Source organism: Crinia signifera, chromosome 4 (assembly GCF_055691185.1).
Source record: "Crinia signifera chromosome 4, ASM5569118v1, whole genome shotgun sequence".
NCBI lineage: Eukaryota > Metazoa > Chordata > Amphibia > Anura > Myobatrachidae > Crinia > Crinia signifera.
Window position 1 is genome coordinate 257,559,921 of NC_139220.1, and position 144,179 is coordinate 257,704,099.

The following is a 144,179-nucleotide window of genomic DNA, read 5'->3' on the forward strand; positions in this document are numbered from 1 at the left end:
ATCTCTGACACAAATCTCTCTGTATGTGGCTCATTGTCTGAAATGAGTCACAAGAGTGAAATCTCTTGTGCTGAATCTCCCGTTATGTATCTCTGGCACACATCTCTGCGTATGTAGGGCCCATAAGCAGTGCAGTGTAACGCTCAGGGACAGTTTTCCAGGCAGCTAATGATCTGTGACACATAGAAGAAGATGATTCTCATTTTTTCCTCTGGGGCATTGAAAAATACTTCCCATACAAGGAGTTTGGCACAGTCCCAACCTGTCCAGAGGAGAACAGCACTGCCCCATCTGCAGAATGAGGAGCACTGGGTACAGAGACATCTAGAAAGAGAGCAAGACAATGAGACAGGCAGAACCCACAAATCCTGGAGCAGAGGAGAACTCTTAATTCCAGGAACAGAGGAAACAGGACTTCAACAATTCAAAGAACTCCATTTGTTCCAGCATAGATCATTATAATGTGATCAGTCAGAAAGTAAAGGAAGTGCAGTCACCAGCACAGGGCATTGTTGCACACTGTATCTGCACTTACAAGCAGTGACTGGGATGTCACAGGAGTTTGGAGTATCAGACACCTCACAACATTAGCTGGAGGGAGGCTGGGGGTGCTGATACAAGGAGGGGAGAGCTGTGTTTATTCCAGCTGAAGGGAAGAGACATCTGGAGCTGCAGTAGCACAAATCTACAGGAATTTAGCCCAGAGCCCAGAATTACAGGGGATTAAGGAGCAACTCCTTGTTGCGTCTGGTAGGGACCTTTCATCTCTGCCCCAGGGACCAGGCTCCTGACATACGATGAGCCGCTCAAGTCTCTCATCCGATGGATCTATAAGACTATCATTGTGTCTGGGAACGTCACAGTGTCTCTAACCTGTCAGACACAATCCTTCTCTCCTCGCTAATACAAGGTGAGAGTGCTTGGATGTACAGTGCATGAGACCTGGTATATATGATGTGATTTATATGACTGTACAGGGCATGTTATACTGTCAGGTGATAAGCATCTTGCAGTGTGTTACTCAGACAGGGCCCTTGTTAAAATAGTATGTGTTTATATGTGATACGGTCACTAGGTCGACAAGGATTAGGTCAACTCCACTAGGTCGACATGACTGAAGGTCGACATGACTGAATGGCGACATGCAGGAAGGTCGACATGACTGAAGGTTGACATGGGTTAGGTCGACGAGGTCATTAGGTCGACACAAGTATTAGGTCGACATGGGGAAGGTCTACAGTCAAAATGATGACATGGGGTTTTTCATGTTTATTTGGGGAACCGATATGTGCCAACAGGTGGTATGATCCACTAGGGTGTGGTGGGAGAATAATATAGTGTGCCGAGCCCTGAAGCATGAGGAGCGCAGTGAGCCATGCGAGGAGACACAGTGCTACGTTGCAGTGTCCATGTCGACTTTGTCGACATTTGGGACAAAAACCATGAAACACCCCATGTCAACCTTCTGACTGTCGACCTTACCCACATCGACCTAATGCTTGTGTCGACCAAATGACCCTGTCAACCTAACCCATTTCATTGTTCAGTCATGTCGACCTTCCTGCATGTCGACCTTCATTCATATCGACCTAGTGGCGTCGACCTAATGCTTGTAGAGCTAGTTGCTGTCTATCCAATGATACCATTCCACTTATGTAGCCGGTGAATGTGATACTGGGAATAATATATGAATAAGGTGATTGGGTAAAAAAGTAAAGGCCCATACACACTAGGAGATTATCTTTCCTATCTGGCTGTTTGGAATGAAAATCTGGAAATTTTTGGGAGCAAATTATAATTGACCATTTGCTCGTGAACATGGAATACAGACAAAAATAGCCATTCAAACAAATGAATTAAATCCATGTATGCAGATGAGTGCTTTTGCCCATTTTGCCCATAATATAACAGACGCTATTATCAAATGACAGTTTATAACCAATTAGGTGGTGGTGGTGGTGGGGGGGGGGGGGGGGGGGGTTCTGTTGTGTCTAGTATGGCTGGGTTCAGTATGTAGGCTCTCAGGCATGATAGAGATCACATAATGGTCATAACTAGTTAGATTATCCTAGAGAATTTATAGTCCCAATGGGGCAGATGTATTAAGCATGGTAAAGTGATAAAGTGGTGATAAAGCAGTGATAAAGTGGAAGGTGATAAAGCACCAGCCAATCAACTACTGTAGTAACTATAATTTTTCAAACACAGCTTCCACTTTATCACCACTTTATTACTTTATCAGGCTTGATACATCTGCCCCTAAATCTTTCATGACACCATAGTTACTGTGTGGAGTGTGTGAATGTATCGCTTAGGAATGTTGACAGCAGCCATGTGAATGTTGTTAACATATATAGGGTCTGTATGTACACAGTACGTGCTTGAATATTTATAAATATTTAAATTCTGACATTTATTTGTGTACATGTCTATTTCTATGCACTTCTGTGAAATTGTTTTATTTGCAAATTTATCATCAAATTAATATGGTGTTAATACTGGTACACCATGAATTGCCGTGTAATAATGTGTGGCATATCTGTAAAGGGAATTACTGTGTGTGTATAAGGGCATTACTGTTGTAAAGATAAAGTGTCAGATAAAGTGCAAGGGACATTACAGTGTGGCATTATGTGTATAATGGCATTATGAATGTGTGACATAATGTGTAATGGGCATTATTGTATGGCAGTATGATGGCACTACTAATATGTAGCATAATGCATAAGATACATTATTTTGTGGCATTCTGTATATACAGTAAGGGGCATTATGTGTATAACATGCATTATTGTTTGATGTAACGTATAAGATGTGCTGTGTGGTGCAGTGGCAAAACTTGCAAGGTGTGGACCCAGGTGTAAAAGTATCATTTGGGCCCCACACCAGTGGTGACAGAGGTACAAGCTGCTGGTCTAGGCAGTCCTAGTCTTCAGGGGCCCTTAGTCTTCAGTGGCCCTGGTGCAATACACCTGCTGCACCAATGGTAGTTCCGCCTCTGGTGTGGTGTAACCTGTATAGAAGGCATTATTATGTGGTACAACACATATAAAGGGCACTACTGTGTGGTGTTATTAGAATAAGGAGAAATTTCCAAAAGCAAAATTTGAATGAGAGGGACCCAGTCAAAAGACAGAAAGTTCCTTTTTGGAACACACTTTTAGATGGGTTAGTTCAGAGGTCCCCAAACTTTTTTGAATCATGGCACCCTAGAGTATCAGAATATTTTTCAGGGCACCCCTAGGCCAAAGTTTGTTACCAAGAATAAAAAAAAATAATTCAATGAAATAAGTTGTGCTTAAATGTCATCCTTAGGTCCAGTTATGTGGTGAGGAACACAATTCACTTCTGTTTCCCCAAGAAGTGCCCCAAGCACTGATTTTGCCTGTTTCATTGGCCATAAATAATTTGAATTGGTTCTGGACCACCAACCTGTCCTGAGGCACCCCTGCAAGTGCTCCGAGGCACCCCAGGGAGCCTAGGCGCACTGTTTGGGAACCACTGGGTTAGTTAATAAATTTAAGACATACAGGAACTTTTAAACCTTTATCTTTAAAATAGGTTTTCAAAAAGTTGGTTATTCTTATACATCATGAAAAATCATTTATATTTCATATTTATAAGGAGCAATACCTTGTGGTACAATGTAAATAAGGTGCAGTATGATGTGGTGTAAGGTAAACAAGGTACACTAGCATATGACGTACCATTAATAAGGGATGCTATCATGTGATATGGGAGGTTATTCTGGTCAACACGCAAAGCTGCGAATGTTGTCATTCAAATGCCTACCGCCCCCCCCCCCCCCCCCCCACATGCCGAATATAGAATGATTTTGCAAGCGCGCGCAAACCAAAGACACCTCTTTGGTCTGCGGGTGCCCTGTACGGGAAAAGGGAGGGCAGCTGACACCCGCTGACATCAGCTGCCCGCCCCTGTGTCACGTACGTCTTAGCATTGGAACGCCCAGCGTTCATGAATAGCTGGGCGTTCCCATGGGCGCGTCCCTTCGCCGCCACCCCACTCCCCCTGCCCGCACTGCTAGGTGCCAACGGGACAGCGATCAAGCAGTTTGCCACGCCTACTCGCTCCAAGCACTGCACTTGCGCATAACGGTATATGTGCATGCGCAGTCACTCAACAACGCTCCCCTGCGCAAACACGTAGGGGAGCATGGTGATTAGAATATGTGCCATAATGGGAATAAGGTTGCAACATAAATTCAATGGGGGTTGCTATAGTAGGGTTGCTATTGTAGGTTGCTATTGTTCTTCCCAGCAAGAACACAAACCTTTGGCATTATCTGTCTCTATTTCAAATATGAGGTGCAGGGCGCCAAAGCTCTTGCTGGCACAGGGCACAAAAATAAGGATTGCTGTGGGTGAGGGGTGATAGTAATTGCTTGCTGCTGCTGCTGTGATCTATGCTACTCAGTGGCGTAGCTACATTTTGGGTGCCCCCCCCGCCGTTAGGGGGGGGCGCCCCCCCGCCGACGCCCCACTAAGCACCCCTACCCCCCCCCCCGCCCCGCCGCCCATGCAAGCCCCCCCTCAATCCCCCACAGCCTTACCTATCGCGCTGGTCCTGGCGGCTCCGTTCTTCTGCTGAGGACCACCAGAAAATGGCCACCCCCATACAGCAGACAATTTCAGAGAACTGTGTGCTATATGGGGGCGGCCATTTTGTGGTGGTTCTCAGCAGAAGAACGGAGCCGCCGGGACCAGCAAGATAGGTAAGTCTGCGGGGGATTGGGTGTGGGGGGGGGGTTAACTATAGCACCGCAGCCCCCGGCGCCCCCACATGCACAGCGCCCCCCCGCGGTGGCGGGGGGCTGCGGTGCTATAGTTACGCCGCTGATGCTACTGGATAATAGGTGGTGTGCATGGAGAAGGGTGCTGGGTCAGAGGCAGAACTAGGGGTGGTGAAGGGGCACCAGCAAAAACTTGCCTAGAGCACCAAATTGGTTAGGGCCGTCTCTGCCCAGCAGAGCTGCCTCACTGAAGATAATAGGCTAATGGTATTAGACCACACATGTGAGATTCGAAAAGCTAAGCTAAGAAATTAAATGGATAAGCCATGGAAGTGCTAGCAAATCAAAAGCTAGAGATTTTTCCAATGGGATTACGGTGGTCAGGATGCCGGCATTTAATATACCAACTCCGACATCCGGACTGCCTTTAGAAAACCAGTGCCTGATCTTCAAAAGAGTCAGGATGCTGATGCCAGAATACCGACAGCTATCATCCCAATTGATGAGTATGCGAGCAGCGTGCGACCATGGATGGTAGGTTAGGTTTAGGCACTAGTGAGGGGCATTAGGGTTAGGCTGCGGAGAGTGGAAGGTTAGAGTTAGGCTTTAGGGTTGAATTTAATCACCAGGAAGGTAGGGTTAGGCTGTGGGGCAGGTGGGGTTGGTTAGGCGGTGGGGTGCGGGGCTTAGGCACTATTGGTAAGGGTCAGGCTGCTGGAAGGAAGGGTTAGAGTTGGTGAGGTAGAGGGATGGTAACTATACTTACTTTCTCCTGTCGGGATTCCCACCATCAGGATGTTGGTATTCTGACCACAGACATAATGTCTGCTGGTCATCCATATTATGTGTCCCATTTTTATCATCTTAGATTTGATGGATGTCTTTAAACATGTGGACATAACAGTTTTTGTTGTGACATCTTGTAGTCCCCAATGTAGGTCTTGTACTGGTCAAACTTGTCACCTGTTTTACATTTCTATAATAAAATCCTTTTGCAGGTTGCAATCCCTCTCTGTATCAGTAGCTCAGCTGCAGCAAGCATCCAGGTTCGGTTATCGTACATGGACCCAACATTCTCTTCAGCCGCCTTGCATTGGCTTCCTGTTCTGAAAGATGAGCTATGTCTTCCCAAGATGTAGGTTCATGCACACTAAAAGCACTAGCTGAGAATGAAGCACAGGATTTCTATGTTCAATGCTTTACTTTGTTCTCTTTTCTTAATTTTGCACTTTCATCCATGCTTCACATTAAATTGTCATTCATTTTGTCACAAAATATATTGATGGTCTGTTTTTAGTGTTGAATTTCAATTCCACACTGAAGTCCAGCGAATCCATTGCACCATGCATGTAGTTTACTTGTCTAGGATTCTGGCATTTGAAACGCTCACTGTATCCAACGCGAATTCCTTGTATCACTTGGTTTTGCACTTTTTGCGTTTTTCATGAAGAATAACCTGCTTTGCAAGTAAGTAGCTTTCATAGGTGCTTCTACGCTGTATTTTTCAGATAAACCAGAGCCTGTTAAGGGGCCTACACACGTACAGATTGGCTGAGCGTTCTGAGTGGTGCTAGATCCCCCACAATGCTCAGCAAGATCGCGCAGCACACAGTGATGCTTCAGTGCTGTGTGCTGAGCGATCTGTCAGGACCAGAGTTCTTCGGTGAGAATGCTGGATATTAATTGCTGGGTGATAGAAACATGTGGGGCTGCCCATCACTATCGCTATGGCCCTTACACACGGAGCGATGTCAATTTACATTTTTCTCCATTTTCACTTCAAAATTCAAACAGAATTTGTTGCTTGACATTTTTTATAGTAGTTTGTTAAATTCTTTTTTTTTTCCTCTTAATTTTATAAATGTCTGTGGGGACAATGCAGATTTAGGAGATTTAGGAGCATAATTATTTATTTGTGTATGTAGGAACACCTTTTATTAGCACCAGCATATCTCAGTGCACTTACAGATACTGTACAGTATGAACAAAACTGTAACAAAACATGACTCAGTAATAACAGACTAAAGCAGGGGCTCCCAAACCTTTTTGAACCACGGCACCCTAGAATATCAGAATGTATTTCACGGCACCCCAAGGTCAAAAGTTTCTTGTTGATAGCTTTTTAAAAACTATTAAATTTAAGTAAATTGTGTTTACCGGTATATGTCATCCTTAGGATCAATTATTTAGTGAGGAACCAGATAAGCTTTTGTTTGCCGATATAATTCATGATTGGCAGCCACAAATTCTGGTTTTGCCTATTGCTTTACCCATAACTATTATGAATTTGTCCTAGACCACCAATCCAAGGCACCCCTGCAAGTGTCCCAAGGCACCCCAGGGTGCCTAGGCACACAGTTTGGGAACCACTGGACTAAAGGACTCCATAAACTACTGCGACTTCTCTGAGAGGAGAAGTTGCATACAATCCCCCTTGACATTCCCAGGTGGCAGTATCGCATGCAGTATATCATATGTGGCCCTATTGCATACAATATATCGCATGCGATCCCCGCACGTACTGTAGGATCCAACAAATCCCAGGTGCAGCACCTGCAATCTCCAGCTCAGATTCCATGCGCACAAGACCGCACATCGGATCAGAATCGTGAATTTAGTTATGTGAATTTTTTTTAAATTTCTTGACCCGATGCGTCAGAACCATGTAAAAAGGGCCCAAATCACACCAGTGTATGGCCAGGTTAAGAGGTAAGAAACCTTGCTTGCGAGCTTACTATCTGTGTGCCTGCAATTGTGATTTTGTAGGCTATGGAACATTAACTGCTATGTAAGTAAGTATATGGCTATGCAGACTGGATGTGACAGTAGTGAAGCAGGCACCATGCTTCTCTGCATACATGATAGCAGCTGACAGCTGCCCAAAAATGGCCATGACTGGGGTTTTTTGCCACCATTCCCTGTTAACTGTCAGTCCTCCTCATGTAACCAGCAATGGGGTAGATGATCTATTGCTTAAAATTTTTTACTATACAAATTTGTGCATGCCTAAGTGAGTGTGGTTTTAAATTTCGCTTTCGGGTATGTTCTCTGTTGCTCTTAATGCCATGTTGTGCATGGTTTCTTCAGGTGTCCATGCTTCTTGCATGTAACATAGGAGACTAGATAGAAATAGGATGCAATTTTTAGAAATGTGATTTTTTTAGTAATTTTTATTCAGTAAATTGCACGTTTTCTGCAAATCGCACATGTAATGGTGCAATTTGCGGTAAAAAATCTCACATTTTGCCGTGACCAAAATCTCACTTCAAAAATAGCATTCAGATGTATTCCCATTAAAAATATATAGAAATCGCAAATGTAATAGGGTGTGGTTTTTCCAATTGCACTAAACATTATAAAAATTGGTTTGAAAAGAAGACCTGAGTTTGCCAGGCGAGTTTAAGCATGCACAGATCAGTGAGATCCGTGCTTGCTTCTGTCAGGGCTAGTTGGGCTCGTGGGGGGTGACCCTATGCTATTTTTTTTTCTTAACATCAAGCCTCCACCGCATGCAGGTTCTTGGAGAACCACAAGGGCCTGCTGGGACTTGGAGTACCACAGCAGGACCAATACTAAAATAAAGAGACACACATTCATACATACATACATACATACATACATACATACATACATACATACATACTTACCTAGGGTCCCCCATAGTTTAGTCCTCTTCTCCATTAGGTACCTATGGGAAAAAATAATTATACTCACCTACTCCAGTAGATTGTTCCTCTTGGGTCCATGTAGATATCCACAGGGTTACAAATATGAAAAATTAGTGTCCCGAATCCATAAAACTGAGTCGCATGTGTGTTTCTCATCATAGATAGTTAAGAGTTTAACATGGGCGCCTATGGGGCGGGGGAACCGGCAAATCAGCCTGACTGCAAAAAGAGATCCCTTCGATTAAGGAGGTTATTCTGGTTGGTGCGTAAATTTCCAAATTCTTTCGGAGTGGGCCACATGCCACGCTGTGCGGACATCGTAAGAAGAAACGCCCACAGGTCCTCCGCATTCGGACAGACTTACACTTTAAGAAGAGGGCGTGTTTACGGACTACATCCAAACCTTGCGTGTGCGTTGGACACACAAAGATTCTGCACGGTCTTACAGCTTCAGAACGGACATGAAGCTGCACGTACGCACCGATGCGGTGTATTTCCGCAAAACATACTACTATCATCGGAACTCATACATCACACACATGACACACTTATGCAATTAGGCTACCTCATTAAAAAGGGATTGTTTTTATTGGTCATCAATTGCAGTGTAAATGTGTGTAAAAAATGCAGCCGTGCTTTCACCATATATTTGTGTGTTTAGTAATGGTCCATTTAGGCTGCAATGGTTCCAATGAAAAGAGTGTAATTAATGAGTAATGAGTAGAGGAGTGGATTGTATTGTGTTCAGCTGACAGTGGTTCAGGTGCGGCCGTACTAATTGGGCGATCCGAATGCCTAGCGCATGACCGAGTGGTGACCGCAAAGTGAAACTTGCTTATGAAGACCGCATATTTCCTGCCTGTTGGTTCGTTTGCAGTCGGTGTTCTATCCGAAGGCACGCCTACCAGAATTAGTGTACGCCCATGTTTACGCCCAGTTTAGCCCACTTTGAAACTACGCCCCTGTGTAGTTCCGAATGACGTCCATATTACGCCCATATTTCACGAGTGAATGCGGTGCACATTTCTGTACGGTATTAGTGAGAACGAGTACGGAGACCGTGCGTGGCACATGCGCATAGCGTTGCCCATGCATGCGCAGACGGCTAAAAAACGCCATCCGAAAGAATTCATAAATTTACGCATCGACCAGAATAAGGCCCTAAGTTTGCAGTCAGGCTGATTTGTCACCATAGGCGCCCTTGTTAAACTCTTAACATGGGCGATAACTGCCATAGGAGCCCATTTTAACTTCATAACATGGATGTATATGAAGACACGAACAGCCAATCAGGTGCAGAGCTACGTGCCCTGATTGGCTGAGGGGAGACCCATTGACTGATGTCACTAGAATTCCCTTCATTCTCAGGGAGGAGCTGCATGTGTAAACACATATGCAGCTCCTCAGTTCATATGGCTGCATAAATAAGGGGACCCCTACTTTCTCTACCCCCTTATTTTTGTAACCAGGATGGGTCCAAGAGTCCAATGCTAGTTTTACAAGTAAGGGGGACCACTACACTTTTGTTCCCCCATGCCAAAAATTGCACATTCCCGTTACTTAAAAAAAAAAAAATGATTTCTGGGTTCTAAAAAAATCTCGCCCTATTGCTAAATGGTTTCTTTTTTTCAGGTGACTAAAAATCGCACCCTTTTACATTTCATCCAGGGTTTTGTTTCCTTTTTATGTGCCTTTATATCTGTGGCTTTAAGAGCCATTCCAGTGTGACTATAGATTTGCCATGAGTTTGCTTTAATGCTGACGTTTACTTGTTTTCAGAAACAAGGAATATTTCATTTGGTATACAGGTTGAGTATCCCGTATCCAAAATGCTCGGGACCAGGAGAATTTTGGATAGCGGATTATTCCGTATTTCGGAATATTTTAATATTTCAATTATGTATTTTGAAGTATCTTGCATGTATGCTGTATAAACACATAAAATACACACAAATATATTTTATTACCACATAAAATACACACAAATATATTTTATTTGTTCAAAAAACAAGGTTTCAAAACATGAAACAACATTTGTGTACTATCTCAGATATTGAATTTGAATGCCAAGCAATCATTTTCTTGCACATATATAGTGCCAGTTACATATCATGTCACCAGTAGTGCTGTTACAAATGTCCCCAGTGAGTTTTTAGCAAAAAAAAATTTTTTTTTCACTTTCTGGAATGTATGGTTTTCGGAATAATTTGGATAACGGATACTCGGATACGGGATACTCAACCTGTAATACATTTCTTAGTTCAGTTTGCTATTTAAAGCGGCTCTTTCTTGGAGCTTCTGTAATGCATCCCACATATATTTTGTGGAAATCTAATTCAGAAAATCATTTTGCAGTGGCTTTTGCCTACAGTTTCTTATCCTATATTGGTTCTTGGTATACAATTTGCATGTAGTAATTACCTCCCACAAACCATATATGGATAAAACCATTTCAGCATTAGATATTCACAGGTGATAAAATTATAATTTACATGTTTTCATTATTTAGTATAGTTTTTTTGTTTGCTGTTGATTTATATTTTATGTGTTATGTGTAAAGTGTCTCCCTATAAATTCATGATATTAAAGACTTATTCATTTAAGCAATACTTCATATCACCGGAAAGGTTGGGAGCCTCCTGAAATTTGGGTCACCCTTCCTGCCTCCTGGAAGGGTGGGCAACCCTCCCGCATCCCCCTGGACCCCTGCATTCTCCCCCAGCATCCTCCTACCCAGCCAGTTAAATACCATCAGTTGTGTGTGTACATGGAAGGGGCGGGGCTAACATATGCAAATTGTGTCATTCTAGCCCCGCCTCTTCCACGTACACCAATAAAAACCGACAGTTCTAAGGGTGGGAGCGGGGCTTGATGATGTCAGGCACTGGCCCCCGCCCCCAGATGCACTGCTGAAAGTCTCCTCTCTGGGCATCTCCCGGAGAGGAGAAACCAAATGTCGGCAAGTATGATTTACTGCTTAGTCATGAAAGAAGACAATGGAACTGTTGATATTACATGTATCCAGTGGTGGCAGTTAATACAGGCTCTTTGTGACGCAAAACAATGGTATGCGGTTGATGTCTAGATCGACCATCTTATGGTCGAACAAGCTTAGTTGAACCCGTCTAGTTCGATGCCTAAAGATAGTCAACCGCGTCTATGTCGACAGTAACGGAAGTTAGATGCCAGCATTCGACCAGCGGGAGCATGATCGACTGTTACAAGTCGACTTGGTTTATATTTTAGAATCCAAGGGGAGATAGAGAATATAATAGTGTGCCGTGCGAAATGAGGCACTGTCCCTGATGCAGGGAGACACTGTGTACATATACAGTGTCCATGGGGACCCCTGTGACATTCGACACCAAAAAAATGTGAAAGACTCATGTCAACTATGTGACAGTCCACGACGCCCCATCACTCTAATGGTGGCGTCTATCTTCCGGTACTGTCAATCTAGACGTTGTTGACTATGTTTAGGCGTCTAACTAGACGCGTCGAATAAGGGTGGTCCATCTAGACAGCTTTGATCTGTTATACCATAACCCAAAAAATATTTACAGTCTTCCACAAAAAATGGACCAGACATGGGAAAGTACCCTATTCACTTATCTATCTCCTTAATGATTCCTGATGCAAAACTAAAACTTGTTTCCTGAATTAATTGTAAAAGTGTATGCTCATTTTCTTGATGCAGTTTCTCATATTTAACCTGAAACCTCTGCCCCAGTTGTGTGTCTTATGTGAATATCACTGACATATCCGTATGCTGTATTTTGAATTGCAATACCATAATACTGTGCTTAGATTTAAATATACAATACATTTTTCTACTGGATTGTTTTACTGATCTGTTTACCTCTGTTTTCTTGATGCTAATGACAGATAATGTCTCTGATGTTTGGGAAACCCAGAGTTCTCCATGCATCTCACTACTCTGCCTCCAATGATCGGAGCCTGCACTCAGAATGTAACCTTGTGCTGCTGGGGTGCCGAGGAGCTGGGAAATCAGGTGAGAGAAATGTCATTGTCATCTTACTTTATTCAGGGCCAGTTAATTTTGTAATGGCATGGAAGCTCCATCCACAGCTCCATAACTCACCTCCCCTTGCGGCCCAATCCCCGGCTAGTCACCGGAAATGCACAAGTGTTGTGGTCACATAAATGCGGCACCATGTAGCAGTTCTTACTCACAAGTAACTGAATCATGTCATTAAATCAAACTACTATTGATACTTAATGCTTAGTACTTCTTATGTTTTCTATGAGAAGCACAAAGTACTGATTATCTGTACTTTTGCATGCACATACTGTATGCGATTGGGTCCTGCGACTTAGTAAGTAATTCGAAATCTGATTGACAGTTTGATGTTGTTTGGGAGGGACGCCCTCTGTTTGTGGAAACAAAAGCATACCACCTTCAGGAAGCAGGATCTCAGGGGCAGATTTATTAAGCTCAGTGAAGTGATAAAGGGGCAGATTTATTAAGCTTGGAGAAGAGATAAAGCGGAGAAAAGGTAAAAGGAGATAAAGCACCAGCCAATCAGCTGTGTTTGAAAAAGACAGTTAGGAGCTGATTGGCTGGTGTGTTATCTCCTTTTAGCTTTTCTCCGCTTTATCTCCAGTTTATCTCTTCTCCAAGCTTAATAAATCTGCCCCAAAGTGTCTTGTTTTTTTATCACCGGCCAATCATTTCCCACCTGTCATTTTTTAAACCAAGCCTGTAACTTCACAGGTAGGAGCTGATTGGCCGGTGATAAAAACCAGACACGTTATCACTTCACCGAGTGAACATTGTGCCATCGATGGAGGGAAACCATCTTGTTCTCCCTTATCGTTGGCAAAAGTATTCAAAATCGTCCATGAACCATCAATGATCATCAATAATTTTGAATTAGCCATACCTACTTGAAAACCGACCACTGCGCAGCAAAATAGGAGATACTAAAGATATGATATGCAAAGTTTAGTGTACCAAGACTTTAGTTTTAAAAATGTTATCTTATTCACACCACTTTTTTAATTATAATTTTTACAAGCGCTCCTATGACCATACTAATACTAACCAAATACATGAAGCTGCTCCAACATTAGCGCCGAGCACATACTCCAGTCATACACCTTGTAGTACATTAGAGTACCATGTCCAGGGCATGGTTCACTTTGCTCGCCTTGCTACAGACAAGTTGCTACTTATTAAGGAAAAAGAAGGTTTGGGAGGATCGCGTCTCTTAAGGCGCCCAAGGGATTATATTGGTTGCCCTTTGTTGTTACCTTTACAATGATCTCCTAGAAATAATTCACGCGGACACCTTATCTAAAAATAAGACTCAGACAACCATGGCATAAGTTTAAAATGGTCAAGTTATTTATTTAGGTGGTATGACCCTTGTTAGTCTATCAAAGGGATGGCCAAGACAGCACTTGAGACCAGCACCAGTCAGAGGTGTATGTCAATGGCAGCGACTGCCTCGCTCCAATCTAACAAACACACCCCTTACGTAAGGTACAGCCTGCACCGTGACGGCTCCCCGCCCCCTCTAAGGTAAGGCGCGGACACCTCAAGGAAGTGCCCACCGTCCCCGCTCATTTCGGGACTCGCCCACCGTCCTGGCAAGGGGGGGGTAATACCGCACGGTGACCACCTGACACCTCACCCGACTGCTGGTCGAGAGCGCCTTCTCGCCACTGCCAAGGCTCCCCAGACCTAACAAGGTCGCCCGGGACCAGGCCCGCCACCCCTCAACTAGACCTAATGCCTTCCTATTGCCGAGTCACGCCAGAAAAGATGTCCCCCAGGAAAATTTCCATGCCCGCGTCAGACAGGTGGACCCCGTCTGACCTATAAAGGTGGGCCGACTCCCTAACTATCGTGGGGTGCCGCACTGCCCTACCCCCCATGGCGCTCACCCTCCTGGAAACCGCGTGGTTCACCTTTCGCCTTGCCCTATCTATGGCAACTGCATTCCTGCAGCCCCGCCACTGAAGCCGGGGGACGATATCAGACCACACTAACCGCACTCCTGGCCAAAGGGCCGCAATGCGCTCCAGGTCAGCCGTTATGCTACACATGAGTGAGAGCCCCGTATTTTTAACCAGGTCGTTGCCCCCTAGATGTATAATCAATGTGTTGGGAGGACCTGAACTGCGGGCCTTGGAAACCAGCAGGCTATAAAGCCCACCCCACTGAAGTCCCCTAACCCCAAACCACTGCACTGAGTCAGCTCGTAGCAAGCCTAAAGCTCTGGAGGCCATGGGATGCCTGGCCGCCCAAAAAATATATGAGTGGCCCACTACCCAAACTCTCCCCTGATGTGATGAGGAAAGGGAAAAGGCTGAAAGAGAAAAAACCTAACGTTAACATCAATATATTATACACTGTAACACAACCAGAATACAGTAAACAGCCCAAGTGAAGGTGAAAAACTTAAAAAACCTCCGGTGAACTTTGGTGACAGCCGAATTGAATTAGTTCTATCTCGGAGGAAAAAGTAAAAAATTCACTCCACACCGTCGATTCCCGAACGCTAGCCGTTCCAGAACCGATTGTAAACTTACGTTTTTGGGCTGGCGCAACAGGCGCATTCTACAACTTATCTACCTTATCTAACTTATCTATTCTTATATATTTCCTATAAGCCGATGACTTCCACCTCCCTACCTTCTGTATGGCAGAGGGTGGAAGCCCCGCCGCTGCTGCGCATGTTGCGGCCCCTATGCGAAAGGAGTGTGTCCCATAATCCTGAGCCCTCAGGCCTATGCCGGTCAAGCACCGTCTAAACACAGCCCCGAACTGAAAACGGGTGAGGGGCACACCATCTGTGTGCGCCAAAAACTGTATGGCTCCAACCGGCCTAAGAGACATGTAGTCCCTGCACAATGCTACAGGACAAATGGCTTGGTTCACACTGGATCGCAGGGTGGCCCAACTACCCTTTCCCAACTGGTCTGTTTTGGATCTCTGTATCCTGCACAGGACGTGGTCCTCATGGAGAACCACGTCCTCCGACCTGAGACCAGACTGGGCCTTCTTGCTCGCAGCTACCAGTTCCCCAATCCTGAATGCCCCGAAAAAGGCGAATGTAAAGGCCACCTTCAGGAGCGCAGCCTCGAAAGGGTTATCAGCCACCTTATCCAGATTTGCCACTAGCTCCCCCAGCATGCGCTCGTCTATAGGCCGCCGAGTGTCAGGAGGCACTGGCCGCTGCTTAGCCCAGCCCCTCAAAGCCTTACTTAATACAAAAGAGGCCGTTGGATCTTGCTCCCCTCTCAGCCTGCTGTGGAAAGCTATACCCGCCAAAGCCGCCGTCATAGCCGACTTTGATCTGCCTCTTACATAATGCCCCCATACGAATGCGAGTAACCGGTCCTCGACCGACTTACCGCTAGTGTCAGGCGCAGACTGAAAATCTTCCCAATCCCTCCAGGCCGCCTCGTAAGCCCTGCGGGTTGAGGGCGCCAGTGACAGCAGTGCCAAACCCTTCATGCCGATTCTATGATCTGCCATACAAGATTTGGACACCTAAGCCCCAGGGGTGACGCTTCAGGAGCAAGCTCCCGAAACTTTGTAAACTGAAACCTAGACAGGGCGTCAGCTATAGTGTTTTCTATGCCTGGGACATGTCTAGCCCTAAAATGTATATTGTACCTCAGACAATGAAGCACCAGGTAACGCAACAACCTGAGGGCCTCAGGGGAAGCCGCCCTCTGATTGTTAATTGCGTGTACCACCCCCAAGTTGTCACACCAGAACACTATGTTCCGATTTGCCAATTCCGCTGCCCACAGCTGCACTGATACTATGATGGGGAACAGTTCCAGCAGCAAAAGATTGACCGTGAAACCCCTGTCAATCCAAGACTGTGGCCACCGTGAGACGCACCATTCCCCTTGGAAATAAGCCCCAAATCCCGTGGAGCCAGCAGCATCTGTGAAGAGCTGCAGTTCCTTGCTGGATTCGGGCTCCGTGGGCCATATAAGTTCCCTATTAAATTGCCCCAGGAATGTGGACCACACTTCCATGTCGTCTCGCATTTCCCGTGACAGCCTGACCGTGTGGTGGGGGTCCCGAACCCCCGCCGTGGCCCTCTCGAGCTTGCGGCAGAATACCCGCCCCATGGGAATGATGCGGCAAGCAAAATTAAAGGACCCCAGCAGGGACTGTAATAGTCTCAGCTGTATCCTCTTCTTCCGCAAGCACTCAATTATTAACCCTTGAAGCTTTGTCACCTTATCCTCGGGCAAGCGGCAGCAACCCGCAGCCGAGTCTATTTCTATGCCCAGGTAAGACAGGACCCTGGTGGGTCCCTCTGTCTTATCCGCAGCTATAGGGACCCCCAGCTCCTCTAGCAGGGAAACCGCCCGGGACAATATATGGGCGCACGTGCCGTCGTCTCCTGGTCCCACAAAGAGAAAGTCATCCAGGTAGTGGGCTACGCCCGCACAGCCTGTACTGCTCTGTATGCACCAGTGCAGGAACGTGCTGAATTTCTCGAAGTAAGAGCAGGAGACAGAACAGCCCATCGGTAAGCACTTGTCTATGTAACAGCCTCCATCTAGCCTAAAGCCCATGAACCTGAAGGACTTAGGGTGTAATGGGAGGAGCCTAAACGCGGATTCAATATCCAGTTTGGCCATAAGTGCTCCCTGGCCGAAACCCCGTACTATGCCCAGCACCTCGTCAAATAGCTGGTACTGCACACTACAGAACTCATCCGGTATGGCGTCGTTTATAGACGCCCCGTGGGGGTGTGACAGGTGCTGAATCAACCTGTATTTACCCGGGGTCTTCTTAGGGACCACCCCGAGAGGGGAAAAACACATGTCAGGGAGGGGGTTCCCTTGGAAGGGGCCCGCCATCCTGCCCAGGGCCACTTCAGCCTGGACCTTCTGGCGGACCACCTCTGGAAAATCCCTGGCCGACTTGAGGTTCCTAATGCAGGAAACTCTGATTCCGTCAGGGATGGGGAGGGGAAAACCAAAACTAAACCCGTCCAATAAAAACCTAGCGTCAACCCTGTTAGGGTACGCCATTAACTTACGGGCCAGGGCGTCTACCACAATTGGGGAAGGGGCCTTACTTTCCGCCAGTGCCGGCGTCCCCGTGATCCCCACCTTTGGCTGCTGACCTGCAGGATTTGGAGGGGTGCCCCGCCCCCCCGCAGTTACTGCAGTCGTGACGGAAGCGGCACTTGGCGCCCCTGTCACATTTGCCCTCATTGTACGCAAAGCACTTCCCTTTGCCGCCGGCTTTAGACCCGGGTTTGGCCGCAGGAAATGGCTTCCTACCCGATGTATCTGAGCTATGCTGCCCTTTGCCTATGACCTCGAGCCATATCTCCACGTGCTTGCAGCCCATGGGCATGACCCTTGACCCGGCGTGGGCGAGGCGGAACTTCTCGTCGTAGTTCCGCCACGCCAGCCCCTTATAATCAGTGTACGTCTCGTTCACAAGGAACAGGTAGCGTAAGACGTTCACGTGCTCCCCAGGCCTTGTGCTCAGGTAACAAGAGGAGAATATTAAAAAGCCCTTCAGCCAATTGTGGAAGCCTTTAAAGGCCGCCTCGCTACCACTCCCCGCTTTCTTGGCTGCCTCAAAGTCTTTTTTCATGTCGACTGTCAGTGTAAAGAAGTCGACAAACTTTCCCCTTTTTATTTTGTCCTTTACACCCTTACGCAGGCCCCTGGCCATGGCGGTGTTGGTGCAATGGACCATATCGCCCGCTGTGGCAGCTACTTCAGGATCCGCCTCTTTCCTAGCCCGCTTAGTGCCACCCACTTTTTTCGCAACCGCGCGTGCAACCATTTTAGCAAACTTGCGCGGGCGCTTGGGGGACCCAGACTCGTCACTACTGGCTGAGGAGTGAGAGGAAGAGGATGCACACTCTGAAGTATTGTCATTCTCACCATCTCCAGAAGCTTCGCCTTGGACCACGGGATCCGCCTGTGCTGTGGCCCCTGTCCCTGCGGAAGTGGATGCTTCCGCCCTTGACGTGGATGCGGGGGTCTCGGACAACCTGGGGGCCGGAGCCAGGACCCTGGGTATGGCCGGAGCCGTCACCGGTGTTGGCGGTCTGGATTCCGGGGCCCTCCTGGACCTTTCTGCGTCCTCTTCCTGGGACGATCCCCCGAACATGCCGCTCCTGCCTCCGACAGAGGATACCTCGGGAGATAAAGGTGCAGTGTTAGGACCATATCCTGAGCCCGTCACCCTCACAGACCCTCCTGCTGCTGTACCAGAGCTCCCCAGGCCCCCAGTCGCATAAACCTGGTTGACCTGTTGAGCCTGGGCATACATGTTTGGGTGCGTGTAAGCCGCCCCCTGAAAAGCCTGCTGCGGCACCCCGGGGCCCTGCTGTTGTGGTGCACCAGCACCCTGCCATGCTCCCCCGAAATACCCCCCGGGAAACCCTCCACCTGCCCCCGCTGTTTGGGGAAAGTACGGGAAAGGGGGCTGCTGGTACCCCGTATAGGGCCCGTATTGTGGGTTGGGCATGGGGTACCCCGGGTAACCCCCCGTATTCGGACCGGGAAAAGCCCACTGCTGTTGCTGCTGCCCGGGGGGTTGCATGTATGCGTGTTGACCCGCACCAAAACCCGCGTGGCCAAACCCCTGGTGTCCCCCCTGCCCCGCCGGGGCCCCGGCGAAGCCCTGAGAGGCCGCGGGTAAAGGCTGCTGGCCTTGATGCCATTGCTGCTGCGGGGCCTGCCAACCCTGGAAGGGGGGGGCACCGCCATCCATCCGGCCGCCGACGAAAGCGTCCCCACGGCCACCGTCCCAGCCCAGGGGGATGAGAGAGCCTCTCCCCGTGGCCAGTATGTTTGTCAGGGAAGCCAGAGGGCCCTGATCCGCACTGCGCTGCCCACTTGCATTCATCCGCAGGGGGCTCCATGTGGGGCCCCCTGTTATGACCTGCAGAGGACTCCCTGGACCCTGCACTAATGGGGTGCTAGCCCTGAGGGGCACCCCCCCATCTCCCCCGCTGAGTGACACCCTCCCAGCGCTCAGCCCGCTGCCTGAGGCGCGCGGGGTACCCATAGGGGTCTGTCTACCCCGCACTGGCGTTGAAACGCCAGCAGATGGCGCCAGAGCACTGTCCCCAGCAGCGCTACTCGCTGCTGGGTGCTCACCATGTGCTGCTGGCGCAGCGCGCTCCCCGCTCCCAGCAGAGCCCTGCTGAGCTGGGGAGACGCTTCCCTGCGGTGGGGACCCCTGTCCCCCAGAGGTAGAACGCGCAGGAGACGGCGCGCTCACCCGCGATGACGCGGTTGCGGCCGTCCTGCTGCCTCCCCTGCCTCCCCCGCGCGCTGGTACAGTCACCAGCGGGCGGGCTGCGTCTGCCAACCACCTAGGTGGTGGGGCAGATCTCTTGGGGCGGCCGGACATACTTGCAGCTGCGCGAGTGAAAACAGGCCTAAAAACAAGTTAAAAGGTACTTAGCTTCGCGTGCTGCACTGTGTGAAATCCGGATTCCAAGAGGAAGTTCCTCCCCCAAGCTGGACCCTATATACCCCCCTTAAGCTACCTCCCCTCTGGGTGCTGATTGGCCCATAAGCACCACATGCTAACCTGTCTAAGAATTACACACAGCTCTGATGCTGCATGTGTATCTGCGTTTAACCCCTAAATCCCCGGGCTCTTAACTACACTCTGGCTTAGGCAGCCTTCGTTTTGCCAACTGGCAGCTGGTACTGGGATGTCAGCCCCGGGACAAAGTATACTATGGAAAAAAGAAGGTGTACCAATAGTGAATAAATATACTCAATATAAAATATAGTAACAATTTAATTCAAATATACACATAAAAGATTTTTTGTTTTACACATGGAATTCCATTATTGTAAACATTAATAGATAAAAATCAGGTTGTAGAGCATATTACCACTGAAGGTGCTTTGAGATATATTTGGGATATGTCTCCTTTAGGTGTGCAGCGACAGATGATTGACCAGGTAGCCAACAGTTTCCAGATGGGTTGGTTGTTAGAATGGTGGTAGATGGTAATGTCCACGTTCCCAGCATGGGTTGTGTGTTTGAAGGTAAACCTGGATAAACAAGCCATTCTTGGGTCACCTCGGATCAGCCTCCGGATACACTTGCATAGGAGATGAATTTGTAATCCCAATAAAGTGGTGTTTTTCTTCCTTTTTGGATCATGATCACTGCAAGGCAAATTAAATCCCGGCGGTCGGAATCCCGGCGTTCAAAATCCCGACGCCGGAATTCCGACCGCCGAAATCCCGACACTTTCTCCCTCCATGGGTGTCCACGACACCCATAGAGGGAGAATAAATTAGTGTACCGAGTGCAGCGAGGCACCGGGCCTGTGGCGAGCGCAGTGATATGATCCACGTCCCCCCTTATTGGGATTTTGGCGGTCGGGATTCCTGCATCTGGATTTTGACCGCTGGGATTCCGACCGCCAGGATTTCATACCAATCCCATTTGCAGGCCAGGGGGAAACTTCCACATCAGTTGCTGGTCGGCGACTATGGAATAATGTGGTGAGTAACTCTCAGGTTACTTAGATATGCGTGTACATATATCGGCACTTCTTACATCTGCCCCACCTGCAGTGCACATGGTTTTGCCCATTTTGAGAAAAGATTTGTACTGCGATCAGATCTGAATAAGGGCCTGGATGTGGCCACTGGAGGTCCCAAAAATAACCACATTTGTACAATAGATATTAGTGTATCATTTATCATTCACCTAAACCACCATGAAATTCATGAAATGCTATGTACTGTATGCCCTTTTTCCATGAAATGCCGCCTCCTTCTCTAGTCAGAAATTGGGACTCTACAACAACAAACTGTACTACTGCTGTAGCTTAGATAGGATTTTGAATGCTGGACTAATCTATCAGTTGCATTAAATAATAATTAACACCATATACTGCCTTTTTTTCAGCGCTGACAGTGAAGTTTCTGACCAGACGTTTTATAAGTGAATATGATCCTTTCCTTGGTGAGTTTCAAGTTTTATGGATGTAGGGAGAGGTGGACTGGAGCCTATCTTCCAGGGATTCCGATCAGACTGTGTAAACTGCAGTGTTTTATTGTTGCTTTGTAATTTTGTATAATGTGATATCCTTAATTTTAAAAGACAACTTTTGTTACAACCTGCACTCTGCATGTTCCTATAGCCATGCTCCTTGATAATTAGTCACAGACTCCTTTCAAGACAGCAAGAATGCAGGTGCACTGCACAGTTGTTGCTTGAACCATTACATACTGGCCATTATTCTGGTTCACTCGCAAAGGCAAACTCCTTCTCAAATGGACAAAACCATGTGCATTGCAGGTAGGGCAGATGTAACTTGTTCAGATAAAATTAGAATTGGGTGGGGTTTTACTTCAAAGTGAGATCTATATTGCAGTGTAAAAATAAAGCAGTCAGTATTTTCCCTGCACATAAACAAAATACCACACCCAAATCTAAATCTCTCTGCACATTTTACATCGAAACACCCCCCCCCCCCCCCGCAGTTCACATGGTTTTGTCCATTTGAGAAGGTATTTGCGAGTGAACCAGAATAAGGGCCACTGTTCTTTGGGGCTAATTCATCTTGGATCGCTTATCCGATCTAAACTGCAGTTTCCAGATTGTTGGGAAACTGTGCATGTGCAGATGGGTAGGGATAAGTTGGTCGACAGTCATTAGGTCGGCACCACTAGGTCGACATATTGAAAGGTCGACATGGGTCTAGGTCCACATGGGACAAGGTCAACAGGCCATTAGGTCGACACGATCTAGGTCGACAGTCAAAAGGTCGACATGGTTTTTTTTACAGTTGTTTTACCCGAATGTCGACACAGTCGTCAGGGACACAAGATAAAGTGCACTGCGTCCCCTCGCATGGCTTGTTTCACTCCCACCACACCCTAGTGGATGGTAGGGCATGAAATATCACCTGCCGGCACATGTTGGCTCAAAAAACTGTGAAAAACCCCATGGCGACCTTTTGACTGTCGACCTAGCCCATGTCGACCTAAAGCTTGTGTCGACCTAATGACCTGTCGACCTAGACCCATGTCGACCTTTCCGCATGTCGACCTAGTGGTGTCGACCTACTGACTGTCGACCTTATACTTGTTGACCTAATGATTGTTTCCCATGCAGAGCAAGTCCTGCGATCATAGAAATGCGATAACCTTTGCGTGATTGACAAAATTGGCAAACGCTGGCTGTATCGAGGCAAAGGACTGTATTGCAAACACAGTTATGGGATATTCATGTTCAGGAAAGTGGTTGAATAAATCAAGTTTTACATTGTAAAATTTAGATGTTCTGCAAAATAAAAAAAATGTTTTTATATCTTTTTTACTGCTGGCAAAAATGATGAGTGCAAAATGGGGCATAGGTTAGCTCTGGCCATATGTGGTTAATCATCTCACAATTCAGTATTTGGGAACATTGGCTGGTATGATAATAATTCTATGCAAATGATCCAAAAAATGTAAGACAAAAATAGAAACTAATGTTTAAGAAGAAGAAGAAATGTATTTTTGCAACAGCCACTGTTCTTCCCTTTTTTTGTACTCTCTGGTTCCTTTGGTTTAAGCATTGGTTTAAGTTCCTCAGTGGCGCAAGTAGAAATTATTTCTTCGTGGTACTTCGTGGTACTCTAAGTAAGCGCCGTGGCAAAAGTGGGCATGGCCATGTGTCATGAGGGGGCGTGTTCATTTGAAACTAGATGAGTGGTTACATGACAATAGGGGCATGGCCACATTATGCCACACACCATAATGAATCTTCCACATTATACTACACACCATAATGCCTATTACACATTATGTCCCACACCGTAATGTCCCAGACCATGATGCCCATTACATATAATGCCACATAAGTGCCACTTACCCACATGCTCATTGCTAGGAGTTACTTTCTCAATGCCAGGGGCTTCATGCTTGATGCCAAGGGGGTTTCATGCTCATTGCCATGGGGGATTACATGCTTGTTGCTATGGGTGATTACATGCTCATTGCCAAGGGTGTTTCATGCTAATTGACAAAGGGGATTACATGCTCTGCCAAGGGTGGTTCAAGCTTATTGCCATGAGGGAGTGAGGCTCACGGTGACAGCTGCGAGCTTGGCAGAATGGAAGCAATGTGACAGACGGTCAGAGAGCTCCTATTGGCTGGTGACACGGCGCAATATTTCAAATAGCCGTGGACCTGCTCAGAAGACAGTGGGGCAGCCCACTGCTCCCTGCCCGGCTGTCACATCGCTTTGTTCTGCGGGGTGAGCCGGCATGCTAAAGCAGTGGCTGCGGGTCGGAGAGAAGTGGTACGGCGTACCTGCAATATATTTCTTACTGGTACTCCTTACCACACCGTACGCCCTTACTTGCACCTCTGCATGTTCTGCATATTTTTGCATATTTTTGTGTATCCTGGCTCTAGAACAACAGAATAATGCAGGAGATTTCATAGAGGGCTTGGCAATGTTTGCTGCAATGGGGGCCACCAATATTTGGGGGCCCATTAGCGACTGCCCTGTCCACGCCACCTATAATCTGACCATATCTCCCATACCCATATGCATGCCTGTCTGAATGGACAGTAGGTAGATATCATGAAGAATAAGGCAGGCAAAGATCTTTGTCAGAGGACAGTGTTTCCCAACCTCTGTCCTAAAGGCACACTTACAGTCCTGGTTTCAAGGATAGCCAGACTTTGCACAAATGACTTATTTAGTATCTGAGGGGCAGATGTATTAAGCCTTATGGGCAACATTCCATATTCAACAGAACTCCCATCTTAGTAAGTTTACCCCTAACATTCCAGGTTTTAAGTAATGTACACGTCTTCTAAGATGGGAGTTCTGTTGAAGAGGGAATGTTGCCCATAGCAACAAATCAGATAATGGGCCAGATGCACTAAACTTCCAAGTGATAAAATGGAGAGTGATAAACAGCCAGCCAATCAGCTCCTACCTGCTATGTTACAGGCTGTGTTTGAAAAATGTCAGGCAGGAGCTGATTGGTTGGTGGTTTCTCACTCTCCATTTTATTACTTTTGAAGCTTAGTGCATCTGGCCCTATATCTATTATCTTGTAGAAGGTGCTACAGATGGAGCCGCTCTCATTAGAGAGGCTCCCGGCGTGCCATGCGCCGTCCACCAGAATATGGCACACACATCCTCCAGCATTCGCCAGGTATATAGATATGGCGCCCTGGCAGACTGACAGAGTCTGGCCCCCTCTGTATATAAATAAGAAGTAGAAACTAATTGGTTGCTATGGGCAACATGCCATCTTCAATAGAACTCACATCTTAGTAAATTTACACCTGTGTGCCTTGAGGTCTAGAAAACACTGGTCTTTGGGATAGAAAAGCTACATTTTGTCAGACCCCGCCCCAATACATGCAGATCCTGCAGCAGGTATGGAGGCTGTTACCTGGAGACACAGGTTAAGCCACAGCTGCTGGCCTCCCTATTACTGCCGGCCACAGTAATCAGGACTGAAGTAGGGAAGGCCATCGGCCATCGATGATTAGAAATCATCGATGGTTTATGGCCGATGTTGAATAGTTTTGCCATTGATGGGTTTCCCACCATCGATGTAAAGCTAAAACGCATAGTTTCGCTTTTGCTTTTTCCCCTACGGGCCGGGACACGGCATAGCTCCGCCCATGACACCCGTGAAGCCTCACCCCCGTATTTTGATTGGCACACAGGCCAATCAGTCAAAGAAAATGGATGACCATTGATATGTAAAAACATTGATGGTCATCCATTGAATTGTAATACACTATCGGTGGCCAGTTGTACTTTTGCCTTGATGGCAACCATTGACGGCAAAGGCAACGACGGCCATCCCTAGACTGGAGAAGAAAAACGAATTCAGTGCTTTACATAGACATGACATAGCGACATACACTGGCACACTACAATCACTGCTCACAACACAACTATGCATTAAAATCAGTTATGTTTTACTTTCATCTCATCCAATCTGCTTTGTTTACAAATTCATTCCAATTGTGCAGATTTGATTTGATGGCGTGCACTTGAACATGTATGTAAAGTGCAGACGAAAACTGAGAATGTAACATCCTTGTAAACCTTCAGTTCTCTGCAGAGTTTAGATGCCTCTTAACATTGCTGTCACATTGCTCAGATTGTAAAGTTGGAAAATGAGTTATATTTGGAAGGGAAGCAATGCCAGAGATATCTGAGTGTTTGTAGACAAGTAGAGAGTTATCTGGACTCTGTCTTATGGAAATAATTGTCTTCATTAATGTGACAAGAAGCAGGACTTTGTCAGGAATCAGAGTTGATTAATGGCATAGATTAAAGTGATATGAATCTTTTTCTGATGCTCAGTAAAAGCCCTGAGTGCCCAGATGGACTGTGGACTAAATGTTTTCACTCAACGTTTATTGAGAATACTTCAAGGAAATACAGTTCGTTTTCATTCGAGAGTTTCTGAATTAATTCCAGAACATTCATTTTATTTAAAAGGGTCGGCTGTTACCCTGATCAATCTCATCGTTTGTTCTTGTCTGAAAAAATTCTGTAGCTATACACATATACTACTGGGTTAGTAGAAATGCTTCATTTATTCCTAGTATTATAGTGAAATCTATAGGTATAGCATTGTTACTAATGCGGGGTACAAACCAGGACGACTCGCTGACAATGCACATCGTGAGCGGGTCGTCAGTGTTTCTTCCGACCTGCTCACGATCACGTGGAGTGCATGACCCGCTCACGATGTGCACCGTGAGCGGGTTCCGATCCGATGGCGACCCGCACCCAGGTGTATGGTCGCTTCCAGATCCTACCTGCTGCAGGTAGGATCTGAATAACGACCGACCCTCGGGACCGCACATCCGATCGGGATCGGATCAGAACAGGACAGAAAAGGGCCCAATCAACATGCAATCTAAATCCAATCGGTTGGAATTGGATCTAGATTGATGGGATTGGACCCTTGTCGTCCTGGTGTGTACCCAGCATAACCGTCCACCTTGCGGAGTGCGAGAACAGTTTGCCGAACACAATAAAGATTCCCTATGTTTTCTTCAGGGCCGGACTGGGACCAGAAATCGGCTTTGGCATTTTGAGCTGTCACTCACATGCTCCGCAAAGGTCCATGGGAGGCCCACAACACCACTCTCTCTGTAGCAGTCTCCTGCACTAGAAATGTCCTCAGTGAAGGAGGCCGGCAGCCATGTTTTTGCAGACCAGTCGGAGACTGGTGGCCGGCGCTGCTCCCACAGAACAAATTTGGCCCACCTGGCCATCGGCCCTTCTGGCATTTGCCAGAAGGGCCAGATGGCCAATCCGGCCCTGGTTTTCTCTAACGTCAGCAGTCATCTGATTATACTGAAATTCATAATATGAGGGGAAACAGTCATTTAAAGAAAGTTCTTCAACAGGATGTTGACAGTTACCTTCAGACAATTGGACATGAGCAATAGCAATTTCAGATAGCACTCTGTCCCGATGATTTGGGACTGCGAATGGTCTATTATGTGCATGTGCAGCTCCCCTCTACAAATGGCTTTGGAGACTTGCATACGCAGAGCCATTTGCAAACATCGGGTGCGCCTATGAAAACACCCAGTGTTTTATGGGCTTCCCCATGAAAACGCTGGTCATTCCCAAGGTTAGCAGATGGGCCGATGCCTGCTGGGGGCGGGTGGCTGTGTCACAAGACATCAGCCGCCTGCGCTGTCTTCGACCAGGCACACACAAATAAAAGTCAGTTCCCACTGACTTTTATTTGCGAACGCAGGAGGAATCACTTGATGGTTGGCGACCATGAAATGATTTCTCCTGCAGCGCGGAGGCAGGCGAGGGGAGGTGTTTTCGTTACACATTCCCCCACGTGTTACCAAGGTGAATCGGCGGTGGCGTGGGGGCGGGCCTTCGGTTGAGGAGAGGGCAGTGTCTCAGGCGCTCTGTAAGCTGTGATGTTCGCAGCTTACCGAGCCAACCTGAATCGACCCCTTTGTTCCCTCTAAAAAAGTTATTTTAGGTAGACTACATAAAAAGTTATAGAAATGTAGCTTGTGGCAGCAGAAGATGCCCTGTAGCATTTAGACTATTCAGTTGACTGGTATACCCATGGGGGAGAGTTGTCAAATCTTGGAGAAGGGTAAAGTACTAGCCAATCAGCTACTGTCATTTTATAGGCTTTGGGGCAGATTTATACCCCTTTTACACCAAAAACCCTGGTCGGACCCTGGTCTTTGAATGCTGGAGTATCCAGGGTCTGACCCTGCTTTATACCCCATTTACACAGCACTTTGACCTGGGTCGGACCTGGGTCTGCACCATTTACACTGAACCTGGGTCAGCCCTGCCTTAAATAATATTTTATATATATATTTATAGAAAAAAAAATATATATATATATATATAGAAATATATATATATATATATATATATAGAAATATATAATATATAGAAATATAATATATATATATATCAGGGCTGACCCAGGTTAAGTGTTTTTTTTTTTTTTTTTTTTAAGGTGCTGGGGGTGCCGGAGGGTACCTGTCCTGCCTGCTGTGCTTGGTGTACCTGGGGGTACCGGGGTACTGGGGGATGCAAGGGGTGCTGAAGGTACCTGTCCTGTCTGCGGTCGGATCTCAGCGGAGAAGATGATGTGCGCCGTTGCTGTACCACCCCCCCCCCCCCCCCCCGGCAGACGGTCCCTGCGGCGTATGGAGTGTCAGTGGCGGGGGTCCCTCTGGCGCATGGGAACTAGTACTAGTTCCTATGCGCTGGAGGGACCGCCGATACTGACACTCCATACGCCGCAGGGACCGGCTGCCGGATGCGGGGGGGGGGGGGGGGGTGATACAGCAGCGGCGCACATCATCTTCTCCGCTGAGATCCGACCGCAGGCAGGACAGGTACCCCCAGCACCCCTAGCACCCCCGTACCCCCAGCACAGCAGGCTGACAGGTACCCCCCTCTCCTCAGCAGCCGCAGGGACCCCCCTCCTCCCGCAGCAGCTGGGAACATCTTCCCCAGCGCTGCACGCTGTGGACCCGCTGCGGGTGCCTGCACCCGCAGCGGGACCATTTACACCGACATTTACACGGGTCCTATCCGTGTTCTACCCAGGTCAGGACCTGGGTAGAGGACCCGTGTAAATGGAAACGGATACCCCCCATTTACACCGCCGCGGATCCGGGTCTGACCCGCCGCTGACCCGGATTTTTCGGCGGTGTAAAAGGGGTATTATTAAGCTTGGAGAAGAGATAAACTGGAGATAAAGTGGAGAAAAGGTAAAAGGAGATAAAATACCAGCCAATCAACTCCCAACTGTCTTTTTCAAACACAGCTGATTGGCTGGTGCTTTATCTCCTTTTACCTTTTCTCCGCTTTATTTCTTCTCCAAGCTTATTCTTATGGGATATGGTCATTGGGTCACCAGCATGATGGTAGAAAAGCATTAGGTCAACATGCATTTAGGTCGACATGACTTAAGGTTGACATGCAGGAAGGTCAACATGACTTAAGGTCGACAGGGTCATTAGGTCGACAGGGGTAAGGTCGACAGGGTCAATAGGTCGACATGTGACCTTTTACTGTTTTTTGAGCCAAAATGTGCCAACAGGCAATATTTCATGCCTTATCATCCACTAGGGCATGGTGGGAGAATAAAATAGTGTGCTGAGCGTAGCAAGGCACCGTGCCCGAAGCATGGCGAGCGTAGCATGTGCATGTGCCATGCATTTCAGTGTCCATGTTGACACGACATATGCAGACAGGCGGTATTTCATGCCCTACCATCCAATAGGACGTAGTGGAAGAATAAAATAGTGTGCCGAGCGTAGTGAGCCATGCGAGGGGACGCGGTGCTACATTTCAGTGTTTATGTTGATTGTGTTGACATTCTGGTAAAAAAGAATAAAAAATCCATGTCGACTTTTTCAATGTCGACCTTAGCCATGTCGACCTAATGACCCCGTCAACCTAAAGTCATGTCAACCTTAACTCATGTTGACCTAATGCTTGTCGGCCATAATGCTGGTGACCTAATGATCCATACCTATTCTTATAAAGACAACACAGGAAAATCTGAAATCAATTATTCATAGTACAAGTAAAGTATAGGCCTGTAAATGCTATTCCAGGTGTGGGGGCTCTACAGCAGGGTTGCCAACCTTCCCGGAATGGCCAAGAGGATCCCGAAAATCGGGTACCCCTCCCGGCCCCCCGGAAAGGTGGGCAACGCTCCCTGATTCCGGCGGTCCCCTTCCCCCCCTCATTTACCTGGGGGCAGAAGCTTGAAATTACCGCAATTCGCGGCATTTCGGCAGAAGGGGGCAGGGCTAAATATGCAAATCCGCCCCCTCATCAGAGACTTGCATATTGCGGGATTTGCATCACTGGGGGCAGGGACTGATGATGTCTCCATCAGGCCCCGCCCCCAGAAGTGATGCTGACAGCCTCCTCTCCGGGGTTCTCCCGGAGAGAAGACTGTAAAAGTCGGCAATCCTGCTCTACAGATGTAGAATATAATTACTTTATCATGCTGTATTTCTATTTTGTTTTGTGTTGCAGAGGACACATACACCTCAGAGGAAATGGTAGACCATCAGCCAGTTCTTGTAAGAGTTATGGACACAGCTGATCCGGTGAGTGAATAATCTGTTGGAATCATGTGACCTCAGAGCTGTTCCAGGGCACTAGCCTAGGCCATGGCAATTCTGGAGTTGTTATTATTATTCTATACCTCCCAACATGACCCATGTTGGAGGGACAAATTACTCTGCTCCTGGACTTTCCTCTTTATGTATGATTGCCATCACCTGTTTTTTGAACAGGGTAAGTGATGAGAAAGGTGTTTTACAACAGGGGATGGCAATCAAAAATTAAGAGAAAAGCCCAGGAGCAGAGCACTGTGGGGTAGATTTATTATAGCGGCGCTAAGAGCGCCGCTATAACACTCCCTGCTTCGCCTCAGTAGCGAGGCGAAGCAGGAGGGGACACCGACAAGATCTACTAAGATCTTGCCGCCGAAGCGGGGTAGTGCTAACTCCCCCCTCCGGCGATGTCCCCTCCAGCTGACAGTGCGTCAGTTAACATTGACGCACTGTCTCCTTCCCCCCGGCCGGCTGGACTGCGCATGTGCGGGATCTCGCTATTCACGCGAGATTCCAGCGCAGCTCAGAGCCAGCAGCAGGGACAGCGCTGTCTCTGCTGTAGACATAGGGCATCGCTGTCTGCAGCTGTCAAAGTCGATAGCTGCAGGCGGCGGAACGGTCAGCAATGCTGACCGTTCATAAATCAGGCAGGAGGCAGGGGCGCAGCACGAAATATCGTAGCTGCGCTATGCCTCCTGCCCCACAGCGCCGCCGATAACGTACCCGGCCAGCTGGTGTGATAGATCAGGGGAAGCGCTATCCCCTGCCATAAGGCACGGGGATAGCGCATATTCCCCTGATCGTTTGTTCATAAATCTACCCCTGTGTCCCTCCTGGAGAGGGTCATGTTGGGAGGTATGTTATTCCTAATCAAAAATGAGACACCCTACTGCAATGTGTCATCGTTCACACCAGTATCTATCCTACACATTCTAAATTCTCTACCACACATGCAATAGCATACCTCCGAACTGTCCTGCTTTCAAAAGGACAGTCCCATACCTCCCAACATGGCCCTCTCCAGGAGTGATACACAATACTCTGTTCCTGCACTTCCCTGGTAATGTGGGATTGCCATCACCTGTGTGGAAATACCTTTCTTATCAATTACCCTGTTCGGCACAGGTGATGGCAATCATACATTAAGAGGGAAGTCCAGAAACAGAGCAAAGTGTCCCTCCTGGAGAGGGTCATGTTGGGAGGTATGCAGTCCCGATTCTCTAGAACTGTCTTATTCAGGGGCTGCAATGTCTCCAGTGGGAGAAAGCTAGGGGAGCACAAATGCTGCAGGTCAACAGATGCCATGCATGCAGCAGCATATATTCACAGTACAGGGAGAGCCTGGAGATGCCCAGCAACTCGGAGTATTGGCCACACCCCTACAGTGATATGAAGGGAAGTTTCGCTAGGCACCACCCCCTTTTGCAGAAGCCCAACTCGGTTTCCAGAAGCACATGCCCTCGGCATGCATGGAGGTCCCAAATTACCATTCTACATAGTCATTGGTGTAGCTACGTGCCACGGTGCCCGGAGCAAGGGCATGTTTCGCGCGCCCCCCCCCCCCCTGATTTGTAGTAGGCAGGCTCTTGCGCATATAACCCCCTCCCCCTATGGGCATATAAATCCTCTTGAAAGGGGCCCCCACCCTCACCCTTTTGGCATCACAGGTTAAAAAATATACATATTGGTCCCCACATGAAAAAAAAACATACACAAAACTCTAGACTATCAGCACCACATTGTAGTGCAGTGATCCGAATAGTTATGTAGATATATATATAATGTATACACAGAGTCGGATCCAGGAAAAAAATTACAGGGGGGGGGGGGGCACCTAAAAGAAAATATAGCAGTAAGAAAGCAGTATTGTATTGGTGAAATTTAATTAATAAGTATATGAGTATAATGTTAGCAGCAACAAATAAAAAAAAACACAAAAAATAAAGAAAATATATATATATATATATATATATATTATAAAAATATAATATAAAACAAGATAAAAAAAAGAATAGAATAAAAACAGATTAAAATGAATAAGAATAGATATACTGTATAAAGCACTTTTGTAACAGGTACTTGCTACAGCTGTGAAATTCCCCCTACTCTCACCTAGATGTTGCAGTCTCCTTCCTCATTCTCCTCCTTTTGCTGCCTCCCATTGCTCCGGTCCACGCAGCCTGGATTTACTTGCAGTGCAGGGAGGGGGGTGGCAGAGGTGTCAGACGCACATTTCAAATGCTGCCTGTCAGTGGACTGGTCACCCCCGGGGAGTCCTTGGTCACGCACAGCGGGGAAGGTGGGCTGGCTGGCGTTCCATCTCCAAACACAACTGACGGAGCGCTACCTGCCTGTATCTCTGCCCGGCGGCTCTTCATCCCACTTCAGACGCGCAGGCAGCGATGGTGATATGACATCACCCGCACAGCGTCAAAACTGTGAGGCACCCAGCAGCGGCATATTGGTCAGCCGGCAGCTAGATGAGGTTGCACAAGCCCCCCAGAAGAGGCGGTCAGCGTCGGGCACAGCGGGGGTAGTGTCTGGGCGGGGGAGCCGGCGAGCAGGGCAGGGGAGCCGGTGGCAGAGTGCACGGCTCCGGCGCCAGGTGACATCTCTGCGCCTGGAGCATGTGCTCCACCGGCTCCGCCCTAGCTACGCCTCTGTACATAGTACAGATGTGTCCATTTACTGCTTGCTACAAGTCACATTACACAATGCCTGAGCGCTGTGTGATTTGATAGTGCTGAGCATCTTTGTGTGTATTTTTTTCCATTAAAATGCATCTTTTTTTGCAAATTGATTTAATTGCACAAGTAGCATCTGCTGATTAAAATGATATGTGTTATGTCTAGATTTTGTTTGCAACCGCAGCTGTATCTGCATATGAAATGCTAAATAACAGTGTTTATCTGGAAAACACTATTATACCCCTTTTACACCAAAAACGCTGGGTCGCACCTGGGTTTTTGATCCCCACTTCAAGCCGGGTGCGACCCGGCGTTTGCTCCCTTTTACACCGTTGCATCCCCCAGCCGCCGCTGGGAGATGACGTCATCTCCAAGTGCCGATCGCCGTCGCGGGGACCCGGGCCGCTGCGGGCAAGCCCAGCACTAAGGTAATCAGCCCCTCGTCCGAGAGGTGAATGAATGCAGCACACAGGCATCCATTCACCTCTTCTGCTGCCGTGGCTGCTGTCTGCAGAGCGTAGCAGACAGCAGCGCAGGCTGTGTGTGCCCGCCCCCCCCCCCCCACGCTGCGGTCCACATGTTGGACGTCCCCCATTCATGTAAATGGGAGACGGGTCGGATAACCCGCCGTACCCGTTTACAGCGCCCTCTACCTAGGTCCTAGCCGTGTTTTACCCAGATCAGGACCTGGGTAGAAGTCCCGTGTAAAGGGACACGGCGTGACCCATGTACACTGCCGCTGACCCGGGTCTGACCCGCCGATTACCCAAGTTTTTGCGGTGATGTAAAAGGGGTATTACTTATCAGTTTAAAAGCAGCTACAGCCCAGGTTGCTCACAGAATATAGACATGCCACATATCGTTTTAATGAGCAGAAGTAGATTTTAATTTAATAATATCCACAAAAAGATGTTTAGCACTACCAAGTGACACCATGGCATGGTGCAACTAGTTGAGCTGTTTAACACAGAAGGAGACTAGATGTATGTGCATAAATGGCACCAAGAGGGGGGAGTGGCTACTTTTTACCCAGGTGTGGGTTCTGATGGAGGAGCTTGGGTCCTGCTTCCCCCTCCCTTATTGCAGAGAGCCACACAGGTCTTGCTGCCAATGCAGAACAGCCTCTCTCCCCAGCCCAGCACATGCTGCTCAGTGTTGTGTGCTGAGGTGGGGAGGAAGGTAGCTGCAGCGGCAGCCTGTTCCCTCTCCCTATGAGCAATCCCACCTGCACCCTGCTACCCTTTTTAACTGTGTTTTTTTTTTACATGGGCGTGACCACACGTGACCACGCCCCTCACATTGGTCATGCCCCCTTGTTTTACCACGGCCTGGCAGACCTCCATGCAACAGGGCCAACAATGTTAGTATCTAAAAGCCATGCCAGTGTGCAGGGGCGGATCCAGGATAAAATGACAGGGGGGGCACCATGATAAAAGAGGGTTTAGGTGGGGGGGGGGGGCGGTTTTAGTGGTGCCAGTGTACATGCTAAGAGAGCGGCAGAGAGAAGGAGGGAATGGGATTTAAAGTACACAGGCCCACCATGGCGACAAAAGTGAAGGATGTAGTTGTGCGCGCGTCGAAGGCGCGCTCCGGAAAAGATGGTGTGGCCACACAACAGGGGGCGTGTCCTTGAGTGTAGTGTACAACACCATATACAACTTCTACACATTATGCAACAAAATACTAGATCCCATTATACTTGCCCCTTACACATGATGCCAAATGGAATGAGCCAAAATTCACGTAATGCCACACGGATTGAGCCAAAATTCACATAATGCCACACGGATTGTGTCAAAATTCACATAATGCCACACGGATTGTGTCAAAATTCACATAATGCCACACGGATTGAGCCAAAATTCACATAATGCCACACGGATTGAGACAAAATTCACATAATGCCACACGGATTGAGACAAAATTCACATAATGCCACACGGATTGAGCCAAAATTCACATAATGCCACACGGATTGAGACAAAATTCACATAATGCCACACGGATTGAGACATAATTCACATAATGCCACACGGATTGAGACAAAATTCACATAATGCCACATGGATTGAGACAAAATTCACATAATGCCACATGGATTGAGACAAAATTCACATAATGCCACATGGATTGAGCCAAAATTCACATAATGCCACACGGATTGAGCCAAAATTCAGAATACGCTTCATAAACAGGGACATTGGCCCTTATTCTGGTTGGTGCGGTGTTTGCCGCTTGCGCATGTGCAAGCGGTTTCGCCGTACGTTTTTTTTAGACGCCGCACAGGGGGCGGAGAGGGGCGTGAAAGGGTACTTAGCCTCATTACCCTATGCATACGCCCCGCGTTTCATGGGCGTTCCCATGCAAACGCTGGGCGTATGCATGGTAATAAAGCCGTGACGCATGTGTAGGGGGCGGGCATCTGACATCGCCGGATGTCAGCTGCCCGCCCCCATACATGATTTCATACGGACAAGTGTCCGTGTGGTCTAGGGTGTCGTGAGCTGGTGGAGCATGCGGCCCTGCATTCGATGGTCGGCGACCATCGAATGCAGGGGCTGCTCCCAAGATGGAGGAGGCGTATCCCCGTCCACTTTCATGCGGACCGCCAGATATCCGCGTACGGACGGAGGTGGCGATCCGTATGGAAGGCGGGGATTCGCCTGCACGGTCCTGGCCGCATATTCTGATCTGGCCGCACAGAACAGAATAAGGGCCATTGTCCACCAAAGGCACGCATTAAACATTTACACCATAATGTCCATTACACGTTAAATTACACGCCATTATGTCCATTACGTATTATGCCAAACACCATAATGCTACATAAGTGCTGCTTCTCTACATGCTCATTGCCAAGGGTTCCATGCTCATTGCCAGGGGTTCCATACTCGTTGCCATGTGGAATTACATGCTCATTTCCAAGGGGGAATACATGCTCGCGGTAAATGGGGGACAGCCGCCGCCAGGCAGAAGTGATAGCCACTGACAGTGGCAGAGCCTGTCTGTATTCAGAGCACTGAAGGTCCTGGCTATTTGAAATAATACCCCTTTCACACCAGAAAATGCATTCCCTGGTTGGCCCCTTTTACACCAGCCTAGTCCCTGCATTTTCTGGTGTGAGGAGGAGAGAAAACCACCCTTCCCCCCTTTAACCAGTTATCTCATTTAACCGGCTATATGAGATAACTGGTTACATGAGACAAGTATCATATTGACCCATTTACATGAGACAAGTATCATATTGAAGAACTTTTGAGTGGGCTTTGATTGATTTTGGTCCAGTGAAACTGGAACGTTTGGTTCCAGAGTAATCTGCCCTCAAAGAACATGAACAGCAATGAAATTACATTTCAAAAATAAAAAAATTGGTTTACCCACAATATCTCTAGAACCGATTGACATATATGGACCAGCCTGGTATCACATTGAAGGCCCAGCGATTTGGAATTGAATGAGATCAACCACAAGCTTCTGTGATGCCAGGGGGGGGAGCTGGTAGCCGTCGGAACCGGGTGGGGGTCTGAATTGACGGGTCCCATATTATCCTATGGGGGAAAAACGTTACAGCTTTGCCAGGTGATATCTCCGGTTCCCGGGGAACTAGAGACACGGGGCTGGGCTTGTTGGAAAGCCCTGGTCCTCATCTACAAAATTAAATGACAGGGGGGGCACGTGCCAAGGTGCCCCCCCCCTGAATCCGCCACTGCCAGTGTGTATTTCAGGCTTGTTCTATTTTTGTTCTCAGAGTTTTCCACCAGAGATCTATTTTTATGCATTATCTTGATGTTGTGTACATTTCAACATATTTCACATGCTTTTCATTGCTTATTACTGCATTATACAGTACATGATACTAGTTTTGGTTTGTTGTACCATAGGTAAAACATTTGTTGAGCTCACTGCCGGAGTTGGATTTAAAACAGACAGTCAGAGTGGTCACCTAGGGGCCCCCACACATAGCTAAATAACCAGTCTGGGGGCAGTGTGGCATTTGTGAACTAGGGTTTTTGTTTGGCATATTGCGAATGTGTGGCATAGCAGTGTGTTTCACACATTTGTGGTGTTGGGTGTATTTCAGCATTATACTTTTATTATACTTTTTAATAACATCGATAGCATAGCGCAGCGAGCCTTAGCGAGGGGACTTGGATTACTTTACATGTATTCTGCATCCCCTCGCTGTGCTCGCCACACTATATAAAATCAACTCCACGCCGACGTGGATAGTGATGATATGAAAAGGTCGGGAGGATGCGTAATGCGGACCCTCGCGGGGCTTGCTGCCCTCGCCATGCTTCAGGATGACGTGGATAATGGCGGTGTTTTCTGGACACATTCACACCATCGATATAAGTAGCCGTCACTGGCAGCTGGTGATGCTCCTGAAAAATTTGGACAGCGTCCTCCTCTGTCTGAGGGAGCATAAATAGGCCAATTGATGCAGCCATCTCAAAGAAATTAGTGGAAATGACAGTAAAAATAACTGGAAATACAGGAAAAGCATTTCCTTGTCACTACAGAAAATCACCTCAGAGTGAATTTCTGACAAGATCTGACAGGGGGCGGGAATGACATGGAGCGGGAAGGGTAAAATCGCATCGCATTGCATGCTACTATAACGTAATGCGATGTAAAGCGATTTCACTAAGTTAACGGATGTAAGAAAACTGGGCGCAGTGATATAACACAAGTACTGGAATTTGCAGTTTCTTCCCATGTTTGTATGGATTTCCTCTACAAGCATACAGGTACAGATATGTCCTTATACATCATTACTGCACTCGCACCAAACAGCCCCCACATGTCATATGAGACATAACTGTGCGACTGAGTCTCTGATTCTTTATACCAAATGTTACAATGTAGCAGCAGCATTTTTCCAATACAAGTTGTGTTGTGTAGCTTATCCAGACTCAGTCACACAAGTGTCACATATCAAATTATTCAGCACAGACATCCAATGCTAGTAGAGTTGCACAAGCTGCTCACTCATGCCAGGCATCTTGCGCTGCAAGGTTAGATGTATGAGGACACATCTATGGGTTTATTGGCTTCTGATAAATTATAAACTATAGTGTGTATGTGTGTCCATTAGATAGAGAACATAGATTATAAGCGTCATTGAGGCAGTGACTGCTGTGAATGACTGAAATACTCTTAAGGAGCCCATACACGGTCCGTTGTGTATGGCTCCGTTCTGTACTATGCGATGCGCGCTCCCGCGCATCACATAGTACGGTACAAAAAGTATGTGCTGCACATACTTTGTGTACTAGGTACACATCGCAGTGCATGCACTAGGGATCCGATCCGATGTGTGCTAATTAAGTCCCAAACGGATCCGTTAAACGGACCGTGTATGGGCTGCTTTAGATTTGTAAAGCCCTGCAGACCCCAATTCCATCAGTCAGCTGTCAGCTGATATTCCTGATGTTGGACCCCAGGTTGTGACATTGGTTGCAGTGCTAAGATCGCAGCTACATGCAGGAGGCATCTCTTCTATTGTGGCAACTGTTGCATGTCCCTCTATATAACTGGACAGAAATGCAAAGCTGTTTACACTTCCGTCCATCTTTGAATCAGGTGCTCAGTCCACTGTGCACACAGTGCCTGCAGAATAGTCAGGTTCCGCAAACAATCTCATGCCTCATTTCTCTGCACCCCATAAAGGCACACAGAAATATAAATGGAAGATTGATTACCGTCATTATCTACCACTGGTGTAATGTGTGCAGCTGAATATTGTACTGAATAGTAGGGCTCTTTATTAGCAATTTTTTTGTTTATTTTAGGTCAGTGATCAGATTTTAGCTCTCCTTTCAGTTACAGAGAATGAGAACCTCATGAGAGGTCAGAGAAGGGTAATTCTGATGTCAGCCATGTTTTCGGCTGTACCCTGTTGGATAGTGAGCCTCTTTGTAGGACATAAATATCCTGGGATCTGGAGAACACTGCTCAGGTTGTAGACAGAGTGCTCCGGTACCGGACAATGAATCTTTTGATCTCAATCTTGGCCATATTCAAAGAGGCCTTTGAAGTGAGCTAAAAATGTTCAGGATCTCTTGGTATTAGCTGAAATGCACCAGACAGTCAGATCATGAACTTTGCTGTCTCTATTCAAACCTGCTGACCTTGGCTGAGGACTCAGTGACCAGAATGCATTGTAATATCAAGTGATAGATATCCACTGTCAGGCCCAGGGATTGGCCTCTCACTGCCTCAATGTGAAATGTAATGGTTATTAGAGAAGAAGTATGCTGAGATTGGTGCAGTTTTACAGATCACTCAGGCAGAGCGGAGCTACGTTAGTGACGGGGATTCACAGCCTTTCATTCAGAGCAGTATTTCCTTTTATGCCTTAATGTAATGTTTTCACTGCACTGGGCAATAAATCATCTAAAAGTAGATCAGTCATCAGCGCATTAAATCACGTACGCTATAAAAACCTCTAAATACAAAAGGAAAAATCCACACACAACTCCTATTGGGAATATGACGTTCTCTCTCCTACCAGTTCCTGGAGAGACAGACCACTTGCAGAGAGACTTGGCAAATGCCTGGTAGTATAATAAAAAATAAAAAAAGCATTGATAACAATAAAATACAGATTGTACATAGTAATACATACATGTGTGTAATCAGACCTTTGTGGGCGCCATAGCAAATTATCTCCTAATATGTTTTTAATTTTACCAGGCTACAATCTACCATCTGGAAACAAATGTGAATATGTTATCTATGGTTTATGTACTTTAAGTTGGTAATTGGTATATTGCATTAATACAGTATTTTCTCTGCAGGCTTTAATGTAAAGTTTTTGTTACTTTAACCCCCTTTGAGTGGATTCATTTGTTTTGCATCATCTGTAAACAATTTAATTTAACTATTTTTAAAGATCCGTTGTCGTTGGGCCCCTAAAAGGCACTGGGCGCATAGGCAAGTGCATAATCTGCTTATTTGGTAATACGACACTGCTGCCAGTACACATTATGCCACACAATGGGCATTATTCTGATCGGAGCGGCCAAACGTGCGTACGTTCGCCATTACCGCACGCTAGCCGTACGCGGCCGTTAGGGTTAAGTCCACCCACAAATCAGCCGCTTACGTACGGCCAGAAATACCGTAGAAGAGGAGTGGCGTACAGATGAGCGTACGGCAACGTACGCGGACGGACCAGCCCTTACACTCCGACAACTGGCGTACAACTGAGCGTACGGCGCCGTTTACGGACGTCTTTCGTCCGTCTTCCCAACGACTTCTTGCGGAGATCTGAGCGTACGCCAGCTTGCACGGACGGGTCCCTATTGTTTTCAATGGAAAACTCAGCTTTTGTCACCGCTCGTGAGAGTGAGCGTACGTCCGTGCACGCTGGCATACCCTTCACATATATGGACCTGCAAATCTTGCCTCTCAACTACTAATCTGACAATTGATTAATTAATCTATTTGTTATTCAATTATTGTTTTCTATTAACTCAATTGTCTACCTTAATAAAGACCTAATAAAACTACATTTGAACCCACATTACATGTATATTTGTTATGTTCTAATGTGGCATTTTAATCACTATCTATGTGTCCCCATATTGCTGTTACTTTTAAATCAAGTTATGTTGGTGTTTCTGTATATGTACTAAATTATGTCCGTAATTACTTTGTCCAAAATGTGTAACATGTATACCTACCCTGATGTTATGTGTGATGTTTTAATCGAACAACATTAAACATTAATGCATTTTCACTATGTGTTATTTTACTCAAAAACACACACATTCACACATCAATCATTACCCCTCACCTCAAATTACAAGTATAACTTACAGTACACATCTGTATGTACCTACCCTTACAAGCCCTCTAACATATTTATTAGTAAAAACACAGGCAATTTCGAACTGTCATGAAACTTTTATTTTATACAAAAATAATAAGGGGGGGGGGGATAAAAAAAAAATTAAAGGCGGGCCTCCAGAAGGCCAAAAATGAGCTGGAGGTACAGGAGGGTGATCATGATCTCCCTCATTAGGGCTGCCACCTCCTCCTGCTGCTGTCCAGTGTCTGTAGAGAAGGGATAAAAAAAAAAAATTAATATATAACATACACAAATGTTTGTTGTATTTGTACATAATAAAAAGTTCAGAGTTATGTGTGAAGGCCACATACATTTAGAAACTACATTGAAGATGGGTCTGCTGTAAACACAGTACTAAAAAAAAACATGTTAACACACACATACTGTACATAGTAAATAACATTAATTCAATTACTCCTTCATCAATGAATGTATGCTGTATCCCAATTGGTACTTTGGTTTTGGGGGACTGTCCTCTAACCTCACAATTAGCCTGTGCTATTTAAGGGTTATGACATTGTTGTGGCTTAAGCACTCCTTAGTATTTTAAATTTAGGACATTGCTGTACAAATTATAGGCCTACAGCTATGTTTGTAAAGCATGCATCCGCATGGCCTCACACACTATTACCAAAACAATCTCTACATTTAAGTTGCACCAGTGGCAGATTAAGCCTTTGGGGGGCCCGGGGTACTTTAGAGCGGGGGGCCCCCTTGCACTTGTCATTACTGGCCGCACACTGCATGGGCGAATATTATACTGTCAAAACACAGAGTAAAGGCAGAATAAACTTGGTCAATGGTTACCTGCAGGGGATATATATATATATATATATATATATATATACACACACCACATGAAAAGCCTGTGTTTGTCCCTCTGCCCCTTACTCTGGAGGAGACCTCACAGTCCTAGTGCTGCCTCTGATTAAAAACCCTCCTATGACTAAGCTGCTGCTGCTGTTCTCCATGGACCTGAGAAGCATGTAATGAGCTCCACCAATCAGAGCTCAGCACAAACTTCTCAGCCTCTGTCCTCTGGTGCAAAGTGTCATGGGACTTAGTCAACTCCCAGAAATGCACTGCACACTTGTGCAATCAGTGTGCCTTGGCTCCCGATGCTCAGCACCATAAATCATTGTCACATTGGCAGATAGGTGAAGCTGCAGCACTACCCCACCCATGCACAAAACATTTAGCTAAAAAAAAAAAAACATAACTTAAACATTTTATTTTTAAAAAATACATGACAACCACAGGGGGCCCCTAGCTAGAGGGGGGCCCAGGGGCACTGACCCCTTGCGCCTCCATTATAATCCGGCCCTGTGTTGCACATCATGCTGGGAACTGGAGTTACCCAACACCTGGAGCCACATAACTACCACACCACTAATGTCGGATATCTCATTGGATGTACTGTTATGTCAATTATTCAAGGGGTGAGGCATGGCCACACTCAAAAAAACCACCAAGGGGAGCCTTGTTCCTGGAGAAGGACAGGACACACCTCATGGTCGGCCTGCAGTGATATGTTGCAACTAATGTTGATGTTGGATACACATATGTGGTTGTTGTGATTGTTTATGTGTAGAAATGTGTAGGTCAACATTAGACACATTATTTACTTACGGCTACTTGAGCCATCCTGGTTGCCGCTGGTTGGCTGTGCAGTGGTTGGGGGGGTCAGGAGCAAGGGGGATGGTCCTGGAGTTTGGGTTGAGGTAGTGGGTGTGAGTGGGGAGTGGAGAGGTTTGGGGGTGGGTGGTGGAGAGGTGTAGGGGGGTAGGAAATGGGGTGGGGAGGGGGGGGGGTGGGGGTTGTGGAGGGGGTGGGGGTTGTGGAGGTGGTGGGGGTTGTGGAGGGGGTGGGGGTTGTGGAGGGGGTGGGGGTTGTGGAGGGGGAAGGGGATGGGGAAATTGTGTGGGTCCAAACTGCACCCAGTGTCTCCAGTGTTGGGGAGGGGGAGGGGGTGTGGGTTGGGGAGGGGGTTGTGGAGGGGGTGGGGGTTGTGGAGGGGGTGGGGGTTGTGGAGGGGGTGGGGGTTGTGGAGGGGGAAGGGGATGGGGAAATTGTGTGGGTCCAAACTGCACCCAGTGTCTCCTCTTCTTCCACCTCCTCTTCTTCCTCCTCCTCCTCTTCCTCCTCCTCTTTCTCCTCCTCCTCCTCCTCCTCTTCCTCCTCCTCTTCTTCCTCCTTCTCCTCTTCCTCCTCCTCTTCTTCCTCCTCCTCTTCTTCCTCCTCCTCCTCTTCCTCCTCCAGGGCTGCCTGGTCCCGGGCTGCCTGGTCCCGGGCTGCCTGCTCCCGGGCTTCCATGCGTGCCCTTGCCCGTGCTGAAATGTTCATGTTGATGGCATAGAAATCGAAGATTGGGTTTCATAAAAAAGGGGGAAAGAAAAATTCACATTAGTCATGCTCATAACCTTCAAAATTATCATTGCTGTGATATTTCAGACATTTATCATGCAAACTATTTGATATCCTACACCCAAAAACTGATCAACTACTTAAACCCCCCCTATACACCCCCTATACACCCCCTATACACCCATATACACCCATATACCCCCCATATACACCCATATACACCCCCATATACACCCATATACCCCCCCATATACACCCATATACACCCCCATATACACCCCCATATACACCCATATACACCCCCATATACACCCATATACCCCCCCATATACACCCATATACACCCCCATATACACCCATATACCCCCCCATATACACCCATATACACACCCATATACACCCATATACCCCCCCATATACACCCATATACACCCCCATATACACCCATATACACCCATATACACCCCCATATACACCCATATACACCCATATACACCCCCATATACACCCATATACACCCATATACACCCCCATACTCAGGAACATATTTATAAAAAATACACAAAACATTGCTAAAAAACTCTGACATACTAGTAATCAAAACTTACATCGGGCAATATGGCGGCGAAGGCTGCTGAGGAACACTGGCTGCCGCCTGCGCAGGTCTGACCAGCGCCGCTCAACCTGCGCCAGGCTTCTGCGGACGCCGGTCGTCGAGAAGATCAGGCGGCGGGCAGCAGTATACGCCCGCCGCTTGTCCGCATTAGTGACATATGGGCCCCTGGGCCCCAGGTGACGGTCCATAACTTCTACCAGGGCCAAAAGCTCTGAGGTGGAAAAGGGCCTAGCTCGAGGACAAGTCATAGTGGCAATGGCGCAGTTATTAATTGCAGGTACATATATCACTTTTGGTGCTTGCTGATTGGTCGAAAAAATTGTTTGTTTGGTATTAACTTTATTAATCCCTCTTACATTGACAAACTGGATGCGAATAGAAACTTACGCGGACCGTTCCGATATACACACACCACAACCAACAGCATGCATTCAATGAAGAGAGAAGTACTGTATTTACAGTGTGCGGAAAATAATACACGCAAGCCTCTACTTATAACTACGCTGCTTAAAGGGGGCACGATACACCGATATGCATGGAGAGGAGTACTGTATTTACAGTGTGCGGAAAATAATACATGCAACCCTCTAGTCATAACTACGCTGCTTAAAGGGCCACAATGCCACATGTTGCTGTATGACAATTTCCTACACATTACATATGTAAGGAAAGCATTGTAACGTGATGTTTTGAAATGTGACTCACAAGGCATACACGAACTCCAACAGATACCAGCTGACAACACTCATCATTGGAATGACAGGTGCACACATTTCACGATGTAGCCCACAATACTCCACAACCTGTGTATGGTGAACCTCCACCAGCTCCACAAGGGCCAAGCAACCAGCCAGAACAAGAGGTTGCATCTCTCCAAACAGGTGTGACCCAGCAGGTGCATGGTGAGAGAACTGGGGCCACCAGAAAACGTGCTGCAACATCTAGGGTGATGACTGAGCAGGATACCACCACCAGAAAGAGAAACCCTGCATTTGTAGAGGCCGAAATGCGAATTCTAGTGCCCAGGGCACGCGAATGGATTGAATTGGCAACCAGGAAGCCGGGTGCCAGTGCAAGGAGAAACCTTTGGGACAAGATCACAGAGGAAGTGAACCAGGTGGCACCAGTGGTCAGAACTTGGGACGCGGTGAAGAAAAGGTTAGTGTGTTTGTCAGGGCAATTTTTCAGCAGTCTCCAGCAGGAACTGAGGCCCTTATTCTAGTTCACTCTTTCTGCCCAAATATTTCTTAGATGGACAAAACCATGTGCACTGCAGGTGAGGCAGGTGTTACTTGTGCAGAGATAATCAGATTTGGGTGGGGTTTTACACCTGCCTCACCTGCAGTGCACATGGTTTTGTCCATCAAAGAAATATTTGGGCAGAAAGAGTGAACTAGAATAAGGGCCTCAGTTCCTGCTGGAGACTGCTGAAAAATTGCCCTGGTCTTTGGCCCCCTGATGTCATATGTGTGTACATATGTTACATGTATGTTTTGAGACTAATAGAAAGGTGTGTTTGTAGATAGTGCTACACTTCAATGTCACATGTGAACACAACCATGTCTAATAACCCACATTGATATATGAAACATGCACCATTGGTGTGATGTGAGGTTATGGGCACAGTTCTGCTCATGTGAAGTATGTGATGGGACAAGAGAAAGTGTGTTTTTGAAAGAGTTGTTGTAACATGTTCCATATGATGCTACTGAAACAAGAATGAGCAAACTGTGCACATGTAGCTGGTGAGAAACTACACATCCCAGTATGCCATTCCATAGTTAAATTACTCCATAATAACCACATTGTCAAGCTATGGTGGAATGTGTAGTTTCACACCAGGTGGAGGTGCCTAATTTGGCCATGGATGATGTCATTTCTGCATAGTGATGTATGTATGTGCATTTAGTGGCCTAATGAATGAGATGAGACACTGAAATGCCTCCTAATTGAGACATGAATGTGTGTGTGGGACACATATGGCAAAAAAACATAAGATCACCCACACTAGGAAATGTCACGTAGCTAGGGGTACCACATAGTCCCTTTAATTCCGGACACATATTAATTACACAGGTTCTGTGGCTGGCTGACTTCAAGACTCCACTTCACCTAATTTTAAACTGCCACAGAACCTGTGTAAGTAACATGTGTCCGGAATTAAAGGGACTAGGTGGTAACCCTACACGTAGCACAGTGGTGCACATATCTCATGGTGATATTTGTATTTTTAAACTTGTAGGTGGACTGACTTCAAAAGTGCACTGAAGAGGAAGATGACTGACCGGTACAACCACAGCATGTCCACCGGGAGAGGTCCTATGCCTGACCATTTGGAGTATACCCCCCTGGAGCTGGACTCCTGTGACGTGATTGATGTGGGGGAGATCAGGGGGATCTCCAATATGGACAGTGAGCTCCCGGCGGAGGTCTTTGCTGCTGCTTTTGATGGTAAGTCACAGTAATGCATTGTATTTAGAAAGATATTTTTTATTGCGTATGTGATGGTGACATTGTTTTCAATTCTTATCCTAGCAGAAGCAGAAAGCCTGGATGTACCGGCAGCATCTTCCTCTGCAGAGCCACAGGTGGAGCAAGTGGTCCAGCCTCCATTAAGACGTCGCCCCCAGCCCCAGCCACAGGAGACATGGAATGAGAGCCTGTTGGTGACGCTGGACAGGATCGAGCAGCAAGGGGTGGATGCTGCGATCCGTCAGCAGCAGGTGGCGGATTTTCTGGCGGAGTGGAAGGCCACAAACCAGCTGCAGGTTGAGGCCTTGAACCGCATTAATGAAACTCTGGCGGCTGGCATAGTAAGCATTGGGCAACACCTCAGCCGCCAGAATGAACTTCTTGCGGAGCAGCTGTCCACCGCCAGGTCCCTAAGGGACAATCCCCCATCTGCTGCCCCACCCCAAGCTGCTCCCCAACCTCCCACCTCGGCTGACCCTCCTGTGTTGACTAGGGGAAGACGCCGAAAGCCAGCTGAGCCAAAGGCCCCTGTCCCCAAGGCCCCATCTAAAAGGGGCAAAAAAGGGCCCAAATGAGACCTGGTTCACTTCCTCTGTGGTTGGAGGCCAAAGGTTTTAATTGCACTGGACATCCGCTTCCTGAGTTGGCCATCGATCCATTTGCGTGCCATGGGCATGAAAGTTCGTATTTTGACCTCTACAAATGCAGGATTTTTTTTTTGGGTGGTGTGTATCTTGCTTAGTATTCACCCTGGTTGTTGCAGTACGTATTCTGGTGTCCCCATTTCTTTCACCATTGCATTTGCAGGGTAACACATGTTTGGAGATATGCAACCTCTTGTTCTGGCTGTTTTATTATTTGTGTGTCTATTTTATTTGTTTATTTGATTTCTCACTTTAAAGTGTCAAGCTGTGATGCTGAACAGCAAATAAATTTATTTTACAAATTAAATCTAAATTGTGGTATGTGTCATTTCTTGTGTGAAACAAATACTAGATTTATGTGTACTTACTGACCAGGGTATTTTTGAACATTTGTTGAAGTGTGGTCGAAGTTTCCCATGTGTAACCCTCTCCATGGCCATTCCCATGTTCCTATCCAACTTTTCCCTGCTAATTAGTTTGTGTCAGCACATGTGCAGAGCAACTTAATAGGTGAGAAAGCAGTTTGTATGCAGGTGAGGTAGCTCCTACAGTAGTAGGTAAAAGCAGGTCCAGAACAATGCTTTCCTCATGGAGTGGGTGAGGCAGACAAACAAGGGTGAAAAGGTACATTTGTGTAGGAATGCATATGTGTCCTCCCTAAAAAAAGATGTGTGAATGGGCCAAACATGATAAATTAGCTTGTGAACAAACATGCATAACTTTTTAAATATATATGATTTGACAGTGTCATAAGCAGATGTAGGAATCCTTTGTTAGAGAGATGAGAGTGCAATAATGTGATTGGTGGCATCTTACATCCAGAGTGTAGTCAAATCCAAATCATAGCAGATGAGATAGTGGTACAGGTCATTATTTTGGGTACTATACAAAGATTGTGTGCAAAATAGTGGTCATGGGCTTAAAACATTGCTGAAACATCCTTTGTAGGTGTTAGATGTGGTTTATGTTATTGTATCCTAAATACAAAACCTATGTTAGTATTAGAGTGAACACGTTGACACATGTCGACTTGTGTAGATTGAGTGTGCTACTGCGTAAAGTCTATGAAAGCAGGTAGTGAATGTGTCTAACTGTTTAGCAAATACCTACCTTAGCGTATAAAAAGATTCTTACCTTAAATTAAACAAACCTTTAAATGTGGAGAAGTATAGAAACATAAGCTTCCAATGTGTTTGCGTGCTGTATGTGTGGCTTGCAGGTAGTGAAATCATGGTTTGGACTTAATAGACTGCAGCATTGCTTATTACATTCAGGTGTATGTGTTTGAGTAGTAATCAGCGTTAATTAGCAAACTCAGGCGCACGCTGGCATGCGGTATCTGTAGGGGTGGTTTGAGCTGGCGGTTGGCGGCCGCCTGTTTGGTGTCCGAAATGAACGGTGCCTTAGTCGATCGTGCGGTAGTAGCACCGCTCATTTTTGGTGCACACCCCCGTGTACGCCCATATTTACGCCCATTTTCCCTCATTATTTCGGCCGCTCCCATCAACACGCCCCTATGCCGCCCCATTACCCGTACACTCGCGTACAGGTTTTTTCGCACGTTGAGAGCCCGGCCGTAAGCGTTGTGGAGTGTTCGCGCCGGCGCATTAGCGTATCTGCACATGCGCAGATCATGAAAAACCCCGGGACGTACGCGTACGGCCCGGCCGCTCAAACCAGAATAAGGCCCCATGTCCCCAAGTCATAGAATGGCATACAGTGTCCTCAGTTCATATTATGCCACACTACGGTGACCCCTGTTTATACTTTGCCACATTAGAGTGCTCTCCATTTAAAATGATGCGATGTTAAAGTGCCCCAGTTCTTATTATGTAACAGTATAGCGCTCTCCACATTATAATGAGCAGATCAGGTTATGACACATTACCATAGGGGTGCGCAGCACATTTTATTAGGGGGTGCACAATTAAAAGGGTGTGCCTAGCACCACCTACTGGACATGTTTAACACCTCCCATTGGGTGTGTCTTACACAGCCAATCAGTCGTGTCTACCATCATATATTTGCACTCGATACAATATAAAACGTCTCTTAGCCACACCATAATCTCCTGCCTATTTCAGTTTTACTCATGTAATTACTCTATGTAACAGTACATGCAAATACAGTAATAAACATATATGAATGACACAGGTATGTAGTGATATGACAATGGTCTAGTACAATTAACAATGCAAAACACACATAACTGATTGATGGGCGCTTCTTTTAATGTAATACTGTACAGTTCTAAAAAGCAAAAGTCTTTGGTAAAAGGTATTGCTGGTTGCTAGCAGCAGATTGGTGTTCATCAGGGTGGGCACAGCATTAGGGGTGCCTGTGCACCCCTAGTACTCAATGTATGCACACCTATGCACATTACAGTGGCCTCAGGTTCAAATTATACAATATTACAGTGCCCCATTACCATTTTAACTTCTCTCACTGAAAATGAAATGTTATAGAATTCAGGATCTGACCCAATTGCTTACCAGGGAAATCTAGGAAATTAGTATGCAAATTTATAACTGCGTCCAGGTCCCCCTAAACCTCTGGGCTTCATAGCAATGGGACCATTTCCACTCACCATAGTTACGACTACGCATATATTCAGGGCCACCACTAGGAATCGTGGGGCGCCCAGGTCTGACCTTCAGTCCGGGCCCCCCCACCAGTACCAGTACCTAGCTGCAGCGGCGCGGCATCGCCCTTGTCCTGCACGCCTCCGCTCTCTGCGTGCATCTCTTTGGGAATGCACACTGCACAGTGCAGCCTGCAGAGCGCCGAGCCCCTCTGTGTCCTAGGCTCGGCACTCTGCAGGTTGCTCTGTGTATTGTGCGTGCCTGGCTGGGGGGCCGTCGGGTGGGGGAGGCGGTGTGCGGCTGCATGGGTTGGGGGGTGGCATCGTGCTGCTGTGGGCAGCTGCCCGGGCCCCTCCAGAGGCCGGGGCCTGGGACAACTGTACCTGTCGGCAGCCCTACATCTATACATATACTGTACATTTAAAATAAAGATGTTTATTTAGTTGCCACAATCCTTTCACACCGCACAAGTAACCCGGGTCAATCCTATGTTGTTGCCGGGTCAGCATGCGATGTGAAAGGGCCATTTGAAATATCCTGGGCCCAGCAACCTGGCAATCTGACCCAGGATAAAATAAGTATTATTCTTGGGTTGGATCTGGGTTGCTGGGCAGTGTGAATGGGCAACCCAAGTCCCGTTCAGGCAGCAGCGTCACATCAGTGCGGCCTTCGCCCCCACCTGATGTGCCACCGCTCCACCAGGCACCCGGATGAGATCAGCGACCCAGCAATAAGCCGGGTCACCGTGAGAAGCAAACACAGCAAATGCCGGGTCACTCCCAGGATGGACCCGTGTTTGGGATTGACCCGGCATTTGCGATGTGAAATGGGTTTAAGTTAAATGTTTAAGGTCAGTGCAGCTGCTAGATTTTATATTGATACAATTATATATTATACAACATTTGCAACTTATGTTGCCATTATGAATGATACGTTGGTTGCTTGGTTGAAACTTTACACAAGGGTTTAATATAAATATTTATTTTATACTCACTATAAATGTCCATGTTGATTTAAATTGTTTCCTTTTCCTGATCTTCATATTTTATTAAGCAAGAATTGTTTTTTTTTAGATTGAGGGCAGAAGGGGGAGTTGTTGGCTTTCTTCATAAACAACTAGAATAAGTGCTGAACCTGTCATATCTTCCCTCTCTGGGAAAATGAATTATGGGACTTAAGTAACACTACGCTTTCTAAACTGTCACAAATAATTCCCATTCAGTAAAATGGAAAAAGCGTTTAATGTTAAATGTGTGGGAGAGGGGATTTAGCTTAGCTGTAAATATATACAGTATACTATAGTTGGAGGTTTGAAGATGGTTACTTATGCTCATAAACAATTCTATAAAACCCTACTACTAATAAAACAAACTTAGCTGCTAATTTTAGTTATACGGATAGGATGTCAGAACCCATCTTCATAAATCAGAGGATATACATATTATTTCTATTCATCATGTCACTATTGTATATTTGAATGTTTCTTAATTACATTGGTACTCATATATTTAATGTAAGCACTCTTCTCTATATTCTGTCCCTTCAAGATGCAGAAGAAAAGGCATCTGAAAGTATACAGGACATTTACTCTTCTATGTAATTTATTATATGGGATATGGGACGTGCACACACATTAAGAACAAAAGTAAAACATTTCCTTATGTAAGCTACTTTATCACTCTCTGATCACGTGTATACCAACAGAAAGTTGCCCTCAGTATAGGGCTGTTTGAGTTGAGTGGGTCGGTTGATCAGGGCTTATCCATTTTAAACCCAGATTTTAATTTACAAATGTTGTAAAGAATGTACAGTAGACCCTTCATATTCTATATTTGTCCCTCCACTATTCTCATTTAACCGTGTTGAATAAGACTTTTTCTCTATTCACTGTAGGATGGGCCAGTGAATCCTGAGAGGTACTTGCAGTGGGCTAACGCCTTTCTGGTAGTGTACAGCATTGATAACAGGAAAAGCTTTGAAGGATGCTACCAATACCTGGAGATCATATCCCAATATAATAGAGGAGCAGTACATGAGAGCCCGGTCCTCTTACTGGGGAACAAGCTGGACATGGAGCGATACAGGTACCAACCTCTATAGCTGCCATCTTGTCAGTATTTCGCCTATTCATGTGAGAGATAAAAATACTTTGGCAACTGTAACCTACCACTAACATTATACCAGGAATAATATACTAATGTGCCCCTTTCTCTTACCTGTAACTCAATACCATCCAAACGGTCACACTTACCAATTTCGAAAAACACAGATAGGAGGAGAGAACAGAATGACCAATCATAAGCTACGATTTATTGATTGTGGATTGTGACTGGTCTACCCACTAACTTTTTCTGGATAGAGCAGTTTTCATCCAGAGCTGTAAGAAAACATTAATACACATATTTCTTATTGTTTCATTCTATAATGTCAGATTTTAGTTCGTACTAAGGGTCTTATTCAGATCTGAGCTCAGTACAAATTTGTTTGGAAAATGGGCAAAACCATGTGCACTGCAGGTGGGGCAGATGTAACATGTATAGAGAAAGTTAAATTTGGGTGTGGTGTGTTGAAACTGAAATCTAAATTGCAGTGTAAAAAATAATGCAGCCAGTATTTACCCTGCACCGAAACAAAATAACTCACACAAATCTAACTCTCTCTGCACGTGTTACATCTGCCCCACCTGCAGTGCTCATGGTTTTGCCCATTTTACAAACAAATTTGTACTGAGCTCAGATCTGAATAAGGCCCTTAAAGCACTACTTGTGTACTAATTACAGGTTACAGTACAAGCTTCAACTGTATATTGGTAAAACAATAAATAAATACCACCATAACCATCTTTCTAGAACATATGGTCACAACAGTTAATTGTGCAGAGGTTCTGCATCTAACATGTATAGGAAAATGCGTGCAGGGTGTGGTCCGTTTTGGACTCAGGGTCACACACTTTAGATTGTAGATACTCTACTGACTGCAAGCCATGGACAAAACCATATGCACTGCAGGTTGGGCTGATGTAACATGTGCAGAGGGGAAACGGTCATCAGTCAGACCAGACTTAGGTCGACAGTCATTAGGTCGACCCCGGAAGGTCGACTGTCCCCAAGGTTGACAGGGTTAAAGGTCGACATGGCTCAAGGTCGACATGACTTAAGGTCGACATGGGCCAAGGTCGACATGGTTTTAGGTCGACAGTCATTAGGTCGACATGAGTTTTTCACTGTTTTTTGAGCCGACATGTGCCGACAGGCGGTATTTCATGCCCTACCATCCACTAGGGCATGGTGGGAGAATAAAATAGTGTGCCGAGCGCAGCGAGGCACCGTGCCCGAAGCATTGCGAGCGAAGCGAGCGATGCGAGGGGCTGCGGTTCAACTCCAACTGTGTCCATGTCCACTGTGTCGACATTCAGGTAAAAAAACAGTGAAAAACTCATGTCGACCTAATGACTGTCGACCTAAAACCATGTCGACCTTGGCCCATGCCGACCTTAAGTCATGTCGACCTTGAGCCATGTCGACCTTTAACCCTGTCGACCTTGGGGACAGTCGACCTTCCGGGGTCGACCTAATGACTGTAGACCTAAGTCTGTTCTGACAGATGTACCGCTTCCATGCAGAGAGAGTTACATTTGGGTGTTTTATTGTTTCTGTGCAGGGTAAATACTGGCTGCTTTATTTTTTACACTGCAATATAGATATCAGTTTGAAGTACAAACACCACCTAAATCTAATACTCTCTGCACATGTTACATCTGCCCCACCTGCAGTGCACATGGTTTTGTCCATTTGAGAGTGATTGTGCCTTTCCGAGTGAATCAGAATAACCCCCACTGTGTCCAATTTTGCTGTATTGATGGAATGCAAAGAGCAAATAAAGGGGAAATTCATGTTGGCTCGATAAGTAGCAAAAATCGCGCAACCCCCCAACCCCGCCACCGAATCCCCTCGGTACCATGTGAGGGGATATGACATCCCCCTGCATGCATCTGCTATCAGGAGCAATCATTCGATGGTCGCCGACAACTGACTTTTATTTCCTCCGTAAATACAATGGTTTTATAAAGTTAATACATTTTTACAAAAGGCACAAATTAGAAAAACTTTTTAAATAGTATTGGCTTTAACATCATCTGCAAACTGCAATTAAAAAGCAGCACTTAAAATGTCATAGATTAAAGTAAGCATTAGATTTAAGTGTTGAGACTGTTTATGCTGCTACTAATCCCTTTGTTGGTAATTTGTGCTAGCTGCTGAGAGCAAAGATAAAGACGTTTACACTTAGATTTTCTGCTGCTTGTGTTTTCCAATTTGCAGCTTTTGTTTCAGCCCTGTAAATGGATGTTCTGCTCTATGTCTTCTGCAGATGTGGGTCTAATGTTCTTTCATAATACAAACTGGGTGGATGAAAGATGTCTGTTTGTTCTACTTTTGCCAAGTCCCTATACTTTCCTTTAGAATCTTCTATATACCAGCTTATTTACATGATCTCATTGGTATAACTCTGGGAGGCAATGGAGTCGACTGCCACCGGGCTCCTGCTTCCAAAGGGGCACCAATCCTCCCCTGCAAGTTTGAATCAGTAAATTGAAAGCCATCGATATCGCTTGTGGCTGACTCCCCCTCCTAGAACACCCTGTATTAGAACTCATGACCTGTTCCACTAGAAGCAGATATCTTACTGATTGAGCTGAATGTCTCCTGCATAGGAAGCATGCAGAGTCTAGCTATATGAATTTACTACACTACATAACTCTGCCTAATAGTAATGGTTTTTAACTAAGGATAATACATAGTCAGAATCTGCACGCTTACAGTGCCGGAGCAAATAGCTATCTGTAAGGTGTCTGCCCTCACTGAGACCGGTCTCTGGTTCTAATCCTAGGTATGACTGCTAGAAAACTGTTGAAAAGAAATTATACTCTGGTGCAATGTAACAAGAAAAGGTGGTGTGTGTGTGCGTGCGTGCGTGCGTGCGTGTGTGTGTGTTCACCAATATTTATCTTGCCTCCAGGCAACTGGGACGAACGTTTGCCACTGCATGATCCTCTAACTTTCTCCCCTGTCTCCTTCTGTCCAGCTGGGATCTCTGCTCTCTCCTATAAGAACACTCTGCCTTTTTCAGGCTCCTTTCTGTTTCATTGGGGCACATCCATGTAGCAGGTATCGAAATGTGTTCTACATATACTGTGCAATCAGTTATTCTTCAGAAATAGCAAAGTTTTATATGAGGATGATGTATTAATATCCATCACTTACCTAAGGTAAATACTGCAGTAGTCTATTTCACTTAATGTTGACTTGTTTTTTTCACTGTCAGATGACACTTAAGTGAATCAATGACGATCAGTAAGCTCTGTGAAAGTCACACATAGAAGAAACAGTGTGTAAATTGCAGGATTTCTGTGGACTAGTCAGCAGGGTACCATAGCGGCAGTGCGCCCTGTGTCCCATTCCTACCTTCTGATGTCATTACTGCACACAGAGGGGGCAAGGACACCAACTTCGGCAAATACTGCAGTGCCCCGACCATGCAGGGTGTGTCTCTGGAGCATCCAAAGGACACTTCAGGAACAGCAATCCTGCTAGACAGACACAAGGGCCATGGGGCATTGACAGATTCGACCCCAGAGCCTCTAGTTATACAGTATACCTGGGTCTAGTGTTTAAGTGGTCTAGTGTTCATGCCATGTTTAAAATGCATATTACATTGTACAAGCTGACTGCATTCAGAGGTGGGCACTATTATGTGTGAAACTGCAGCTCAGCAAATCTATCAAATCAGGGAAGCCATGACTTGAGGGCTCTGTCCTGATTGGGCTGCAAGGTTGGGAGGTGTGTCTGACATACCCATCATTACTTAATTCAAGTAGTAATTGTTGTTTCCCTGTTTACGGTACTGTTATTTAGTGGTGTGCAAGGGGGAATTTCACAAACCAATACCATACAATCTCCCAAGCCAATTCATAGGGGTACATTTAAGGGTTGTACACACGCTTCGATTTTGACAGGTTTTCGATTCGATTTTGCTTATAGAAGCAAAATTGAATCGAAATCGAATGGTTTTTAAGACGCTTTCGATCTACATTCGATTCGATGCAAGCTCCCGTTTTTCTCTATATCGAAGAGAAAAATAGACTGCAGGCTAGAAAATATTGAATTCGATCCAGTAAATCGAATGTGTACACTGTACCTTGAATGTAGATCGAATTCAATATTGCATGCAAAAGTGCAGATTGAATGTGAAATTGAATGTAAAAGCAAGAGCCAAATCGAAAGGGGGTGGAACTGGGGAAATCGAAAGCAAATCTAATTGAAAGTAAGTCAATACGTGTTCACACGCCTTTACTTAGATGGGGGAATTCTATTGAAGATGGGATGTTGCCCATAGTAAACAATAAGATTCTATCTATTATCTTCTAGAAGGGGCTTGATAAATAAGAAGTAAAATCTTATTGGTTGCTATGGCAACGTCCCATCTTCAAAAAACTCCCATTTTAGTAATTGTATCCGATATTGTCCAAAGTAAGTCATGGTGACCCCCAGGCAATAAAACATTCTATGGCCCTTATTCTGGTTCACTCGCAAACGCAAATTCCTTCTCACATGGACAAAACCATGTGCACTGCAGGTGGGGCAGATGTAACAGGCACAGAGAGAATTACTAATGGGTGGGTTTTTACTTCAAAGTGCGATCTATATTGCAGTGTAAAAATAAAGCAGTCAGTATTTTCCCTGCACAGAAACAAAATAACCCACCCACATCTTCTTTTCACTGTCCCACCTGCATTGCACATGGTTTTGTCCATTTGAGAAGGAATTTGCCTTTGTGAGTGAACCAGAATAAGGGCCTATATTCTTTATTCACTGCACCTTGTGATATCACTATAAACTAATGAGCATTTCTTTGTCCTCTCAGACAGGTCAGTATAGCAGATGGTTCAGCTCTTGCCTCCCGTCACAGCTGCCTTTTCCGGGAGGTCTCCGCTTGCCTGGACTTCCGGCTGGTGCAGCAGGTTTTTTATGATGCTATACATGAAGTGCGGAGAGAGGCGGAAAGATCTGCTCCAATCAGGTCACCACTTTACATCAGTGAGGAGAGGGCGCTGCTTGGCCTCCCTCCGATCTCCTCCACTGCCGCTTCCGGACGCCATGGCATGCCTACCCTCAACACCCTCTCTCCTCTTAGCTACAAGGAGATTCCTTCAGTGGCTCAAGCCAAACTCGTCACAGTGAAGTCATCAAGAGCTCAGAGTAAGCGCAAGGCGCCCACACTCACCCTTCTTAAGGGCTTCAAGATATTTTAATGCTGGGACAACCACATATATGTATTGACGGTAAAATGAAAAATGCTTTTCCCCTATTTTATAAACTGGATCTTAGAAAACCTTGGATCAGTTGTGTGGTGCTACAAACCACCTAGACCATATTAAATGTTGAAGATGTCAAGACAGCACAGAACAAGGCAACAAGACAACATCTTCTCTACAATCCTCATTAAACCTTTCCTAACCACCTGATAGACGCATATTTATTCTTCAGCTACAAGGGAAATATTTATTTGAAGGAACCATGGAAACACTGACAAATGAAGTGCATATGGGTCATAGACTCAGGCAGTGACTTAGCACGTTACTGGCTTTGGAAATATCAGGGTTTATGATTTAAATAGAATTCTAGGTCTCTGACTTTGTACAGTAAGTCTGCACTGCCTGCTAGAGACATGATGATGTGTTATCCAGATGTTCAGATTACTCCTGCTGCCAACCTTACTTCCCACGCCGTGTTATCAGAAAGCCGTGTTCCCTTCCAGACTGCGGATCAGCGGAAGGAATGTGTTTGCTGCCTCTTGCTGACAAGTCAGTCTCACTTAAATGCCAGCTGCTCCCATATACAGTGTCGTTCAGAAGCAATCGGTAGTAGGAAGAAGGGCTGCCGCTCCGACTTGGGAGCCAGGAGACTGATCCAAGACCTGGATTGGTAGTGGAACTCATTGGTTGGACAGAGGTCTGGTAGACTGTGAATACTGATGACCTTGCTCAAAGTTGAAAACATGAAATATAGAGATCTAGGATCTGAAATAAAAGATACAGGCCTAGCAAACGTTGGCGGTGGCACTCTGCAATCCCCATCATGTCATGTTTACTGAATTCTATGAAAATGTAGTTTATGAGTTGTAAATACTCTTCAATATATAATCATGATACAGAATGTAAGTGCTACGGGTGAAGTACATAGTATCCTATAAGCACTAAGATAGTCTAAACACTTTAGAACAATTGATCTCATGTTACCAATGCAGAACAACTATGACATGGTTTAGTTATCTGCCCGCATATGGGAAGTTTTGAAGTGAATACTGGTGTTTCCCGAATATTTATTTCTGCGAGAAGCAGTGATACAAAATGAAAGGCACCAATGGTTGTGGGCCATGGTCTTACATACTGTAGAACCATAAATAACTGATGATAGTAGGGGAATATCTGCAGGGGCGCCAAATACGTCTAGGTGCCTAGGGGGTCCCATTTATCATGTAATATGTAATTCCCCGAAAACACTTGTTTTTGGGTCTTAGCCACAAACATTAATTATCCGATTCTGTTCCCTTGTGGCCGCATCCCCCATAGGTTTCTATGGTTGATGTGATGCTGCCCGCACTGGGTTCCTGGGCTTCCGCCATTCTGAGCTGGGGTCAGTGGGGGGGCAGAAGCTGACCGTGCACGCACAGACCCCCCGGCATCCGGTGAAGCCAAGCGCAGGTACAGGCTCCTTTCAGAGTCCACGTCCCTGCGTCTGCAGGGTAATACAGTCACCCAAAAGGATTGCATATTGCAATGTGACCCTGTGCTGTAAATGCTGCCCAGATCACAATACATATCAGATCCAATAATAAATGGGGCCCTAGGAGAGGTGTACCCACACCCCATCTGCACCATGCACACCATAGGGGGATGTCCCATGATAGAACTTAGCCATGCCCCCTTCAGTGGCCACACCCACTAATACATTGGCTCATGCAGTGGCTATTAACATCATCTGTCACTTGTATTGTGTTTATGCTTTTAATTTGATTGCAAAATAATTTCCAATCAATGCTTGTTGTTGTTCCTGAGGGGAAGATACATTAAACCGTCCATAGATTATAAAATTAGAAATTTCCCATAATGATCAATCATATTGTTCCTATGATTTTCTAGAATGTACTAGATAAATGTTATCTAAAAGCAGATTGGCTATTATGGATAATTCCTCCGCTTGTCCTCCTTAGAAGGTTTGATACAGTACATCGCCCCTAAATAAGATCATTTGAAGACCTTAAATTCTGTGACACCTCACAAATCGTGTTTTCTTTTTCAAATAACACAAAGGGCCAGATTTAGGGCCTCATTCAAAGTTGATCGCTGATGTGCGAATTCGCAGATCGAGCAATTATTGAATAAACACCCATGCGTACGGATTGTAGCACACATGTGCGAACCAAAACAGTGACAAAAATAGCAAATGGATCTAATCTCAATCTCCTCACAATTTGACTGACAGGAAACTTGCATTTGGGGGTGGTAACTGGCAGTTTTCTGGGAATGTCTGAAAAACCGCTGGTGTGCCCTGGCCTTTTTAAGGGAGGGCCTGTGACATCAGTGACGGACTCAATCAGCCTGTCACTGTCGCAGAGTTGTGGAAAAGTCAGACTTACTCACATTTGCACAGATTGAAAAAAACTATTTGATAGCCAATAGTAATATTTTCACAATTCACTTGCAGATTTGTACAGGGAGGGTTCTATTTCTGTCTGAGCGGTGGCTATGTACTTCCAGTGAACTGCAGATCAGCGATCAGGTCTAATGGCCAGATGCACTATGCTTCAAACTGAGAAAATGGAGAGTGATGAACAGCCAGCCAATCAGCTCCTACCTGCTGATTGGCAGGCTGTGTTTGAAAAATGTCAGACCGGAGCTGATTGGTTGGTTGTTTATCACTCTCCATTCTACCGCTTTTGAAGCTTAGTGCATTTGGTCCTAAATCAGGCCCATAATGCAGTGCAATTTCAGCGGCCATGCAGGATGAAGGCCAAACACAGAGGTTTTATTCAAAGGGGGGGTCATTTATATGGTATGGAAGTCCGGGCTTGCACTGCATACATCCGGCCCCATATTAGTTACAGCTATATATAATCATATGCACAAAACATAATGAAGTAGCAAAGGTGTTGAAAATTGCTAAATTAAGTAAACAAACATACAAAAATAGATGAGGCCAAATATCTGAGATGAATTACCCAATTAGCTTGTTTTGCGGACACCAGGGTCAGATAATTGGGGAAATCTAACATTTGTGGTTTCCCAGATTTTCCGGTTTCGCACAAAAAAATGACCGGATTTGGTGAATCAGGAATTTTTAACATGCACGATTTATCTCAAGGAACACCAATCATCAGTGACTACCTACCTACGTTTTTGATTGGTGGATTGGATCGGGGAATTACAGTGGTGATGTATGGCTCAAATGACTCACAATTTTAATCCTAGTGGTCCATACAAGAGTGTGTATGGCCAGCTACTTGTCTGCCTGGTACTGCCCAGCATTTCATGCATTTTGTGTTTCTTCTGTTGTATTCTACTGCTCTATTTCCAATTAAATCATTTTCTTATTTCTCACAGATGTGTGAGTGTATGCAATTAGCTGTGGAATTTGCTTTATTTTGCTGGTATCTCCTAATGGAATCCATGACTGAATGCTACACCCAAAAGATCTTCTCAGGAAACATCATTTCTGTTCCTAGGGCTAAATTTACTGAGTATTGTAAAGGGGCCTACACACAGAGAGATGTTGTTGAGCGATCTGAGCAATGTAGATCGCTCAGGATAGCTCAGCAAGATCACTCAGCACACAGCGCTGCACAGCATTGCTTCAGCGCTGTGTGCTGACCAGCGATTAACTAGATTTATCCAGCATGCTGGATCTTAACCGCAAGGCTATAGCGATGTACAGGGCCATGCATTGCAATCGCTATGGCCCCTACAAACAGAGCAATTTCAGGGCATTTTCTAAGCGATCTAGTGAGATCTCTTAGAAAATCCCCTGAAATTGCCCCGTGTGTAGGCCCCATTAGAAGTTTCACAATCCAGAGATGATATTAAGGTAAAATCCGCTGTCAGTCCTCAGTGAAACCCCCAGTTTATATCACGCCACAAAACACATTGCCATCCCAATTTTTTTTAACAAGTAATAAAAACAAACCACCAGATTTATCAGTGTTTTTAAAAAGAGTTTTCAGTGAGATGTGATATATCTAAAACAGCAGCCAGTGTATGCCTCTGACATGCAAGAGTAATAGGAATGGAATCCAGTTAGTGTAGGGTGGATTACAAGGACTATGTAAACTGACACAAACGTGTTCTGCTGTGGATCTAGGAAAATGGCTTTTTGGGGAATTGTGCCGACAGTTCATTTATTTTTGTATGCTGCACCACCAGCGTGATAGGGGTAAAGAAACCACCAGGATAACCAGGCTCAGGTTTTTTTAGGGGCATATTAAACCTTAATTCTTATGCCAGAGTTTCCCAAACTCCACCATCACCAACAAGCATAGAATAAATTAGGCCTTCATTTTATTCCTCGGCTGTCACCTGCAAGGCGCTCCCTCCCCCCCTCGTGGCACCCTGGGCTGCAGCCTGATCAGCCTATTGGTCAATCAGGCACTGCCATTAGGGTGAAGATTTTTCAAACCTTGAGATAAAGTGGAAAGGTTAATAATAACAACCAGTCAACTTCTAAAAATCATTTTAAATACGCTGATTAGTTGTTATGGGCAACTTCTTTATCTTTTTGAATGTTTAATACATCTCCCCTATATAAAAAAGAAAAAAAAGAAATGGAAATATAGCATAGTAAATTTAAACAATGCTTTGTGAGCAATTGCCCCATTAAAAATAAAAGTCAGAGTTCGTCCGGCTTACCGCTTGGCCACAAACTTGGATGACAGACAGTACATCCCGCCCCAAAAGTCCCTTTTTGTAATACACTTACAAAACAGATTATATATACACACAGGAATATCACAATATTTTTTTCTTTTGTTAGTATCTATCATATTCTTCCTTTTTTTTCCTTTTAATGTTGATGATCTCCATAAGGAGAAAACATAGCAAGCACTCAATTATGCAATTTAGTCAAAGATCTTCATATTCAAGAACATAATTAAGCCCCATACACACTAGGCGGAGTTGTAAAAGATATTGCTCAGGGGCCTTTTCACTTAATGTGTACGCTGAATATCGTTATGGATGTGTGCTCCCGCACAACGTTAATGACCCCCTCCCTCGTCCTGCATGTTCTGATGAGGAAGGTCCTCGTTAACTACGTCCATGCTGGATGGCCCTCACTTTTCCCGACCCCCCACACCGTTGCTCACAACCCGCCGCCATCAACAAGTATGTATGCATTTTGCTGATGCCAGCACCCCGCCGGGTTCCTGCCACCGCTGATATTGGCCTAATGCACAGGTTCTCAAACTCAGCCCTCGGGACCCTTCACAGTGCATGTTTTCCAGGTCTCCTTACAGAAATAATTAGCTCCACCTGAGGATCTTTTAAAATGTGTCAATGAGTAATGAATGACCTGGAAAACGTGAACTGTGCGGGGTCCTGAGGATCGAGTTTGAGAACCCCTGACCTAGTGTATAGGTGGCTTAATTCTGGTAGGATCCAGTGTGGCTATATTTTAATGTTTATGTGAGGTATTTATCTGTCTTCTGGGAGAAATAAAAAAAAATGTGTGCCCTTATAAGTCTGGCGGTGTGCTCTGTGCTTCATATGTATCTGATACTGTGGTTTGTTGCTTTAGTAGAGAGATACGGACCACGGTCACTAGGTTGACAGTATAAAGGTTGACATACGTTATGCGAGATTCCTCTTAATCAACAGCAGCCGGAGACTGTCAGACCTATTCAGCGGCAGCTGCCGCAGCACGGGACGGCAGCAGCAGGACAATTTGTAAGAGAAATTTTTACATATGGCCCACGAAGGATTTTTTCCCCATACAAACGGCCCTTGGCACAAAACAGGTTCCCCACCCCTGATCTAAACAGATGGATATTCAGGGCGGGATGTATTGATATACATCGCCGCCCCTCGCTGCCCGGCCGCCGCGATGCCAGCGCATATGTACTAACATATGCGGTTGGCATCGCGGTGCGGAGACGGAGGCCCTCCGCGATACCTGTAATGTGGTGTGAGGGGGGTCTCTGTTACCTCCCTGCCGCCTCCTGCTCCTCTCATGCCGGGACAGCTCAGCGGAGCTATCCCCGGCGCCTCCTCCTCCCCCTTCAGCCGGAAGGACGTCTGGATGCCTTGCTGGGGGGAGGAGGGGTTTACCTTCTGGGTCCAGGAGGACCTGCAGCAAGGTAAGCCGGAGAGAGGGGTTGGCAGAGGGGAGGCAGCGGGTTTGCCGTGGAGGGCGGCCAAAGAAGCCTATAGGCTTCTATAGGGCATCGCCGATACCCTGCTATGCGGTGATGCGGCTGGAGATTCATACATTAGGAAATGCGGAAAAACCCCTGAAAACGGGGGTTATACTGCATTTTTAGCTTAGCACATCCCGCTGTCAATATTAACCCTTGATCCCCAGGTGGTCCACATATCAGATATCTGCTATAAATTTATTTTTTTATATGATCTATTTCTTAATTTTTATTGTTTTCATTAATTATTCATTGTCATTGTATATTTCTGTGAGTTTTTTTCTATGCACATTTTTAATAAATTGTTTTTATATAAAAAGTTGATCTTTATTGTAGCACTAATCGCCCCACGCTTCTTCTATATCCTTACTTTAGTTTAGGAGGTTGGCAATCCTCCATCGTGGTGACAGATGTGTCTTACATCACACTAGCTTCCCCTAGACATTTCTTGATGGAACAATTTGGTCTAAAATAAACTTATAAAGCATTTTTTTTGCTTTATTCTATTCTATATTCTATTATGTAATTTTGTAGTCTTTCCTTGGAAACACATTAACTACCTGGAACAGCTTGCAGAGAAAAAATATACTTTATACTTATATAACTATAAAAATCATGTTTTTTTTTAATCTAATTAATTTTGACAAATGGTTTGATTCATGTTTTCCTGCTGCATTATTGAGAACTTTGGTTAATTAATGGGAATGTATTTTAAAGTAAGGCTGCGTCTACACATTGTATTTTGACCAGTCCCTTTTAAAAGGGACCTGTTTGGCAGGAAGGATCCTGCACATGTAAATCTATGACTACGCCTACACATTGCGCTTTAGCAGGATGCAGTGGAACAGGAGCTGTTTAGCAGGATGCTTACTCAAGAGGATATATGCACAAGAAGCTACATCCTGCTAAAAAGGACCCTGTTTGACTGCATCCTGCTAAAACGCAATGTGTAGATGCAGCCTAAATCCACCATGGGTTTTAAAACACTTTGAAAAACCGTTAATTGACCTCCCAGTCTTGATTGTTTTTAATATGGTTCACCATTTAAACAAAACTGATAAACAAGAAAGTGTAAATTAAAAAAGACTATCATGTCACTTTATTGTCTACATCCAAGCTTGTGGTAGCAAGAAAATTATTAAAATTCACTTAAAATGTTTACTGGGTGCAGGGAGAAGGGTGAGAAGGTCTAGCATAGAGGCCTGTTTTTCTCCCATGATCAGATGTTTACAGTAGATAACCATTCTACAATTATAATTCTATTACATGCACATACTGAAATAAATATATACAAAGTGTATGCTAGTCTGGTCTATGTTATGGCGCTTTCAGATCTTAAACCTTAAAGCGTCAGATTAGCAACAGTCAAACTCCTGGCAGGAACTGACCTATTAAATGTGAAAAGACTGAGATGGAACATTCTATTGCAGACAGTACAGTGCAATCTTAGGCTGATCCTTTCATCGCTGTAAGGGTCAAGAGCCGAACAGTACATGTTTGCCTCAGTTACAGAGCTCTGGACATGTGAAGCACTGGTCTGAGAGACTGCAAGTAGAATAACTGTGGTTGATTTCTGACTATGGGCCAGATGTATCAAGCTTCAAAAAGTGATAAAGTGGAGAGTCATAAACTACCAGCCAATCAGCTCCCATCTCTCATTTTTCTAACCCAGCCTATGGCATGGCAGTTAGGAGCTGATTGCCTGGCTGTTTATCACTCTCCATTGTATTACTTTTTGAAGCTTGATACATCTGGCCCTAATGTTTTCTAGCCACTTTCCGCCGCATGCTCTCCGCCGACATGTAAATAAATATGTCTCTATACTTCTATACATCCTCCTCTGGTAGATTTGTGTACAGAGAAGTGATCTGCCCGTCCTTCCACTGCACAGCAATGTCACCGGTCTGAATCTCCTTCTTGAGCAGATAGTCCTCTTGTGGTGGGTTCTCTCTCTCCAAGGTCAATACGGCCTGCTTGCCATCTGATTCATCTTGTTGCTTAGCAGCCATGGTTGTCTGGTACATGGCAATCATCTTCCTTTTCCTGAAACATATTGAAAAATAAAACTTTATTGACCCAGTACTGTGGTGACACTAAGAGGTAGATTTATTAAGCTCGGTGAAGTGATAAAGTGTCTGGTTTTTATCACCGACCAATCAGCTCCTACCTGTCATTTTTCAAACCAAGCCTGTAACTTCACAGTTAGCAGTTAATAGGCTGGTGATAAAAATCAGAGACTTTATCACTTCACCGAGCTTAATAAATATGCCCCTAATGCCCCTTTCACACTTGCAAGCCGGGTCGCAAGCCGGGTTCTAAGTTCCGGGTGCGACCCGACTTGCAAGTGCTTTCACACTGGCCAACTGACCTGGAATGATGTCGGGCAGGTGGCGTCACCTGGAGGCTTGGCTGGGGCGGCGCTGGGAGATGTCAGCACCTCCCAGCGGTGCATTTTCACTGCAGTGAACCGGGATCTGGGTCACACTGACCCGGAATACCTGTTCACACTCACCACATCCCATGACGTTTCCGGAATCCACCCAGGTCAGGACCTGGGGAGAAATCCCGGAATCCTGAACACGGGATGCGGTGACAAGACCCTTTCACACTGAGCTAAATCCAGGGTTGATGTGCGTTCATGTGCAAAAACCTGGGATATTTTTCCAAGGGTGAAAGGGGTATATGTAACAAATTTGTCTGTGGTACTAAAGTCATGGGGTCTGACTGGCAGGGCTGCATTATAAATTCTGGGTTCCAGGACTGACAAAGTAAGTGGAGCTCCCAGCTCCCCAGAATACTGTAGAGCAGGAATAAGGGAAACTGGGAGAAAGGAGTACTAGGAAGAGAGGGAGATGGGAATGAAAGAAGGAATAGGTAGAGAGGGAAAAATAGAGATAGGAATTGGGGCAGGTATTAGAGAGGAGGTGAGTGTGTGTGTGTGTGTGTGAGTGAGTGAGTGAGTGAGTGAGAGAGAGAGAGAGAGAGAGAGAGAGAGAGAGAGAGAGAGAGAGAGAGAGAGAGAGAGAGAGAGAGAGAATAAGGGCAGATAGCAGAGAAAGAGGAGGAATAGGGGCAGATGGGAGAGAGAGAGAGAAACACTCATGGGGAATGCCTTACTACTCATGGAGAAAGGAGACAGAATTTGGAATGGTGGGAAAGGTAGCAGAGACAAAGACAGAGGGGGAGACTGGAACAATCAAGCAGTTAGTGAGGTTAAATACAGGTGGTTCTGGTTAATAGATCTACAGTGTCACTCTAGATAGACAGTCAATAGCTCAACACCAAAAGGTCGACATGGTCAAAAGGCAACATAAAATAGGTCAATTTGGTCAAAATGTCAAAAGACTAACACATGTACATCTATTACAGTCGCCGAGGCTTTTGCACGGGTAGTGGAGGGCAGTGACGTGCGGTGAGGTCATTGCCTGAGGAGGCACTGACCTCACCACCTCCCCCCCCCGGACATGGCGGTGCTCATATGAAGCGGCCGCCAGTACATGCGCCCCCCCTCCCCTCCCACCACCCGGCGGACTCACCTGTCCTCGGCGGTGAGACGGGTGAGTGACATCGGCTTCCCCCCAGCGGCGCTGAACTCCGCACTGCTGCATCCTCTCCAGGGCCCTGCATGTATGTGATTGGACAGCGGATCCAGCACTGGATCTGCTGGCCCAATCACATCTGGGGGCGTGCGTTTATACTGGTGCCCCTGTCATTGCGGCATCAGTATAAGTGCCGCTTCCCCATTCATTTTCAATGGGCTTTTACAGCCCATTGCTGCACCCTGCCCCCTGCCCACCCCTACCCGCCCCACGCTGCCCGGAGTTTTAATGTTAACAGCGGGAGGCACCTCTCCCGCTGCCTCCCACCCTCACATGCAGCAGTGTAAGAAGGTGGGAGGCAGCCGGAGAGGTAGGAATGATGAAAATAATAAAAGAAGATATATAAATATCATTATGACAGGGGAGGCACTGCCTTCCCTGACTGCACGTCCCTGGTGGAGGGAGGACGACGGGCAGGAGCTGGAGCAGGGGAAGCACAGTGTTTTATGGGCATCCCCATGAAAACACTGGACATTCCCCTGGCAATGCAAGTGGGACGATGCTTGGTGGGGGCAAGCGGTTGACGTCACACGGCTAATCAGCGGTCAGTTGGTGCTTAGCGAGCGGTTCTGAATCACCCTCAGTGTGTGCCATTAACACTGGCTGGACAGTGGACGGCTAATTACCGAATGACTCATCACACACATCTAGAAATGTTATAAATCAGCAAGGCCCCTTAGGTATAGGTACCCAGTTCCGGTCCTATTTGTCCACTCTAAATGGCAGCCCTGCTGACTACCACAGGAATCTATCTTTGCTTTCACGCCAAAATTCATCCATTTACTAAGAGACATTCCAGTTTGATGGATACTAATCTAATCCGCCACATCTGCACGGATTCAGTATTGAATCCCGGCGGTCGGGATCCCGGCGTTCAGAATCCCGACGCCGGAATCCCGACAGCCGAAATGCCGACAAGCAGCTACGCTCGGCACGCTAATTTATTCTCCCTCCAGGGGTGTCGTGGACACCCCAGGAGGGAGAATGTGTCGGTATTTCGGCGGTCGGTATTTCGGCGGTCGGGATTCCGGCGTCGGGATTCTGAACGCCGGGATCCCGACCGCCGGGATTTTAACTGCATCCCATCTGCACTGCTGCAACCTCTCACAGGGGCCATTTATCAATCATTCCATTTGTAAAGCGAGCACCCAAGATCGCATTGCAGGATGCGCATATATACATAGGGCAGATGTATGAAGCAGGGCCCCTGCAATGCATCTGGTTCAGCTCTGGGACCCTTGTGCATGATCAGTCTGTTGGCCAAACAGGCCATTGCTGTGTAGGGTTTTGCTTGTAAGTAACATAGTTATATAGTTATTTGCAGAAGTGCAACACGAAGGTGCAAAAATTATCATGAAAATGACACAAAAAATTACAGTCACATTTGAGATTATTAAAAGTGGTCAATACAGAAACTCACCTGTTATTTAAAATATTCCTACTCAGAAGAAAAAGTCCCAAACACAATCCCAGGATAGAAAGGGCGAGAATGACATAATTCCACACAGTGACTGTAAAAGGAAAGGGGAAAAAAAAATCTGTCAAGGAGTCACTGTTATCACCTCAGTAAATACTTCTTCTGGTCTGGCCGCACCATTTGTCAGTTACTTTCTTCCACTTATGTAGATTTCAGCTCTACAGTAAAGCGAGCTATTGAAACACTACCCCACCTGATCCAAGAAGTTCGGTCAAAAAAGTACTTATATAGTACCAATACACGATACAACTGCTGGGTGCGATGAGATGCGAGTTGCTGTGCACATCTCATCGCACAGTTCAAAAAGTATGTGCTGCACATACTTTTTGTACTAGATCTCATCTCATCTCATCTCATTGAATTGCAAAACCTATGCAATGCAATGAGATATTGTATACAATAATTGTACCATGTATGGGCACCTTTAATCTCCCCTGTACTTCAGGCTCATTTATAGATGAGAGGGGGACATTTGCAATGTTTGTTAAACTGAATGTGTTTATATGAATTGTGTGAGTGCATGTGTATACAGGTGTGTGTGTGGCTGTCTGCATACATCCTCTCCTAGGCATTAGGTAAAATCACACAGAGCAGTGAGCATCAATTGGCCTCTTGCACTGACATCATATGTCCTTAAAGACAAACCATTGTTACATATTGGTCATCTCGACTCAAAAACAGAGCACTGTGGCGCGTCACGCTCTATGTACATAGGGCCTGATTCAGACCTGTTAGTAAGGCTGCAATTTTTGCAGATGAACAAAACTGTTCATCTGCAAAAATTGCTGCACTGCAGGTGGGGCAGATGTAACATGCAGAGAGAGTTAGATTTGATTGGGGTGTGTTCAAACTAAATTATAAATTGCAGTGTTACAATAAATTGCAGTGTAAGAATAAAGCAGTCAATATTTACCCTGCTCCTGTTACATCTGCCCCATCTGCAGTGCAGCATGGTTTTTGTCCAGCTGCAAAAATTGCAGCCTTGCTAACAGGTCTGCATAAAGCTCTTAGTACTGTTTACTTAGAGCACAAATTGGACTGCTTCCATTTGTATCCATTAGTAGTTTATATACTTGACTACTTTTTCCAGTGGTGGCCCCTTGCAAAAGTAGACAAGTCTCCCGGATTCACTGGTCCATGGAAGTGGGTGGTCTGGTAAAGCAATTTGTGCTGATACGCATCAGGCCACCACTTTACAATGCCAGTAAGAGAGCAGCCAGAATGGATGAATAAACCATGTTGCAATGAAAGGGGTGCAAATATATGTATTGTTCTTTTAATGTTTTTGCATGTAGGGTACATACTGGCTACTTTCGCATGAAGTCCACAAATGCTGGACTGCTTTATTTATCAAAACAAACAAGAAAAAAGCCCTCTCTTGTTTGGGGGCATGGTTATAGAATAAAACTTAATGTTTAATTAGTGTTATTTAGGAAAATATGGGATCATTAGCCCAAAACGTACATACAACACATATACACACACAACACTTTATATATATATATATATATATATATATATATATATATATATTGCACAATATGAGAGCATCTAATGATTCCTGTATACTCTCCCACTGATAAATATCTAGAGGACTTCAAAATATATATCTAATGACATATGTGATCAGATAAACAAGAATATGTATGTAAGAACACTTCTGAATCTCTCATCCTATTCAATTTCCCCTAATTTGTTGAACCTAGTGTTGTAAGTGTATGCTGGTATCTACAACACCAATTGAGCACCATCTAGTGGTCAAATTGGTTAATTGTAGCTAGTATAATGATCTTGCTGCAAATGAATCTAGAAAAATGGTAATTGGGTATTCAACGTAAAAAATTAGAAAAAATGGGAGGGAAGAAAAATAAAAAGACACAAAACAAATTGAAGGAAGAAATAAAAAACGTGAAAAAGAAGCCGATGCAAACTGGTGTTGGCACAGTAACCACTGCTGCTTTCTACAGTATACAGGCAGTGCCGGAGCACCCCGGGCGCGGGGGGGGGGGGGAGGGATTTTGCGGTGCGCTCTGGTGTTCACCGCCCCCTGGCCGCTGTACAGTGAAAAGGCGTTCCGGGGGGGGGGGGGATGCTCTGGTGCTCACCCGGCAGCTGTACACAGGGGAGGGGGTGCCAGTGATTGTGGGGGTGGGGTCGGACGGTGCCCCTCACCTCTCTGCCCACTTGCTGCAAACTGGTGCCCTCCAGTGGCCGGCGCCCTAGGCAAATGCCTACAGCTGCCTAGTGGTGGCGAAGGCCCTGTATACAGGTTGAGTATCCCTTATCCAAAAATCCATTATCCAAATTATTCCGAAAACCATACATTCCAGAAAGTGAAAAATAAAAAATATTTTTGGCTAAAAACCTACTTCTGACATCTGTAACAGCACTACTGAGGACATGATAAGTAACTGGCACTACTGAGGACATGATATGTAACTGGCACTACTGAGGACATGATATGTAACTGGCACTACTGAGGACATGATATGTAACTGGCACTACTGAGGACATGATATGTAACTGGCACTACTGAGGACATGATATGTAACTGGCACTACTGAGGACATGATATGTAACTGGCACTACTGAGGACATGATATGAAACTGGCACTAAATATCTGCAAGAAAATGATTGCTTGGCATTCAAATTCAGTATCTGAGATAGTACACAAACTTTGTTTCATGTTTTGAAACCTTGTTTTAGGCACAAATAAAATATATTTGTATGTATGTATTTGATGTGATTATACAACATAAATGCACGATACCGCAAGATACATCACTGAAATATATTGAAATATTCTGAAATACGGAATAATCCGTTATCAAAAATTCTTCTGGTCCCGAGCATTTTGGATAAGAGAGTCTCAACCGGTATTGTAAAGTAGCAATGCTTGTCCGTGCAAGTGAGCGAGTTTATCTGTGATTCAGTTGCAGATAATGGGTTGGAAAAATGTAGGGGAGTAACTAGATATCAGTAGGCCCCATAGCAAAAGTTATTAAGGGCCCCAAAGGGGTATCTGCTTTCCATGTTAGACCCTCTGGTTGGCTACATACCCTTGCAGAGTAGAAGTCCCTGCAGTCATGGAAGAGAGTAACTGAATTGTGAATTGTTTTTTTTATAACAGTAAGAAGGTAGACTATTTATCACACGGATATGCTGCTTTCTCCCATTTGCGTCAGTGGCGTAACTACAGCACCGCAGCCCCCGCGGTCGCGGGGAGGCGCTGGGTAAGTGCGGGCGCCGGGGGGCTGCGGTGCTATCGCAATGCCCCATCCCCCGCAGCGTTACCTATATTCGCTGCGGCGGTCCCGGCTCCCCTGGCTTCATTCTGCTATTGCGACGGGCTACCATAAAATGTCCGCCCCCATATAGCAGCCAGTTCTTTGAAACTGTCTGCTGTATGGGGGCGGCCATTTTGTGATGGTCCGTGTTTCATATCAGAATGAAGCCAGGATGGGAGCCGGGACCAGCGCAGCGAATACAGGTAAGTAAGCGGGGGATGGGGGGTTGGGGGGGCATCGGCGTCTGGAGTGGTGGTGGGGTGAGGGGGGGCGGGGGGGCGCGTGTTTTATTATCGGCGGGGGGGCGCCAAAATTATAGTTACGCTGCTGATTTGCGTATAGCATTGATTGGAGATGAGCGACACCTGTGGCTGTAGTGTACCTTGAATTTATAAAGAGGTAAGAGCAGGATTGTATAGATATATAATTGGTATAGGTGATGTGCTGACCTTTGGCTCAGAGAAAGATGGAAGAAAAAAAAAGGAACAGGAAATAAACGGAGAAAAAGAAAACAAAGAAAATAAACACCCAGATATTATAAGAAAGTCAGGTGTTTATTTCAATTTACTGTGGTTCCATTATACTGGATTATTATTGTCATCATTTGTGGAGCTTGTGCGCAGGTACCCTTCCCCCTCCCCTTTTCCCTTCTGTTTACTGCTTTATTTTTGGGCAGCAATTTAGATTTGAGTATGGGGATGCCAAATCTAATGTAGGGTACACACCAGGACGACCCGCTCACGATGCACATCGTGAGCGGGTCGTCAGTGGCTCGTCCGACCCGCTCACGGTGACGCGGGGGGGCACGACCCGCTCACGATGTGCACCGTGAGCGGGTCCGATCCGATGGCGACCCGCACCCGGCTGTATGGTCGTCATTGAGATCCTACCTGCAGCAGGTAGGATCTCAATAACGACCGACCCGCGGGACCGCGCATCGGATCGGTATCGGTCCACACCAGGACAGAAAAGGGCCCAATCAGCACACAATCTACATCCAATTGGTCGGAATTGGATCTAGATTGAGGGGATCGGGCCCTAGTCATCCTGGTGTGTACCCAGCCTAAATCTTGCATATTCCAAATCTGGAATTTCAGGTTTCATACATCTGCCTCTTGATGCAGTAGGTGGTTGATTTTTCAAAATGGTATTTCTTATTGGGCTACCGTATTGTAGCCCAATATGCATACCATGGTGGCACTTAAGCTGAGTACACAAATAGCACTGTGTACCCAGTCCAACATTGCTTCTGCCGGGTCCCGCCATGTGCAAGTGCATACACACGTACAGAGGGATACGGTCACTGGGTCACCAGGCAAGTTGTTAGACAGTCATTAGGTCGACATGCAGTTAGGTTGACACGTGTCTAGTTTGACAGGCAGTTAGGTCGACATGGGTTAGGTCAACAGGGTCATTAGGTCAACAGGGTCACTAGGTCAAAATGGGTTAGTCAACAGTCAAAAGGTCAAGGGTTTTTTTTACTGTTTTTTTTTTAGCCGACATGTGTCGACAGGCGGTATTTCATGCCCTACCATCCACTAGGGCGTGGTGGGAGAACACGAGGCACCGAGTCAGAAGCATGCGAGGAGACGCGGTGCACTTTAACCCGTGTCTATGTCGACATTCGGGTAAAAAAACTGTGAAAAACCCCATGACCCTGTCGACCTAATCCATGTCGACCTTCATGCATGTCGACCTAGACACATGTCGACCTAATGACTGTCTAACAACTTGATGGTGACCCAATGATCCATATCCCTTACAGATGCCGTGACCGTTGGGAAGGGTGAAGCCAAGTGTCCTCCTGACTCATTTTTTGGTGTATACAAAACAGCAGTGGATACGTACGGTCTCCGATGCGGAAGAAATATATAGCTCGTTGTAGCTTCTTCTGTGCATCTGACATGGGGGTTGTTCCTTGGATATTCTGATTTCCACTTGCATCAGCCATGGCAAAGTAATACTTCTATAGATTCTGAAAACATAAGGAGAAACACTGCAGGTGTCACCAGACATTGGGCCTTATTCTAGTTCACTCTTTCTGACAAAATCCTTCTTAGATGGACAAAACCATGTGCACTGCAGGGGGGCAGATGTAAAATGTGCAGAGAGAATTAGCTTTTGGTGAGTTATTTTGTTTCTGTGCAGAGTAAATACTGACTGCTTTATTTTTACACTGCAATATAGATCTTACTTTGAAGTAAAACCCCACCCTAATCTAATTCTCTCTGCACAAGTAACATCTACCCCACCTGCAGTGCACATGGTTTTGTACATCTAAGAAGGAATTTGTCAGAAAGAGTGAACCAAAATAACCCCCATCACGAGCATAGTGTAGCAGAATACTTTTATATTCACACATTCTATTATATGTTTACACCAAAAATACTATTTCTGCTTTTATTATAAAGTCTAAAATATTTTTTTAGGTATTGTAAAGCAGGAAAATGGAACCTCAAAATAAAATTAATATATTGGAGCTGATTCTGAACTGGCCACTCTTTTTAGGTCCATCTGCTGTGGATAGGTGTCAAACTAAAATGAGCACCTGACCAACTATGCTAGTATCTACGCATCCAGATATGTCTGACAGCCAGATGTACCAAGCTTTGAAAAGTGATAAAACGGAGAGTGATAAACAGCCAGCCAATCAGCTCCTACCTGCTATGTTACAGTCTGAGTTTGAAAAATTACAGGTAGAAGCTGATTGGCTGGTTGTTTATCACTCTCCATTTAATCACTTTTTGAAGCTTGATACATCTGGTCCTGAGTCAGTCAGGGTTTGTCATTTTGCAAGTTGAGTCTGTATCGTGCGTCCAAATGGTCACCACCAGAAAAGCCTGTTTTTCATTAGGCTCTGCCCACTCGAGATGTGACACACTTAAAAGGTCATCAGGGTCATATGTGATCAGGAATCACAAAAATACATGTTCAGATAACAAAATGGCCTTATCCTCTTCAAGGTTTGACTTGCTGCTCAACCAGAGATGCAGGCAGTACTCCAGAAACATGATTATTTGAGTTATGTGGCTTTCCTGTCATCTTGAACCAGCCTGGCCATTCTCCTGTGATTTCTCTCATTACAAACAGCCATTTTTTCCTATACAGTTATCCACACAGTTATCATTGTGCATGAAAAGCCTAGACTAGAAGAATCTCAAACCAGCCTGCCTAGCTCCAACAATCATTCCATGGGCAAAGTCATTTAGATCACATTTCTTTTTCAATCTGATGTTTGGACTCAACAGCAAAACTTCTTGATATGGGCCTAATTCATGTCTGTATGCAAATATAATTGTCATTGCGTCTTTTAAGGCTACGGAACATCTTTTGTTAGAGAGAAGCTGCTGCCCAGAAATTAACAGAGAAGCCTACTGTAGCTTCCCAATATGGTGGTGTCCTTTATTGAGGATAAACAAAGCTGTTTGCTGATTGCCAAATGATGTTTTTTCCGTGAAGGAGGATGCAAATGTGATAGCTGCCAGAATGGTTTTGGCAGATAGAGGGTACTGTGGTTCACACTGATGAGTTTCGCTGAATAGATCAGCTTTTTCATGGTGATATATTCCTGATCTATTCAGTGAAACGCGTCAGTTGAACCACAGTACCCTCTAGCTGGCAAAACGATTCTGGCAGCTATCACATTTGCATCCTCCTTCACGGAAAAACCATCATTTGGCAATCAGCAAACAGCTTTGTTTATCCTCAATAAAGGTCACCACCATTTTGGGAAGCTCCACAAGGTCCTTGAAATTCCTCCAACGGCCCCGTTTCCAACATTTGCACAACCGCAAAATAGTGAGGACCACGGACCCAAGCCGGAAAAAAATCCCATTTCTTCAAGTGGCGAGACTTTACCAATATAAAAAGCAAAGTGCCATATTACATAATACCTAAAGGAGGACTCATTATAACCAGTGCACTCTTCCACTAGCCAGAGAGGGTCATTCAATCCTGATATTACTTTTTCATTTTTTTTTATGTTTTATTGTATCAGTTATGTTTTATTAATAAATGTTATATTTACAGGCAATCCCATGGTTATGTTAAATAATATTATCATCAGCGCTGCTACATTTCTGTTGTTATGATACTGTATGTAACATTTTGTGAACCCCATCTTACCTCAACAAAGGTGTTCATAAACAATGAAATACTGACTTGTGTAAAGGACATTATGTTAAAACACAAACTTGCCCAGTCAGTTTTTTTAATTTTTTTAGCAGATTATTGGACGCTCTAGACTGGTGTAGATGAAAAAACTGCTTGATGTTTCGTTTGTTGCGCATGGATATTCGAATGCATCACTATTTTGTGATGGATGTTTATTCTTTCCTTCTGGGCACTGACATTTTGATCACAGCGAACTGCTTTTTTATCGAATTAACCATCCAAGCTGAATTGAGCACACTAAACATTGAATTCCATCCCATCAGATATATCTGGTATCTACATGACTAAAAAGGTGTTCCTGAGCCCACACTTTAGTGAAAATATATAGGAACTAGAGATGTGCAGACTCGGATTCCAGAGATCCGAGCCCCCACGAACGTCATCATTCCGAGCCCGGTTCCGAGCAGCGCTCGGAGATTCCCGCCTGACTTGGGTCCGTCCGCGTGGTCAGAACGTCATCTCCCGGCGCCGGATTTCGCGAGGCTTTAAATAGCGGCTGCTGCGCCCGCCATCTTCACTCCAGTCTAGTAGTGGGTTGGGATAGGGTGTGTTGGTGCTGCTGCTGGGGCTTAAACTTGAGCTTGACCTTGAACGCAATATTTTTTATTCGCTGGGGCTGTCTCTCAGTGCTGCTGTGTAGTCTAACTGTGTACTTGTAGTACTACTGTCTCCTCTGTGCGGTCTACCTCTGCTGTGCTGTGCTGTAATTATTTTATTCGCTGGGGCTGTCTCCCTCAGTGCTGCTGTGTACTCTGTTCTCCTCTCTGCTTAGGGTGGGCTCTCCCTAGCAAGGAGGACAGTCTAACTGTGTACCTGTAGTACAACTGTCTCCTCTGTGCTGGGGCCTACCTCTGGTGCTGTGCTGTAATATATATTATATGAATAATTAATTATATTATATATAGTCCACTGGTGCTACCTGCACTGAATCTGCCAGTATTATTTAGTTACTCAGTCCACTGTTGCAACTGGCAGTGCTACTGCCTACCTAGTGTTCCTACCTAGTACATACTAGGCTGCTATATCTAATTTAATAAAAAAATAATATGTGTGCTGTGTGGGACTGTAAAAAATAATTCCATGCTGCTGGTGCACTGACGTGTGCCACTGAGTGCCACTGCCAAGCAGTACCTAATAATAAAATTAATTATTATAAATTCTGCTGGTGCACTGCATAAAGCTAATGGTGGTGTGTAATATAACTACCTTTTGTGGTGACCACTGGCAGTGCTCCTGTCTGCCTGCCTACCTAGTAGTTTATTTTCTCTACCTACTAGGCTGCTATATTATTAATACTTAATTAATTGAATTATATATAGTCCACTGGTGCTGCCTGCACTGAATACTGTGAATAGAGGTTGCCAGTATTATTTACTCAGTCCACTGTTGCCACTGGCAGTGTTACTGCCTTAGTGTACCTACCTAGTAGTACAACTACATACTAGGCTGCTATATCTAATTTAATTAAAAAATAATACTTGTGCTGTGTGGGACTGTAAAAAATAATTCCATGCTGCAGGTACACTGATATGTGCCACTGAGTGCCACTGCTAAGCAGTACCTAATAATGAAATTAATTATTATAAATTCTGCTGGTGCACAATACTAGTATTGCTGACGTATCTACCTGTCTTGTGCCTAGTACTGTCTTATCTACCTGTCTAGTGCCTAGTACTGCCATATCTACCGCTGCAGTGCCACTCTTACATGAGCCACGTGTTTGTGCTGCACACTTGTGTGGCTTAGCATAGTTATCCAGCTACCTCGGTGCAACCTTTTGCCCTAAAAACAATATTGTGAGGTGAGGAATTTTATTGAGGTTAATATAGCGTAGGAGCAAACCCCCCCCCCCCAAATTCTGCGATTTTAGCAGTTTTTTATGCTTTTTTAACAAAAAAATCAGAACCCAAAACCCAAAAAATCCAAACACAAAACACTTAGATGTTTTGCCAAAACCCATTAGAACCCAAAACCTCAAGGTAATCAGAACCCAAAACCCGAAAAGTGACCGGTGCACATCCCTAATAGGAACTGATTTATCAATGAGGTTGAATGGATAAGATCTTGGTTGCAGGATAGAAAACAGAGTTGTGGAGTATCTCAGGGATCTGTACTTGGACTGATGCTTTTTAATATCTTTTTTGCTGACATTGCAAATGGTATTGAAGGGAAAGTATGCCTTTTTGCAGATGACACAATGGTATTCAACAGGGTAGACACACCAGGAGGTGGACCTAGATTATACACCAATTGTTTTATCCTTGGAATCTAGGTAGAATGGAGGAATGGTCAAGATCATGACAGTTACAGTTTAATGCCAAAAAATTGAAAATCATGCACTTGGGTCTCAAAAATCCAAAGGCTAAATTTAGTATTACTGGCACTCTATTAGAAACTACTGAATAGGAGGACTGGATCTAGGAGTCACTATTTCAGATAAAATGAAGGCAGGTAAGCAATGAAGAAGGCAAGTCAAATGCTTGGTTGGCTAGGCAGAGGAATAGGCAGCAGAAATAAAGCAGTAATAATGCCACTGTACAGGTCATTAGTACGACCTCATTTATAATACTGTGTCCTGTTTTGGAGGCCATATCTCCAAAATAATATAAATACTCTAGAGACTGTACAAAGAAGGGCAACTAAAATGGTGCATGACCTACATCACAAAACGTACTAGGAAAGTATAGTTTGGAGGAGAAAAGAGAAAGGGAGGACATGATAGAAACTTTTAAATACAGCAAGGGTTTTAACAAGGTCCAGGAGGGAAACATTCTACAAATGAAGGGACGTATTAGAACACGAGGACATTGACACTGGAGGGAGGGAGGTTCAGGGGAAATCGGAGGAAATATTACTTCACAGAAAGAGTAGTGGACAAGTGGAATATCCTCCCATCAGAGGTGGTAAAGGCTAAGACAGTAGAACAATTTTAACATGCATATATAGTCTTGCCTGCACAGTCTATTTCACTGGTCGATTTACACTAAACGGGAGTGTGCATCTGGATTGAAACGGCAACAAATGAGGCTGAAAATTGTTCTATGTCCATTCAATTTTGATTTGAATTTGACTATATAGTCAAAATCGAACACAAACTCTCACCGTGTGTACACAGCTTAGACTGATTAGTCTTAAGCCCCGTGCACACGGTGAGATATTAGCAAATGGCAAATTTTGACTAAGCAATTTTGACTAGATGCACAAGAGATTTTGGGGGGTACTCAATGCCCGCTGCTATTTCCGATGGGGGAATAACGGTGGGTGTCTTTCCTGACAGCATTGAAGCGGCAGCTCGTCAGAACAGACCCAACTTAAACGAAAACGGCCATAGATTGTTGAAATCAAGGATAGATCTCGACAATCCATGGTCGTTTTCACAGACATACCCCCTTTTCGGCAATTGGAAGGTGGGACATTGAATACCGCCTGCTGATAAACAGGAGAGCGGATCGAAAACGGGCCAGGATGCCAACTGCCGGGACCCTGAATTGAATACCCCCTTTGACTAAAGGCCCCCATACACTATGCGATTTTGAACCGATTTCACCCGATTTCGGCACTTTGGGCCGATAAATCGGGTGAAATCAGCCCAAAATCGAAAGTTTGTTACATCTGTTCCGATCTGATGCGCGTTCCCGCGCGCATCGGATCGGATCAGGGTGTCGGACCTGCTGAACATAAGATATATCGGAAACTGACCCATCATGGGCACATCGTGGGTACTTTTTAGCACCCACAATGTTTCAGATCCGATATATCTATGGGTACCTCCTTCTGGTGCTCTTGCAGAAGCCGGAACATCACCGGAAGGGGCAGGCGGAAGATGGAAGAAGCTGCAGCAGCATCCAGATTCAAGTCTGGAGCGTCTTCTCCCCTGCTGCTGAAGCCAGTGTGGCCGCGGGCAGCAGAGCCCGACCCCCCCCCCCTCTCGAGGACCGGTTTGGGGGAGCGGCAGGCGGGGACCGCATATGCAGAGTAAAGACCGGGTGTGCAGCGGGAGAATAGGCAGAAATCCTATGCAAAAGACTGGGCGGCCGCTGATTGGCTGAGCTCTCAGCCAATCTGTGGCTGCCCAGTCTTTTGAATAGGATTTCTTTCTATTCTCCCACCGCGCCCCGGTCTCTGCTCTCCATCTGCGGTCCCCGCCTGCCGCTACATCTCCTAACGCTCCCCCGGACCGGTCCCCGCTCCCAGCCTGCTCCTGCCACTTCCCAGGACTGGTCCCTGCCGGCGAAGGAGTCGGGCAGGGGGAGCAGGGAGCTGTTAATGCTCCGAGCAGGTGGCGGGAGCAGGGGGGCAGGGGATGCTGCGGGGGTTACAGAGGCGGCAATAACGTAGAGGAGGGCAAGCAGGGGGAGCCGGGAGCTGTCAGCGCTGGGGGGAAAAAAGCCCATACAATGAAAGGGCAGCCTGTGATTGGCTGAGCGCTCTCTTAGCCAGTTAGCAATTGGCTGAGAGAGCGCTCAGCCAATCACAGCCTGCCCATTCATTGTATGGGCTTTTTTTTTCAGCACTGACAGCTACCGCCTCCCCCTGCCCGCCTCTATGTTACTGCCGCTTCTATGTCACTGTCCCCCGCAGCGTCCCTTGCATGCTGCCCTTGCCTTACTAGCAGCGCCCCCCCACCAGCCGCCCCGCAGCATCCCTGCTGCCCAGTGTTTTGAATATGATTCTCTCCCGCCGCTGCCGCTACACCCGACCCTGCGGCGAGCGGGAGAATAGAAAAAAAAGCTCAGCCAATCAGCGGCCGCCTAGTTTTTGAATAGGATTTTTTTTCTATGCTCCCGCTAGCGGCTAGACTCTGCTCTCCAGTCCCCGCCCCCTTCCACGGACCCGGACCCTCTCCTGCAGCCCCCCCAACCCTACTCTCCTGCTGCTCCCCGGATTTACATGTGATAAATCGAGCCGATTTATCACATGTAACAAAATGGCTGCCGGGAAAGCTCAGGGGAAGTCGGGCCAACTTGTCCTTAGGACAAGTCGGCCAAATGTATGGGGGCCTTAAGCGATTTTGTCTAAGTAATGATAGTCTATGATCTAGTCAAAATTGTCTTGACTGCGCAGTCAATCTATGCTAAACAATTTCTGCTAGACATATTTACAAAGCTAAAAAATATTTTTGGCTTTTTTGGCTAACGTTATAGGAGATTTTGACCATCTCACTGTATGTACACCCCTTTATACTGTTAGTACAGACTGAGTTGTGACATGCAAGTTGCACACATAAGAACACAAATCCTTCTCTGACAGTTAAGTGTTTCTTAACCTGTAAACTGATAATGTCAGATTGGCTGACAGATAGTTATTTCTACCCGCCCCATATCACCTGTTATCAACAGCGTTTGTGCCTCTGCGTACTACTCACTGATCCTGCTGCAGGGTGTTTGTCCCTCAGGGCATACTGTATGACCCATGGCTTCCTTCTGTACTTCTCTTTCTGCCTTATCCCAGTATACACAAGCTGAGGTGAATGGACAGTGGGACTTTCACTCAGGGAACTCCCACAAGGACAGCTTTGTGAGCAGTATTGAGTCAGCCTTAACCCTCCGAAGCTACTAGGTTAGAGGTGAATTTATATAGGGGTCTTTAGGCTCAGTCTGACAAAACACCATTTTGGTGATTTTTCTCCAGAATACCTTTTAATTATTCCTATTTGGGATCACTATAGTCGGAATAATAATTAAATATAACAGATATTAATAAAATCCTGTATATGCTACTGTTAAACTAGCACAAGACCATTTATGATGCAATAAGCAGCAAGGTGTGTATACAAAGCTATCATCTAGTCTTTCCTGCCTCCTATACACAAGTGCACATTCAGCCGATACCCAACCAGAAACACAAAATTAAATGCATGTTTCCATTTAATGTGTTGCCTCTGCTATACTCACTTGCTGGCATGAGGTTAGTGAATTATTGGGGCAGCTAGAAATATTCATTAGAAACACTAAAACTAGAAACAGCCTGTGTAGTTACAGAATCATACTCATTGGAGGTCATTTGGCCATTGCCAAAGCAGAACTTGCTCGGTGCCCCACCATTTCAATCAAGGTGGGTGGTGTTAGGAGTGAAAAAATGAGACCGCTTAGTTTAACAGGATTAAGATAAAGCGGCATTGTAGAGAGGGTGACTTTTATTAAGGGGTCTAGCTTGTAATACATGGGATGGGAGGGGGCATTTCTACTGAGACTTCCATTTTTCCCATTTTGCACAGCTTGCCAGCTGTAAACGGCAAGCACCGCCTTATGGGAAGAACCGTACTATATACAATATGCAGATCCAAATTTAGCTTGATTATCATGCACACAAAGATCTTAAATATACATCTAGCCTAGTTCTGCAAACTAGGTCAACAGGTTTCATAAAATCCATAGACATCAGTATAATAGCAGGAATGGGGAGTGGTATAAGTGCCCGACAACCGGGATCCCGACAGTCAGTATATTGACATCGGAATCCTGACTGACGGTGCCCCAACAGGGGGGCGAGCACAAAGAAGCCCCTTTTGGACTCGGTGGCTCGCTTTCCTCACCACAGGTTCAATTCCCCCTCTATGGGGGTCGTGGTCCCCCAGAAGGGAGAATAGCCCATTTCAGTTGGAACCCCCCCTGTCAGAGCACCGGCAGTCGGGATTCTGATGTCGGTATGCTGACTGTCGGGATCCCAATTGTCGGATACCTGCTAAAGTAGCGGTTTGTAATTAACCTCTGTGTAGTTTCCACAGACTGTTTAAATGTATTGTTCCACCATTACATAGGAGGATTCTGGTCTTGGGCCCCAGCTCTACCATCATTTGCTATAGCTGCATATGTACTTTAAGGAACATTCTTCTGTAAAATATGAACTTGCCAAATGGGCTGGATCCAGGGCTATACTTAGCCATAGCTGGGCCCCTAGGCTATCAGGTATTTCAAGCCCCTCCAGCGCTTCAGCTGATGTTTGGGAAGTAGGACTTTTGCCATCATTTATGCTTTCAGTATTTATATAGATGCCGATACCCAGTTAAAATAAAGTCTGCTGACCTGTATTAGAAATTGAGGGTCAAATGCAGAGAAAACAAGCAACACAGCTTGTTACACCCTAGGCCATGTGTGGTCGTTACTCCTAATAATGCCTAGCTGTACTGCCTGACATTTTTAAAACACAGCCTGTGACATAGCAGGTAGGAGCTGATTGGCTGGCTGTTTACCACTCTCCATTTTATGACTTTTGAAGCTTAGTGCATCTGTCCATTAGTGCAGTAACAAATAAGTCTGGTCATTTCCACTGTGCCAACCCCTTTCTGTATTAGATTCACTGCCGCTAAGTGAATCTAAGTTCACAACCCTTGTTTCTAGCAGCCACTACTATCAAATGGTAGTTGTCACTACAATCAATCACTACTATCAAACGGTGATGGAGGAGAACTGACAGGCAATGTACAACAAGATCCTCCCTTGTACATTGGTTCTATGGTTTCCATAACAACACTACTTTCAGGCAAACAAACAAATATAACCCTTTGAGCGCCAATGTTGCTGTATCCTCAAAATATCCACTAAAAAATGCCAGCATCGCTCACAGCGACTGTTCTTTTAGTATAAATAAATACAAATACAGCCAAGTCGATTCATTGAAGTTTAGTTAAATATTGCACCCAAAAAAAAAACAGCCACTGTGAGCGGTGCTGGCATTTTTAACGGATATTTTGAGGATCTCTCACAACAAAGGGTTAATAAAAAAGGTTTGTTGGCAATTTTCACAACTATTTTGACAAATATCTTTGGCACTGAAAGGGATAATGAGGCGTTTATTTACAAAAAAAACCCCAAAAAACTCCTTCACCAAAAGAAAACTCAAACACATACAACAATCATCCCATGATTGTCATTAATTCTATAAGAACCATAAAGTGGAACCCTGTTAACTTACATGTGCAGCCTCCAATGATAGTACAATATAAAATCAGCTATGTGTAAAACAATAAATGAATTCCTTAATAATATATAAAACAGTTTTATCCTTAGAAAATACCTTAGAATGTATTACTCTAAGGAGACGCTATATGCATACAACTAATGAAGTTAAGAAAATGTTAGTCTAACCTGTCTAGTTAACAATAGTTTTACAATGTACCTATAGTAGGGTTTGGAGCGAGAACATGTCCAGCATGCAGAAATACATGTCTGCTATATGTACCTGGTATCTCTAACAGTACAGCAGGGTGGCGTGTCCTGGAAGGTGAGAAGTCATTGGCACACTGGCAGCTTCTACTCTGTGTTTTATATTTCAGTGTAGGAATGCCCATTGCCCTTGGCATGTAACCCTGCTTATCTATGAGTGCAATACTGTTTTGATTCCTTTAGTGTCTTTGACCTCAAGCTTCTGGTTATACTGTAACCAGCCCATCCCTGACACTGTAGGAAGACAACTGCTCAAAAAGAAAGTATACTTTAACTCTGTCATAGCCATGTGCCTGTTATATATACTGTGACTGGAGTTAATATCTCCATTATTATAGTCCTATTAGCTACTAGCAATTCCTGCAAATACTGTATATCACATTTGTGCATGGCCTAAAAAAACTTCTTATTACATCATATGCTCAGAAACCGTAATATGATTAAACTCAGGGTTGCCTACTTTTAAAGTCTCCTCTAGAACGCTGCCGTGTGTGTGTGTGTGTGGGGGGTATCCGGGAGGTAGGGATTCCCACCTTTCCAGGAGACAAGGAGGGGGACCCTATTTTCAGGGAGGGTAGGCAACCCTGATTAAACTACTAGAACTTGAAGCAGATTCTCTAAGAGAACTAAGACCAATGAGTCCTGCTCACACAGGTCCGAATTCGGCCTGGTCCCAGATGGAGGGGGACTGCTAACGCAGATGTGTCGTCCCCCGCAGTGAGTGCCTTTGGTGATATTTTCATTTGCTGGGCGCTCACTGCCTAATTGACAGGCAGGGAGCGTTACGGGGTAAACACCAGGCGTTACTTACTTTTCGACTTAAGTCAGTCGATGGTGAGAAACCATGAAATTAATTTTTCTCTGTGCGGGTGCTTGCGAGCGGATGTGTAAGTGAATTGTGGATTGTTATGTACTAAGATCCCCTCAAAGGCAGCGAAGGCATTCCAGACATTCCAACTATGCTGAGAGCCTTCTTTGTGTGTAACTGTATCCGCAGAACTTTGATAGACAATTGTGCCGGCTCTGCAGAGAACTCCATGTCCTACTTCTTCCTTCTACCTTTGTGGAGGACCCTTAAATGGGACAAGTGGGACAGCGCGATCCCTTACAACTGGACTATTCCTTGATTTTACCTGGATGTGTCCAAGTTTGTGAGGGAACACCAACTGGAGGGATTGAAACTCGACTTGTGGAAGCCAAAAACTATCCACAAGTTCATCAGTGTCAAAGACGTTATGAAACCGATTTCAGGGCTCCCTTCAGCAACTGTCAAGTTTGTCTGGGAGTATGTGGCCTCCAAAAGGCTTACAAATAGACACAAGGACATGTCATGGATGGCCATTAAGGGGGGCTTGCCCCACCGGTCATTCATGCACTCACGAAACTTGTGTAGCTACAGACATTGTCCCTGGTGCTTTGTTCACGATTAAACATCCAGGAGCTGGTACTAATTGCCTGGGCTTGCTGGAGGGGCCCTGGAAACATATATGCACATCTTCTGGGACTATGCACAGTTGTTGTTGGATGCCCTAGAGACTGAATTCAAAGACTATGTACCAAGGAACTGTCTTTTATACCTTTCGGTACTGTATGGACTATTTCCTGGCACCCACACATATGGGGCAAGAAGCCTGGCACCTTATAAACTGTGTTAAGGACGCTTTGTGGTTTGCCAGAAATTGTCTCATACTGAGGAGGGAGAGAATGTACATCCAGGACTGCCATAGGCTGGTTCACAGCCTGCTCAGAGACCATTCCATTTAGGATAACCCTGAGGAAGAAGAGGACTAAACTCCCCTTCTTCTGGTCCTCTCCTCTTGTTTGAACTGTTTTATAAGATGTTGGGACCATGGCCCCTTCCCCCTGATCTGTCTGATCAATAAAGCGTCTGGCTTGTGATTCCCCCTCCCTCACCCCCCCCCCCCCACCCTCCACATCCATAGCCTTGTATATTGTTGTGTAATGTTAACGTTAGAATGCATAGTGCATAGTATAGTCTATAGTGTGAGTTTATCTTTTACTGTATTTTATAATATGTACTATACTGTTTGCATGTGTACTGTGTTTTGGCTGTGCTGCGACACGGTTTATATGTTATAATTGTTATCATCTGTTTTTTTGTTTTCTTTATGTACAATAAAGACCGGCTTTTTCATTAAAACTGCAGAAGAATAGAGACAGGCTGGACCAAGTACCTGCTCCTATGAGCTGAGGACAGGAAACCTCATGCTCGGGACAGTGAAAAGTCTGTCTGAGTACCTTAACCTTGGGAAACACTGAGACTGAGTAGATTGCTCTTCCTATGGGGCCTTAACCCTCAATGGAGTCAATGGAATAGCCGGTGGAGTATCCCTTGCCAGGAGTTGTAAAACATCCTAGGTAGGAGCGGAGAAACACTTTGTCGGACATTGATTGCCCAGGTGCTTAGAGCCCGAGGTGTGCACCTGGGGCTCCAAGTAAAAAAATAAAAATAAGGTACTTGTGTATATCACGGCGTCCATCTGTGCAACGTAGATGGCATAGTCAGATCACATCGTATTGATTTGATCACATGGGATGTGATGCAATGCAATTTAGCATCCCCCCACTATTACTTAGCACAAACCCACTATCCACGTCACCCTGAAGCGTGGTGAGCGGATGTGGTACACGTCCTCCTGACCTGTTCATACCCCCACTGTCCACGTCAGCGTGGAGCTGATTTTATAAAGTGAGGTGAGCGCAGCGAGCCCCACGAGGGGACGCGATTACTTGACGTGAATTCCACGTTCCCTCGCCACGCTTCGGGCTCGGTGGCTCAATATGCTCGTCACACTTTCTGAAAACTACTCAACGCCGACATGGATAGTGGGGGTATGAACAAGTCGGGAGGATGCGTACCGCGTCCGCTCGCCATGCTTCGGGGTGACGTGGATAGTGGGGGTGTGCTAAGTCGCAAGCAATCTGCGGGCAGTGGCGCCATGAAACTACACAACAGGGAGGGTCAGGGGAAGCAGTGCCTCCCCTGTACTAATGCAGATGTAAATAATAAAAATAAGATATTTATATATCTTCTTTTATTATTTTCATAATTTCTACCTCTAGACTGCTGCATGTGAGGAGGGTGGGAGGAAGCGGGAGAGGTGCCTCCAGCTGTTAACAATAAAACTACGGGCACCGGGGGCCGGTAGGGGAGGGCAGGGGGCAGGGTGCAGCAATGGGCTGTAAAAGACCATTGAAAATGAATGGGGAAGCGGCATTCATACTGGTGCCGTAATGACAGGGGCACCAGTATGAACGCACGCCCCCAGATGTGATTGGGTCAGCAGATCCAGTGCTGGATCCGCTGTCCAATCACACACACATGTAAGGCCCACCTGGTGACGAGGCAGCAGCGCGGGCAGCGGGGAGTCCGGCGCCGCTGGGAGATAGCCAAGGACAGGACAGATGAGTCTGCTGGTGGAGGAGGAGGGGGGGGGGTGTCCGGGAACGGCCAACAGGAGGGAGATGTGCGCCTCGAGCAGGACCCCACAGTGAGCACTTCCACTGCCCCTCAACAGCGGAGCCCCGGCACCGTAACTCTAGGAAGGGGGAAGCAAAACTCAGCCTCCCTATCCAGGTCACAGGATCACTTCCCGCTGAGGATTGTCGTCGCTGCCCCCTGCTCCACACCACAGTCCTGCTCTCTGTCTCACCAGCAGTGCGGGACCAACGGGAAGCAGTCCCCTGCCCCCTCCCGCACCTCCCCAACAGCAGCTGGACCTAGGTGCCGCAGCAGGAGAGGAGACCGTGCCCACCTGTGACCCGGCAGAAGCAGCCAACACCAGGGACTCCATGAGCCAGCAGCAGCACTAAGGAGCAGCAGCATGGCTTTTGGTAAAATGCCCTAATTAGTTAGTGTCCCCAGTAGTAGCTGCCTACAGTCACTGGGGGAAGGTGGCCTAAGTGTGACAGGTGGGTGGAATGTATATATGAATGGGACCAGTGTATGTATGTATGAATGAGTGCATTAGTGCATGTATGTATGAGTGTCAGTGTATGTATGTATGAGTGCGTCAGTGCATGTATGTATGTATGTATGAATGAGAGCTGCAGTGCCTGCATGTGAAAGCCAAGTGCATATATGTACAGTAGGCACTGTATGTATATATGTGTGAGGCAGTTACAGATGTGTCCTCATACAAAGTTTTACTTACGCCCCTGTCGCCACTGCTATGTATGAATGAGCGCATTAGTGCATGTATGTATGAGTGTCAGTGTATGTATGTATGAGTGCGTCAGTGCATGTATGTATGTATGAGTGTCAGTGTATGTATGAATGAGAGCGTTAGTGCATGTATGTATGTATGTATGAGTGTCAGTGTATGTATGAATGAGAGCGGTAGTGCATGTATGTATGTATGTATGTATGTATGTATGTATGTATGTATGTATGTGTGTCAGTGTATGTATGAATGAGAGCGTTAGTGTATGTATGCATGTATGTATGTATGTATGTATGTATGAGTGTCAGTGTATGTATGTATGTATGAGTGCGTCAGTGCATGTATGTATGTATGAGTGTCAGTGTATGTATGAATGAGAGAGTTAGTGCATGTATGTATGTATGTATGTATGTATGAGTGTCAGTGTATGTATGAATGAGAGCGGTAGTGCATGTATGTATGTATGTATGTATGTATGTATGTATGTGTGTCAGTGTATGTATGAATGAGAGCGTTAGTGTATGTATGCATGTATGTATGTATGAGTGTCAGTGTATGTATGAATGAGAGCGCTAGTGCATGTATGTATGTATGTATGAGTGTCAGTGTATGTATGAATGAGAGCGTTAGTGCATGTATGTATGTATGAGTGTCAGTGTATGTATGAATGAGAGCGTTAGTGCATGTATGTATGTATGTATGTATGAGTGTCAGTGTATGTATGAATGAGAGCGTTAGTGCATGTATGTATGTATGTATGAGTGCGCAGCACTTGGTGGTAATGGCTGCCTGTGGTCCAGTGCGGGAAGGTCAGTGCCTCCCCAGGCACTGACCTCACCGCACGTCACTGCTACACAAGTACCATCGCATTGCACGCATCCGCATGCCATGCGAAACAATTCCAGCCCAGTGCCGTTGTGTAACTAGACAAGTACCTAATATACCTTTTGTGAATAGGACACTACGTAAAGTACTCAACGGGTGCCGTGATAATACACAAGTACCAAAAAAAATACAACAGCTCAGATCTGTGTGGTAGCCATTTTAAAGCTTATAAGCTACAGTGCTACAGTGTAACTAAGCAATGGCATTACAGCCCCCTTACCTGTTCCCCCTTTGCTCTTGTCCAGACCCACAATGCCTGTCACACCATTGTCTCCTGCCTTTCACCTCCTTGCCAGTATCCCCTTTTTACATAGGTCCTCCTGACTGCTGATGTTATTTAGCTGAAGCTTGCAGCTACCGTGGTATTTTATTTCTCCACATGCGCACCTTTGTCCTGATCATTCATCCTCCACATCCTTGTCTACCACCATTTCGTCACATGCAGAAGAGTTGTAGCTCAGAGAGTCATAAAATAGAATAGTCTCAGTGACAATTATGAACGTTTGCTTTCATTTTCTTGTCTGTATTGGAAAAGTAACTTGATGATATGGGTTAGGCAACATCACAGAGCAGGGTGCACTATGTTGTCAGTATAGAACACAGGAGAGTTGTAGACACATTAATAAGTATATATGTTACCGGCAAAGTGTGAAATCCGTCATTCTATAGAATGCCTAGGTAATGTATAGAATGCCTGATGGCTTCACTCAAACTGTGAAATTATTTTATGTTTTATGCATTGCCTAGGCATTCTATAGAATGCCGGATGACCTGCCGGCAAAGTATATAACAGGCCTAAACAAACCATTTTTCCGCGGTGCACCGCAGCTATTTATATTGGTGCTTGGGTCGTTGTTTAATGGTGACGAAGCACGTGAGTGCCGTACGCGTCAATCATTATCGCAATACAGCGAATTGTTGGTACGACGTTCCACTACCACGCCACGGATATCGCCAGTCCAGTGTATAGTATCCGGCTGAGGTTTCACAGACGCTGCCCCGTCATCTTTCCCCGTGGATTCTAGTGTCACCATGTCGGAATGGAGTCTCTTCTCATCTTGTGCCCATTTAACACCTAAACGTTACGTTACTGGTCATTCTATATAATACCTAGGAATTGTATAGAATGCATAGGAAAAGTATGTAAGATCTTGCTCAAAAACTTCCATTTCACGGTTTGCCAAAAACTGTCAGGCATTCTATACATTACCTAGGCATTCTATAGAATACCGGGATTTCACACTTTGCCAGTAACATATAGAACACAGGGGGCTGTAGACCAGGTCATCAGAGTGTAGAACACAGGGAGCTGTACACCAGGTAATCAGTGTGTAGAACACAACGGGCTGTAGACCACATAGTCAGAGTGTAGTACACAGGGAGTTGTAGATCAAGTAGTAAGTGTGAAGAACACAGAACAGGTAGTCATTGTGTAAAACACAGGGAACTGTGGACCAGGTAGTCAGTGTGTAGAACACAGGGAGTTGTAGACCAGGTAGTAAGTGTGTAGAACACAAAACAGGTAGTCATTGTGTAGAACACAGGGACATTTGAGGAAGAATTACTTAACAGAAAAAGTAGTAGATAAGTGGAATAGCCTCCCATCAGAGGTGGTAGAGACAAATACAGTAGTACAATTTAAACATGCTTGGGATAGGCATATTGATATCCTTACAAAAAAATAAGGATCAAATATGGTTTGAGGTAACATGTTTAAAAAAGGGGCAGACTAGATGGGCGGAGGGGGGAAGTAAGGGGCGGCAGATGTTATTGCATCCCGCCCATAATCTCTTAACATCCTTGTAATCCAGAGGTTCCCAAACGTGGTTCTCAAGGCACCCCAATGGTCCAAGTATTAAGTATATCCATGCTTGGGCACAGGTGACTTAATTAGTAACTCAGTCCGTCTGATTGAACCATATGTGCTGAGCCATGAATTAACCTAAAACCTGGACTGTTGAGGTGCCTTGAGGACCATGGAGGTTTTTCTGATCGGAGCGGCCAAACGTGCGTACGTTCACTATTAACGTACGCTCTCCGTACGCGGCCGTTGGGGTTAAGTCCACCCACAAATCAGCCGCATACGTACGGCCAGAAACAACGTCGAAGGGGAGTGGCGTACAATTGAGCGTACGCCAACGTACACGGACGGACCAGCCCTTACACTCCGACAACTGGCGTACAACAGAGCGTACGCCACCGTTTACGGACGTCTCTCGTCCGTCTTCCCACCGACTTCTTGCGGCTATCTGAGCGTACGCCAGCTTGCACGGACGGGTCCATATTGTTTTCAATAGAAAACTCAGCTTATGTCACCGCTCGTGAGAGTGAGCGTACGTCCGTGCACGCTGGCATACCCTTCACATATATGGACCTGCAAATCTTGCCTTTCAACTACAATTCTGACAATTAATTATTCTAATTGTTATTCAATTATTGTTTTCTATTAACTCAATTGTCTACCTTAATAAAGACCCTAATAAAACAACATTTTAACCCTCATTACATGTATATTTGTTATGTTCTAATGTGGCATTTTAATCACTATCTATGTGTCCCCACATTGCTGTTACTTTTAAAACAAGTTATGTTGGTGTTTCTGTATATGTACTAAATTATGTCCATAATTATTTTGTCCAAAATGTGTAACATGTATACCTACCCTGATGTTATGTGTGATGTATTCATCTAACAACATTAAACATTCATGCATTTTCACTGTGTTATTTAACTCAAAAACACACACATTCACACAGCAATCGTTACCCCTCACATCAAAATACAAATATAACTTACATTACACATCTGTATGTACCTGCCCTTACAAACCTGCAAACATATTTTTGATTAACAACACCGGCAACTTCTCTCTGTACAGAAATTTTTAATTTTAAAATACAAACATAAAAAAAAATCAACAAACTTAAATGCGGGCCTCCAGTAGGCCAAAAAGTATCTGCAAATATAGGAGGGTCAGGAAGATCTCCCGAATAATGGCTGCCACCTCCTCCTGGTGCTGTTCAGTGTCTGTAGTGAAGGGATAAAAAAATATATATATATAATATACACAAATGTTTGTTGTATTTGTACATAATAAGAAGTTGTGAGTTATGTGTGAAGGCCACATACATTTTTTAACTACATTGAAGATGGGTCTGATGTAAACACAGTACTAAAAACTACACACATACTGTACATAGTAAATAACATTAATTAAATTACTCCTTCTTGGATGAATGTTTTCTGTATCCCAATTGGTAGTTTTGTTTTGGGGGACTCACCTCTAACCTCACAATTAGGCTGTGCTATTTAAGGGTTATGACATTGTTGCGGCTTAAGCACTTCTTAATATTTTAAATTTAGGACATTGCTGTACAAATTATAGGCCTAAAGCTATGTTTGTAAAGCATGCATCCGCATGGCCTCACACACACTATGAACAAAACAATCTATAAATTAATGTTGCACATCATGCTGGGAAGTGGAGTTACCCAACACCTGGACCCACATAACTACAACACCACTAATGTCGGATATCTCATTGGATGTACTGTTATGTCAATTATTCAAGGGGTGAGCCATGGCCACACTCCAAAAAACCACCAAGGGGACCCTTGTTCCTGGAGAAGGACAGGCCACACCTCATGGTCGCCCTGCAGTGATATGTTGCAACTAATGTTGATGTTGGATACACATATGTGGTTGTTGTGATTGTTTATGTGGGTGGGGGTTGGGGAGGGGGTGGGGGTTGGGGAGGGGGTTGGGGAGGGGGTGGGGGTGTGGGTGGGGGTTGGGGAGGGGGTGGGGGTAGGGGTGTGGGTGGGGGTAGGGGAGTGGCTGGTGGAAGGGGATGTGGAAATTTGGTGCTCCCCAGCTGGACCCATTGTCTCCTCCTCTTCCTCCTCCTCTTCCTCCTCCTCGTCTGGCTGCTCCTGGGCTGCCTGCTCCTGGGCTGCCTGCTCCCGGGCTGCCTGCTCCCGGGCTGCCTCCTCCCGGGCTTCTATGCGTGCCATTGCCCGTGCTGAAATGTTCATGTTGATGGCATAGAAATCGAAGGTTGGGTTTCATAAAAATGGGGGAAAGAAAAATTCACATTAGTCATGCTCATAACCTTACAAATTATCATTGCTGTTATATTTCAGACATTTATCATGCAAACTAATTGATATGCTACACCCAAAAACTGAGCAACTACTTAAACCCCCCCTATACACCCCCTATACACCCATATACACCCCCTATACACCCCCTATACACCCCCTATACACCCCCTATACACCAATATACACCCCCTATACACCCCCTATACACCCCATATACACCCCCTATACACCCCCTATACACCCACATACTCAGGAACATATTTATAAAAAGTACAGAAATCATTTGAAAAAAAAAAACGCAGACATACTAGTTAATAAAAACTTACATCGGGCAATATGGCGGCGAATGGAACTCAGCATGACTGGCTGGCGCCGGCGCAGGTCAGACCAGCGCCGCTCGACTTGGGCCAGGCTTCTCTGTACGCCGGTCCGGGTGTATATTAGGCGGCGGGCAGCATTATACGCCCGCCGCTTGTCCATGTTGGACACATATGGGCCCCTGGGCCCCAGCCGACGGTCCATGACCTCAACCAAGGCCACCAGCTCCTGGGTCGAAAACGCGCTAGCCCTGGTTGAAGTCATAGTGGCAATGGCGCAGTTATTAATTGCAGGTACATATATCACTTTTGGTGCTTGCTGATTGGTGTAAAAAATTGTTTGTTTAGTATTAACTTTATTAATCCTTCTTACATTAACAAACTGGATGCGAATAGAAACTTACGCGGACCGTTCCGATATACACACACCATAACCAACAGCATGCATTCAATGTATAAAGAGGAACTGTATATACAGTGTGCGGAAAAGAATACACGCAACCGTCTACTAATAAATACGCTGCTAAAAGGGGCACAATACACCGATTTCCATGGAGAGACGTACTGTATATACAGTGTGTGGAAAAGAATACACGCAACCGTCTACTAATAAATACGCTGCTAAAAAAGGCACAATGCAACATGTTGGTGTATGACAATTTCATACTCATTACATATGTAAGGAAAGCATTATAACGTGATGTTTTGAAATGTGACTCACAAAGCATACACGAACTCCAACAGATACCAGCTGACAACACTCATCATTGGAATGACAGGTGCACACATTTCACGATGTAGCACACAATGCTCTACAACCTGTGTATGTGCATATACAGGTGATTGATCAGGTGCGTTGAGACCTGCGTAATTTAAGCGGCAATTATCGGCGGGAAATATCGGCGTAAATTAGCAACTACATTGTGGGGAAAAATATACGCCCCCTTGTTCATGGCGGGAGATTAACATATAAATATTCAGTCAGATGCAGGCCAGAATTGCTGCAAACATGTCTAGCTCAGACGATTCCGCAGCTGAGGACGCTCTACAGAGAGCTACAGCAGAATCCCTGCTTGAAGCTTTGCAGAAGAGGGAACAGAAGCGGAGAAGGAGGGCCCAAGAGAGAAGTAGCCTGCAAGGCCAAGCGGGCCCCTCACTAACAGGCCCTGTTCAACCTCCACCAGCTCCACAAGGGCCAAGCAACCAGCCAGAACAAGAGGTTGCATCTCTCCAAACAGGTGTGACCCAGCAGGTGCATGGTGAGAGAACTGGGGCCACCAGAAAACGAGCTACAACATCTAGGGTGAGCAGGATACCACCACCAAAAAGAGAAACCCTGCATTTGTAGAGGCAGAATTGCGAATTTTAGTGCCCAGAGCACGCGAATGGATCGAATTGACAACCATGAAGCCGGGTGCCAGTGCAAGGAGAAACCTTTGGGAGAAGATCACAGAGGAAGTGAACCAGGTGTCACCAGTGGTCAGAGATTGGCTAGCGGTGAAGAAAAGGCAAGTGTGTTTGTCCCCCTGATAATGTCATATGTGTGTACATTTGTTACATGTATGTTTTGAGAATAATAGAAAGGTGTGTTTGTAGATAGTGCTACACTTCAATGTCACATGTGAACACAACCATGTCTAATAACTCACATTTATATATGAAACATGCACCATTGGTGTGATGTGAGGTTATGGGCACAGTTCTGCTCATGTGAAGTATGTGAAGTATGTGATGGGACAAGAGAAAGTGTGTTTTTGAAAGAGTTGTTGTAACATGTTCCATATGATGCTACTGAAACAAGAATGACCAAACTGTGCACATGTAGCTGGTGAGAAACTACACATCCCAGTATGCCATCCCATAGTTAAATTACTCCATAATAACCACACTGTCAAGCTATGGTGGAATGTGTAGTTTCACAACAGGTGGAGGTGCATAATTTGGCCATGGATGATGTCATTTCTGCATAGTGATCTATGTATGTGCATTTAGTGGCCTAATGAATGAGATGAGACACTGAAATGCCTCCTAATGGAGACATTAATGTGTGTGTGGGACACATATGGCTAAAAGACATAAGATCACCCACACTAGGAAATGTCACGTAGCACAGTGGTGCACATATCTCATGGTGATATTTGTATTTTTAAACTTGTAGGTGGACAGACTTCAAAACGACACTGAAGAGGAAGATGACTGACCAGTACAACCACAGCATGTCCACCGGGAGGGGGCCTATGCCAGATAATTTGGAGTATACCCCCCTGGAGCAGGACGCCTTGGATGTCATTGATGTGGCCGAGGTCAGGGGGATATCCAATATGGATAGTGAGCTCCCGGCGGAGGTCTTTGCTGCTGCTTTTGATGGTAAGTCACAGTAATGCATTGTATTTTGAAAGATATTTTTTTTGCGTATGTAATGGTGACATTGTTTTCAATTATTATCCTAGAAGAAGCAGAAACCCAGGATGAACCGGCAGCATCTTCCTCTGCAGAGCCACAGGTGGAGCAAGTGGTCCAGCCTCCACCAAGACGACACCCCCAGCCACAGGACACATGGGATGCCAGCATGATGGTGATGCTGGAGAGGATCGAGAAGCAAGGGGTGGATGCTGCGGTCCGTCAGCAGCAGGTTGGGGAATTTCTGGCGGATTGGAAGGCCACAAACAGGCAGCAGTGTGAGGCCTTCAACCGCATGAATGACACTCTGGCGGCTGGCATGCAAAGCATTGGCCAACACCTCAGCCGCCAGAATGAAATTCTTGCGGAGCTGCTGACCACCGCCAGGTCCCTAAGGGACAATCCCCCATCTGCTGGCCCACCCCAAGCTGCTCCCTAACCTTCCACCTCTGCTGACCCTCCTGTGTCCACTAGGGGAAGACGCCGCAAGCCATCTGAGCCAAAGGCCCCTGTCCCCAAGGCCCCATCTAAAAAGGGGAAAGAAGGGCCCAAATAATGAGACCTGGTTCACTTCCTCTGTGGTTGGACCCCAAATGTTTAAATTGCACTGGACATCCATTTCCTCAGTTGGCCATCGATCCATTTTCGTGCCATGGGCATTAAAGTTCTTATTTTGACCTCTACAAATGCAGGATAAATTTTTGGTGGTGTGTATCTTGCTTAGTATTCACCCTGGTTGTTGCAGTACGTATTCTGGTGTCCCCATTTCTTTCACCATTGCATTTGCAGGGTAACACATGTTTGGAGATATGCAACCTCTTGTTCTGGCTCTTTTTTTTATTTTTGTGTCTATTTTATTTGTTTATTTGATTTATGACATTAAAGTGTCAAATAAGCTGTGATGCTGAACAGCAAATAAATTTATTTTACCAATTAAAACAAAATTGTTGTATGTGTAATTTCTTGTGTGAAACAAATACTACATTTATGTGTACTTACTGACCAGGGTATTTTTGAACATTTGTTGAAGTGTGGTAGAAGTTTCCCATGTTTAACCCTCTCCATGGCCATTCCCATGTTCCTATCCAACTTTTCCCTGCTAATTAGTTTGTGTCAGCACATGTGCAGAGCAACTTAATAGGTGAGAAAGCAGTTTGTGTGCAGGTGAGGTAGCTCCTACAGTAGTAGGTAAAAGCAGGTCCAGAACAATGCTTTCTCATGGAGTGGGTGAGGCAGACAAACAAGGGTCAAAAGGTACATTTGTGTAGGAATGCATATGTGTCCTCCCTAAAAAAAGATGTGTGAATCGGCCAAACATGAGAAAATTGCTTGTGAACAAACATGTATAACTTTTTAAATATATATGATTTTACAGTGTCATAAGCAGATGTAGGAATCCTTTGTTAGAGAGATGTGAGTGCAATAATGTGATTGGTGGCATCTTACATCCAGAGTGTAGTAAAATCCAATTCATAGCAGATCAGATAGTGGTACAGTTCTGTATTTTGGGTACTATACAAAGATTGTGTGCAAAATAGTGGGCATGGGCTTAAAACATTGCTGAAACATACTTTGTAGGTGTTAGATGTGGTTTATGTTATTGTATCATAAATACAAAACCTATGTTTGTATTAGAGTGAACACGTTGACACATGTCGACTTGTGTAGATTGAGTGTGCTACTGTGTAAAGTCTATGAAAGCACGTAGTGAATGTGTATAACTGTTTAACAAATACCTACCTTAGCATATATAAGCAGGTCTTAAAAAGATTCTTACCTTAAATTAAACAAACCTTTTAATGTAGAGAAGTATAGAAAGATAAGCTTCCAATGTGTTTGAGTGCTGTGTGTGGCTTGCAGGTAGTGAAATCATGGTTTTGACTTAATAGACTGCAGCATTGCTTATTACATTCAGGTGTATGTGTTTGAGTAGTAATCAGCGTAAATTAGCAAACCCAGGTGCACGCTGGCATGCGGTATCTGTAGGGGTGGTCTGAGGTGGCGGTTGGCGGCCGCCTGTTTTGTGTCCGAAATGAACTGTGCTTTAGGCGATCGTGCGGTAGTAGCACCGTTCATTTTTGGTGCACACCCCCGTGTACGCCCATATTTACGCCCATTTTCCCTCATTATTTCGGCCGCTCCCCTCAACACGCCCCTATGCCGCCCCCAATGCCCGTACTCTCGCGTACAGGTTTTTTCGCACGGAGAGACCCGTCCGTAAGCGTTGTGGAGTGTTCGCGCCTGCGCATTGGCGATTGTACGCATGCGCAGATCATGAAAAACCCCGGAACGTACGCGTACGGCCCGGCCGCACCAACCAGAATAAGGCCCCATGTTTGGGAACCTCTGTTGTAATCAGTTAAAGCCTTAACTGCTCTGCAACTACTCATGTCTATGAATCTCATTAGCGGTCATACAGGGGAGCGCACTCACACATATGACAAAAGGAACCATCCAGTTATTTTGCAATCAATTTATCACCTAATCACTACAGAAGAAGGTGGGAAGGGAGCAGAGGAAATAAGTAAATACATATGAATAAAGACCAGAGACAATCCTATCATATGTCACACTGGAGGGTTTGGGTTGGCTGGGTCCAGCATTGGGTGTCGGATCTGAGGCAATTGGGGAAGGGATGAAGTGTGAAGCCTTAATCCAGCTCTTGCTTATGAAGGAGTAGTACACGATATGAATGGATTCATAAAGAACTGTAATAGTAGCAGGCCTAAAGGCGTGAGAGTGTTTGATAACGTTATTATATAAGATCTCTGAATTACCTTCTATTATGTTGGTTTTTCAAATCTTATTACTAATGCTCTTTGTTGTGCTGAGGGTTCACACCCCCTCCCTTTCAGCACCCGAGTGGCATTACGAATTTGATTGAACAGACAACTGAGCTGGATCAGGAAATTACCTGAACGGAATCAGAAGGGTGCTGGATGGTGCCCCGACAGTCAGGCTCCCGACAGTCATTTACCCGATGTCGGGATCCCGACTGTTAAAACACAGACAGCCGGGTTCCCGACGGCCACCAGCTATTCTCCCTCGTGGGGGTCTACGACCCCCATGAGGGAGAATAGAATAGGTGGCGTGCGTAGCGAGCCACCGTGCCCGCAGCGTGGCGAGCACAGTCCCGGCCAGTCAGGATCCCGACGTCGGGCTAATGACTGTCTGGATCCCGACTGTCGGAACCATATACCACACCCGAATCAGAATAGTGACGGGCTTATGATTGGAGAGTAAGCAGATTGAAACCTGGATAATAACTGGACTGAAGACTGGATGATGACCAGACTGAACACCAGATCGTGGCCACACTCGAACCGGATAGTGACTACTGAGCTGAAGAGCGAACAGAAATGAAAACAGGTATTCACAAAACTGTATACGTATAGAATCCACAGTGACAATGTGGTATCAGGGAGGGGCTGCTTACACTGATGAAACAACGTTGTACTGGTGATTTGGGAGTGGCCAGGCAGGTATCTTTTAGGTGTCAGTGTCCTGTAATTGTTTTTTGTAGTCAGTTATCTGAGAACAGCGCTTAAGTGTTTGAGAGATGATCAGGTGACTGCTTCCAACATGGCTGCACCCATACCTACTTTTGAAGGGAACTCGTGTGGAAGCAGAAGGCCTGAACCTTGGATAGATGAAGTGTGTGCATATTGCTGAGGAGAGCTGTTTGACACTAAAGGGCATGCTGTGCAGCAGCAATTTAGACAGGTCCCGATACCGGCTGGAAAGGAAAGCTGCAAAGATATCCCAGAGAGAGGGGGCCTCTGTGCCAGCCGGGAAAGGCACTGTAAAGGTAAGTAAGTTGTTTCAATTCTGGATTGAGACAGTGAGAACTGTGCCCAATACTTGAGGGTATTTGTCTTAAAAAAAAAAAATCACACTGTGCATGAAAATCAAGAAATGGGGCTGGGGTAAGGGCTAACTCAAAATTCAGCAGCAAAGGCTAAAGTGAAATTCCTTATATCAGTGGTTTTCAAACTCGGTCCTCATTAATTTAAGGCACAGGTTCTTCTTCAGGACCCCACACAGTGCATGTTTTCAAAGTCACCCGACAGGTGCACTCAATACTGACTGACACATTTTAAAAGATCCACAGATGGAGCTAATTATTTCACTTGATTCTTGGAGGAGACCTGCAAAACATGCAAAAGAAAGGTACGCGCTGCCATAAGATACAAGCAGGCAGCAGAAGCCAAGCACCTATAACGCAGATCATTCTAAACCATACTTGCCTACTTTTGAAAACTAGTTTTAGGGAGATTATAGTTGGTAATAGAATTTTGCACAAAATTCCATGCTCCACCCAAAGGGTGTGGCTAGTTCCATATTTGGAGAGATTGCGAACGTGGCACCTAGAAGCGTGGGTGTGTACTGCTACATCTGAGAGGAATCTTTTTAAAATGACTTCTATCCAAATGTAGATAAGCCCCAAAGCAGTTAGTAAGAGCTACTATACTTGGTAAAGTGTTGGGAAATGGTTCTGATGATTGAATGTAAATGTATCTATCTATCATTCCTATTTTCCCCAAAAAATGTAACAGTGTAATGTGGGCTAGGGAAAATGAGGGAGATTGGTAGACTAATGAGGGAGAGAGGGAGATTGCTGCTATTTCAGGGAGACTCCGGGTGAGATTTAATAGGATGAGAGATTCAGAAAGTGAGAGATTTGGTGAGAAATCTCCAGGTTTTTTTAAAGCGGCAATCATTTACACTTCAAAATGAAACTGGTTTTGCAGTGTAAATGATTGCCGCTTTAAAAAAACTGGAGATTTCTCACCAAATCTCTCACTTTCTGAATCTCTCATCCTATTAAATCTCACCCTCCTGCTATGTTCTAAACTTCTTGATACCTTTCAACATACCTGTATGATCACAGCATAAAGTAGGAAAAAATAAATAAATATACCTTGTTTTCTTGGATGTAACATAGGAACATATAAACCGGAAAGATTATTACAATTACTGAGACACACTGATCTTATGCGCATCATGCTAAATCCAGGGCTACTGTGCTCTCTGGCAAAACTATATTACATACATATTGTATATACAGTACATGTAATGTTTTTTCTAAGACACATACACCTATGATACATACTGTAAGTGCTACCTTCTCATGATTTGTGACACATGCTTTAATATTTCCATATGTGACCAGTGTGGGAAGCATTTCCTGTGTCCTAGTCCTACTTCCTCCATCTAGGGCCTTTTTCATTCTCCTCTCCGGGAGAAGCCCAGATAAAATACCAGACTGCTGCATGTCAGGGGGCGGGACGAGTTGGACGTCACCAATTTGCGGGTCCGCGAATTAGAGGCGAGGCTAAAATGACACGATTTGCATCATTTAGCCCCGTCCCTTGCCACGGACACGCAAAAATCACTAGCGCAGTGGGGAAGGGAGGCTGCGGGGGACAGCATGGCTGTTGCGGGAGACTTGCCCACCATCCCAGGGGGGCCGGGAGGGGGACCCGAATTCCGGGAGCCTCCCGGCCATTCCGGGAGGGTAGGCAAGCCTGATCTAGGGGGTTATTCTAGTTCTAAGGGGCAAAACCATATGCACTGCAGGTGGGGCTGATGTAACATGTGCAGAGAGCGTTACATTTGGGTGGGTTTTGTATTTCAAACTGATATCTATATTGCAGTGGAAAAACAAAGCAGCCAGTATTTACCCTGCACAGAAACATTAAAACACCCAAATCTAACTCTCTCTGCACATGCTACATCAGCCCCACCTGCAGTGCATATGGTTTTTCCATTAAAGAGTGATTGTGCCTTTCCGAGTGAACTAGAATAACCCCCCTAGTCCTGACCAATTATTAACCCCCACCTGCTAATAATTTATGTAATTAGCCTTCACACTACATAAAGAACCCAACCAACTTCCATATTACTCATTTTATTATTTCTTTGTTCAATTTCTTATAGTGCAGCAAAATCTGTTGAACTTTACATATCAAAACAATACAAGTAATGGGAAATATAATAGACAGACACATAGGTTGAAAGGCCCTCCTTGTAAGCTTACAATCTATTTAGGACATAACATTAATGCCCCAGTAGACAACCATACCTGAGTCCGTACATAAGGGATGAGATATGAGAGAAGTAGGACTGGAAATAAGGATGGAGGGGAGTAGTGAGCCATCATGGAAGAGTGGATCAGACCCCTCATTGACTACATATGCAACCTCAATGCTAGGCTTAAGCTAGATACACGCATACATGAAAATCTGGTAATGTCTTGGAGCAAATATTCTCCTGAAATACAGAAAATGGACAAAAACAGTTGGTTAAATTATATAAATCAAATGGATTAAACCAATGTGTCTGAATTACCATGTTTGTCTGTTTTCCATTGCGTTAGAGCAGTGGTAGCCAACCCTAGCCCTCGAGAGCTACCAACAGTTCACATTTTCCAGACAACCTAGCTGCTGCACAGCTGCACTCATTAATCACTGACACATTTTAAAAGATCCACAGATGGAGCTAATTAGCTCACTTGTGATTCTGTGAGGAGACCTGCAAAACATGCACTGTTGGTAGCTCTCGAGGACTAGGGTTGGCTACCCCAGCGTTAGAGCAATTGGTCAATTTTCTCATTCATTACCAGAATTTTATGTCAGCCAGAAAGACTGGATAGGTAATCTTATAATGTGTAGCCAAAAAAGGCCTATAAATTGCAGAGAGGGTGACTGATGATGGGTCTGTGACTGTGTACCTTGCACCATTACCTCCAATTACATACCCTCCAACATCTGAAGGGCAGAAATCGGTACAAATTCAGGAAGTGGCCACGCCCCCTCTATTATACTTTCAATCAGGGGCGGGCTGGGCCGGGGGGCAGGGTGCCATGTGCCCCCCGGGCCACTGTACCAGTTGCTGCTGCGGGCCGCCTGGTGATGATCCACCCATACATCGTCCATCGGCACCTTCTCCTGTCAGCCGCAGCAGCACTGGCCGCGGCTACAGGAACATGGCCGCCGCCCACACTGCCCTGAGGACGCATTGTCCTCCTCTTGTCAGCAGCGCTGGCCGCCGCTACAGAAACATGGCCGCCGCTCCCCTGCACTGAGGACATGTCCTCAGTGCAGAGGTGACATCATGATGCCGACTCTGCCCGACTGCGTGTGAGGATTCAGGAAGTGGGCTGACTCACTGTAGGGGGGAGGTGTAGCGCGCAGCGGAGAGGAGTCTCCTGAGAACTTCAAGTACTGCCAGGCAAGTGGGCTCCTCTCCTCCACACACCATGCTTCATCCGCCCCCTCCTCATAATCTATCCTTTCGGCTATTTCCCACCACCACTCACGGGCTATATGATATGAGAGAGAGAGATGACCTGCCTCCTCCTGGGCACTTCACATTCTAATGGTATACTCTGTCTCCCTCCCTCTCTCCCCTTCTCCCCCCCCCCACTCCCTCTCTCCCCTTCTCCCCCTCTCTCTCTGTCTCCCTCCCCTTCTCCCCTCTCTCTCTCTCTCTCCTCTCATCACTCTCTCCATGCCCCCTCTCTCCATGTTCCATCCACATCCCCCCTCTCTCTTCATATCTCCATCTCTCTCCATGTGGCCTTTCTCATATGTGTAAAGGTCTGCATATTTGGAACATTTATATGCAGCATGTTTTCTTTTTTTACATTTGTATTAAGTTAAAAAAAAAAAAAAAAAATTATAGCCTGACTCCAGAGTGCACCACCCCCTTTAACACAAACTCAGCTGCTGTACACAGGTATACAGGAGCCAAACCATTTTAGTGTTGACTTTGCTTTTATTTATTTATATTGTATGTATGTATGTATATATATATATATATATATATATATATATATATATATATTATGCGGTGCAAATGCAAGCAGCGGCACTCCCAGGACTTTTCAAAAAGACTTTAATGTAATCCCGACGTTTCGGGAAGCTGGGTCCCCGTTTTCAAGGTGTAAAACAACAAACGGGGACCCAGCTCCCCGAAACGTTGGGATCACATTAAAGTCTTTTTGAAAAGTCCTGGGAGTGCCGCTGCTTGCATTTGCACCGCATGATATACTGTTACTCCGGAGGGCACCCAGGCTGAATTTTCCCATTCCAGGGAGTGCCGGGCTGAAAACCCACTCTATATATATATATATATATATATATATATATATATATATATATTGTTTGTTTGTTTGTTCTGTCCAGCACTCTCCTTCAGGATATAGCGATCAGTGCCTTTCACATAGATAAACACCTGCAAAAATGAAAGATGGCACTCCAGAGGGACTGAGGTGAAAAAAGCTTTATAGTTTGTGCATAAAGAAATGCGCCAACGTTTTCACTCCACCTTGTTTTGTTTTTTTTGCCTTGAAAACGGGGTGTGCCAGCCCCGAAACGTTGGTGCATTTCTTTATGCACAAACTATAATGTTTTACCTGGTGTCCTCCTGTTATAGAGGAGGAGCAGCCTGCGTTGTCCTCCTGCTATAGAGGAGGAGCAGCCTGTGATGTCCTCCTGTTATTATAGAGGAGGAGCAGCCTGTGATGTCCTCCTGTTACTATAGAGGAGGAGCAGTCTGTGGTGTCCTCCTGTTATAGAGGAGCAGCCTGCGTTGTCCTCCTGTTATAGAGGAGCAGCCTGAGGTGTCCTCCTGTTATAGAGGAGGAGCAGCCTGAGGTGTCCTCCTGTTGTTATAGGGGAGGAGCAGCCTGTGATGTCCTCCTGTTACTATAGAGGAGGAGCAGTCTGTGGTGTCCTCCTGTTATAGAGGTGTTGTTGTTGTTATTATTATAGAGGAGGAGCAGCCTGCGGTTTCCTGCTATTATTATTATACAGGGGGAAAGGGTTTTTTTTTTCTTTTCCAGCCCTCAGGCCCCCCCCTATTAAAAAGTTAATCGTTTTGTACCTTTACATAATGTTCAGCGTTATGTGAACTTTTTGAAAAAAAAATTATCTTTACACATTTTTTTTTTGCATTTTTTTTTCATTATTTTGATACGTAAAAGTTATAATAAAGTATCTATGGTATAATCAACTCCAGGCCTAATCTTTTTTAATGAATCCATATTTTTTAAATGAAAAACCTCCATTTAACAATGCGCTCTTACTTGTGGGCCAGTGCTCTGGACTTGCCCCCCAGGCTAAAAGTTGCCAGCCAGCCCCTGCTTTCAATGGACAGTTGGAAACCAAGAAACCTGCTACAAAGTCCTTTTTGGCTGGTACAGTACAGGCCATAAAAACCAGTACTTTACAGCCCAAAAGGTACAGTTGGAGGGTATGCAATTAGGGATGGACATTACATTGCGATGGTTCTCAACCATCAATGTTTTTATGCAATGGTAGTGGTTTTACCATTCAATGGCAGTGTTCGTATGCTTGCATTGGATCCCATCCCCAGTCACAAATGCCGGTGGCCATGCTGCAGAGATTTCGCAAACTGGTTTTTTTTTTGCAATGGTTAGTTACCACGCATCAAAAGATTTGAAGCGCAACGGAATATGCTGCGCTATATAAGAAACTGTAAATAAATAAATAATGGCGGAGGAGCCATCCATCCATGGGATTCCTAAATCCATCCCTACCCCAAATATACATGCTGCCAGCAGTGATGCCTATGCAAACAAGTCATTTTATGGTGGATGTCATGGTAGCACCCCAATAACTTTAGGTTGGCTCCCACGTTCTGCACCCCAGATGAATACAGAACATACCACGATATGCTATAAAAAATTCCATGAGTGCCATGCGTAATAAGATTTATTGTATTACGGTTTATATGGCACAAGCTATTCGTTACTGTATCAGGATCCATAAGATGCCATACAACTAGAATTTGTTAAATTATATAAAACCATCCCCCTACATATATTTAAAACATTTTTTAAACTATTTTTTTTCTAACGTGAATGAAGACGCGGCTACCGGCTACCGGCTACCGGCTACCGGCTACCTCCTGCCGGGACGTCCTACTCTTAGGAACCTTTTCTGAGGTGCTTCTGTTTGTCTGGGAAGATTTTTACAGGCGCTCGCGTCGCTTCCCATTTCAAAGATGGCGGCTCCCAGTGACTACACCGGTGCTGAGGAAGGTTGTGATATGCGATGAGTCTGCTCTTGCTAGAGGCTGTAAACATTATCAAGCACCATGGTTCTATATAACCCGATCTGGGGGACGCTAATCAGGGCAGAACGTGTGTGTATATCGGGTATCCGCGTGCAGGGGCCACATTACACGACTGTGTATGTGCCCACCTGTGGCAGGTCCCCGGTTATTACCCCGGCTGTGCAGGTGGGACAGGAGGTTGCAGGAGTGGCTGATGGGAAGGTCGAAGGACGGCTGCGGGGCAGTGATGGGTGTAGCAGTACACGACACAGCACTACAGGGTGTAAGGGAGTAATGGGCTGCAGGACGTGGACAGTCTCCAGGAGACAGCTATGGAGGAGAGGTGTCACCCAAGAGGGAGCCATGATGACACTTGTCCGTCCTCAGAGGCGTTCCCTCTGTACCTGTGTGTCCAGGAGGACTCAGTGTCTGACTAGTGGGACAAGTTACTGCTGTATACCCACACAGAGACCTCAGGGGAAGGAGATACATGGCTGGCAGTGGATTGGTGGACCTCATGGACAATCACACAGAGACCATTCCTGTGGTCAGACACAGCGGCTGCATCCACCATTCAATGTCATGTTTTTTGGAACTGATGAATTTGCCCTGGAATCTCTTAAAATTCTTCATAGATACAGGTATGTTCTAGTCAGATCATCTCAGGCAAACATACAAATCATAAACGCACTTTCATATCTACATTTTACTTCCACTTTGTCTTATACATCTCAATATGTTATCTCTGTTCACACTATAGATCAGTATATCATCCTGAGGAGGAGCGGAACCATCATCTTATAATGTATACACCCAATCTGCTGTTTTTACCCACCGTTTGTTGTATTGTCCCATCTGATGTGCTGCATGTCAGATGGGACAGTGGGATGTACAATGTTACACGTTGTATAATGTGTACTGAAGACCTGGAGTGTTTACAGGGGCAACTATTAAAGAAATACAATCCCCTGTCATAATATATTATGCCCACATTAGAGATGTGAATTCTTAGGTTGACATGAATTGGTAAGATGTGGAAAAAAGGTCAACGCAAGCAAAAGACATGAAAATGGTCGACATGAGTTATTCACGGTTTTTGGTGCTTATGTCAGTATGCACCGTCAATTAGTGTAACATATACCCTTGCATTACTCACTTCAATCGGCACATTTTACCAAGCCCACTTGTCCACGTGGATCATAAATTATGAACAAGTTATTTGAGTAAAAACTCAAGTCAATCATTGCCTTGTGGATAAATTGTTTGTGTTTACCTTTTGTCAATGTTGACTTAGTGCACGTTGACTCTTTCCTGTGTCGACCTTTCCTCTGTCAACCTTTTGACTGATACCCTTGTTACAGAGATGTCATAGTGTGCATACACTCTATGACCCGTATTCTGGTTCACTTGCAAAGGCAAATGCCTTCTCAAATAGACAAAACCATTTGCACTGCAGGTGGGGCAGATGCAACTTGTGCAGAGAGAATTAGATTTGGGTGAGCTATTTTGTTTCTGTGCAGGGAAAATACTGGCTACTTTATTTTTATACTGCAATATATATCTCACTTTGAAGTAAAACCTCACCTAAAAGTAATTCTCTCTGTACATGTTACATCTGCTACCCCCCCCCCCCCCTGCAGTGCACATGGTTTTGTCCATTTGAGAATTAATTTGCCTTTGTGAGTGAACCAGAATAAGGGCCTTTATCAGGGGTCGCCAACTCCAGTTCTTGAGAGCTACCAACAGTTCACGTTTTCCAGCTCATCCCGCAGGTACACAGATTACTCACTAACACATTTTAAAAGATCCACAGGTGGAGCTAATTACTTCACTTGTGATTCTGTGAGGAGACATGGAAAATGTTAACTATTGGTAGCTCTCGAGGACTGGAGTTGGCTATCCCTGCTCTATATTATATTTTTGGCAATTTGATAATGTCTTCTATTGTAAAACCTGTCAGACCAATTAATGTAATGTATTATATTCAGTTATTGGATAAGTGACATTGTATATAAAATAGATTGTAAGCATATTTCCTCTACCTCCCCCATGGCAGCCATTACAAATGGGTTCCTCCCCACTGGGTAGTGCTTCAGAAAGGGAAAAAAAGACACCAGCCCCTATAAGAAGGCCCCTCCTCCTGGCCTCAGTGTCTTTTTTTCCCTTTCGGGTAGTGTGTGAGAGGTGGCTTACCCTGGAGGCTGTAGAGGAAAAATTGTGTCCCCCTGCGGCAGCTCCGGCGATCCAGCAGTGAGGGAGGGCAGGCCGAGCCCTTTGTGGAGGTATGTGATCTCCCTGGCCGCATGCGGACCCCTCCGGGGGCAGCTACAGGCGGCGGCGTCTGCAGGCGTGTTGCTAATGGCGGCGCGGGATAGCGTTGCCGCAGCACGCTTGGCCTGCATTAATCCACAGTGAAAGCAGGCAGACGTCAGCGGCGGTGCGCGGCGCCGGCTTGTGAAGCGATCTCCGTCCTATTAAGGGCGGAAGTAAGCCGGCGTCTGGGTCCCTGTGTGTATAGCAGCATGCTTAATGGCGTGGTAGCTGTGCTGAGGAGGAAAACTTATTTTCTACAGTTGGTGAGCCTGATTTTCTTCTTGTTTAAAGTATTACTCTTGTGCTAATTTCAGTTTAAGTGTGGCATGGTTCCAGCCCTGAGTTCCATGCCACACAGAGTTAAATTCCTTGTTTTTATGAAGTTGTTCTTTGTGCAGGGAGTTGGTTTGTAACAAGGAGGCATTCAGGTGTTACTATTATTGCATGCAGGTGTGGTCATTATTGGAGCAGGTATGTGCAGCAATCAATGCTTGTGTGTTGCTGGCTTTTTCTGACTGTGCAGGGGACTTAATTGTTATTTCAATTTAGTGTCAGGGCGCACCGCTGGCTTTAATATGGAAGAAAAAAATCGGCAGGCAGCTAAGAAATCAGGGTAAGCCACAAACTGTGTGATTTTTGGGTGATTTTTATTTTTTTTTGGTGTTTTGGTTTTTGTTATTGGTCCTTTTGGTTTTTGGTCGTTTTGGTTATGGAATTGTTTTCTTTTGTGGTGTTCAGGTGATGGTGCATTGATTTGGAAAATTTATGAAACATGGTGTTTGGGCTGTTGCAGGTCTGAGACCAGCAAGGAAAAGGAGAGTAAAGCCAAACACAGGAGAATGCACTCACCTAAATGTTTTTCATGCGATAAAACTTTATCTGAAAAGCATGTGGGCAGCCTCTGTGAGGAGTGTAAGGCCCCTCAGCCTCTACCCATGGCTCTAATGACGAACCTAGTGGATATGCTGAAAACAGCATTAGCAGGGACTTTTTGTGACAAAAGAAGACCTGAGTAAAATGTCTGGAAAAAGGAAGCATGTGGTCCTAAGTGACGAGTCGGATGACTCTGTGGAGGACATATAACCTGTGCGCAGATGCTGGGTCAGGATCCGGATGAGGATCAAGACATACCTCAGGATAAGTCAGAGGACTTTGATCCTGATATGATCAATAATCTGTTAGAGCTTATCCATAAGGCCCTCAATATTGAGGATCAACAAGAGGACCTTAATTTACAAGAACTGTTGTTCGAGGATAAGAAAAGGAAGGGGAAATGTTTTCCCTTGTCTCAGACTTTGAAAGCTATCATTGCTGAGGAGTGGAAACACCCGGATAAGAGGGTGGCTGTTTCCGCCAGAGTAACAAAAATGTACCCATTCGACAAGGATCAGGTGTCGACATGGGAAGAGGCGCCAAAGGTTGACGCAGCTATCTCTAGACTGTCAAAGAAGACTACACTTCCCTTGGAAGATGTAAATATCTTCAAAGACCCCATGGACCGTAGGATTGAGCTGGGTCTGAAAAAGCAGTATCTTACGGCAGGGGCATCCCTTAAGCCAGTAGCTGCTATGGCTGTTACCTCTCGTGTAATGCGAGGCCGGTGCCAGCAATTAGAGGCGGACATTTTGGACAGAATTAAGAGGTCCGAACTTATTAAAACAGTCCAAGATGTTCAATTGGCTGTAGAGTTTATGTGTGAGGCAACTATGGACTCCATATGCCTATCAGCTAGAGCAGGAGCCACTGCAGCGGCAACACATCAGACCCTTTGGTTGAAACCATGGGCGGCTGACGTGCAGTCGAAAAATAAATTGCTATCCCTACCATTCCAAGGGGAGTATCTGTTTGGAAAACAGCTTGATGAACTAATTACTAAAATCTCGGGGGGGGCAAATCAGTCTGGTTGCCCCAGGATAAAGCTGTCAAAAAGGATGTTCCTGCAAAATTTAATAGATTTCAGCATCAGGAATACAGATATTCCAGGGCTTATAGGCCAGGAAGGGCCTATAGGAGAGGAAACTGGATGTCTCGGGCGTCCTTTCATGCCCAAAGAGGGAGAGAAGGGAAGGCTCCTTTCCAAAAGGAGCAACAATGACGCCGTCATACAGAGAGTTGGCGCCAGGCTCAAACAGTTTCACCAAGCTTGGCGAGAATCCACCACGGACAGGTGGGTTCTGGAAATAATTCAGTCCGGATATCGAATCGAATTTATGAGACTTTAAGGAAGTCTCTTTGTGGAGTCGCCAGTACCCAGCGACATGGGGGAGAAATAGGCGCTATTTTCAAGTCTGGAAGAAATGCTAAGACAAGGAGTTGTCGAAGTAGTTCCGAAGGAGCAAGTGAAGCAGGGATGGTTTTCTCGCTTCTTCGTGGTAAAAAAGGGCGTCAGGAGGTTTTCGAACCATCCTAGACTTAAGGCGCTTGAACAAGTTTGTGTTAAGCCGAACGTTCAAGATGGAGTCAGTGAGATCGATAATCCCAGACTTAAAACGTGGGGATTACATGACGTCCATAGATCTAAAAGACGCCTATATACATATACCCATCTACGCAAACCATCACAAGTTTCTCAGGTTCCGTCTGCAAGGGGTCACTTATCAATTCGTGACTCTTCCCTTCGGCCTGTCGACTTCCCCGCAAACTTTCTCAAAGGTGCTGATTGTGATCATAGCAAAGCTGAGACAGGAGGGAGTAAAACTCTGGCCCTATCTCGACGATATTTTAATTGTTGCAGATTCAGAAGATCTGGTAAGGGAACACACAGTGTTAGTGCTCAAATGTCTGGAACATCATGGATGGCTGATCAACGTAAAGAAGAGTCAACTGATGCCAGTTCAAAAGATTACATACTTTGGGGTATCAATAGATACTCAAAACATGAGAGTGTCTCTCACGGAGACCAGAAGAGAGAAATTGGTACACCAAGTAAGATTAATTATGAGGAGATCAGTCGTGTCATCCCAAGACTGCATGGAGATACTGGGATTGATGGCAGCTGCATTAGATACAGTACCATGGGCAAGGTTCCACACAAGGAAATTCCAAAGTTGCTTCCTGTCACAATTGAACAAGAACAGCAAAGATCTTACTCAGAAGATAATATTAACAAGAGCCGCAAAGTCAGATTTGGCCTGGTGGTCAGACGTGGAACGACTAGAAGCAGGAAAATCGTTTGCAGTAGTCAACCAGGTCACGGTAACAACAGATGCCAGCCAAGGAGGCTGGGGAGCGACATGCGGTCAGTCCATTGCACAGGGACGGTGGTCTCCAAGGTGGCAAGCCGCACATTCCCATCTCAGGGAAATGAAGGCGGTGGTCATGGCGTGTCAGGAGTTCCAGGATCTGCTGATAGCCAGAGACCTAAACATAAGATCAGACAATCGGGCGGTAGTCTCGTACATAAACCGTCAAGGCAGGATGAGAAGTCGACGTCTCATGGAGATAACATCCCAGTTGTTGGAATGGGCAGAGTGTCAGGTACACAGCATTTCGGCACTCTTCCTGGCAGGGAAAGACAATCTGGTTGCGGACTCATTAAGCAGAACAGAGTGCCTACCGGGCGAGTGGGCGCTCAACGACAGCCTGTTTAACATGATCGTAGAGAAATGGGGGTGGCCACAGGTGGATCTTATGGCCACACGTCGCAACAAAAAAGTCCCAAGGTACTTCTCAAGGTTCAGAGATCCACAAGCGGAGCAGGTAGATGCACTGACAGCAGAGTGGAACATGTGCAGAGCGTATGTCTTCCCGCCGATTCCAGTTATTCCGCGCCTACTGAGAAAGATACAGAGAGAGGAGACGGAAGTGATAGCGATACTTCCGTATTGGCCAAGGAGGGCGTGGTTTGCTACAGTGATGCAAATGGCAGTGGACGGACCATGGTTCCTGCCCGAATGGCCCGATCTCCTAGTCCAAGGCCAAGTACTTCAACCGCAGCCACCAGCATGGAAACTGACGGCCTGGCTTCTGAAACCGCTACATTAAAATCTAAAGGTTTCTGTGATTCAGTGATCAACACTTTGCTTAAAGCAAGAAAACAATCGACATCCAAAATATATTATCGAGTGTGGAAGAGATATTTGTCCTGGTGTAGTTCAAACCAACAAATACCGAGTAAAGTTGCTTCAGTACTTGGATTTCTTCAGGCAGGTTTACAACTGGACTTAGCAGTAAGTACTTTGAAGGTACAAATATCAGCATTGGGAGCAATGTTAGATTGGGATCTGGCAGAGAACAGATACATACGCAGGTTTGTCCAGGCTGCGAAAAGGATCAAACCAAGATTTAGGTCGCCAGTGGCACCGTGGGACTTAAATGTAGTTTTAGGAGTTTTGACGGAAGCACCGTTTGAGCCGCTACAAGAGGCTACACTTAAGTTACTTTCCTGGAAAGTCAGTTTTTTTGTGGCAATAACCTCCGCAAGGAGGGTGTCAGAATTGCAGGCACTCTGGGCGGAGGAGCCCTTTTTGAATTTTTTTGAAGACAGGGTAGTGCTGCGAACTAACCCTGAATTTTTACCTAAAGTTGTATCAGACTTTCACATCAACCAGGATATAATCCTACCTTATTTTTGTGCCAATCCGTCAAATGTGAAAGAAGAGCGATTACACAGATTAGATGTTGTGAGAGCGCTGAAGATTTACGTACAGAATACGAAAAGCATCCGGAAGTCGAAGAATTTATTCGTTTTAACGGAAGGAGTAAACCAGGGTCAAGCTGCATCAAAAGCCACATTGGCTAGATGGATCAAGGCCTGTATCTGCAGAGCATATCAGATTAGGCGAAGAGAGCCTCCAGTGGGTCTGAAGGCCCATTCCACAAGGGCGGTTGCATCTTCCTGGGCAGAGAAAGGATCTGCCTCGGTATTGGAGTTGTGCAAAGCAGCCGGGTGGTCATCCATTCATACTATCGTGTGGATGTGATGTCGTCATCAGATGCTAAGGTCGGGAGAAGCGTCCTTAGCGCGGTGATATAAGGAAGGAGGCTGAAGCAGTACCTTATTATTTAATTTGAAGTCTGGAGTGAAGTAACTCTGGTTTCGTGAGTATGCCCTCCCATATATCAACTGCTAGGGTATTACCCATTTGTAATGGCTGCCATGGGGGAGGTAGAGGAAATATCAGATTATTACCTGGTAATATGTTTTCCTCTACTCCACCATGGCAGCATATATTCCCGTCCCGATGTGTTATGATTTAACGTGTTATGCGGATTAATGATGTTTTTTGTTTAAAGCTGGAGAATGCAAAGACACTGAGGCCAGGAGGAGGGGCCTTCTTATAGGGGCTGGTGTCTTTTTTTCCCTTTCTGAAGCACTACCCAGTGGGGAGGAACCCATTTGTAATGGCTGCCATGGTGGAGTAGAGGAAAACATATTACCAGGTAATAATCTGATATTTCAATAGAGCCTGTTTTATGTTATTACATGTAACATGTCATAATCTAATAACTGTACAGCGCTGTGTAGCATACCGCTGCATTATATGTAAGAATATGCTAATAGTACCAAGGCTCCCTCACTGAGAGGCTAACAAGCTGTTGGCAGGCACACATGTCCGTTAACTTTAAAAATAAGTCACTAGTGTACCATAAGGTGTGGGGAAGAGTTTTGATATGCTACCGTACATATATGAAATTTGGGATTGTTGTAGGTTGCATTTACAGTATTGCGTATCAAAATATGTAAATAGTGTTAATTGATTTTTTTTTTTTTTTTTTTTTTACACCTTGGCATGTATAAAACAGTAAGACACAAGAAGCCATAGTAGGACGTCTTGAGGTGGTTTCTCTACCGTCTTTATTGCGGACAGGTTTTCCAGTAGCGAATTATGCAGCTGACCAAGGGATACCGGTCTATGAATGGCCTAATACCAGCCAATGTGATCAGTTTGATGTTGGAGTGGTGGCTTCGTTTGGACGACTTCTTCGGGAAGACCTCATTTTAAAATTCCCTTAGTAGGTAAATTACAATGTATAATTTATACTGACATTGCTATTGGAGCCTTTGCTGACTGATTGTGTTTATTTTAGTGGGATCCTGAATGTGCACCCCAGCCTCCTTCCCAGGTGGCGGGGACCAGCGCCATTAATCCATACTATACTCAATGGAGATGAGAACACTGGAGTCACAATCATGCAGATCAGACCAAAGAGGTACAGTGCAGCAACAGTGTTGATGATCAAAGTTGTTTTAATAGGGGCAATTAAGATGGATACTATGGTCACTGCTGGAAAAAAATGTTGATTTAGATCTGGGCAGGTAATCCATGAGCTAATTCAATAACACCCAAACCTCCGTATATACTTTGGCATCAGTAAGGCAATGGCCTAATTTAGTCCTTTATGAAGTTTTACAGAAATGACTGGCGTTCTGGATTTTGATACTTCACAAGCATCTTACCATTTTATTGTGTATAGTAACCTGCATTGTGTGATTTAGGTTTGATGTGGGTCCTATAGTGATGCAGAAAACATTCTCTGTACCACCCAATTGCACTTCTAAGGAGCTGGAAACTGTTCTGTCCAAGCATGGAGCAGAAATGGTGAGTGGTCTCGTGAAGGGGACCGGGTATAACCGGAAGCCTACCCGAACACTGACCACATCTGTCTTCTCACTTTCAGCTTATATCCGTTCTGAAAAATTTACCGGAATGTCTGCGGATTGCTACAGAGCAGCCGACTGAAGGAGCAACATTCGGTATGTTATATGCATCTTCTACCATTCCTTTCTCTGAGCATAACATGAAAATGACTGAAAGTGCTAGATGTCCTGGATTCCTTATTACTCTTCTATTCCCTCCAGCACCCAAGATATCTGCCTCAGTGAGCTGCGTCAGGTGGGAGGAGCAGACTCCGGAACAGATTCTATGCTTAGAACGAGCTGTTGGATTTGCGGTAAAAGGCTGGCAGCCATCTTTGTAAAATACTGTCTAAAGCTGTGTACACACGGGGGCGGTAGGGGCTGAAATCGCTGGAAATATGGTCGCAGGCGACCATATTGCCAGTGATGGGAGTGTGCCCCGGCGATAAATCGCTGGGTGCGCAGTCCCGTTTTCAGCCCCGTTCTAAACGCTGGTCGCAGGAGCTTGCTCGTGCGACCAGCTAATTACCTCTGTGGGACCGCTGGCAGAGGTTCCCTTTCATCAGCGACCATCTCTGGTCGCTGATGAAAAGGAGAAACCGAACAATATATTGCTCAGCCATATATTGCTCAGCCCTATATGGCTGAGCAATATATCTCCCCCGTGTGTTACGGGGCTTTAGGTTCAATTACATTTATTGCACAGCTAGTCCTCATTTCATTTATTGGAATGAATGCATCACAACAGGAACACAGTTATCTCTTTTTGTGTGTGTGTGTGTGTGTGAGATTCGTGAAAACATGGGATTACTGTGGTGTTCACATACAGTTGAAAATATAATAAACGAATTTCAGGGCACAAAAACACCCTATTAGCAGCAGTTGGTGGTTAGAATAAGTTACTGATAATTTGCCCTACTAAGTGTGACACATTTCTACATCCTATTGTACACTGAGATGCATCTGAAAGTATTTGAGTACTTCTATTGGTTCAAAACAATCAATTTTATTAGATGCATACAAACAGTATAACAGAAGACAAAAAGGCCCACGGGTCCATCTAATCACTCAGAACTAGATTTGTCAGAATGTCCAGCAAGATAGCTCAGCACTGTGTGCTGAGCGACCTGTCAGGGCCAGTGTTCTCCGCTGATACGGATTCAGTATGAAATCCCGGCGGTCGGGATCCCGGCATTCAAAATCCCGACGGCGAAATCCCGACAAGGGGGGGACGTGGATCGCCCCCCCTTGCGGGCTCGCTGCGCTCGCCACGCAGTGGGCCCGGTGCCTCGCTACGCTCGGCACGCTAATTTATTCTCCCTCCAGGGGTGTCGTAGACACCCACAGAGGGAGAAAGAGTCGGGATTCCGGAGTCGGGATTCCGAACGTTGGGATTCCGGGGTCGGGATTCTGAACGCCGGGATCCCGACCGCCGGGATTTTAACTGCATCCCGCTGAGACCACTGGCCCTGACCCCGCTATAGCCCTGCTGGATATTAATCGTCTAGCGATGCAACGCAATGTTATGGCCTCTACACATGGGCCATTATTCTGGTTCACTCGCAAAGGCAAGTTCCTTCTCAAATGGACAAAACCATGTGTGCTACGGGGGGGGGGGGGGGGGGGGGGCAGATGTAACGTGCAGAGAGAATTAGATTTGTTTGGGGTTTTACTTCAACGTGAGATCTATATTGCAGTGTAAAAATAAAGCAGTCAGTATTTTCTCTGCACAGAAACTAAATAACGCACCCAAATCTAACTCTCTCTGCACCTGTTACATCTGCCCCCCCCTGCAGTGCACATGATTTTGTCCATTTAAGAAGGAATTTACCTTTGCGGGTGAACCAGAATAAGAGCCTTGGAGCAATGTAAGGGCATTTTTTAAGCAATCTAGTGAGATTGGTTAGAATATGCCCCTTATTTGCCGAGTGTGCACAGATGGAGCACGGCTCACCGACCTTTCTCCTGGCGCACCATTTGCCACACAGCGCCAGCACATTTGGTGCTTGTGCGTTGGAAATGCACGCAAGCTACATTCCTGGTAATGGACGTGCGAGTTGCCACTTGCGTGCCAGATGCAGGGGTCTGGCATGCCAGCAGAGCCGATGAGAATGGCTCCATCTGCAGGTCCCTAAAGTGGTGATCCTTTCATAGTCTGCTATCTTCAGACTATTCATCTGCCTCTTCATAGTGCAAGTGGACCACTATTACGATTGTTTGATAGATTATTACTGAAAAGCAACAGGGGAAATACATTATACGGAACAGTGCACTTTTGTGGAATATAAATATTAACTCGGTAGTGTTATTTTAGACCAGAGATTGTCTGCAGATAATCACTGAACATAATTTGCGGCCTCCAGTTAGTTGGCAGTGACATGTATTACCTGCATATGATTTGAGCTGTGCCTCACGTGACTGTATTCTCTGCTTTATGCTAGATGCCACTTCAGGCTGTATGGAAGGATAAACCCATTAAACTTCTTAACTTCATCGAGGTTCCTGACTCGCTAATTAATTCAGGTATGAGTGTCCACAATTTGGAATTAGACTTTGCATTTCAATTGCATGGGAACAGCAGTTACAACAACAAAATCAGTATCTGTAATATTAGATACTTAATATCACATACCAAGCAAAGAATCACCAGAGGACTAAGCATTGTGGAAAACATGGTTGTTGTGGGACTATAGTACTAGAATGGTCACCCAGAGGCTTCCAGACTTGTAACTGAGGAGTTAGGCTGGTTTCACACACTCCGGCTCCTGCCGGACTGTGAAATCCCGCACGGCCAGGGAGCCGTGCCGCACACAGTAGTTGTGAATAGATACTATTGTGTCCATTCACACGGGACGGCCACGGCCCGGCCGCACGGCTGCAGCCGGATCCCGCCACTGGAAGGGACGGCTGCCGGGCTGTGGCCATCCCCTCCATGATAAACCACTGTGTGCGGCACGGCTCCCTGGCCGTGCGGGATTTCACCGTCCGGCTGGAGCCGGAGTGTGTGTGAAACCAGCCTTACAAGTTATCTACCTCTGACATTACGAGACATGAAAAATGCCTGTTAGCATTCTTCAGGGGGAAACGTTCAGTAAAATGTGCTACTGAATAGTGCCGGTAATTAGTGTACAGCGTTTTTCAAATATCCAAGACATCTGATGAAACTAGTGCCACATTGTGAGCTGTGGGCTTATCACACCCGGCACTAAAGTTGGAGAACACCAGCATTCTTTAGGAGCGGTAAACCTGCATCTTTCAACGTCTGGGCACTCATTCCAAGTTCTATTAATAGCAAGTTTAATTGGATTTCCCCTTTAGTCACTCACTTAGTACTTAAAGCCAAATACATATACACACTTTTTTTTTTTTTTAGGTAAACCAGTTTTATTAGAAATATGCCACAATCCATTAACGATGGAGGCCTATATGTATGTCTTGACCTGCCTCCCTGTTTAGAAGATTGGCCATAAAGGAATAATGAAATATGCTGATGGAAGCAGATATCTCCGGATAAAGTGTATTTCATCATTCTGAATAACCTAAAACTATAGTGACAGTGATTACTTAAGTGAAATCTCAGTGGGTTCAAACCCATAGGCAATGATGGAATATATTTGTCTGTATGGTGAGAGTAGGTAAATAACTCAGACATGGGGCGGTTTATTCTGATTTACTTGAAAAGGCACAATCACTCTAATGGACAAAAACCATGTGCACTGCAGGTGGGGCAGATGTATTGTGCAGAGAGACTTAGATATGGGTGTTTTATTGTTTCTGTGCAGGGTAAATACTGGCTGCTTTATTTTTACACTGCAATATAGATCTCACTTTGAAGTAAAACCCCACCCAAATCTAACTCTCTGCACATGTTACATCAGGCCCACCTGCAGTGCACATGGTTTTGTCCATTAGAGAGTGATTGTGCCTTCCCAAGTGAATCGGAATAACCCCCATTGGTTCCTCTGTCAATCATATGTTGCCCCCTCCCTACAAGTCATGTCCTCTTTGGTTTCATCAAGGATGATTTACTATTATTTTTGTTGGAGTGAATTTTTATATATATATATATATATATATATAGATATAGATATAGATATAGATATAGATAGATATAGATATCTATATATATATATCGTGGGTACAAGCACTTGCAAACATTTGTCAGTGTTTTTGATTATTGTCTATTAATATAGACAGCCTGGTATACAGACTTGTGTTGTCTTTGTATTTTTAATAAACGCTCACTATAAGATAAATGTAAAATTAAAATTGCTACAGGTATGTGCACTTTTCTTGAGCACCATGGGCATTATATATTTCTGTATATGTCTCTATTTGTTGAAGGGAAATAATTACAAAAACCTGTTTTACATGTTAAAATTGTCTAGAGCCATTTACTGGAGCAATAAAACTATACAGCATCTTCTGATTTCCAATGTAGCACTTTTTGTTTAATGTCAGCCATAACACCTTATTAATCTTATGGCTGTGATTAATGGTCTAGAACAGTAATGCAGAAGGATCTACATTTCTTATTAAACCTAGAACTTATTTTCTGTAGATCTCCCCAGAAATCCAGGCTCAATCTGTTATCTACCGGAACCTCAGATCATGGCGGTATGCTGTAAGGTGAGTTTTTATAAACAAATATGCGTATTATGTGAAGGGATCCTTATCTACCATTATGATCTAGTCACTAATAGTCTGTCAGGTGCCTATTGTTTCTGCATTACGTAGGGGAAGTATGTATGGTATTTATAGCATTGCTGATAGTGTTCCTTTTACTTTGGCAGGATGGCTGGGTTGGGGTCAGGACAGTTATACTTAAGAAGAAAATGTCAGCTAAGGATTTCTATAATGGATATCTGCACCCCTGGTTTGTGCAAAAATCCAATATGCTGCAAGAATGCCGATTCAGTACACTGCGCCTTCTGCCAAAGCCCAAGACGTCACAGCAGAAACCCGTCCCGCTGCAGAACACAGGGCGCTAGTACCAGATGCAGGATTTACTGTACCAGCAAGGAGCATTAATCTGTGGCAGAGAGGCGGCAATGAGCACATTATAATCCCTGATAAGCAGGGTGAATACACTGCCCACAAGATACAAGAATGACCCTTGTAACTGGAGATAAGAGACTGAAAATAAATATTGCCAACGTAAAATGAGCTTGTGTGTTCTACTCCAAAGGTGTGCAATCATTTTATGGAGCTAGAGAACTAAGAATTGACAGGTCCCAGCAATCCCAGTTGGAAATGGTAATTCTATGAAATTATGGGATGCACTGAGTTGTTAGTGAAAGAGGACACAAAGTATATGTTTCTACAATGTATACAAGTAGTCCATAACCTTCAAAAGGTCCGTTTTATAAATCACACAACTTAACAAAAACTTGTATTCAACTTTTAATAAAATATTTTTTAATAGAAAGCGTCAATATCCATTGTAATAGACTAAGAATGGCCTACAAATCCAGGATTAACAAGGAGCACTTTTCCTGTGTTGCTTGGATCAGGCTAGCGAGATTTGGCTTTTGTATATTAAGCACAAGGTTTAACGTAATTGGTATGCAGGGCGGATTGGCCCACCAGGACACCGGTCTAGTTACCAGTGCGCTGGTCCGCAAATTGTTTCTCTCTCTAATTGAGAATAGGGCATGTGGAGACCATGAATGAGGAATTCTCTCTCTCATGCCTGCACCTGCTCCACCACTCTCACGCCCGACCCTGTTCTTCCTGTCACACCTCCCCCCTTATTCCTCCTCTCACGCATCCCAACAACCCTCGTCTCACCCTATCCATTCCCTCACTTTTCTCCCCCTTATTCCTCCACTCACGACTCGCTCTCTCTTTCTCTCCCCCCCCCCCCCCCCCCCCCCCTATTCCTCCACTCATGTCTACCCAGGTAGGAGTCTATGCCAGGAGCCAGATGCTGATGCCATGTGGGCCTGTGTGCTTTAAATGGTAAGAACAATTTTTAGACCCAACCCAGCCCTATAGTATGTGGTACAAGGCAGGAGGGGGCTACTGCTTTTGAGAAGGGGCTCCCCTACATGGCCCTCAAGACTCCACCCTTTTTGTAGGGCTGCTTTCCCAGATTTTCCGGGCTGGTTTTCCATCCCAATCCACCCCTGTTGGTATGTATAAATAACACTAGCCAACAGTGAAAATGCTTCTGAAACAAAAATAGTCACTACTAGTTTATTCGAGCATTGGAAATACGAATATGGCATTTAAAATGCTAAGTTATCTCTATGTTCTGAGATATAACCATATTTCAATAAATGCTAGAGAATTTGAGGGATTTTCGAAAAATACTAGGAATATTTTTTTAATTAAATAAATTGTAGGTTGGCATTCCTTAGTGCAGGTATCCTGAGTTATTGTCAGCCATATTTTGTTACTCAATATATATGTTACTCATATATGTCACTCAAAATTCATTTTCTCGATTCTCATCTGGACTTCTTTCCTCCGAATTGTGGTGCAATAAGTGATGAGCATGGTGAGAGATTCCACCAAGATACAGATGGAGCCCCTGCCATCCTTGTCCGGGGCTCGCCAGACCCTCCCCGTTGGCGAGCGCCGGGGGCTACACTGAACTGGGATGCGCGTGTGTCTCACATGCACGCGCGTCCCAGTCTCTCGGCAGGGACACTGTGTTCCTGCCCGTCTCCGCTTTAGGGAGACGGGCAGGGTTAGGGGGGCGGGGGAGGCGGTGGGGACCGGAGGCAGGCTCCGTTGCCCAGGGGGTGTGCAAGCCTCTCGTGCGCACGCGCCCCCTGGCGGGGCTGGCGTTGGAAACGCCAGCCCTGCAAAGATGAAGCCAGCCCCATCTGTATTTCAACTATGAAACGAAGATATCAGGGTAAATGGGACGTTTCCATGCTTGCAGACTACTGTTGGACGGTGACGAGATGCTCCAGGACAAGAGTACAAACGACAAGCAAAACGAAGGCACACTCATAAATAGGTCGTCATACGAAATAGCAAGGGTTGTTATCTTATTTTCTGCTAATTTACCTGTACAAAGATTGAATTAAAACAATTGCTACTTCTGTTGTGCACAGATATCATATTAATATAATATTGGTTTTTACTACAGAAGTACATGTATCACAAGTAATGTATCCAAAAAGCTACAGCTAATAAACAAATTCTAAGGTCATATTCGGTTTTCCGGACCCAAATTTAGTAAAAAAAAAAATGACTATTTGTAAAAGAAGTAAATAAAAAGTTGTTTTTTTTTGTTGGCTAGTGTAATCAATGGAATTCATAAGTACACTATCCTCTTAACATAACTACATTTAGAACATGAACCATGTAAACATTAGCCCCCAGCTATATACACTGCCCAGCAATGCCTTTTGGTGGCTGTTGTGTTGGAGAAGTAGAATTTGACTCGGTGCATCAGTCGCTGGCATCCTTCTATGATGGCTTTACCAAGGGTAGATACCACTGAAAGAAAGAAAGCCGCAGTTAATAGGTAAATCTGCACAAGATGCTACAACCTCAATGGATTACTTGCAATTATAGTAAACTAATATCAATTCCTTACCAAGTAACCTTTATTGGGTCGATCAGCCATTGGGCCAGCTTGTGAACAGCAATTACTGTCTTTTACCACAGCTAATAGAGTCTTCTGGAGCTCTCCAGTTAGTCCTGTAAGCCAGCACTTATTGGGGAGTATTCTTCTCAGACACACAAAGCAGAATCCCAAGAAACCCATTTATTTGAGCAATAGTACATGGTTCTGGGAAATTATCCCCGATCCCAGGTGTTATCGCCCGATATGGGTTCATGTACCATACAATAAAAGATAGGTTATAATTGGATTGTCCTATAATCCTAGCCTGTTTTACCCTATAGTAAATTGGCGCAAGCAGTAGGATAACAGCTATTAGCTCTAGCTTGTATAGTAATCACTTTAAAGAATTCTAACAATTCTCAGTGTGTCAGCAACTGCAGCTGTCACTTAGCGTCTGTACGTCATTTACTAGTGACAAATATCAGTGAAGGTAGAACACCAAGTACATGGTTTTATGGTGCAATTAAAAAAACCTATACAAAAAAAGAAAAAGGCTCTTTATCTTCAGGGGCCGAATTAATTTTATCGTGAAAATGTAAGCTCCCGCATTGATTTATGATAGGCTTCCTGTGGGAGCAAATGAAATTGCTTTGGGCACTTAACCTGGTAGCTACATCCCCATGATAATGATTGAATTGCCCTGTTAAAGTATTGATTTTTCCAATGTACATTTTACATTTTTTTTTTTACAAATTATAAAGAATATTCTAAAGTGATTGCTAAAAGATTTGAAGTGAAATGTATACCCTTAAATCATTTTCAGTGTTAAGGTGGCCATACACTACTGTGACTTCTCACAACAGTGTATGGCCAGACTATTCCTCTTTAACGTGTGATGCATCGCATGTGACCCCGTTTCCTGCTGCCGGAACAGGGTCCGAGTTGGAGGTTGGACATGCAGCAAGCCCAACCTCCGATGCGGACGGGACCACGCTTCAGATAGGATGTCAAACATAATCGATTTAGCCACTTTTCCCCCGTCGGAAACGGGTAAAAAGTGGCCAAATGGTACGAGTGTATGGCCAGCTTCAGTTTAGATGACACCTTGACCTAGTTACCAGCCTGTTAACATGACGGAACAACAGAAAAGTAATGTCACTTGAATTGCACCATTTAGTGTCTTTTAGCATGCAAAGCACATGAATTACCCCCAGAGAGGAGGAGCAGCCGCAGCCTTTTATTACATGTACAAATAATTTATTAGCAAGAAAACCACTCTCCCTATGTTTGCTGGGATATATGCAGCGAGGCTTACGTCAGCAGATCTTACCTCTTCAGACATCCCAGCTGATTTCCTGCCTTCAGCATTGAATGGAGGTTTCAGGTATCCTCTGAAATATAATGGTACCAGCTCGTGGAAAGTAGATAAGCAATCCTAAAACAGTAGATGGTCATTGCATTAAGTTACAGTATAGAAACATTTCATTATGAACAATCTTACACCATCTTATGGGGCCTACGCTAGGGGCGATTTCAGACCATTTGCTAATCGCTTGGAAAATTACCCTACATCGCTCCATGTGTAGGGGCCATAGTAACTGCGATGCGCGGCGCTGCTCATCCCTATCGCCGGGTGATTAAGATCCTGCATGCAGGATAAATCTAATCAGATTGCCAGTCAGTCAGGTGAAGTGTTCTCACCGGAGAACACTGGCCCTGACAGATTGCTGTACAGCGCTGTGTGCTGAGCGATCTAGCACCGCAGTGTGTAGGCCCCATTAGTTACAGTGCTTCTGGAATTTCTGCAGTAATAAAATGACTAAAGTCTAAGGAAGATGCTTTACCCTAGCCATAAACTTGCGTTTCCTAGGAATTTACATAGGAATCTGCCTTGCAATATTATAGGACCTTTATATAATTTATTATTTCCTTTTGGAGCTCACAGTACAGTGGATACTGCCATCCATTCCATGCAGAATGATTTATAGCTTTTTTTTTTTTTTTTTTAAATGACGGTCTTTGAAGTATGTTGCAATTATATTCTAATAATGACACTAAACTTGTAGATTCACTGAAATCAGATATTGCTATTGAAGTATAATTATTATAGAACAATAAGCTGAATTGTTTTTAAGACCATGTCCTAGGCCCCTCACCCGCTGCTCCTTGGCACAGATATAGGTGAACCACTTCAACCCTGTTGCCACATGAGTAATCTCATCCGTGTAAATAACTTCCAGGATCTGGGCTGAACCTTCATCCCCCTGAGCTAAAAATCGATGCAATGTCTGGGGGTGGACATCTAGTCCTCTGAAAAGCAAGATGAATGCATTTTATCGAACAGTAATATACATAATGCTAGTTGCACATAGTGAAATGTGGGTGTATATGGCAATTATACCACTTTCAGACAGAAAATACCCTAAATCCCAGCTTTAACTCTTTTTGCATTTGAGTGCCGGGTTATTTTCCATGTCTCAGCCCGACCTCCCTTTCACACAGAAAAGCAAATTCCCAGGTTAAACATTTCTACCTAGTACTGTAATTTGCGGTTTAGCACTGGTATATCTTCTGTGTGAAAGGGTCAACCTGGGTCAAAATTCCTGGGTCATTGACCCAAGAATTTTGACCCAAATTGACCTTTTCACACAAGGACCCATGTTGAACACCAAATTACCAGGTAGAAATGTTTAACACTGGAATTAGCTTTTCTTTGTGAAAGGGGTATTACTAGATCAAGGTCATCCAATGACATATACCCAACTATTAGTTGCGGAACTGAGTAAGCCTCATGCCGCTCACTTCTGGGTTAATGATGAGTGCGCATATGCGGCTGCAGATCAAAATGTTTTTTTTTATTATGTTGATGGTGGTGCACGACTAGCTCTTCTCATCACAAGAAGAACCTTGTTTTCTAGGACACCACCTGTAGACCAGTGCTCCACTGTTAGTGTCCATACCTGGCTTCATGAACCATATGAACAATAGCCAACCGCCCCAGGAGATCATGTGCAGTGTCTGAAGCAGATTCCCACAACTCTGAAAAACACAGAAATATCAAGGTTACATACAATGATATAAGAAACGGTCAGGCAAAAAACCGCACAGTAAGTAATAATTTATACCCCAAAGCACATATTTAGTATGGAAAGCATTTACTGTTGTGCACAGGAAGATCTCCGAAGTTACTGCCCAGCTCTGCAAGACGCTTCTCCAGCAAACAGTAATGCTGACGAACAGAAGAAATAGGTTATTTGTACTGTATATAAAATGGACTATTCCACCTACACAACATGGTCTACAAACCTTTGCTTCATCTCCAGCCACTTTGACAAAATCTGAGAAGAACTCCTTTGGAAGCATCTCTCCAGTTTGCATTTGGAAGCCAGCAAAACGAGCAATGATGTCCCAGGATAGGTCAATAGCCCACTGTTCAATGTTTGCCAGAGAGTGCAGCAATGCTATCCTACTGGCCTAAGGGCACAATATACAGAGGCGTTTATTTACCACATTTCATTTGTGTCCTTTAAAATAATGAAACTTTCTTCCAATATCACTTGTCCACTTCTGCTTCATACATGGGGTGTCAACGCAGATAACGGCACTTATACCGCTTCTCCCCTATAATGACCATTCATGCAGTTTCCCCTCTGACCTTATGATGTATGTCCCCCTGCGATGTATTGTAGAAACTCAAAATGTAGGGTAGCTATGGATACATAAATCAATCTATATAAATTGAATAGATGTTACCTGAAGCCCAGACATGTCTCTAGTTGGCACAAAAAAGTAAAGGAAAATGTATAATATTTTATAATTTTAATGCTCTATATAAGTAACTTAATAAATAAAATAAATAATACTGTCTCCGGGTTTCCCGCTAACGCCCTGCGCTTCCATCACCCGTGTCAGCACATGGCAGATGATTGCTGATGTCTGACAGCAGCGCAGAAAGCTCAAAGTGGATTGCTGGCCAGGCAAAAGCACGGGGAGACGCTGATGACGCTGCAGATGGAAACGGAAGTGATGCAACCTGGTTCATCACCATGGCAACGGGAGACTACTTCTTCCGCTATTACCAATATTATTTTCAAATACCGCCCACCGGTCTGCAGAGTACCCCAGGTTGGGAACCACTGTTCTAATGTAAAGACCAGAACCTGCTTTTTTCATTCTTCTCACATGAAATTTTATTATAACACAAATCTATTGTCACCTGTATGTAGACCTTGGTAATTGAGAAAACCTGAAATCATCATATGGGATCCTCCCTATAGCAAGGACATACATCCTTTCCTGTTCTAAGGGACTTCTAGCATCCAGATATGTAACTGTTAATGGATTTCCCTGCCAGGTTAAATGGTGATTGTAATATCTAACACAAATGTATACACTGTCTTGTAACAGTAAATATGTCTCACCAGCGTGCCCCCCTTCCCCCTCTTGATCCTGCCAGGCTGTACAATGGTAAGGTTTTCCTTGCGGCTGGGTTCAGCAGGAGGTTCTACTTGGCCAATTTCTGTGACTTTCCAAGAGTTCCACAATTCCTGTACCTGATGTGTTAGTTTTGCCTAGGATAAATTTACAATTAAATACAGTGCATGACCTTTACTAAAATGTGACAAAGGTGCCGCAAACCTACACAGTGTATCATTCTAGATTAGAAAATAAAATAATCAGTTTTTAGGAGTTACAGCGTATTGTATGCTCAGATACCATCTCACCTTCTCTTCTGGATCTGGAGTGCAAAGGATTTTATTCGCCCAATAAGTCAAGGAGCAGTCATCATCTAGAACGTGTGTGCTCTCCGTAGACTCTGCATCCCCTAGAATCACAATACATTGCGTCACCTGGCATGGCTACATTTTTTACTTAAACAGCAAGTAAAGGCACGGCTTCAAATAAATATATTACTTAAGTCATTGGGCGGTATTCAATGCTGCCGGTTTGTGCAGCGTGGGTGGCTTTTTTTGCAGAGGAAAAGCCATCCTCGCTGTCCAACCCCCTCGCCCGGCCTATTCTATGTCCTGGGGAAATCTTCGCCCTCAAAAGATAGCAGGGATCGCCGCATATAGCAGCGATCCCCACCATTTTGACGGCCGCACTCGCCGTTTCCACCTCACCTCAGGGAACAGGCAACATGTGTGGGGGGTGAGCTGAATACTGACGGCGAGCTATCCGCACTGTTCACCATATAGCTCACTGTCAGCCGACCCCCCCCCCCCCCCCGTGCATTGAATATACCCCATTGTATTCATGTAATACTGTATTATTTATTACGTTTATTATATAGTGCAGCATATTCCGTTGCGCATTACAACAGGAGACAGTGATTAAAAAACCCTGTATTTACAGACAGTCAAAGGTGTGAAAACCCTGCTCACAAGCTTACAATCTATAGGGACCAAATCAGCTTTTACATATATAAATATGTCCACCAATTTAAATTTTGGGGGTCATTTTTGTTCTGCTAATTAAATGATTGTATTACATATTTAAGTATGTCACAGTGTACATGGGGAGGGATTGGCTGAGCTTCCGGTTAGTCAAAGACTGCACAGACTGCGGCTTTATCCGTGCATTGCACATGTACAGTGAGCTGGGTTGTTTGATTACTAGAATATTCTGCACAATATCCTAGTGCGCTGGGAGGTTGTCACTTGTCGCTATAGGTCAATACGTTGTAATGTGTCCTGTTTGCATCTAAAAAGTATTAACAACATTTATCAGAAAAAGTTTATATTAATTTGCCAGAATAATATTTTAGAATCTTCTTGTGTGAGCATTGTACTTTATTTCACCCCCTCACTATTTAGCACTATAGACAATGGAGCTGTCCACAAATCAGGAAAATAAAAGTTTACTGAATGTTAGTAATACACTGGTAAAACCTGCCATACATTTACCTCTTACCTGGGAGTTTACATGGAGTTTCCTTCCAAGGAGTGAGAGACAAGGCATTCGGAGTCATGATATAAATGTTCCCCTCACAAACCTTTACTTCATATACCTGGTTCTAGAGGGATACATTTCTTTATTAAGAGAGATTTTACAAAGGATAACATAGCGAAGAAAAATTAGATATAGATGCTGCTCTCACATTGCTCCTCACCTTTGGCACTCCCTATGTCATTTCACTAGACTCTCCCCTAACCTACATTCTTACTCTCTTAAAACCTTCTTCAGCCTCGCCTTCTAATTAAATTCTCCCACCGGGTGTGATATAACACACCGACAGTCGGGATATCAACAGTCATTAGCCAGACGTAGTAATCCTGATTGCAGGGCCTCAGACAGCGGGGGGAGCGTGTACCCCAACAAGGAAGATTAGCCACTGCCCGTCTGTCGGGCTTTTAGCAGTCTCCTCAGAGCAGGGCCCTCTTCCCTTCACATTTCACTCACAGCTCTTCCATACGCAAATAGTAAGGGGTTGAAGAATACTTGAACAAGTGAAATATGGGCGCTATAGAGATTGATGTGAGGAAGGAATATTCTAAAAAAAAAGGAGACTAATACTCCCCTGTTTATGTCCTCCTTTTCAATGTCTCCTTCCACGTTTGTATATAAAAAGACAAAAAAAAAAAAGGGAGAAAGAGGGCAGATTCCCTCGTATAATACTGTTATGACCAAGTTGTCGGTTACAGAATTCAAACAGAGTGCTCGTATGTAAGGATATATATAAAGGGATATATATAATGTGGGGGTTATGTCCCCCCTTTCAAATGCACTCACACAATATCAATTCAAAATTCGCTTATCATAAACCATAGATATGGTCACATGGAGACTTCATAAACAGATTATGTGTTGGGGGTAGGCCCCCCTACCCAATGTACTCACTCAGAGTCAGACAAAGATTCGCATATCACACAATTCTTTGATCCCCGATGTTCTCTATTCTGGATGCTATGATGTCATGAGCTCCCAAGGCAGAGAAAAAAAGAGGGAAATGACACTGCGAGATACTGTATATTTAAAACAGATATCTCTTTATTTGAAAATTACAGTTTCATTAAAAACATATATAAACAATCAACAGATTTCACTCTGAAGCCACTGGAATTAATAAGGACCGGTGCGACCTGAAGTCCTGAGATGTTATGAAAGTGGGCAGGGTACGTGGGGCCCCGTTTTTACCTGACCACTAGAGACTTTCAGGTATTTCCGTCCAATAGACCATAGGCATCCAAGAGGTCAAAAGTGTGTTAAGAGAGGATCGTCCACCGACGCGTTTCGATCCGGACTGGATCTTTCTCAAGGTGTATCCTCTCTCTATAGCTTCCTTGTATAAATAGTGGTTTGACTGGTGCTGATTGGGGGCGAGTCCTTTCCGATTCCCACCATTTCTTGTAGCGCTGTATAATTCATAAGAGTCCCATATTGCTTTAATGATGTTATAAGTTATACATGGTTCTCCTAGGCGATATATGGTCACTTCCGGTTTTGAAGTTATCACATGACTTCTGATTGTCTTCTTTCGTGTCCGGCTGGCGGCCTCCTGGCCGTTTCCGGATGGTGTCCCGCCGTCATATCCGGCCTCTATCTGGATGGCATCCCGCCGTCACTTCCGGCCTCTAACCGGCCGCTGCGTGTCACGGACTGTGGCACGGCCCAGCCATCACTTCCGCCTTCCGTCTTGTCCCAGTGTATCTTGAGTATGACGACTTCCGGTGTTCACGTCTTTCTGCGTTCCAGCTTTACTTCCTATTTGCGTTCCAAATGGAAACTGTCTTTCCCGTATAGCTGTGGTTTGATCTCTCAAATCTGGTCAGAATTGTTTGTTTGTCTGAGGGATGGAACTGTGTTTTAGCAGCATGGTGGTGTTCTTATTAATATAATATCCATACGTAAAAAATGGGAGGGGGGAATAAAGGACCATTATAAAGTGCTCGAATGTGTTGCAGCTAAAAGGGAATTATAAAGTGCTTAAATATAGCAGCTAAAAGGAAATCCTGTATATATTATCAACACAAAATGGTAAATTTAAAATTTAAAAGCTGACATGTTAAAAGCTAGAGGAAAGGCAGAGGTACTTAAAACAGGGAAAAGAGAGAAGGGGAGAGCAGCTGTTTTTGAGAAAAAGGAGGAGAAATAAAAAAGGGAACATTATTTATAAAAACCACTTCAGCTCAAAGTCTTGATTTAATCCTGAAGGCACTAATGTTAATGCACTTCATCTCTGTTTGAGCCAATAGTTTAGTGGACATAACCCCCACATTATATATATCCCTTTATATATATATCCTTACATACGAGCACTCTGTTTGAATTCTGTAACCGACAACTTGGTCATAACAGTATTATATGAGGGAATCTGCCCTCTTTCTCCCTTTTTTTGTCTTTTTATATACAAACGTGGAAGGAGACATTGAAAAGGAGGACAAAAGGAGGACATAAACAGGGGAGTATTAGTCTCCTTTTTTTTAGAATATTCCTTCCTCACATCAATCTCTATAGCGCCAATATTTCACTTGTTCAAGTATTCTTCAACCCCTTACAGTTTTCACAAAAGGTCTGGGTGTGTCCTTTTCACTTGAATTAGAAATACAGGCAGCTCCAACTGCGCAGATTAGTGTAGACCCCACCCTGTTTTTCTTAAGTTCTACTTTCATACGCAAATAGTGTTCATTCTAGCACCTGCTATCTTTGGAGAATCCATGTAGTTCCTCTTCCCTGCCTGGGGTGCCGCTGTCTGCTGTAGTGCTTCTAGGACAGTGCGGTCTGTATATCAGCACTGATATGCAAACCAGACCTGTGCTAAAAACACCACAGCAGACAGCGACATCGCAGGCAGGGAAGAGAAACTGCATGGGATTTCAAAGATGGCGGGTGCTAGAATGAACACTACTCAAACACCCGACGTCCATCTTTGACCACCAGCCCCTAGTGGCACGTTGATCAAGTCCTCACTACTTACATTTAAGCTGTAATGTGTATTGAACTGTGGCATTCATTTTACCTGGAATCTATTTCTGGGGGGAGGATGGTGTTGCATAGCCGTCCTGAAAGCCGCTCATCTGCTGGTATAACCAGCAGATGAACGGCTTTCCCGGCGATGTTGCGGGAGCGCGCAGCAGCGCTCACCGCTCATCACTGGGCCATACACACTGGGGGCTTTGAGCTGAAAGCCGCTCAAACCAGTGTGTATGGGCCTTTAGATTAAGTTCCTTTATGTGCTTTCAACCACCTGACCCCCCCCATCACTGCTGAATGACAGGATCATACAGCTTTACTAAGTACGTTTACACATTGCAATCCGTCTGACCAGTATGAAATCGGTCACTTAGTAGAAGGATCGAGCGCCTATTTTTCAGTTGTGTCTGTTGTTGTGTTAGTTCCTAATTATAAACCACTGTAGAATATGCTGGAGCTATAAAAATAAATAATAAAAAAAATTATTAGCTGTCCCTGAAGACTTAAGTCTAGAAGCGATGCTCTGAATCACCTAGGGCAGAGGTTCCCAAATGCGGTCCTCAAGGCACCCCAACGGTCCAGGTATTACGTATATCCATGCTTGGCCACAGGTGACTTAATTAGTAACTCAGTCAGTCTGATTTAACCATCTGTGCTGAGCCATGGATATATCTAAAACCTGGACCGTTGGGGTGCCTTGAGGACCGTGTTTGGAAACCTCTGACCTAGGGGAATAGAGTGGGTCTAAAGAGCAGATTTGTAGCTTATCCAATGGAAACAAAAAGAAAACTATTCTGCTGAGAGTATATAGAATCCCCAGACTCTATATCCGGCCTCCTATTCTATACGCAACTGCCAAAGCTTCTGCTCAAAGGACAATCGCATTGTGTTGCTGATTTTACTGAGCAGTACTCTCTCCCTTCCCAGCTCTTTATGAAGAAACTGTAGATTCACCGACATTAATGTGCTAAGCATCGTTGTAAAATTTTGGAGGGTTTTTAAACTTCTATAGCTCCGTAAACACAGAGCAATATGGAAACAGCTGATCACCGGACACTGACGGGGGAAGCCGCTGGTCGCAAGAGCATTGCAGGGCTGGTCGCGGGAGAGTGCTCCCGGCGACAGTCGCCCTGTACGCACGGGCATATGGTCGCTCAGCAACCATATCCCCTGTGATTCTTGCTAGAATCGCACCATGTGTATGGGGCTCATCATTTATTTAGTTAATTCTGTAAATAAATAGCTAGAACTTGATCAGTTGCTATGGGCAACAACCCAGAATCCATAGTGATAATAAGCCTGACAAGCAGTAATAAAGAGCCTAACATCTCACAATCTTAGCCTGGGCTTTCCATGTCCCTAGGAACATATATAAAATGATAGCTAGAATCTTATTGGTTGATAAGAGCTTTGTGGTATCAGAGAAAGGCGTTTCTCTTCCTCTACAAAGCTTGGATCCAAGTCATTAACTTCTGTAATACAAACATTTCTAGATTTCTTACACTGGTTTTATTTATTTTTTTCACAGTATATTCTTGTTTAAAATGTATTAATTGTCATAGAAGAACAGTATTAATTTAATTTTGATTTATGGAATATTTGGGATATTTGAGGTAAACTTACAGCATTACAAGTAATGGATCTGCCTACCACTTTCAGACAGAAAAATCCCCCAAACCTGGGTATTTCCTGCATACAAAAACCCAGGTATGCGGGAAATTTTATAATATAAATAAAATAAAAACAAATATTATAGTTATTATTAATTATTCCATGGAAAATGTACATATATCTGACCTGCAATCCTGAAGAGGAGGAGCCGTCATCCAAGCAGAACTCAAAGTCGTGCCATGGACATGTTAGGGCTAAACGCCCATTACACAGCTCCTCTATGTCTCCTTGCTCCAATGGTCCACCTGATATATGTACACAACAAATGGCAACATCACGTAAGCAGATCCTACAGTATGTACATAGAGGGATTTTATTATCGCAAACATTCTCAATGTCAGTACCTGTATCGCCGGGGGATCAGGTCGCTAGGTCAACACTATGGGCCGTATTCAATGACTTTTATCGCTGGCCACGGCGATTCCGTTTTTACACTCGCCATCAATTCGCCGGCTTTTTTTGCAGCGATTCGCTGGGACTTGACGAGTCACCCTATTCAACGTGGCTGAGATTCGCCGCCCCTAACGGCGAATCTCAGCCAATCCGGCGTATCCCTAAACAGCTCCATTACTGTAGTCAGTGTTTAGGAAATTGCAGTGAAATGCAAAAAAACGCAAATTACCCTGAAAAAACGATTCCAATACTGCAGACTGCAAAAGCTGTGTAATCTCCTCAAAGGCCAAACGAAGGAGTGAGGTGGGGAGGAGATTCATGGGTAATTGAGGTGAATCATGGGTAATAACAATGCATTGTGGGAGAAAAAGAAATACCAGAAAAAATTAAATATATATTTATATGGCACTTCTACAACCATAAGATCACACAGGGGCAGCAAATAATATTAGATTACACTTGCAGAGTTAAATTAAACACTTAAAACCAATTATTTCCGAAGTTCAGATAAAAGTTCACCATAAAAAGATGACGAGGGAAACCCGGTGAAGAACGGCGATAAAAACCAAGAAAAAGATTTGTCATCTTCTCATTGAATACACTAATGGCGAATCCCGGCGATTCTCAATGAAAAATCCTATTGACAAAGCCCGGCGATTTGCTGCGAATAACAGATGGCGAATTGTCCGTCATTCGCAGGTCGCCATCGGCGAATATTGCTCATTGAATAGGGTGATTCGCTTTTGGACCTCCAAAAATCGCCTACACACACGAAAAAAGCACAGATTCGGCAGAAAACATGGCGAATTAGGCTCATTGAATACGGCCCCATGAAGCATTAGATCAACAATGGGAAGGTCAACATGTTTTTTTGAGCCGACTTGTGCCGACAGGTGGCATTTCATTCCCTACCATCTACTTGGATGTGGAGGGAGAATACTAGTGTGCTGAGCGCAGCGTGGCACCGTGCCCGAAGCATGGCGAGCACATCGTACACTTTGACGGTATACATGTTGAAAAACGTATGTCGACGTTTTGACTGTTGACCTCCCAACCTTAGCCATGTCGACCTATTTCATGTGTCGACCTTTAGTGGTTGACCTAATGTATATCAACCTTCATACAGTCGACCCAATGACCCATTGGCAGAATATGGTTGTTCTAAGCCATACCCAAACTGAAACAGCCATCTTCCTGAATTTCCTGCAACCCACTGTTTGGATTATGAACAGTATAACTCGGTCATCCACATACAGAACATTGTTTTATAATATAGGGAAATCATGCCATACGGAGCAGACTATCCAAAATGTTACATTACCTGTCACTTTCAACAAAGTAACTTACATAGAGCAATGATAAAATAGTTTCTATAATCTAGTAAATCACACCTGTGTTTCCCCACACTGCCTGCGGTGTAGAATTCTCCTCAGTGTTAAAAGTCAATTGATAATAGTGCTTGTCACAGTGATGAGGTGTATGACATCAGGAAAAGCTGCAATTATGAACTTTTCCTTCTATTCTGCTAAAACAACTTCTGTATAGTAGATAATAATAGATACTAGCACTCTGCATCTTTCAAAACCCATGCAGTTCCTTTTCCCTGCCTGGGGGTTATTTTCTACTGACATGCGTCTAGCACATATCTGGTCTGTATATCAGAACTGAAATACAGACCACACTGTGCTAAAAAGCAGCACAGCAGAAAGCGACACCCCAGGCAGGGAAGCGGAACTGCACGGGTTTTGGAAGATGCAGGGTGCTAGAATTAACACTATTAGATTCAGTATTTTATTATAGTATACCTTCATGGGGACATGATGAGTCCATAGCATAGAATTTGCCATCTGTGTGAATTAATACCAAATTCTCACCATCCTCCGAGTACAATCTAAAAAAAAAAAAAAAAAGAACAGCTATTACTCGTGCCACCATACACAACTCTCTAAAGGATCCAATAGGAAAATAAATCTTAAGAGGGGACAGCTCATGTACACAAAACAAGGAGACCCTAAATGATGGAGGTGTGAAGACTGCTATGCCCTTTTCAGATCGCACTAAAAAAAACGGTATATAGTTTTAAAACTGTAATATATGCGGTCTGAAAGGTGCGATTTTACAGTTTCCAAAAAACTGTTTTTTGGAAACGGTAAAAAAGCAGGGTCCTATCTGTTTCAGACACGTTTTTTTTTGGTGTCTAAACGGGTCTGAAATGGTATCCCACCCAGACCCTCCCTCCCCCCCCCCGGTGCCCTGTACACCCAGCGCCTCTCAGTCATAAGAGCAGTGCGGGATCCCTAGCAGCATCCCCCGCATCTCTCGGGCACTTGAGAGTGGGGGCCGCTGGCGGCGCAGTGGGAAGCTCCCAGCAGCAGCAGGGTGTATGGATAGAGCAGGTTTATGCTAATGAGAGTGGGGGGCGGAGGCGGCGGAAGAGGTATTTACATGCGATGTGAAAGGGGTTAAACTTACTCTGACCCGTTTAAAAAAAAACATTTTAAATACCTGGTCTAAGCAGGTTTTGCAGTGTGAAAGCAGCATGAGCCTCTCTGTATTTGATAGTATGTAAGGATAACCAGAGCGGAGGTGGGTAGCCAAACCTACAAGAATCTGAGGGTTTATTCACACTATGGGATAATTATAATACCCTGATAATTGCAGGTACTACAACAACAAGAGAAATCTCACGTGCGCTTATAGGTATAGTCCTGTATTTTTTGAAGGTAATTCACAGGGTTCATTTCTCACCAGATACTTTTGCATTATGACTGCATTGGCTGGCTCGCTCTATCTCCACCCCATCCCTCTATATCTACCACTACACTGCCAGTTTTATATACAGTGCATGGAATACTGTGATTAGCACACCCTTCTCCTCCCAGTAATGCACCACATTGCATATAGCCGGGGCAAGTGTACGGTGGTGGTGGTGGTGGTGGTGGTGGTGGTGTGTGTGTGTGTGTGTGTGTGTGTGTGTGTGTGTGTGTGTGTGTGTGTGTGTGTGTGTGTGTGTGTGTGTGTGTGTGTGTGTGTGTGTGTGTGTGTGTGTGTGTGTGTGTGTGTGTGTGTGTGTGTGTGTGTGTGTGTGTGTGTGTGTGTGTGTGTGTGTGTGTGTGTGTGTGTGTGTGTGTGTGTGTGTGTGTGTGTGTGTGTGTGTGTGTGTGTGTGTGTGTGTGTGTGTGTGTGTGTGTGTGTGTGTGTGTGTGTGTGTGTGTGTGTGTGTGTGTGTGTGTGTGTGTGTGTGTGTGTGTGTGTGTGTGTGTGTGTGTGTGTGTGTGTGTGTGTGTGTGTGTGTGTGTGTGTGTGTGTGTGTGTGTGTGTGTGTGTGTGTGTGTGTGTGTGTGTGTGTGTGTGTGTGTGTGTGTGTGTGTGTGTGTGTGTGTGTGTGTGTGTGTGTGTGTGTGTGTGTGTGTGTGTGTGTGTGTGTGTGTGTGTGTGTGTGTGTGTGTGTGTGTGTGTGTGTGTGTGTGTGTGTGTGTGTGTGTGTGTGTGTGTGTGTGTGTGTGTGTGTGTGTGTGTGTGTGTGTGTGTGTGTGTGTGTGTGTGTGTGTGTGTGTGTGTGTGTGTGTGTGTGTGTGTGTGTGTGTGTGTGTGTGTGTGTGTGTGTGTGTGTGTGTGTGTGTGTGTGTGTGTGTGTGTGTGTGTGTGTGTGTGTGTGTGTGTGTGTGTGTGTGTGTGTGTGTGTGTGTGTGTGTGTGTGTGTGTGTGTGTGTGTGTGTGTGTGTGTGTGTGTGTGTGTGTGTGTGTGTGTGTGTGTGTGTGTGTGTGTGTGTGTGTGTGTGTGTGTGTGTGTGTGTGTGTGTGTGTGTGTTAGCAGAGCCTTACTTGGTGCATGGGGAGATGAAGCGCTCGCTCCCCCCGACACACTGCCAGTTACTGTTGCTGACCACCTCCTTCAGCGCGCTCACCAGCTCCTGCGGGAAGCCCTCCATACCCGGAACAGCTACAGGAAAGCAGCCGGCCACGGCAGCACACTGGCGGCGGCAGTAACAAGGAAACGCCGGGGACTTGGCCCGGGCCCGCTATCTAGCAGCGGAGGAGGCCGGCGGCGGCTGCTACTGACGTGTTGCTCGGTGTCCCTCCCATCCTAGTGCTCCGTCCTGTCCTCTCCGAGTCCAAGGGACCTAATGCTAAAGCTGTTGCTGGGATGAGCCAGGCAGGGCAGTCGCAGAATGAGTCCTCCCGACGGGATATATTAGTATCAAACCCTGGATGTATTGGTATAAGGTCTCCATGACAATGTACTCTACCTATAGTGGACCTGATTCTGAGTTGCATGCAACAAGCCTATGTTGCCATGATGGATAACTTTGACACTCCAGCTGTTGTTGAACTACACATCCCAGCATGCTCTGCATCAGAGTTAGCATGGCCAAATAGCAAAACTGAAGCAGAGCATGCTGGGATGTGTAGTTCAACAACAGCTTGAGTGTCAAGGTTAGCCATCAAGGCTCTATATTGTGTCCCTCCTGGAGTGGGTGATGTTGGGAATTACGCTATTGGTAGCTGGTAAAATGTCTTACATATTACTGTGGCGGAATGTACAAGGATTGTCGCGCCCACTTAGCGTACATGCATGCTATAATACTGATTTATAGCAGGTGTCGTTTTCTGCCATGACTACAGAAATGTTTGTAGCTGCATGCATTGACACATCTGCAACGGTCCAAAATTATGCCCACTGAGAGGTCCCATTTTGTGTGTACTACTAACTGCCTCCCAGTCACCGTCCAGGAATCCCCACCACATCTCTGATACTGTCGAAAATGAATCGGCTGCAATAGCAGCTTTGTGTGTAACGCTTGTGCCATGGGGTTATCAGGATATCCAGGCATGCGCAGTTGTAATTACACTATTTAAATTTTAAAATACTCTCTGCGTCTGGCATGTGAATATGTATTTCCATCTAACTTTCATACTCTTTTCACAGCAAAAACACAGTTCGGACCTGGGATTGCATGTGAATGACAGCAGGTCCTATGCTATGTGAGACGCAGTGGCTGCACAAGCAATCTTTTGGACTGCTTCTGAGCTGGGCAGGCTTGGCTGGTATTGCTTGTGATATATTGCATGTAAAAGGACCATATACGCTCCTGCTGCCCCGGACCTTCCCTGGCAGCTGCACACGACTTCTCTGAGGGGAGAAGTCGTCCCAATGTATGCCCACCTTTAGACTCCTCTATGCTTTATGTACCCACATATTTTTAGTCATCCCCTCTGAGCGATATATTTTACTACTGTATAGTGCATACACTTAAGGCCTATACACATTGGACGATTTTGAGCTGAAAGCTGCTCAAAACACCAAGTCTGAGCGGCTTGCAGCTCAAAGCTGCCCAGTGTGTACGGCCCAGCGATGAGCAGTGATGCGCGCTCCTGCATCATTGCCGGGAATGCCACTCCTCTTCTTCATGGGCGTTCCTATGAAAACGCTGGGCGTTCCCATGGATATTGACCTGTGATACGTGTGCGGGGGGCTGGCGGGCAGCTGACGTTAGCGGATCCGATTAGTCATAAAAGAAATCTGGTTATATATTTATTCAGCTACCTGTTAAGTTGATAATTATAATGTATTGATTTTAATTGTTTATATGGAGTTTTTGCTTTTGTTAATTATAAATTTTCCCTAGAATGAGAAAATAATTACCATATGTGTCCAACAGAGGGCTCTCATACTCTTCATTTTGTCTTTTATACAGTTTACAGATAATTTTATAGTAAAGAATAAAAACTTAAGGACAATGTGTTTTTTACAGGTTACACCTTTCAGGCCCATAACCTTGAGAATGGGGAAATGATAAAATTGTAACTTAAATAAAAATAAGTGTAAGTAATTAATGAAAAAGGACAGAGCTGTTTTAGCACATTGGGGTGTATTCAATTCAATGCCGCGGCGAGTGGCCAGCGAGAGGGTTAAACAGCGAGGATTGCAGAAAACCAGCGATCCTTGCTGTTTAACCCCTGCGCCGGCCGCTCGCTCTATTTAATGTTCCGGGGAACGCCTCCAGCCAATCAATGCCTAACTGACAGTTAGAGGCAGATTGGCAGTTAGGGGCAGATTAGCTGGAAGTTTCTCACTCTCTTATCACCCTCACATTTATCTCTATTTCAGGCTTAATATATATATACCCCTGTGAGACAGATTCTCAGTTGCATGCAATATGCAGTTACAATTGAGAAACACAGTATAACAGATGTATTACTATGCAAAGCCACTCATCTGCAATGATGCGGGAGCGGGCAGCAGCGCTCATCGTCGGGCCATACACACTGGGCGGCTTTGAGCCGAAAGCTGTTCAAACTTGATGTTTTGAGCGGCTTTCAGCTCAGAGTCGACTAGTGTATATGGGCCTTAAGTACAGTAGCTCACTTTTGGTGTTCTGAGCTACTTGCAGCTGAAAATCTGCTAGCGTTTATGGCTGGGCACGCTCTCGCTGATCTGTTTTACCAGCTGAATGCACCGCTTTCCACAGTCTCCTACTGTAAAAAGTGGTTCACCGCCCGTGCCACCCAGGCATTGATCTTCACATTATTGCCCCTCATAGACGCTGGGCAAAAACACCTAGGGGTTTATTCTGGTTGACACACAGTGCTGCGTGTAATTTTTCGGCCGGCCGACGCTCGCAAATGCCACCACCCCCTTCGCAGGCTGACATCACATAAACATCCATTCATAGCCTTTGGTGAAACACCCACATCATTCAATGGTCACTAACCTCTGAATGATGTGAAGGGTACATGCAAAACTGACGCTGTAAGGTGTCTTAGTTTTGCTTGTATTCCTAAGGGGAAAATGGCAGCCAGCTGACATCTGTTAATGTCAGCTGGCCACCCACGAAATTTCTATGGGAACACCCAGCGCCCATGAAACACTGGGAGTTCCCATGGGCGCGACTACCTGCCGCCCCCTGCGTGGAAAATGCATTCAATTTCCATCACATGATTTCATAAAAATAATTTTATAGCTATAACTTTGAACTGTGTTTTGAATCCTAATGTAAGTTTCATAAAAGGGGTCGAGAGGTGGGGGAGCAGGTACAAAGGATCTGGGTTTTGTAAAATGACCCTACATTGGAAATCTCCTCTGTCCCTTCCATGGCCGCAATAACCTCTGCTATTTGGAATACGTGTCAGATGGAGTAACCTATCCAGTATAGTAAATAATGAAGCATCTTCCTTTCCAGCCACATGATTTCTGATTGTCCTTTCATGGTGCTCCTCCCTCCATGACTCCTGTCTCTGACTTCATGGAATATACTATTCAAAGGTTTCGGTTTCCTATACGTTTTTGTCTCTGTGTAAATTAAATGAAATTACTGTATAAATAATGCTATCCGAAGGTCCATGGCCGTTTCTCTGTTATTATTCTCATTGCTGCCCATGTACGTTTTTTTATTTTGCATATATAAGTAGAGCAATAAAATTGTTAAATCCTGTAAGTGAATTGCTATGTTCCCCTCCCCCTTCCATTTTCTTTTCCTCTGTCTTCCCGCTCTCCCTAACCATTTATGATTGTTCTGTGGAAAATGTCAGAAAATAGGTGTCAACACTTCTAGCGCTTCCAGAAGTGGCTTAAAAAGTCCACAATAGTGTCCTCAATTATTGTAGAGGTGGTTCTTTAATTGGACCAGCCGAGGGCAACTCAACAAGAAGGATCCATAATCTCCAATTAGCAATAAAGACTTTTAAATTCTGTGTAATCTAAAAACAGAAAAGAAAATAGTGCAACACCTTTTTTCAAAGTGGGATAACAATTTATTATGCACTCACAATTTCCAAGTAAAAACAAGCATATAGTCACTAGCTGGTGGCAATGTAGGGGAGGTTACACCCAGACCTATTCTCCACCGATCATCAGGCTCCGGAAACCTTTCTCAGGGATAAACAGTGAATGGTGTAGATTCCACAACCTCCAGTCAGCATAAAAGGGTGATTCTACCAGCCACGGGAACACCTGCTTAATGCATTTCAGACCTTCGAGTCCTTCATCAGAAGCATAGTGTTTCCCGTGGCTGTCATGGTTTAAATAGCACATAAGGGCGCCAAAAGAGCCTTGCGCTCCAGGACGCCCATGCAGGAAACAGAAGTAGCCAGTGTTATGATCGGGAATGGAACGCACGTCTTTTGCGTTCAACCCGATATTAGTTTGTATGCCAAGATGGCCGGAATGTCACTTCCGGTCCGTTATGCGCAAACACATATTTGGACACGCATTTCCTGCGTTCCACCTGACGTTTGTTTGCGCTCCAATAGCCGGAACGTCACTTCCGGTTCATGCATCTACGTATTGCACAGCGCCCATTATCTACAAAACATTTACATTTGTAGCAAAAAAGTTCATATTTAAAGGAAATCCGAGACGTCATTCTTTGCATTGATCATTGTCCTTTTCCTTCTTCAGACATAGGTTCTTTGCAGAATATTATAGTCCCGTGTCATAGTAATTTATCCATATATAAAAAAAGAAAGGGAAGGAGGATAAAAGACAGGCTGTCAATCGTACTCATACACGGCAATACATTTATAACATGGCATTTTTTTTAAAATTCAAAATGTGTTAAAAATATTTTAAAAAAATATCTAAAAAGCAGAAAATACATTTAAAATACTAAAAAGGATACTTATAAAAACCATTTGATCTCAAAATCACTATTCAGACCATTTGGCACCAGAGTATTAAGTTTAAAAATCCATTTCATTTCTGACTGGGCTAGACGGGTTTCAATATTTTTATTCCGCCAAGTGGGTACGATTACTTCAAGGCCACCAAATGATTTAATGCAACATTCTTTTGAATTGTGGACTTTCTTGAAGTGCGCTGGAACCGTGTGGGTTTCTAAACCTTTGCTTATATTATACACGTGTTCAGCTAAACGCGTTTTCAAATTTCTAGTTGTCTTCCCCACGTAAAATAGGCCACAGTCACATTGCAAAAAATAAATTACATTTTTTGAATTACATGTAATAAAATCATTTACTTTAAAACTGGTGCCATTAAAAGTGAATTCTCTGGTTTTACTTATCCACTTAGTAGTTCTACGCATCAGGCACATTCCACAGCACATTCCAAGTTATTTTTTATCGTATCCTTTTGCAAGGAAACGGTTTGAGGCTACTGATGCCAACAGTTACATTGAAAGAAATAGTCAGCACCACAGGAACTGGCTAGAGGGTATCCGCTACGGCCAGTTTCTGAGGGTCAAACGTAACTGTACCGAAAGTGATATGTATGAGAATCAAGTATCCGCAATGTCAAACCATTTCCTTGCAAAAGGATACGATAAAAAAGAACTTATGGCTGCAAAGCAAAAAGCTGATACTGTGAACAGAGAAGACCTCCTTGGGGAAAAAGTCGTAAAACCAAAGAAGACTACTGAGTGGTCTTTTATCTCCGATTTTAACCCTGATTTTAAGAAAGTGGAGGCTGTTTTTAAAAATAATTGGTATCTGCTAAAAAGTGATCCAGTTATAGGTGCATCCTTACCATGCTATCCTGGCTTTATATAGAGAAAGGCACCATCACTAAAGGACAAACTCGTGAAGAGCTGTCTTGACGTGATGCCACGAACAAGTGATTGCCCGAAAGGGTTCCACCGCTGTGGAATGTGCCTGATGTGTAGAACTACTAAGGGGGTAAGTAAAACCAGAGAATTCACTTTTAATTGCACCAGTTTTAAAGTAAATGATTTTATTACATGTAATTCAAAAAATGTAATTTATTTTTTGTAATGTGACTGTGGCCTATTTTACGTGGGGAAGACAACTAGAAATTTGAAAACACGTTTAGCTGAACACGTGTATAATATAAGAAAAGGTTTAGAAACCCACACGGTTCCAGCGCACTTCAAGAAAGTCCACAATTCAAAAGAATGTTGCATTAAATCATTTGGTGGCCTTGATTTTAAACTTAATACTCTGGTGCCAAATGGTCTGAATAGTGATTTTGAGATCAAATGGTTTTTATAAGTATCCTTTTTAGGATTTAAAAAGTATTTTCTGCTTTTTAGATATATTTTTTAAAATATTTTTAACACATTTTGAATTAAAAAAAAAAAGCCATGTTATAAATGTATTGCCGTGTATGAGTACGATTGACAGCCTGTCTTTTATCCTCCTTCCCTTTCTTTTTTTATATATGGATAAATTACTATGACACGGGACTATAATATTCTGCAAAGAACCTATGTCTGAAGAAGGAAAAGGACAATGATCAATGCAAAGAATGACGTCTCGGATTTCCTTTAAATATGAACTTTTTTGCTACAAATGTAAATGTTTTGTAGATAATGGGCGCTGTGCAATACGTAGATGCATGAACCGGAAGTGACGTTCCGGCTATTGGAGCGCAAACAAACGTCAGGTGGAACGCAGGAAACTGGCTACTTCCGTTTCCTGCATGGGCGTCCTGGAGCGCAAGGCTCTTTTGTCGCCCTTATGTGCTATTTAAACCATGACAGCCACGGGAAACACTATGCTTCTGATGAAGGACCCGAAGGTCCGAAATGCATTAGGCAGGTGTTCCCGTGGCTGGTAGAATCACCCTTTTATGCTGACTGGAGGTTGTGGAATCTACACCATTCACTGTTTATCCCTGAGAAAGGTTTCCGGAGCCTGATGATCGGTGGAGAATAGGTCTGGGTGTAACCTCCCCTACATTGTCACCGGCTGGTGACTATATGCTTGTTTTTACTTGGAAATTGTGAGTGCATAATAAATTGTTATCCCCCTTTGAAAAAAGGTGTTGCACTATTTTCTTTTCTGTTTTTAGATTACACAGAATGTAAAAGTCTTTATTGCTAATTGGAGTTTATGGACCCTTCCTGTTGAGTTGCCCTCGGCTGGTCCAATTAAAGAACCACCTCTACAATAATTGAGGACACTATTGTGGACTTTTTAAGCCTTATATAGTGTAAGTTTACTTCTGGAAGCGCTAGAAGTGTTGACACCTATTTTCTGTTGTATCCTATGTGTTTGGAAGGTTGGTGAACCCTCCTTTGTCAACATTAGCTGCTCCTGGATATCAGCGCAAAGAAATACCAAACATTTTTCCTGTGGAAAATGTCCTCAATAAAAATGATTCCGCTAAACAAAAAATAATCTGTACTTGGGCAACTCTGTGGCCCATGTCATCCAGGGAGACAGACTGTAAATACCCTGTAGCATGGCCATTCAATGCTTGGTGTGAGTGAGTTAATCCTACATTGCAACTCTACATTGCAGTCTGCAAGAGTTATGTGTATCAAACTACCTGAAAAGTTTTGATGCTTTTTAGATTTATGTGACACATTAAAAGTAAAATTTAATATGGGAACATCTCAAAATCAGAAGCAACTATTGGATTTATTCAGACTTAGGGTGAGATTTAATAGGGTGCGATTTTCTAG

At 45.0% G+C, this 144,179-nt stretch overlaps 4 protein-coding genes across 10 annotated transcripts; 2 read left to right on the top strand and 2 right to left on the bottom strand.

Moving 5' to 3' along the window:
* The first annotated feature begins 299 nt into the window (after positions 1-299).
* Positions 300-59,943, top strand: RASL12 (RAS like family 12). 2 transcript variants are annotated; one of them, XM_083184304.1, is made up of 7 exons: positions 300-910; positions 5,749-5,885; positions 12,304-12,430; positions 21,332-21,388; positions 29,960-30,033; positions 51,159-51,349; positions 56,187-59,943. In XM_083184304.1, the coding sequence occupies exons 2-7, from the start codon at positions 5,871-5,873 to the stop codon at positions 56,572-56,574; spliced, it is 852 nt and encodes a 283-aa protein (XP_083040430.1). In that variant the 5' UTR covers positions 300-910; positions 5,749-5,870; the 3' UTR covers positions 56,575-59,943. The 2 variants fall into 2 exon arrangements, with proteins under 2 accessions (XP_083040430.1, XP_083040431.1); XM_083184305.1 differs by lacking the exon at positions 5,749-5,885.
* Positions 59,944-63,798: 3,855 nt separating this feature from the next.
* On the bottom strand, positions 63,799-83,592 carry SLC51B (SLC51 subunit beta). Of its 3 annotated transcripts, none has more exons than XM_083184306.1 (4): positions 83,445-83,592; positions 72,939-73,065; positions 67,746-67,836; positions 63,799-64,769 (listed from the first exon to the last, which is right to left on the bottom strand). In XM_083184306.1, the coding sequence occupies exons 2-4, from the start codon at positions 73,039-73,041 to the stop codon at positions 64,553-64,555; spliced, it is 411 nt and encodes a 136-aa protein (XP_083040432.1). In that variant the 5' UTR covers positions 73,042-73,065; positions 83,445-83,592; the 3' UTR covers positions 63,799-64,552. The 3 variants fall into 3 exon arrangements, with proteins under 3 accessions (XP_083040432.1, XP_083040433.1, XP_083040434.1); XM_083184307.1 differs by having other exon boundaries at positions 83,382-83,510; XM_083184308.1 differs by lacking the exon at positions 83,445-83,592 and adding an exon at positions 80,590-80,610.
* A 20,274-nt stretch (positions 83,593-103,866) lies between these two features.
* MTFMT (mitochondrial methionyl-tRNA formyltransferase) lies at positions 103,867-119,721 on the top strand. Of its 2 annotated transcripts, XM_083184309.1 has the most exons (9): positions 103,867-106,041; positions 113,459-113,668; positions 113,744-113,866; positions 114,153-114,255; positions 114,335-114,410; positions 114,516-114,607; positions 116,735-116,816; positions 118,855-118,922; positions 119,087-119,721. In XM_083184309.1, the coding sequence occupies exons 1-9, from the start codon at positions 105,443-105,445 to the stop codon at positions 119,282-119,284; spliced, it is 1,551 nt and encodes a 516-aa protein (XP_083040435.1). In that variant the 5' UTR covers positions 103,867-105,442; the 3' UTR covers positions 119,285-119,721. The 2 variants fall into 2 exon arrangements, with proteins under 2 accessions (XP_083040435.1, XP_083040436.1); XM_083184310.1 differs by lacking the exon at positions 103,867-106,041 and having other exon boundaries at positions 113,534-113,672.
* Positions 119,722-121,260: 1,539 nt separating this feature from the next.
* Positions 121,261-137,075, bottom strand: LOC146075271 (uncharacterized protein HI_0077-like). 3 transcript variants are annotated; one of them, XM_083184312.1, is made up of 12 exons: positions 136,621-137,065; positions 134,601-134,686; positions 132,529-132,647; positions 127,732-127,834; positions 126,543-126,643; positions 126,240-126,389; positions 125,125-125,292; positions 124,978-125,047; positions 124,779-124,857; positions 123,975-124,128; positions 123,149-123,253; positions 121,261-121,748 (listed from the first exon to the last, which is right to left on the bottom strand). In XM_083184312.1, the coding sequence occupies exons 1-12, from the start codon at positions 136,725-136,727 to the stop codon at positions 121,719-121,721; spliced, it is 1,272 nt and encodes a 423-aa protein (XP_083040438.1). In that variant the 5' UTR covers positions 136,728-137,065; the 3' UTR covers positions 121,261-121,718. The 3 variants fall into 3 exon arrangements, with proteins under 3 accessions (XP_083040438.1, XP_083040439.1, XP_083040437.1); XM_083184313.1 differs by having other exon boundaries at positions 124,944-125,292; positions 136,704-137,075; XM_083184311.1 differs by having other exon boundaries at positions 124,944-125,292; positions 136,621-137,075.
* Between the last annotated feature and the right edge of the window lie 7,104 nt (positions 137,076-144,179).

Coding starts and splice junctions, on each gene's coding strand:
- RASL12 (XM_083184304.1), top strand. Junction 21,389..29,959: donor TGAATATGATCCTTTCCTTG/GTGAGTTTCAAG, acceptor TTTGTGTTGCAG/AGGACACATACACCTCAGAG. Junction 30,034..51,158: donor TTATGGACACAGCTGATCCG/GTGAGTGAATAA, acceptor TATTCACTGTAG/GATGGGCCAGTGAATCCTGA.
- SLC51B (XM_083184306.1), bottom strand. CDS start 73,041: ATGGCTGATGCAAGTGGAAATCAGAATATCCAAGGAACAACCCCCATG. Junction 67,837..72,938: donor TTTCTTCCGCATCGGAGACC/GTACGTATCCAC, acceptor TTCCTTTTACAG/TCACTGTGTGGAATTATGTC. Junction 64,770..67,745: donor AGGAATATTTTAAATAACAG/GTGAGTTTCTGT, acceptor AATATGTTTCAG/GAAAAGGAAGATGATTGCCA.
- LOC146075271 (XM_083184311.1), bottom strand. CDS start 136,727: ATGGAGGGCTTCCCGCAGGAGCTGGTGAGCGCGCTGAAGGAGGTGGTC. Junction 126,644..127,731: donor AACTCCATGTAAACTCCCAG/GTAAGAGGTAAA, acceptor TTGTGATTCTAG/GGGATGCAGAGTCTACGGAG. Junction 123,254..123,974: donor TCTGTGCCAAGGAGCAGCGG/GTGAGGGGCCTA, acceptor CTACTGTTTTAG/GATTGCTTATCTACTTTCCA.
- MTFMT (XM_083184309.1), top strand. CDS start 105,443: ATGGTTCTATATAACCCGATCTGGGGGACGCTAATCAGGGCAGAACGT. Junction 114,256..114,334: donor CCAAGCATGGAGCAGAAATG/GTGAGTGGTCTC, acceptor TCTCACTTTCAG/CTTATATCCGTTCTGAAAAA. Junction 116,817..118,854: donor TGACTCGCTAATTAATTCAG/GTATGAGTGTCC, acceptor TATTTTCTGTAG/ATCTCCCCAGAAATCCAGGC.